Source organism: Peromyscus maniculatus, chromosome 7, assembly GCF_049852395.1.
Source record: "Peromyscus maniculatus bairdii isolate BWxNUB_F1_BW_parent chromosome 7, HU_Pman_BW_mat_3.1, whole genome shotgun sequence".
Lineage (NCBI taxonomy): Eukaryota > Metazoa > Chordata > Mammalia > Rodentia > Cricetidae > Peromyscus > Peromyscus maniculatus.
Genome location: NC_134858.1, coordinates 22,984,645 through 23,128,823, shown reverse-complemented (window position 1 = coordinate 23,128,823; position 144,179 = coordinate 22,984,645). Strand labels below are relative to the sequence as shown.

The 144,179-nt window shown below is 40.0% G+C and overlaps 1 protein-coding gene and 1 long non-coding RNA gene across 5 annotated transcripts; both read right to left on the bottom strand.

Moving 5' to 3' along the window:
- Positions 1–6,245: 6,245 nt before the first annotated feature.
- On the bottom strand, positions 6,246–29,498 carry LOC143274099 (uncharacterized). 3 transcript variants are annotated; one of them, XR_013052539.1, is made up of 4 exons: positions 29,299–29,498; positions 8,260–8,934; positions 7,723–7,895; positions 6,246–6,595 (listed from the first exon to the last, which is right to left on the bottom strand). It is a non-coding gene; the product is annotated as an uncharacterized LOC143274099 (long non-coding RNA). The 3 variants fall into 3 exon arrangements; XR_013052538.1 differs by having other exon boundaries at positions 8,852–8,934; XR_013052537.1 differs by having other exon boundaries at positions 7,723–8,934.
- Positions 29,499–57,127: 27,629 nt separating this feature from the next.
- Septin7 (septin 7) lies at positions 57,128–125,784 on the bottom strand. 2 transcript variants are annotated; one of them, XM_076575901.1, is made up of 13 exons: positions 125,524–125,784; positions 106,272–106,374; positions 94,934–95,040; positions 86,737–86,837; positions 85,085–85,219; positions 79,721–79,838; positions 75,877–75,969; positions 74,490–74,586; positions 72,860–72,911; positions 68,270–68,395; positions 62,455–62,590; positions 59,842–59,981; positions 57,128–58,189 (listed from the first exon to the last, which is right to left on the bottom strand). In XM_076575901.1, exons 2-13 carry the CDS (start codon positions 106,279–106,281, stop codon positions 58,150–58,152), a joined length of 1,155 nt encoding a protein of 384 aa, XP_076432016.1. In that variant the 5' UTR covers positions 106,282–106,374; positions 125,524–125,784; the 3' UTR covers positions 57,128–58,149. The 2 variants fall into 2 exon arrangements, with proteins under 2 accessions (XP_076432016.1, XP_076432017.1); XM_076575902.1 differs by lacking the exon at positions 125,524–125,784 and adding an exon at positions 107,629–107,688.
- Between the last annotated feature and the right edge of the window lie 18,395 nt (positions 125,785–144,179).

Here is a 144,179-nt window from a genome sequence, read left to right as displayed (position 1 = left end):
GGAAGGAAGGAAGGAAGGAAGGAAGGAAGGAAGGAAGGAAGAAAGAAAACGTTTAAATACAGAGTTCTAATTTAAACAGCCACATAAATCTGGCACAATGGTTACAGCACAATATTGACAAAAGCCAAACATGGAAAACTCCCCAGTGCACATCCCTGACAAAGGCATGAACAGTGATCCCAGCACTGATAGACATCCTGACACATTCTATAACATGTAGAGACTTGGAAACACACTAAGGAAAAGAATTGTTGACCACATGACCCCATTTGTCTAAACTGTCCAGAGCAAGCAAGTACCTAGAAACAGAAAGGAGGTCTGTGGCTATCAGAGCTTACGGTCAGGCTCATGAGAATGAGTGCAGGTATGTTCTAGTTTCCATGTAGAATAATAAAAAACGTCCAGTGCTAACTGTGGTAAAGAGTCTATGAATCGTTAAGTAACACTTTGAATGGTGAATTGTTTAGTGTATCTCAGTAAAAATTTAGGGGAGACGCTATTTTCTCATTTCTGAGCACTTGGGTTTCTCTGTACAGTTACCACTGAATTCTAGCATTATATGTTCAGACAATATTGACAAAGTAATTTCTTTGGACTAAATTAAAATGTCTTGTGACTAGTTTATAATCACATGTATTACTTGATTACGGGTTTTGAAACACAGAGCACTTAGCATGTCCAGTGCTGAACTGAGTGCTTTATCGGCTGCAGAGTGGCCTCATCTCAGGGCGAAGGTGCAGGGCCCCAAGAGTCCAGCCCTCCAGCGTGTGAATGGAGGATCTGGGAACTGAGCCCAAGCCATTCTGGCTCCCAGAAGCCTGCTCACCACTCCGTCACATGTTCTTTCAGAATTCAGCTTTTCATTATGCAAATGACCTCTCCTTTGAGAAGAGCAGTGGGTCATTGTGCCCCTCGAGTCCAGCCCGTACAGCTAGAAGACCATTTTCCTGAAACATTTCCTTCTTCACGTTTTGTTTCAGTTCAGCAGCTAAACTCAACAAGTCAACCAAAGGGGTAGAACACAGAGAAAAGCCAAACTGGGGCCTGTTGGGGCCAGTGAGATGGCTCAGCAGGTGGAGGAGCTTGTGAGCAGACCTGACGGTTCAAGTTCAAGCCCCGACCCATCCCCTGGATCCCACAAGGTGACAGGACAGAATCCACTCCAGAGAAATGTCCTTGACCAACACATGTGCACTGTAGTGGGTACATGTGCCAACACACATGCACACGCACACGCACACACACACTCAGAGGGAGAGAGGGAGAGAGAATATCAAATAATTTTTGGAGTAATTACAAAGAAAAAAGGGCAATTGTTCGCTCTAAAGGTGTGGGTAAAAGAAGAGAGACACCACACGGCTGGAAGATGGGTTGAGGTGCTTCTTCTGTTTCAATTTGGTGTGTATGTGTGTGTGTGTGTGTGTGTGTGTGTGTGTGTGTGTGTGTGTGTGTGTGTCTTCATGAGTTTATGTGCACCACATGCATGTAGGTGCCTGTAAAGGTCAGCAAAGGGCATCAGATCCTCTGGAACTGAACTTACAGGAGGTGGTTGTGAACCACTATGTAGGTGCTGGGAACTAAACCTGGGTCCTCAGAATACTCTTAACTGCTGAGCCAACTCTCCCGCCCTGGATAACAGGCTAACCAGGGAAAATCCTGCCAGTTCACTGAAGTTAATCCAAATCATACTTTTACTGCTGTAAAATTGTTTTTAAAAAACTTGCCTAAATAATCCAAAAATTCCTCCAAAAGAAGAAGGCATAATTTGACTAGCTATTTTTTTTAATTAGAGGGAATGAGCAGGTCTTGTTCTGCCTAACATTAAGCAATGTTACAAACAAAGCTGTGCCAGAGTTGCTAGAAACAGGCCTGGGGAGACAGCAGTCAGTAAACTGTAACCATGTAACCATGTAAGACATATGTAGCCATGAGGACCTGGGTTGAGATTCTCAGCACCCATGTAAAACGTCATACACAATGGCCTATGTCTATAACCCCAACACTGAATGAGGGAGAGACGGACAGATCATACACACATACATCACACACAGATACACATACATAGCACAAACATGCACACACAATGCTAAAAGCAGGAGTAGAAAGTTGGAACTTATTCCATAGGACCGTGTGGAAGAGGTTCCACGGGACCGTGTGGAAGAGGTTCCACAGGACCGGGTGGAAGAGGTTCCATGGGACGGTGTGGAGGGGACTCCAAGGGGCAAAGCTTAAGTGACAAGCCAGACAAAAATCAGCGTTTTCACCACAGGAAAGCGACAGCATCACAAATGAGGACCAGTCTGTGATTAGAGAAAAGGGTGAATCGGACCCTCACTAGACAAAACTTAGAAATTTCAGTATACTAAAGGCACTTTTTGTTGTTTTGTTTGTTTGGTTTTTATTGCTTTTTTTTTTTTTTCAAGATAGGGTGTTACTATGTATCCCTGGCTGTCCTGGAACTCACTATGTAGACCAGGCTGGTCTCAAATTCACAGAGATCCGCCTGCCCCTGCATCCCAAGTGCTGGGATTAAAGGTGTGCACCACCACACCCTGCTTAAAGGCACTTTTTTAGAAATTAAAGACAAATGTCTGATGAGGGAAAACTTTTTACCAAATATGCTACATGTCTGACGGTTTTCTTTGTCATAGACTCTTGTGAGACAGTGAAGTATCTGCCATTCCCCAATAGACAAAGGACACATCAATAAGTGGGCTTTAGAAATTAAATATAAACCTATAAAATGAAGGTCAATCTTTATACTAATGTAAAGTAGGAATAAAAATGATAGCCATCGATCCAACTGTCAGAACAGACAGACTTTGCTATGTGTTGTTGTTTTTTTTTAATTTGTAATAAATAGTTTTGCAATGTTTTAGGGTAACAAAGTTTTAGGGTAACACTATTCTGATGTTATCTTGGATATTCTTTATTTAGAAACCAAAAAGGGGAAGAAACGAACACCCAGATAAGAGCTTGCTGAAACACCTAAGGACACATCCATATAACCGCTGTCCAGTCATTAGGAAGTTGTCGAACAGAACTGGCAGTGTGCTAGCCCAGCCTTCCACAGTAAGCTGCTGGGGTGGCTTCTGAGTGTTTATCTAGGTTGGGGCAAAATCATACTTGACAGGTCATTTCCATCTGTGCTGTAGAAAGCTCTATGAGGACATGGAAAGATGTTCTACGTCTGCCTGTAACCCAGCTCCAGGGGATCCAATGCCCTCTTCGGGCCTCCATTGACACCCACACACAGATGTGTACATACCACCCTCATGCATGGAGACACATAGATAAACAGTAAAATAAATCCTTTTTCTTATTTGAAGGTTTTTAAGATTCTTTTATTTTATGTGTATGAGTGTTTTGCCTGCATGTGTGTCTATGCACCACACGTGTGCCTGATTCCGCAGAGGTCAGAAGAAAGCTCTAGATTACCTGAAGCTGGAGTGACCAAAGACTATAAGTCTGTCGGCCACCATGGGGGTGCTGGGAATGGAACTCCAGTCCTCTGGAAGAGCAGCCAGTGCTCTGCACCACTGCCCTGTTGTTCTGGCTGTGACACCTGTGGTTCAGTCAACTGTATTGCAGCCACGCCAGTTTCCTAACGTTGTCAACTATGGCCTGGTTTTTGTAAGATGCTATCATTACAGGAAGTTGGTCTAAGAGCAGATAAGAATTCTCTGTGCTACCTTTGTACCTTTTTGTGAGTCTGAAATTATTACAAAAAAATGTTTAGACAGGGAATACACACAAAGCTTATCCTCAAGCAAACCTTTATTGTGGCACAATGCTATTGGAGATAATTTCTCCAATCATCCACAAAGCAGTCAGGTCTAAACAGATACCAACAGTGAAAAACTATGCTAGTGCAAGACCATGGTGAGCAATATTACTTATATGTTATGTGTTTTCATGTTCCCTCCCATGAATGTGTATGAACAATCACTTCTAAAAGTAAATATTACTTTTAAAAGTATTTGGAGGAAAAGTGGCTGGTTCTGGTTTGGATTTGGGACAGACCCCCAAGGGCAGTGGACTGCCCCATTTTCACCCAGGCTGGCACCAAACAGACAAAGAAATGCCTGCTGGAGAGGAAACAGAGGGCTTTCCAGGAAAGCTGGGCATTGCCATGCAAAGCGTGTCCAGCTCTGACAGCACAGCAGGACAAAAAAGCCTTCAGAACTGTTGGCAGACACGCACTTGGTGCATGAGCAAGACAGGCATGGTGCTGCCGTCTCTCTGTCCTTCCTGCTACATCAAGGAGGCAAGGAAGGTTTGCCAGGCTCGAATGGCCGGCAGCCAGTCCCTGAAATGGGGACAACTGAAACATGATCTGGATGCCAGTGTGAACAGGACAACTGTGGTGAGCATGGGCAAGGCAGGCAGAGCTGCTCCTGAGTGGTTACTCAGGGACAGAAGGGAAGGTCAGGACGTAAGGACAGCGAGGGCCTGCCACCTGTCTTGTAGACCCTCTGCACTCTGACCCGGTGCTAAGATTAGGGAAAGCAGAGAGTTTACCCTGTTGGCACACAGCCTTCTGGGGACGATGAGATGCCTAACCCACAATAAAGATAATTTATTACTGTGGAGGAAATGGAGATCCACCTGACCTCAGCCAACAGTGTGTCAAACCCTAGAGAGCCCCCAGGCAAACTGGATACATTGTATCTGGTATAATATGGACACAGATTTTCCAGATTCAAACAAAAAAAAAAAAAAAAAAAGGAAGAGGGGAGGGAGGGAGGGAAGAAGGAAGGGGGGAGGGGAGGGAGGTCAACCTATGACAAATGTTGGACTTTCTCAAAGCCAAAAGAAAAATTTATAGCCAGTGAGATGATGCTGATGACCTGAATTCAAACTCAGGATCCACGTATTAGAAGGCGTGAACCAAGTCATCCTTTGTTGTCCTTTGACCTCAGTACGTGTGCTATATAGCACATGCATGAGTGAGCATGTGTGTGTGCATGTATGTGTATATCACACACATGCACTCACACATACACAATATATAAGTAATATTTAAATAGTAAATAAATACAAAAAAAATTAAGCAATTGCTTTGGGTTTTAAAAGGAACGACTTAGAGTTTGTAATGAGTTCGTGAATTTTTTTTCTGCTTTCTGCCAAGCTTTTTCCAAAACACAGCAAGCCTGAGCATCCCTAGAACTCAGTTTTTGTTCAGGCTGCAAAAGACCAGATTAGGATTTTGTTAGCGTGAGACATTTTAGACAGTGAAAAAGGCCCTGTTAATAATTTTGCTAAGACAGCAGATCATGAGGCCTGGCTGTGCCAAACTCAGACACGTCTCACCTCTTATGCAAACAGCCAAATTCTAATCCTTCCTCCCAGGATCGGGGCAGTCATGCAAGGGCACACATACGCTGTGTTCATGCATTGTGCAGTGGTTGATGAGTGATTTTTTTTTTTTTGACATTACAATGGTAACAAAGAAATAAGCTTTGAGCAGAAACCACACTTCACATTTGGAGCTTTGATTTTCTTTTCTAGGTCAGTGATAGGAGCCTCTTGTTATGGTAAGCAGCACTGAGCCCAGCTCCCACTTACCAGGGCAGCCAAATGAGCCGCTTCACTGTCTTGCCAAGCTGCTAAGTCTGGTAGTAGATGCTTGAGAGTCGGAATTCCCACTCTACCCAGAACAAGGGATCTTCTGTGACATGTTCATGGAGGCCAAGTGGAAGTCTGGTTCCTTCCCTGGTAGAGATTCGCCAGGGCCGTAGTCACAGCTGTGCTAGGAGAGTGTTAGAGCAAGTCATCTAAAACAGACTGACTGGGGCCGCAGCCTCATCACATAGTATGTAATGCCCAGTTCCCTATTGAAAATGCGTCCATGTATGAAGAACTGAAACTCTCCGAACACAGTGAGAAGAGGCGTGAACTGGCTGTCCATACCTGCAGCTGGCTTAGTGAGACTGCCGAGGAGATGAAGCTCTGGGCATGCCTAAGGGGTGTGTCTTTATTAGATTAATTGAGGTCTCACCCAGAAAGTGTGCAGCACCTTCACACAGGCCTGGACTGAATGAAAGTGAGAGGGGAGCTGAGCAGCAGTCACCTCTCTCTGCTTTGGAGCAGAAGCTCTTGCTCCATTGGGAATTACAAGGCTCTGGGTTTGCTCCCCAGCACTGAAAAGGGAGACGTATAGAGAGGGGAGGATTTTAAAGAAACCACAATAAAACACAAAAAAGAATTTTAATTTTTACTCCACAAAGACTTGTTCTAAAAAAAAAGAAGAAAGAAAAGACAAACTACAGAGTAGAAGATACTTGGAAAAAAATCATATCTCCAAACAATGGTGAACATCGACAGTACATTTTTTATAATTCTCAAAATGGCACAATCCCAAAGAAAACAGACAAGCAGGAAGTGGACAAAGGCAGGAAGAGACATGAAGAAGACATACAGATGTCCTCTGAGACCTGGACAAATGGGCGACACCATTAGTGCAGGACTGCAATGGGAACTTGTGGCTTACAGCGCCCCCGGCAGAGTGTCCAAAGGAAAACACAGTGTCAGCACTCAGCAGCTTCCAGGGAAGACAGGCTGCATCACTCCTGCATGGCTCGGGAAACAACCACTGGAAAAAGGTGAGAAGTGTTTTTAAAAACTAAACATTCATTCAATAATTGGTTTTCCAGGTACTGTCTCAGAGAAATACGTAGGTTCACATGGAGACTTATGCATAACTTTTATGGCAGATTAATTCATAATAAATAGTCCCAAATGGAGACAGCTCAGATGTCTTTCAATGGGCAAATGATTGAATGAACTGTGGTCCTTCATACCATAGACTACTATTCAGTATATCACTTATGTGCACAACAACCGTGGGACGCCCCAGAGAATCATGCTGAGTGAGAAAAGCCAACACAAAGTGACACACTGTATGATTCCATATATGTAACAATCTTAAAAAGACGAAATTATGAAAACAGACACAAGATTAGTGTTTTCCAGGTGTTAAAGGAGGGGGTGTGTCAGGGAAGTGGTGGTGGTTTAAAAGAAAATGTCCCCAAAGGAAGTGGCACTCTTAGGAGGTGTGGCTTTGTTGCAGTAGGTGCAGTCTTGTGGGAGGAAGTGTGTCACTATGGGGGAGGGCTTTGAAGTGTCCTATGCTCAAGCTACTCCCCCCCCCCAGTGTCACTGTTCACTTCCTGTTTCCTGCAGATCAAGATGTAGAACTCTCAGCTCCTTCTCCAGCATCATGTCTGCCTGCATGCTGCCATGTCCTGCCATGATGACAATGGACTAAACCTCTGAACTGTAAAGCCACCCAATTAAATGCTTTCCTTATAAGAGTTGCTGTGGGCATGGTGTCTCTTCACAATGATAGAAACTCTAACTAAGACAGAAGTAGAACAGTTACACACAACAGTGCAAGGAACTGTGTACCAACAGAAGTGTGCTGTCTTGACTATTGGTACCAACATTCTGCTTGCAATACTGTAGTGACAAGCAGGGGACTCTGGGGAACACTGGGTAAAGGGCACAGAGACCTCTGAATTAATCATGTTTTTTTACAGTGGCATGTGAATCTACATTTATTTCACAATCAATAAAAAGCCACATGTTATAATTTCAGTTATATGATATGCCGGTTAGGCTGTTGTGACAGCCTGGAATCATATGAGAAGAAAACTTCCTGTGAGGAATGAGCTAGTTCAGGCTGGTCTCTGGGCATGTCTGCAAGGATTCAGTTATTACCTGATGAAGGAGGGCCCAGCCCACTGTGAGCCTCATCAATCCTCAGGCAGGGGCTTCTGGGCCATATAAGCTAGAAACATGAACCGGCAAGCAGAATTCCTCCATGGTTCCCACCTCTCATTCCCACCTTGAGGTCCTCTGACTTCCATTAATGAAGGTCTGTGAACAGGAAACTGTAAGATGAAATAAACCCTTTTTGGTTTTATTGTGACACCTGGTCAGAGTGTTTTGTCACAGCAGCAGAAATGAACCTAGAACACATCGGGCATGCTTAAGTACAAACAGATCTGGCTCCTATTTGCCAAAAATACATGAAATCCTGCTCTTCCTGATAAGTCCTGAGAAAAACTGTGACAAGGCAGGGTACAAAGTGTTCATTCTACTCTGCAGAAATTAAAAAGAAAAAATGTAATTTTAATTGTGAAGAATTACAAAAGTTTTGTTTGTTTGTTTGTTTTTATGACTGATGCTTGTTGATATAAGTGGTATGCTTACTCACCTACCAATTATGAGCAATTTGGCAACATCCCAGGATACCTGTTCTTTTGTGCTCCTTAGTATTCTTCAGAAGTCACACTTCTGGAAAAGCATGCCACAGAAATTCCCAGACAAGTTCATTAAGATATATGCACAGGATGTTTCTTTCCTGAAATAACTTAAAGAGATAGCTCCAAAGTAATCAAAGACAGTCAACAAATATTGAAAAGATGAGTGGCCTGCAGGCTGACATTGGAAAATGACCAAGATGTATTAAGTTCAAAAAAAAAAAAAAGCAAATAGCAAAAGAATATGTGTAGTGTGCTCTTACTTTCTTTATATCAAATGTTGGCCCTTTAAGATAATAGATACAGAGAAGTAATTTTAAAAGAGCATTTCTACAATAATCTTGGAAGGATTTGTGATGGGCTGTCATGTCCTGTGTAATTCATCTCTGTGTGTTCAAGATATCCTGAAGCTAGAGTTACAGTTGTAATCAGAAATAAGAAATTCTGAACTGATCATGATACAGGGTCCACGGACCTCCCACAAGGGCCTCAATACGATGCTTGGGAGACAAGCCTTTCCTTCTTGAAAATGGGAGATTTCTTCCCTTGTGTTATTGTTCAAAACACCACAAAGGGATACTCACAAACCAAGCCAGTCTTCAGTTCTCAGACAAGCTTTTCTCCCCTCAGGCTAGTCCTGTCATCTCGACTGGACAGTCCAGTTGACCTGCAAAGGGATGAAGATGAATTTGATGTTCAAGTCAGGGCTTAGGGCACAGGGATGATTGTGGGGTTTCATAAAACCACCCCAAAAGATAAGTCACAATGTCTACGAGATTCCCCCGTGGAAGTGCCAGCCAGGAGCAAGTGTGTAGAAGAAATACTAAGGCCCCTTCTGGCCCTTCACTTTCTCAGTGGCCAGGTGAGAAGGGCTAGGTTATGGAAGGGAGTCTGAAGAGCACTGTAAGAAGTCTGGTGTGGTGTGCTATGACCCCACACCACCTGCTGGCCTTCCCCTCTGGAGTCTCAGGAGAGCTGCTTAGGTGAGTCACTGTGTGACTTGGGAATGGCTCCCGGACGACTGCAGGAGGCAAGCAGATGTTTGAGGACAGGAACTTCCCAAACTCTTTAAGGCAAATGACATGACATGACATCTCAGGACTATGGGGCAAGGGCTGCCAGGAGTTACCAGATTCTGTCTGATGGGCAGCCCAGAGAACAGAACTGGCAGAGGCAAGGCTGAGGGATCCTTGGGGATGGGTGAGCAGCAGCAACCAGACAGCTAGAGCCACAATGGAGAACCCTGTGTTTATGGACAGGATCTCAACAAATCCAGAAAAGAGCTCTGTGCTGTAGGTGATAGTGCACTATCTAACACCATATATGGTGGGAAAGACAGAGCCACTGTAAACAGTAACCAGGGACACAAAACAGGAAGCCAATTTACGGCATCCCTGCCCCTCCCCTCTCCCCCAGAGCTCTACCTCTGGAGGGGTCAGAATGAAGGCAGCTGGGTAGAAAGCCAAGCCCCACTATTTCACCAACTGAGATCTTTCTCAGGCCTTAGAGGAGAAGCCAGAAGATGCCTCAATGTTGGAAGAATCCAGGAGTGTGATATAACATGAAAGTGAACCTTTGTGAACACTGAACCAGGACTGTGACCTCACATGGACGTGAACATTTCTGAACACTGAGCTGAGCCAGAATGTAACAAGACAACTGTGTCATGTAGCTTCCTGTTAATGTGACACACACTAGAATCACTTGGGAAGAGGGAACCGCCATGGAGAAAAATGCCTTCATCCAATTGGCCTGCAGGCAAGTTTGGGGGGCATTGTCTCCATTCATGATTGATGTGGGAGGGCCCAGCCCACTGTGGACTGGTCGTGGGTCATGGAAATAAACAAACTAAGCAAGCCATGGAGAGCAAACCAGTAAAAAGCGAACATTCTTCCATCGCCTCTCCTTCAGTTCCCGCCTCCAGGCTCCTACCTTGGATTCTTATCCTGATTTCCCTTTTTGATGGGCTGTAAGCTACATGATCAAATAAGCCCTTCCTCTCTAAGTTACTATTGGTCAATGGTTTATCATTGAGCCACAGAGCAGCAAGCCAGGATACAGCTTAGTACCAGAGAGTGGGCTATTGCTATGACAGACCCAACCGTATTTCTTTGGGGAGGACTGTAGAAGTATCTGGAATTTGGAGCTGGAGAAGCCATTGCATTCTCAGAGATTACTGTGCTGTTATGGGATCCTGGAAGATAAGAATGCTGAGAGAGTACAGACGACGAAGCATTGGCTTATGAAGGTTCAGAGGAAAGCAATGACTCTACCAGGGTCATTTGTGTGATATGTTTAAGAAAAAAAGTCTGTGATTTCTGGACAACTGGATCTGAGAAATCAGCTGTGATTAAGAAGAGACTAGTTCTACTAAAGTAACACTTAGTTTTCCTGGGGCAGTTGATGATTCTTAGCTGGGGTTCAGAGACCAGTATAGTTCAGAAGAGACTAGTATCACTGAGGCATAATCTCGGAGTACTTCTTCAGCATCAGCACACAGAGGCTGTGGTCCAGAGGGCATCAAGCTGTCACCCAAACTTAGCAATGTGTAAAATTCTCCCACATGGTACTGGCTCTGAAGGTAACAAAGGGATCATGGAAAGAAGTTGAGGCTTGGTGAGGCCAGGAGAGGCTATTGGTGCAGGTGTGACTTCAGCTGCCAAGGAGAGCCCAGCAAACTGGGGATGCCAGGACCATGGGACAACACCAAGGACAGCAGCAGGTGTAGAGTGGAGCTGGTCTGACAACAGAGAAGGCAACCAGAACATTAGCCAAATGTTGGCACTGAACATGAAATCACATCTAAGTATCCTGCAGCCAGGGGGACAGCTCCACGGGGAAAAGTGCTTCCCTCCCAAGCCTAGAGACCCGACTTTGATCCCTGGGACCTGCATGAAAAGCCTGATTCGGCGGCACACATATGCAATCCCAGCATCCCCACTGGGAGATGGGAGGCAGAGATGTGACAGCCTTTGGATGCTCACAAATCATCTAGTCTGTAGGAGAAAGTGCAGCAAAATCGGTAAGAGAGAGCCTACATTCAGGGGGAAGGCAAGAACCTACTCCTGAAAGTTGTCCTCTCACCTCCACACGGAGCCATGTAATGCACACTCACGCACTTTAAAAAACAAAGTGGCTCGGCTCTTTTCGGGCCTGAGCAGGGAGAGGACAGAGACGGCTCCCTCCCAGACCTCCTGGTCTGGTGGGGGTGAGGGACACAATCAACCATGAGTCTCTGGTGCCCGCCGCCCAGCAAGTGCCATGCCTTGAGGCTGGGGTGAGCAGGACTCAACCACATGCCACCTGTGACTCAACCAGGAGCCTGGGTGCCTGGTGGTCAGGCACCACTATGGTACAAGGAAGTCGGAGAGAGAGGCAGAACGGTCCATGTCCTGGGGAGACAGGTGGATCTGAAGAGGTGAGAGTCATAAGGAGCAGCATGATGCAAGTGGTCTGCTAGCCATGGGAGTCCAAGGTGATGTCCAGGCTTGGGCTATCTATCGCCAAGGGCCAGGTCTTAGTCCAAGGCCCTGAAGCCACTGAGGGGGCCTGTGTTGGTGTCTGTGGTTCTTTTCTCCACTGAGGGCTGTGCAGAGGCCTGTAGTCTGGGCCACCACTTGGGGCCATATTGATATCTGAGGACTACGCTGCCATGGGGGCCATGCCAATCTGAGTGGCCTGTGCTGCCACCTGGGGCCATAGTGACATCCAGACCCCAGGATGCTGCTGAGGACCATGTCTGGATCAGTAGTCGCACCACAGCCCAGGTATGTATTGATGTCTGTGGCCCATGTTGCTAGCAAAGACTGCATGGATGCCCAGGTTCTAGGCTGCAAACCGTGGCCATGAGGGTGTCTGGGGGCTGTGCCACCACTGGGGCCATGATGATCTGAGTGACCTGCCCTGTCACCTGGGGCCATGGTGTCATCTGGGCCAGGGCTGCTGCCAAGGACCATGTCTAGGTCTGTGACCCTATAGCAGCCAGGGTCTCAGTTGAGGTCCATGGCTCCTGTTACCCCTGAGGGCTGTGCAGATGACTGGGGTCTGGTCTGCCATCTGAGACCATGTTGGTGTCTAAGGGCCATGTTCCCGCCAGAGTCATACTAGATCTGGGGGGCCTGTGCTGCCACTGGGCCCATGGTGGTGTCCAGCTTGAGCTCCTGCTAAGGGCCATGTCTGGGTGGTCCTGCAACAGCTGGGATCAGCGATGATGTCCACAGCCCATGTTAGCACAGAGGGTCATTGGAACCATGCCATGCTGAGCCAACCCTGCCCTTCACTGGCCCTGGGATGGCTGGCCCTGCCTCATGCTGGATTCTGCAGCAGGAGGTGGCACCCCTCACTAAGGAAAGATGGCCCTACCCCTCACCACAGGCATGCACCTCACCTGGGCAGCTCACTAGAGCTGACCCTGTGGTCAGGAATGAAGGTGAGCTGACCCTGAGTGTGTGAGAGCAGAACTGGCTCTGACCCCTCACATGGCATGTGTGAGGGAAAGATGCCTTTCCCCCTCCACCCCTTGCTACCTGCAGCAGGCAAGAGAGCTGACGCAGGCTCATGAGAGTAAGAGAACTGGCCCGGCCTCTCACCAGCTGCAGCACACAGGAGAGCAGGCCCTGCACCCCGCCTGGGCAGCACTCTAGAGCTGACCTGTTGTTGGGGAGCAGGTGAGCCAGCCCCAAGAGCAGGAGAGCAGGAGAGCTGGACACCTGCCACCCACCTCCCTGTATGCCCCCCGTAGCAATCAGGAATGAGGGCCCTGAAACTCTCCTGGGCAAAAGAGTAGAGCTGGCCCTGGTGGTGTCAGCATGGGTGAGCCAGATCTGAGGGCCTGAGAACAGAACAGGCCCTGATCCTTGCTGTTTGGGTGAGCTAGCTGAGGCAGTGCTGGAGAGTTTGCCAGGGTAGTGACCATGGGGGTCACTGGCCAACCCAGCTACCACCCCAGCCCAGAAGCAGGGCTATGAGTTGCCCACCCCAACATCCACCTCGTATATGAAATACTGGAGCATGTGAAGTGGACAGACCTACAGATGCAAAACAGCAGGACCTCCATGACACAGGACAACAACAGGCTATCCAAGAGGAGCCCCAGTGAGAGCCCAGTACCAGTGGTGTAGTAGAAACCAGTGGCCTCCAGCCAGACCAGTGACTTGTGGCAATGAACACTTGTAAGTAAAGATGAATGGACTAAAGGGTAAACTGTGTGACTCAGCAGAGCACACTACAGCTTCCACAAGAAGATTCTTCTTTCTTTCTTTTTTTGTTTTGTTTTGTTTTGTTTTGTTTTGTTTTTTGTTTTGTTTGCTTGGTTGGTTTGGTTTGGGGGTTTTCTTTTAAAGTTTGTTTTGTTTGGGGGGAGGTTGCAAGGGCAGAGGGCAGCTGCAACAGGATGGGGAGATAAGTGGGATGATAATGCATGATGTGAAATCCACAAAGAATCAATAAACTTTTTTTTAAGCCAGATAAGTACTCCTAGTACACACAAGTCATGGTTCACTCAGGCATCAAGAAAGGAAACAGCAGATGCTAACAAACCCATGAGTTACGTTGTTGATTAAGCTGTGGGAGAGCTCACAGATTAAGGGGTTTCAGATAGATCTGCACGCTGACCTGCAGAAAGCAAACCCCAAGTCTGTGTTCACCCACAAGGAGAAAAAGAAAGGCAGTAAAGACAAGTCATGCTGCCTGGGGGATAAATTAGACCTCTGAAGAAAAGCTAGCTTCAGTGGACTCTTCAAGGTGGAATCAAAGTTGGCTAGTGGAGAATGGGGCAAACCATGTGTCAGGAAAAGACAGGATGTGCACAGAGGCATGGAGAGAGTTCATTTAGTTCCAAGTGGTCCAACGTGTCCATAGTCCAGGGTGCCACGGGAGAGAGCAGACTGGGAAGGAGGTAGAGAGTGAGCACACAGGAGCACAGGAATACTGGTGTGTGTGTGTGTGTGTGTGTGTGTGTGTGTGTGTGTGTGTGTGTGTGTTCATCTTTGTGTCTGTATTTGTGTGAGAGTCTATATGCTCTGTGAGGGTATGTCTGTGTGTGCCTGTGTATGTTTGTGTGAATGTGTGTATGTGCTTATGTGAGAGTGTGCGTATGTCCTTGTAAGGTATTTAAAGAGAAGTAGACAAATGAGAATGAGAACCCCCTTGAGCTTCAGGGATTAAATCAGCTAACAGGAGAATCATAGCCTGGAAGAGGAGACTGGGAAAAGCTAGTTAAGGAAGCTGGCAGTTTCCAAGCCCAAGACAGTGGCTTGTGACTGCTGTAGCATGAATCCGGGCTACTCACAAAGTCCAGGGCCGAAGTCTAGGTCCCCAGCCTGTCATATTGGAAGGTAGTGAACACTTTACAAATGTGGACATAGTAGGACATCTTCGCATCACTGGGACTGTGTCCTTAGAGGAGACTGTTAGACCCCAGTTGTGTCCTCTCTCTTTCATCCCCTGGCCTTTAGGGCAGTAGCTCTGATCTACCTCAAATTCCTGCCTTGATGAACTGCCCCACTGCAGACATAAAAGCAACAGAAGTCACATAGTCATGGGATGAAACCACCAAAACCAGAGCCGAAGTAAGGCCTATTGTGTTACATGTTGATTACCTTAAATATCTGTTACAGTGGCCAAGTGCTGACTGGGAGTATCCCCAAAACTACTCAGCTGTGTAGTGGGGCGACTATGTGGGTATGGATTCTACCTCAATTACAGAAACAGTGAAGGCCTACCCTAAGATGATTGAAGACGGTGGAAAGAAGGGAAGAGATGGCAGGACATCTTAAGCAGTGCAATGGTCTGACAAGATCAAGCTCACGAAGCTGAAGATGCTCCAAGAACTGCCATTCAACTGCAGGCTCTTGTCTGTTTTCCATGCCCACGAAGTGGGGTGTTACTTTCTTAGCAGCTATATAATGGGCAGACCTCAGGGAATTCTCCCTAGGGCCATAGGGAGTGTGACTCCCTCACACTACATGTTAATATTTTTTTTTCCTTTCTCTTGAAATCTGATGAAGTTAACAGACCTCTGCTGGCTGCAGGGATGACAGGTTGTAGTAGTATTTTACTTGTTCATTATATGTCAGGAACTACACCAGTCTATTTATTTATTTTGAGGTTTTTGAGACAGGGTCTCACAGCACTGCCCAGGCTGTCCTGGAGCTAACCTGAATGAGAGAGAAAAGTTGGGCGTATACTACTTCCTTCTGCGGCCGCCACCGCCCGGTCATGTATTCACGGCCCCAGGCCCTGAGATGGAATCTGACAGCATCAGTGGGTCAGAGGTGAGACAGTGTGCCCTCACATGGGTGGCAGGGATCTTCTCAGAGCTTACAGTAGCAGCACAGACACACGGGGAAAACCCGGGCCTCCGGGTTGACCCAGTTCCACTGTGTAGTTGGATTCCCTCTGTGCTCCCGGTGAGGTCAGGAGAACTAGTGCTTTGGTCTCCTTTTATGGAAACAGTCACAGTGACTAGTTCAAGTCCACAGCCGCAGTTCAGAAGCAGGCTTTTAAATCCCTGTCTCGTGACTGTGGGTGAGTGCTGCTCCTGTGGCCTCTTCACCAGCCCTGGGCCTCTGCTAGGTTGTCCCTCATTTGTGTCTGAAACCACGGCCCTTTGTCTCTGTAAACCCCCTTCCAAGCCTCTGTCTAATATAAAATACATCCCATCTACCCTCGTAAGTACTTCAAGTGCGCAGCTCTGCGACGTGAATTACCTCATGTGGCTGCACCCCTGCCCACACCACTTTAATCATTTAATGGATTTAAAGTAAAAACCACACAAAGTACAGCCTTCAGAGGTTGTCATTTTTCTTTTTCACAAAACAAATGGAAATAGTTGTCTTGTAATGTTCATAAGGCAAAACTCCCCATGCCCATTTGTCTTCTCTGTCCTCCCTTTGGCCCATTGGCCCAGTGCCTGCTTGGTCCCTTCTGGATAATGCTGTTGTCAGGCTCTTTGTACTGAGAAGAGCCTGAAAGAAGCACTTTAAGAGGCAAAAAATGTTGTTTATTTGTTAAGGTCTCCAGTTCATAGTAGGTTGACTCCTCATCTGTGTGCCTGACTTGGGGCTGAAATACACACCAGAAAATTTTGTGGAAGATGACTACTTACCTCATGGTAAGTAGCCATAAAGTGGAGACAAGAAGGGACCAGGAACTGGCTACACAGTGTAACATGTTTTCCTGCACTTTTCCCAATGGTCAGCTTCCTGCCACAAGGCTCCACCTCCCAACAATGTCATGGTACTACCAGTTCATCATGGAATGACACTTGTGTGGGATATGTTGAACCCAGACCAAAACTTTTGATGTTTTCCCACTTTCCACAGAAGAAAGCCTGTGCCTTATAGGTTAATAAGCTTAAAACTTTATCCAGTGACTCCAGTGTGTGACATGCCTCACTGATTCAACATCTACACCCAAGTCCCTTCTCTTTCATTTCTTTATGAAGACTGCAAGATCTAAAAACTCACTTTCATAGTCTTTCTTGAGACTCTAAATGATTTCAGCGAATGTCTTAACAATCCTTATATAAAGAACAGAAGCAACTAGACATCTCTTTGTATCTTAGCCAAATATGTAATGCCAGGAACTATGTAACAGTTTTGTGTCTGTGAAGCAGAAACCACAAAAACATGGCACCATTTCAGTAACATCATTAAGCCCCATAACCAGTCATGGACTATTGGCTTCCAACCTTATCGAGGAAAATACCCCCGCATTTATTTAAGCTTGTTAATTTCTTTTAATCACTACTACAGAGTTATATAGACTCCTACCCTAAAAGTAGAAAGAAAAGAAAGGAAGAAAGGAAGGAAGGAAGGAAGGAAGGAAGGAAGGAAGGAAGGAAGGAAGGAAGGAAGGAAGGGAGAGAAAAACTATTATGCTGCAAAATTAGTGGGTATCATTGACTATAGAAATCATTTAGCAAAAGTCAAAGTCTTAATTCCTTTTCTATTGCTGAGATATGACACCATGACCAAGGCAACTTATAGTAGAAAGAGTTTATTTGGGGCTTACAGTTCCAGAAGGTCAGAGTTCATGGCTATCACAGAGGGAGCATGGCATCAGGCAGACATGACACTAGAGTAGTAACTGAGAGCTCATGTCTTGAGAACAGCATGGACTTTTGAAACCTCAAAGCCCATTCTCAGTGACATAACTTCTCCAACAAGGCCACACCTCCTAATCCTTACTAAACAGCTCTACCAACTGAGGACCAAGTATTCAAACATGTAGCCTGTGGGCCATTCTCATTCAAACCACCACACTCAATATCAGAATTTTATAGCAGAAGAACAAGCTGATTATACATGCATGCTCTGCTCAAATTTAACATAAAGTATAACAATTACAAAATTATGTGTACCTTATGTGAGGCAATCATAAGTACTTAACACTATGAATCATGTTTGCTAAGCACTTAACTGGAACCCAATCAAACCCCTAGAGCCAGTTGTCAGATCATAAGAAATACTATACAATCAGAAACAAGTTAAACATAACATATGATGCCAACAAGAAAATCCAAAATTGGGAAGTTCTATAGGACAGAGAATGATTTTTCAATGAATAAAATATAAGGGGCAGGGGGAAGGAAACCGACTGATTAAGGAACCAAGAGATAGATCAATAAATGCAACTCTACCTGCACATCACCTGTTTTAAATGAATCTACAATATGATAATCTTATCAGCACTGATGGTGTAGCTCAGTGGTAATACACTTGCTTAGCCCAAATAAGACCTCAAGTCTGGTCCTCTGTACTTCAAATAAAAAATAAAACAACACAACAAATACAAAACCCAAACAAAGTAAATAAAAAACAAATTTTGGGGCCAATGAACTAACTCAATGGGAAAAGGCCGTCGCCACCAAGCATCACAGTCTAAATTTGAACCCTATGATCTGTGTGATGGATGCAGAGAACTGACTCCCCAAGCTGGCTCCTCTGGCCTCCACACTCACTACATGGCCTGGGCACAAGCACATACACACATAATAATAAATAAATATAAATTAAAAATTTCTAAAATCTTACCAGAACAATTCATAGAATTTGAACATCATGTGTTGTTGAAGGCTGCTGTGTGGAAATTTCCTCTGAGGTTAAAATCTTTCATCTTAGAGAGAAACTTCTTAAGATATAAGATGTAAAAAGGAAGTGAAACAACAGGATATTTTAGGATAGGATGTTTAAAAAGAAGTAAAACAAAATATCCTAAAGGGAGGTGAAACAGTCCTTTCTGTTGGGAAACTGGTTAAGACAGGAAACAAACATTTCAAAATAGCTCCAGGAAGTCCCTAAAACTGACCTGGTTCATTAGGCCCCTCCCACCTCAGGAGGATGTAAGCAGTAAGGATGACTGAGAGTCATTCTCAGATAAGCCAAGCTACAAAGAAGACTCTCAGACAAGCCCAACCCCTTGAAAGAAGTAGACACCAGCTGAGCTGCCTGGAGGAGGCTCAGACCAGCTGAGCTATCTGGAAAGGACACTCTCCAACCTGTTGAGCTGCCTACAGGCTGTGCAGTATGCTCCAGGATTCTAGGTTTTGTGAGCTGTTGCCCATGCTTCGGTGGACCTTTGGTGGTAATGTGGCTGTCTTTGAATAATTTCTGTTCCTGTAAGTAACTTCACCCATATTATTGTAAGTAGCCCCAATAAAATGCATCAGTTCATCATGTCGGACTTTTGTGCTATCTATACTTTGATCTGTCATCAGTTTCGTATCTAGGGTGAGGAGACATTTGTTCACAGCTCCTCAGGAATAACATCACACAACAAGGGTTGCTGTTTGTAATGGATTGAATAAGAATGGTCCCCAAGGGCTCATACGTTTGCATGCCTGTTCTCTAGTTGAAAAACTGGACGGATTAAGAGGTGTGGCCTTGCTGGAGTAGGTATGTCTTTGTTGGAGGAGGTGTGTTGCTGAGGGTGGGCTTAGAGGTTTCAAAAGCCCACTCCAGGCCCAGTGTCTCTCAGCCCACCTTCCTGCCTGCCTGCCTGCCTGTGGATCAAGATGGAAATCTCTCGGCAACTGCTCCAGGACCATGCACGTTGCCATGCTTCCTGCCATGATGATACTGGACTAACCCTCTGAAACTGTAAGCCAGTCCCCAATTAAGTGCTTTCTTTTGTAAGAATTGCCATGGTCATGGTCAGTCTCTTTACAGCACTAGTGCAGTGACCAAGATAATATTAGTTTTTCGGAGAGAACAAAGACATCATAATGACCTTTTTAAAACTTGGTCTCCAGGGGTTCACTTCAGTTAACAAAGACAGCAGTAATGGAAACATGATTCACACAGCAGACTTTGGTTACTATCATTAACAGGTGCCCGGTTTGGTGAGTAAAAGCGAGAAAAGAAATCTGAAATGTGTACAGCCTCAAATTATCTCCCCAAACCAGCACAGGGGAAATGGACCTTACAGAGAAACCTGTAGTTATTCCTGATTTAAGAAGCTGTTGCTGCTGCAACTATTACAGGAAGCTCAGTGACGCATAACACATGTCATTTTGCAAATTTGGAGATCCAAAGCAGAGAAGATGAGGAGGAGGAAAATGGGTTTTATTCCCTTTCTAGTTTTTCTATTTTTAAAAACCTGAAGGATGAAATGAATGAAAATACAGGCATTTAGTAAGCTTGCCATATACAAAACAGGACAAAAACACTATCTGTATTCATTTACTGAACAATGTTTAAAACACAAGTTTAAATACAGAATTTATAATGGCATCAGAATATTTTCCAATGCCCAGAAATAAACTTAATGAGTGATATGAGAGATCTGACTGGCGATTGGATAAAGCTTTACTGAAACTACTAACAGCCTAAGTAGGCTAAGGAATGTCACATCCAAGTGATTCTTAAATATCTGGCCTCAGCATCCATCTATATCCTAAAAATTGAAGGACCCCAAAGATATTTTGTGTGTTAAATCATCTGTTCACTAAGCCAAGTTAAAATCGAGATTTATATTTTAAGAAGATACTAACTCATTGAAAATAACAGTAAACTTATTTCATACTAGCCTGGATAATATTTGTGTAAGAAACAGATATCTTTTTAAAAAGTGAGTTGACTTCCTTGCATGTGACATAATAAGATCCCTGAGAAGGATGCGTCCTTCTCCACCCAACCACACTAAACAAGTCTCTTGTCTTGGAACAGGCCTGCTTCCTCCATGTTGGGCCCACTTCAAAAGGGTCAATCCCTGTCTGAATATAGCTGGCTGCTTCTGAATTAGGTCCACTTGGCCAGGAGCAGTAGTCCCATAGGCAGGTCTGGCCCTCTTCCATTTGGTCAGCTTGCTTTCTGATGGGAAAGGGTAAATCTGTGATATGTTGGAGTCTCCCACTTTGGTTAGCAGAAGTGGGTCAAAATGAAGACCTCTAGTCTAGTCCAGATTACCTGAAGGGGTCGCCAGCTTGCTACACACCCTTTGTCTCTGCAGGGCTGACACTGGCAAAGGGGAAGCCACAGGGGTGGGGCTGCTCTTCTCAGTTCTCGCTGCTCTCCAACACCAGTTGTACTAAAGCCTATGGCCTATATGAGCCCTTACACTGGGAATGTCAATAATCATTTCACAGGTCAAGAAATCCAGACACAGAGACATTCGGCCCCTTACCCAAAGCTTCATACTGAGATGCATGGCAGAGCATCTTGCTTGAAGCCCCTGGGGCATACCTCCCCGGTGCTGTCATAAAATGGGTAGTCAGAGACGATCAGAGTCTCACTTTATGGGAGACTCTAGCTCCAACTACAATCTCATCCAAAAAGAAAAAATAATAATAATTCCTTAAAAACAATTTAAGGGCTGGGGAGATGGCTCAGTGAGTAGGTATGGTTGTTCTGCAAGCATTGGAGCCTGCATTCAAATCTCTAGCACCCATATAGAAAAGCCAGGCATGGCTTCATGTGCATGTAACACCAGCTTTGCAGGGACCAAGAAAGGTGGCTCCTGGGACCTCCCTGGTCAGGCAGCCTAGAACAGTAAGCTTCCATTTCAGTGAAAGACCCTTCTCAAGTAACATGGAGAGTAATAGAGGAAGACACCAACATCTACTATATGCATGCTCTCTACATGCATGTGCAAACACACACACTTATGACATACATGTAGATGAAAATATTAGGAACTTGTACTGATTATGACTACAAATACAATGCCCGCAACTCAGCCATTCTACCTCTAGAACTATATCTTGGAGAAATTAGAGACATGTACACATTTGTTCACAAGGTGCACACTGGGACATACTTATCCTAGTGGAAAGCACCTTTGTGTCCAATGACAAAAGGCAGGTGCCTTACAAATGCAGTTGTTATATACATATTCACTGTGGAGGTGTCTGGAGTGCTCACCCATGCTACCCCACATCTGATCTCTGAGAAAGACTGTAGTGTGATCCTTGCAAAAAGGCTGCAACACGCTTGAATGGCTTGAGAGCAGGTGATCTATTGTGGGAAGAAAAGTAAGAGTTACAACACTAGCTGTAACCAAATGGGGTTAAAATTAATGCTTGTGATCTGAAGAATTCTCCAAATTATTTCCATCATAATCATCCATTACTTTTTTACACGCCTGTCTAAAAGTAATACAGAGTCAGGGTGTCGGCCCGTGTCTGCAGACTGTGTGAGCCTGTAGTGTCAGGCCTCCTCAGGAGGAGGGGCCTCTGATAAACAAATAGGAGAGTGAGGAGAGCTGGTGCCACGGCCAGCGAGCCAATGACCCTGGAGCTGACCAGGAGAACCCTGGACAAAGTGAGGCGATCAGAGCCCTGCCCCCTGCTCTGAAGTTCACCCACTGCTGCGGGTCAACAGGGAAGGCTCCAGGCACTCTGGCCAGCACTGAAAACAGTTACAGAGGCACACTTTGAAGACCAAAGGTCTTGGTCCAGCATCCACTGTCTGGCTCTTTCGGACTTCTTGACTGTTTTCCATGTTCCACAGCCCTTCCCTAAAGAAAGGCCATTTTTCCCTAGCTTTCTCTTGCACTGATGAATGTTTCCCTTCTGCTGGGCACATTGCAGTTTTCCTCCCCCATTCTCTACTCCTAAAATATCTGTTCACCGTCCTAAGTGAAAATACGGTGGTGAGCTGACTGCTGAGGGGTTAGTCCACCTGCTCTGAGTTTAGTTAACTGCCAGGAAGAGCAGCCATAATGTGTACCACTTAGCAGTTACGTGCTGTTCACAGACATTGCATCCCACTTAATCCTGATACATTGTCATGGAAAGTTAGCAGTGGCTTTTCCTTGTAAGGAAGATAACAGACCCAAGATTTGATTAAGTTAAGCAACTCTTCCAAAGTCAGCAAATGGTGGGAAGTTAGTTCAAAGCCAGGCTGGTCTGTGTCACTCACAGAACATTGTCACACCCATGACTGCCCACATCAGGGAGGGAAGCTAGGCAGGTGAGATCATCCATGTTTAACAGGCAGGGAAGCTGAGTCTGGTTTCTGGGAAATGGGGGTCGTGGTCTGAGAATGCAGGCCTCCTGGATTCTCCTAGATATATATTGCCATGGCTCCCTGAGTCTGCATTCAGACTAGCCCAATGTTCTGGATGCTCTGTGCTCTCAAGTACCTTTCTGAACTCAAGGAGAGACCCTGATGAAAAAGTCACTCAGTGGATGAAGCTTCAGTTACCCAGTGTACCGCATGTCATAGTCTTCAGGGATTCAGAAAGTTCTTGGGAAAAGCAGCCACCAGAAGTCAGGTCCAAACAGATCAGAAGGCTAATTTTAAGGAGAAATAAGCAATATTGCCCTTTCATAAAAAGCACAAATAAGCAAAACCCACTGAGGTCCTAAGGATGATGAATGGAAGTTTCCTCATTACCCACCCCTGTTGTTTGGAACCAAAGCTACTTGGAGGAGTCCTGCATCCTCCGTGTGTGTGCAGGCAGTGAGCAGCGCCTGTGGAGGTCACTTCCCTCCCACCCACCCACCCGTCCCACACTTCCAACCTGTGCCTGTGTTGTGGATGCCAAGGCAGACAGCCCTGGGCTTCATCTCCTCCCTCCACTCTGTTCAAATGTGTTGGCTTCAGTGTTTACTCTTGGTAAGTGGCAGCTAATGTCTCAGGAGAGGCGTAAAGTGGAATGTTCAGAAGACCATCAAACCGAGTCATTTGCCTGGCTCTTCTTGTTCCCAGGCTGAGGTCTCAGTTGCCATTCAGTTCAGTCCCTGAACTCAGAGAGGTCCTGTGTTCTGCCCAGGCCATGGCGGGAGGAAGAGTCTTTTACCAGAAGCAGAGCTCCTGCTGGAGGAGCTGCATTGAGAAACTCATTATATGTCTACTTTTACATGCACACTGCAGGTCTACTTTTACATGCACACTGCAGGTCTACTTTTACATGCACACTGCAGGTCTACTTTTACATGCACACTGCAGGTCTACTTTTACATGCACACTGTAGGAGGTCTGCTTTTACATGCACACTGTAGGAGGTCTACTTTTACATGCACACTGTAGGAGGTCTACTTTTACATGCACACTGCAGGTCTACTTTTACATGCACACTGCAGGTCTACTTTTACATGCACACTTTAGGTCTACTTTTACACGCACACTGTAGGAGGTCTACTTTTACATGCACACTGCAGGTCTACTTTTACATGCACACTGCAGGTCTACTTTTACATGCACACTGTAGGAGGTCTACTTTTACATGCACACTGTAGGAGGTCTACTTTTACATGCACACTGCAAGTCTACTTTTACATGCACACTGCAGGTCTACTTTTACATGCACACTGTAGGAGGTCTACTTTTACATGCATACTGTAGGTCTACTTTTACATGCATACTGCAGGTCTACTTTTACATGCACACTGCAGGTCTACTTTTACACACACACTGTAGAAGGTCTACTTTTACATGCATACTGTAGGTCTACTTTTACATGCATACTGTAGGTCTACTTTTACATGCACACTGTAGGAGGTCTACTTTTACATGCACACTGTAGGAGGTCTACTTTTACATGCACACTGCAGGTCTACTTTTACATGCACACTGTAGGTCTACTTTTACATGCACACTGCAGGTCTACTTTTACATGCACACTGTAGGAGGTCTGCTTTTACATGCACACTGTAGGAGGTCTACTTTTACACACACACTGTCTACTTTTACAAACACACTGTAGGAGGTCTACTTTTACACACATACTGTAGGAGGTCTACTTTTACATGTACACTGTAGGAGGTCTACTTTTACATGCACACTGTAGATCTACTCTTATATATACACTTGATAGCTGTATCCTTTTACCTGTGATATTCTTCTTGGAAGAAGGGCTTTGGGAAGTCACCTTTGATTCATTTTCATACATAGGGCAGTGGCCGAATTAAAGAATTAACTTTTTCCCCCAACAGGTGGTCTAGAAGAAGACTAAGTAAAATTGGTTCACATTTTTTGGAGCAATCCATGCTTCAAATACCTGGGAGCTCAGCCATATTTTTAATTTATCTATTAAGTTTTTATTGTAAAAGGAATCACACTGTGAGTGAGTTTAAACTAAGTCATCTGTATTTATGTATGAATATATTCACGTATGTGCACACAGGTGTGCATGCTTATGCAGGCCAGAAGTGGACGTCGATGCCCTTCCTCTGACATTCTTCACTATTTTTTGGAGAAAGGGTCTTTCACTGAACCGCAAACTTGTGACTCAGACTGACTGGCCAGCAAGAGCCAGGAACCCTCTTGTCTCCGCATCTCTAGTGCTGGAATTACGGACACACACCCCTGCAGTGACGTTTGCGTGTGGGTTCTGACTGGTCTGATTTAGTTCCCCACCCCTGTGCTGCAAGCACTGTCCTGGCAGCCATCCCCTAGCCTGTGCAAGAACTCTTTAAAAGTTAATTATTACTAATATTTGTAGCAGCGTTACCGACAAGCTCTCTGGTATTTACCCTTTAAAGCATGTTAAGTCAACAATTTGCAGCATATTCAAAGCTGTGTGGCCATTTTAGAACATTTTCTTTCTCCCTTTTCCCCACAGTGAGGAAAATCAATGCCATGGGCTCTTGCACATGTGAAACAAATGCTCTATTATTAGCCACATCCTCAGTCCAATATTAGGCTATTTTTCATTTCCTGTGTATTCTTCAAATGCTTCTTTCATGAAGCTTAATGTCCATCGTGTGGTAGCATGGACCAGCACCTTGTTCCTTTCTATAGCCAGGAGCATCCCACTGGGTGGCTGTACTACATCTCAGCTGACAGATTTTAGGGTCTTTCCACTCTTTGGCTATTGAGAAGAAGGCTGACCTGAACTCTCATAAGCACATTTGTTATTAACATGTCTCCAGTACATCCCAAACAATGTGATTAAAATAACTGAGTAGCTAGAAAGATGGTTCGGCCATTAAGAACACTTCCTGTTCTTGCACAGGACTGGAGTTCACAAGCACCTATAACTTGAGTTCTAGTAGATCCAACATCCTCTTCTGGCCTCCATGGACACCTGCACTCAGGAGCACATACATGCCCACAGAATTTACCAGCCTGCATTTCCAACTAACCTCTAAGTAGTGCATTTCTACTTTGGCAGTCATTTATTTTCTCTGCCTCACATCCATTAACACCTGATAAAGCTTCCCCTCTGCTTATGCGAAGTTTGATGTTAGCGAGTCATGAATCATCCTTGGTGAAAATTGGCTGGTTATAAATGTGAGAGCCAATGTCTGGATTGCCAGTTCTGTTAATGTGTCCATAGACCAGCACCACACCATCTTGATTTGCAGATTTGCAGGTCTCTCTCACTCTGTTCTTCCTTTTCAGTGCTGTTTTAGCTACTCTGGCGACACAGCTGACTCCAGTTATCACTGTGAAACATCTGAGGACAGGGAACTTCCGGTGAGCAATTACCTCCTTTGGATTGGCCTGTGTGGCATTTTCTTGACTGCTAACTGATGCAAGATGTACTACTGTGGGTGGTATACTGGGAGGGATAAGAAAGGGAGTTGGATGTGAGCCTGGCAGCAAGCCAACGTGGTACAGCATTCCTCCATCATCTCTGCTTTTAGCTCCCGACTCAAGTTTCTACCTTGGCTTCCCTTAATGATGTGTTGGAACCTGTAAGCCAAGTAAACTCAACTCTCTCCTTCCTCAAGAGGTTTGGGGTCAGTGTTTCACTGCAGCAACAAAGAGGCGAAGTAGAAAGTTTGGGCTCCTTAAGTTTTGTTAGCGTGAAGAACAACTTGCACAGTTTTGTCAAGAAGCCAGCAAGGCGTTCCCCGAGAACTGTATGAGATCTACGGACAGCTCTGGGAAGTGTTTCCACGTTAACAGTACCTAGTCTTCTGATGCATGGGCAGGGTGTCCCTGTCCGTTCATTTAACTTTTGCAGTGTTTGTCAACACCTTTTTTTTTTTTGGTTTTTCGAGACAGGGTTTCTCTGTGTAGTTTTGGCGCCTTTCCTGGAACTCACTCTGTAGCCCAGGCTGGCCTCGAACTCACAGAGATCCACCTGGCTCTGCCTCCCGAGTGCTGGGATTAAAGGCATGCGCCACCACCACCACCCAGTTTTGTCAACAACTTTCAAAAGTTTAGAGAGTAAATATATTTCTTGTATTAAATTTATTGATATTCTGTTTCTTAATGATGTTAGAAATGGACTTGTTTTCTTTATTAAACACTTTCTGATCATTTCTCAGTTGGCTTACTTTCCTCAGAAAGAGTCTTATTGGAGAAGGCAGCACTAGGGGCTTAATGTATCTTTGTGGATTGGGTGGTATCCCCAGCACTGGTGACCAGAACTGCAGTCACATCCCATTCTTTCTATAATCCAGACGGTGCCTCTGCTCAAGGGTCCACACCCAGGACCGGCCAGGACTGGCCAGATGTGGCTCAGCCCTCAGCTCTGCTCCGCCAACATTCACACTGGCAGACTAGGTTTGGGCTGCAGAGAGAATTTCCCTGTGGGGTGAGCAGGACTCAATGCTCCAAGGAGAACAACTAATTTACCTTTAATGTTAGCCGCCCCCCCCCCTCCCCAAGAAACCAGCAAGCAAATCCTGCCACACAGAGGTTTCCTGTGTTTAGAAGACCATGTGAATCCACCCAGATGCTGAAGTTTATGAAACAAAGGTACAGGCACACAGGTACAGGAAGATCTCTAGAGCCAGCAACTCCCTGCTGTCTGCGGTCCTAGAATCCTTCGGAGGTCACTGCCCATCATTTCTGCCTGGAGATACCAGTGGGGACCTTTGTAGAGGCTTGCCCTAGCTATATGCTGTTGTGGAATATTAATTTAAGATGGGTTACATTCATTTATGCTGTGGATTTAAAAAAAATGATACGAAGACTTGTTACATTTGTTTGATTAAATAAAAATAACCTCAGGTCAGGAGGCTGAGTCAGCAACTAGCTGACAGGAAGTGGTGGGGAGGATCCATGTGTAGCTAAGGTTCTTAAGTGGGAACTGAGCAGAAGGACCCCCTGTTTTGGGGGAGACACGAGCTAGGAGAGAAGCTTGGCTACTTGCTATTCAGCCTCTAAAAGAGCAGAATTTCACCTCAACCTTTGAATCCTGGTTTCTATAGAAGGATAGAGATCTAGATAAAGTTCCCTTTAGGCCATGATAGAGCCGGTGCCTGAGGGAACAGAATTCCCACCTGGCTACAGCCAGTGCAGCCAAACCACTCCTGGTAGCTGCCCCGAGTTGCAGTTGCCAATTAGGACAGCCGTTGCTTAAGGGGCAGCTACTGAAATTAATGAAAAACAACAATAATATGTCTCACCTTAGGAACCATCACTGCCCGGGCCCAGTGGGTGGCACCCCCTTTCTCCATCACTACTGAGACCCAGGGGGTGCCTCCCCCTTTCTTTATTTAGGGATTCACGTTTGTTCTTGGGCCTCGTATCCTACTCAAAATAGTTGAGCTATCTCTTCAGGGGGTAGGGGGAAGGCATGGGGAGCAGAGTACAAGGTGTAATCCTATGTAGCCCAGGCTGGTCTTTAATTCTCCATCCTCCTGCCTCTCAAGTGGTGAGATCTCAGGTGTGCACCATCACTCCTGGCTTTACAAGCATTTCCCAGCATTCCTGGTATCACTGCAAACACAGACAACATTGTGTGTGTGTGTGTGTGTGTGTGTGTGTGTGTGTGTGTCTGCTCATGTGTATTGGAATTTAAGAACAGCATATCCATCCGGCTTGGGTCCAGCTTTCTTAATCTCTGGTCACCAGATGTGGGAGCTTTTTGGCATTTCTTATACCTAAGAGTTTGATGTCAAGAAAACCAAAACCACCAGAAGAAAAACATTTAAGCAGTTTTCCCTGGGCCTAGCCTGCTGGACCTCAAGCCCTCAAAAACACTTTCTGTGTTGTCTTTGCCTTCCACTGAAGGTCCCCCCCCCCCCAGACAAGGACAATGTAGAGCAGTTCCCTCTGATTTATCTCCAACTGCTTCAGGCTGCTGGCCACTAAGAGAAGACACTGAAAATCATTTGAAGATTAAAAAAAAAAAGTATTTGAGGATTCCTCCTTCTTATCACAAAAAAATCCCTGTGTGTGGATGAGGAGAGACGGGCCCTGAAGAGGTCCCCTGGGTAGGGGTGAGGATGGACAGACCCTGAAGAAGTTCCCTGGGTGGGGTTGAGGATAGATGAACTCTGAAGCGGTTCCCTGGGTGGGGTTGAGGATAGATGAACTCTGAAGAGGTTCCCTGGATGGGGTTGAGGGTAGATGAACTCTGAAGAGGTTCCCTGGATGGGGTTGAGGGTAGATGAACTCTGAAGAGGTTCCCTGGATGGGGTTGAGGGTAGATGAACTCTGAAGAGGTTCCCTGGATGGGGTTGAGGGTAGATGGGCCCTGAAGAGGTCCTCTGGGTGTTCAGACCAGGAGTTCTTAGAATGGAGCAGCTCCTCCTGTATGGGGAGGGCTGCAGCACACCACCACCCCAGTCCCAGGGCCTCGCCAAGAAGGGGGCTCCAGCACAACCCCACAGCCTCCATGGGGCCTAGAGAAGGCCCTCTCTGCAGCTCCCCACAACCCTGTACCTCACATCCCTCCATACCTTTGTCCTCCAGCCATCTGCCTCTCAGCAGCCATGCTTGCTCTCCCAGAGCTCCTGACTTACTCTTCCCCACCCCTGAGAGACAGACAGGCTCAAGGCTGCTGCCCCTTTCCTGGTCACCAAATCACAGCCCGTTTACTCTGCTGTTTAGTGTCGTGACAGGACAGCAGCCTTAAAAACACAAAGGTGCCTCCACCCTTTTTCAGGCCACAGGTGGGTGGGATGGTCAAGACCATAGACACAGCCAAGTCTAGTTTTCTGTGTGGGAGGAAGGATAGCTTGCATTCCTTTTCAATGGGTCATAAGCCTACCTGACCCATCCCCACAGGCATGAACAGGACTTACTTGGGACAACCACAAAACCAAGCAGCTGTGGTCTCCGTTGCTTGTGCATTGTACTGAAACTGAGCACATGGTACGTTCTAGACATTCTACAAACCAGAGAGCAAGGCATAAGTGAATGCTTTTTATGCACAGATGCTGTGGGGTAGAGGGCAGTCTTCCTTCTCTAACTGAGGATCATGGACTTATCCATAAAGTCACGAAACTTGCAGCAGTTCAGAGCACTCTCTGCTCTTCCAGAGGACTGGAGTTCCGCTTGCAGCACCCTCATCAGCAGCTGACACTCCAGCTTCAGCAGATCACGTGCTCTCTTCTGACCTCCACAGACAAGGACTAGCACATACGCAGCTACACACACATACACATAAATAAATGGTAACAGACATCTTGAATAAAGAAGCAATGAAACTTGCTGGTCCAGCGACAGAGGCAGGATGGGTTTGCCTCTGACAGTCACGTGGATGTGCTCAGTGGAGTGGACCTTTAATCTCCTGCCATCTAAAATGTTGCATTAAATTTGCAAAGTCTTCTGGTGAGATGGAAGGATGACCCTGTGTGCCTGTGAGCTTGGCATCACCAGATTATTCCAACATCCCCTGTGTCCTGTTTCCTTCTCCCCCTCCCCCTCTGGACCCCATGCCTTCAAAATCCAATTCCACCAAAGCTCTAAAGGTTGGCCCTGGGGTTGTCCTACCCTGCACTGGCTACCCAGCTATCTGGGATTGCACAGGGCTAAGTACTGTCAGAAAGAGTTGACAAGGAGCTAGGGGTACTGCCCGGTAGTAGAATGCTTGCTGGGGACATTTAAGACCCTGAGTCTCTCTCTCTCTTTCTCTCTCTCTCTCTCTCTCTCTCTCTCTCTCTCTCTCTCTCTCTCTCTCTCTCTCCCCACACCTGCCCACACAAAAGTTGCCAAGATCATCTTCCTGGAACCAGTCTTTTCAAGGAATCAATTCTCTTTGGCTATAAGAAGTTCCTAGTAAATGGAAAGCCCTGGAATTGAACACCCAGCAGTGGGTAGCCATGCCCTGCCTTCATACACCTGCAAGAGAGAGTCCTGGGCTGTGAGGTCTACCCCTGGCCAGGCTTGACTTTAACTGAATGAATCCGTGCTTATTCTGAAGCCTAACTAATCTATTGTTCTGTGACTTGTCCACATCCCTTGGCTGGGTTAGTTGGCCAAATCGGAGTACACCACACGTGCGTTGTGCATGTCCATCTATGTCGACAGGTTTCCTTTGGTCCTGAAGGATGGTCCCTGTGAACCTCACCACAGCTAGCACGTTTCTCTGCAGTGAAGCAGCAGCTGGACCAACACAACACACACAGGAACAGTGTTTGCCAGCAGTTGCTGGTTTTTACACTTGGCAGACAGAAAGATAGACAAGAGAGAAGCTTGCCTCTCAGAAAGCTGGAATACAGAATCAGGGCAGGGCTTTCCGTGAACCAAGCTCGTGGTTCTCAGAAGGACTTTTACTTCTTAGCTTCCAGCAGCATTGCTTCAGCTGCCCCATGGGTCCGCAAGGCTGGCGCCGAGGCTGCACTGCCACCTAGTGGTTGCTGGCAGCTTGCTCCAGCTCTCCCTACCATCTCAAGGCAAGACACCCAGCTGCACTGGCCGACTTTTACACTCCCAGTCAATGTCAATAGACATTTGAAACCAGAATTACAACAGTGGGGACCCAGAGTATGCGTTTGCCATGCCAGTCTTCCCATTAGTGCTTGTCAAACTCAAGCTGAGATCTCCTTATTGAAGAAGCTCTCATCCTGTAGGCATAGGATAAAACCACCAGGACTCTTAACTCCGGTGCTCAGCTTCCAAATCCAGATAGGTGATTTTCTGCTGTGGGCATCACCTCCTTCAAAGTCACTAAGGAGCTGGTGCCCATGTCCCTTGTCCTTGACTACAGCTTTAAATGGGGCACACACAGTTACCGATCTGTTGCCATTTTGTCCAGCACTCCAGCATCTCCTTGGCTGAGAGTCCTCTTTCTAGATCATCTCCACTGGGCAATCTAGCCCATTTGCCCCTCTCCACAGCAAATGCCTGGTACAGGCTGCTGGCTCTCTCCCAGCTTTGCCACATGAGAGTGTGAAACTAGAGGGAAACTGATTGCCAGGCATGCCAGTTAGGGACTGGTCAAGATGTGTGAGGTTCACACACATACACACACACACACACACACACACACACACACACACACACACACACACACACACAGAGAGAGAGAGAGAGAGAGAGAGAGAGAGAGAGAGAGACAGACAGACAGACAGAGACAGAGACAGAGATAGAGACAAGACAGAGAGAGTCATACAGTATTTTTGTGTCTACCTTCTTTCACTTTGGGCATCATAGTTTCAAGATTCATCCATGCTGTAGCTTGCATGGGCCTCAATATGAGTATATTAAATTCTAAGTATGTTTCCTGCTCTGTATAGTCCTGAGTGGCTCCTCTACTACCTCATTCCATTGCTGGTTTTGACTAGAGCTGTGTCAACTGTGTGCACAGAACCTATGCCAGCATCCCAGGCTGTCTCTCTGGAGCAGCCACATAGGACAGTAGAAATGTTGGATCATAAGGAATTCTACTCAACCTCTGAGTTAAGTAGATCTGAGGATACCAGATTGTCACTCTTTATATATGCTTGTCCATGATGCTCTGTTTCCAGTCAGTTTCTTTGGTAACATTTAAATTTTTTCCTTTCTCTTTTCTTTTCTCTTGTGTGTGTTTTTGTTTGTTTGTTTTTGTGTGTGTTTGCTTTTGTTTTGAGACAGGGTTTCTCTGTGTAGCCCTGGCTGTCCTGGAACTCATTTTGTAGACCAGCCTGGCCTCGAACTCAGAGATCCGCCTGCTTCTGCCTCCCAAGTGCTGGAATTAAAGGCGTGAGCCACCACCACCTTGCCCTTAAATTTTCTTTCTTAAACAAAATAATTGGTTCTGAAGTATGGAAGCCAAAGGGTAGGACCAGACCCCTTCTTGACCCTCATGTTACCCCTTGTCCTGTCTGTGCCCTGGGAAGCCACCCTAACCCCACCCAAGGTCCCAACATCGCTCCTCCATAGCAAATCCTGTCTGTCTGGGAAAGACTTGTAGAGATGTTCACTGTAGCAGCATCCATACCTGAGAAACTACTAAGCAGCTAATGGACAGGACATTGAGGCCGCAGCCCCCCAGTGCTCAGCTCTCACACAGCCCCTCCCATATGGAAGAGCTGAGGTGAATAAGCAATAGCAGCACACTGGGAAATTCTGTTGTATGACTTCCCAGGCTGTGTCAAGAGACGTGGTGGCCTGTGCCTTGCTCTTTCTTGGATCATTTGCCTGGGCAAAAACACACACCCATGTCCAAAGGACATTCAAAGCAATCTTACAGAGAGGTTCATGTGTCAAGGGACTGACTGAGTCCTCCTGATGTCAACCTGCCAGTGACATGTGGTCCTGCAGCCTTATTCAAGCCCTCGGTTGACCAGAGCCTCAGTGGACATCCTCACCAGAGTCCCTACCTAGAAGCATTTGGCCATTAGGTGCCACCCTGCACATTGGGATGGCAGGTGCTGCTGCAGCCACACAGTTCTGTTGCAAATGCTGCTGCTACAGTTCAGTTCTGTTGCAAATGCTGCAGCCTCCCAGTTCTGTTGCAAATGCTGCTGCTACAGTTCTGTTGCAAATGCTGCAGCCTCCCAGTTCTGTTGCAAATGCTGCTGCTACAGTTCTGTTGCTAGGGCATCTATCACAGTGACACCAAGTATTATATGGCCACACAGCACACTAGTAGGCGTCATTCACAGAAGGGTTAAATGGCCATGCTGCAGTTCTCATGGGTTCTGAGAATGTGTCTGAGTGTGGCATTTGGCACGTAGAAAGCATTCCATTCTTATTGCTGTATTACTGACTCTCCCCACCCTCACATTTTTAAGCTCTCTTTCCCTGGGTAAATAAGTATTTTCCCAGTATTGTCTAAAGTGACACTTCAGAGAGAAGGATGGGCCTGATAGTTCTTTCAGTACAACTGGAGAGAAAGCCCATGCCCTGCCCAGGGTGATCAAGCCCATCTTGCCAGAACACAGATCAGGGAAAATTCTCAGTTGTCTTCATGCCATGTTCCAGGAAACTGACCATGTGGGATGGTCTAATCCAGCACTAACAATGTGAGGGGTTCAGATGGGGAGATGCAGATTCCAATTCCTGCAACTCCAAAGTAAAGAAGTTCATTTTGGTGTCAAGAGTGAAATAACTGTGTTCCTACTGACTCATGTGAGCTGAAGCTCTTTGAAAAAGTCACACTTATATTGAGTCTACAGACTGATTAGAATGGTCTGATTATGCTGGACTGTGGTGGCACACGCCTTTAATCCCAGCATTTGGGAGACAGAGCCAGGTGGATCTCTGAGTTTGAGGCCAGCCTGGTCTACAGAGTGAGCTCCAGGACAGGCACCAAAACTACACAGAGAAAACCTGCCTTGAAGGAAAAAAAAAAAAAAAGGAATGGTCTGATTATAGAGAGTAAATTTTTTTTTTATTTTTTATTTTTATTTATTTTTTTTGGTGCGGGGTGTTTTGTTTTGTTTTTTGAGGACTAGAGTTGAAATGTTACAGACCAAGAACCAAAATTACCTTAGGCTATCTTTAATATTCTTAATGGCCTTTTATCACCCCTCTGTCTGACCTGACATTCTTTTACCTAGCAGGTTAAACCTTTGGAACATATTCTTAGCAGACCAAAAGCTAAAATGTCATCAGATACCAGTGAAGCCTGTAAAGCCTGCCTGTCTGATGTCCTCACCAATGTATTTGGCATATACATTACTTAAAAAAAACAAACAACTATTATTTATGATGGGGGTGCACATACATCACAACATACACGTGGAGGTCAGAGGACAACCTTTAGGGAGTCGGTTCCTGCCTTCTGCCTTGAAGCAAGGCCTCTGTTCTGCTGCCGCACCGCCTCCTCTACCCGAGGCTAGCCAGGCCTTGAGCTTCAGGGGACTCTCTCATCCTTGCCTTCCACCTCACAGTAGATGTGCTGGGGTGACAGATGCATGCCACTACATCCAGCTCTTCGGGGTTCTGGACCTCACACTCCAGTCAGCAAGCTTGCAGGCCCAGTGTACTACTCCCTGAGCCCTCTCCCCAGCTCCTGCACTGATGTGTAGCATTCTGTTCTGTGGCTGTAAGTTCATGCAACTACCTCAAGGGTAGACCCTGTCACTCAGAGCAACTCAGATGCATTTACGTTTGTCCCACGGTACTCTATGAACCAAGAGGGCCAGCTGGCAGTGCCAGTGCCTCACACAGGGCTTGTGGAGCTGGCCCACTGTGACTTCCTCTGTGACACACAGCTTCCGCAGCATATCTGCAGGCCCTGGAAGCTGAAGACCCCCATGCCACCATTCTGGCTTTAGGACAGGAACAAGAACCTTTTCCAGCTTTGGATTTGGCTGCGAAGTACCTTCTCCTGCACAAGGCCTGGAATACATAGCTTTTCAGGCATGTCTGCCAATTCCTTGACAGAGGCAGGGCTTCAGCTGGAGGCTGTACCTTCTTGGCTTCTTAACTGTAGGGTTACCCTTCCAAAGCAGTCTTACAGCACCCGCCTCCTTGGCTCCTTGTTTCTTCTCCTTAGTGTCCAGCTTTTCAGTGTGTTTACCTGCGGTTCTGTAAAATGGGACCATCTGTGAGAAGCTATAGGTACAAAGAAAGGCACTGTTAACAAAAACAAGAAGAGGTTAGCAAGAACATGCTTTTGGGTGAGAAAGGACTTTGGGTGATGGTTTGTCTACAAGCAAAGAGTGTTCCAAAGTGGAAGTATAAATGAGAGTCAGAGGTAAAGGCGTGTGGCAAGAAGGCTTGTGAAGCAGGACCCCTAGCCAAATGCACTTGATTCAAGTTCACCTCAATTACAGCTCATCAAAACTGTTAGAGGCCGGCCAAAATGCAAAACACTAGTGTCAAACTGAAACCTGATTCTCGGTTATAAGAAATCTCTAAAGTTTCAAAATCCAGCTATTAGAACAAGTATTTTATTTTAGTCCTTCACAAAATGAGCTATTTGAATCTGATAATCAGATTTTATCCAAATGCCTCCTGCACCAAGATATAAACATCTTATGCTAATTTGTATGATTCACCATTGAGCTTTGGTCTCCCCTTATCAGAAGCCACCTATCCTCATGGGTGGTCACTGCTGTTGGAGAGCTTTGCAGTGACCACAGACTCATTTGACAGACAAGTATTTAAAACTCTTGGTAAAACTTGACCTTGTGGTGTTAATAGTCTGGGTTGGCAGAAGAAAAAAAAATGAATGCCAATCTAAAACCAGCAGTTGACAGAAGTGACTTAAGTTTCTGGCTTCCTTCATTCAAAACATTCTTCTAAATTTAAGACATACCCATTTTGAAAAAGCATCTAGCTCCGTGTAATTATTGGGCATCCTAGGAGAATGGAGAAATAATGGTCTGCGCACTATTGTAAGGGGAGTTTGAAGATAAACTAACAATTCAGAATTGATTAGTCTTCCCAGTGAGCTTACAGGAGATGATAAACTGGATGAATAAGGGAAAGCTAGAACCATGTGATCTCACTCACTGGGGCATGACACAGCAGCCTCTGTCAGCCTTAGAGAAAAGGACACCTTCAGGTACTTCTTAACCACTTCCCAATGCAGCTTTGGAGAGTGAACTGTGGCCTAGCATTCCCCTCCTGAATGCATGGTAATTCCGAGCAAGGGTATATCCATGTAGACCCCATAAAAAGGGTCACTCCTCTTCACTCCCAATTGAGATCCCTAAGTAATGGGGATTCATTCCTATTCACTGTCACTATTGCGAATATGTCACATATTTACATTTTATACTTGGAGCTTTTAAAAACTGTCTCGAGGTTTTTGGAATTTGCCTGGATATAATCTTGTGTGTGTGTGTGTGTGTGTGTGTGTGTGTGTGTGTGTGTGTGTATGTGTGCATGTGTGTATGCACCACAGTGCAGCATGGAGCTCAGAGGATAACTTGAGAGTCATCTCTTTCTTTCTAACATGCAGGTTCCAGGATCAAGCTATGTTTTCAGACTCAGTAGTGAGTGCCTTCACCCACTCCATGGTCTCTCTGCCTTCACCCACTACACAATCTCTGCCTTCACCAAGCAGGCCCAGGCCACACAAGCCAGAATGGGTGAGTGACCTGCCTACCAGAACTATACCCCTCCCTGGACTCCATTCCCCTTAACCCTTCACCAGGCCAATACCGCTCTAATTTGTCCCTGGCCCTGTGGCTGCTGGGTCCTGCCCCCAATCCCAGGGGACTTCTAACACTGAGGTGGAGTACACACCAGCCACAACCACCCTCACCAGTGGACAAGCAACCCTTCCCCAGAACTCCAGTAGACTCCATAGGCCCAGACATAACCCACACCAGCTGGAAGAGCAGAAGCCATATAGCCCCACATACAGTCTATACCATTCGAAAGAACACCCTCAGCAGCTATACTGGAGGCCAGGCTGTATCTAGAGACCCAAGAAGACTTCAGCTTTACTGGAAGCCAGATTGAATCAAGGGACTCAAGGCCCCAAAAACTTCAGTGGAGACATCCTACTGCACCTGAAGACCCATCAGTTACCAGAACCCTTGGCCACTTAGGCCGGAAGACCAGAGCAGAAACAGAAACCAAGGAACAAAACACCCGTTCAACAAAGACAAAGAGAGGAATCAACATCTAGACCTATAATCATCCCAGACCAAGATGCCTAAATGCCAGTGTAATAACACAATCAATAACAGAAAGGGCAATAAGTCCCCACCTGAACCCAGTTATTCTACAACAGAAAGTCCTGAACTTTCCAACACAGTTGAAGCACAAGAAAATGACCTTAAAAATAACTTTATGAAGATGATAGAGGTTCTTAAAGAGGAAATGGAAAAATCACTTAAAGAAATGGAGGAAAAGACAACCAAAAAACTGGAGGAAATCAACAAATCTCTTATATAATGCCAAGAAAAACAACAGTTGACAGAAACAAATATAACTGTTCAAGACCTAAAAATGGAAGTAGAAGCAATAGAGAAAATACAAACTTAGAGAATTATGGAAATGGAAAACCTGGGTAAGCAAACAGGAACTACAGACACAAGCATCACCAACAGAATACAAAAAAATGGAAGAGAGAATCTTGTAGGGGACCTACCACCCACCTTTTTTCCTGGTTACTCTTGAGGAGTGAGAGATAACAAATTTAGATAGAAATATAGAGAGAAGAGAGACAGATAGAAACACAGGATAGCCTCAGGAGGGCCTGGATACTTATCCACAGGCCCCGTCTGTCTCTTTTCAAGGGCTTTTTAAAGGAAAGCCAAGGGGTTTCCTTTAAAGCCCCCTAGCACAGCCAAATGCAGACCATTCCAAACACCTGGTAACCATACATGTGGTCAATCCATCCCTGTGGGCTCCCACAGGCCCCCTCCTCTTAATTTTTTTAAACAGTCATTTAGGTCCCTCAGATAAGACTGTGCTTGTCTTAGGTCATCTTCTTCAGTTAGACAAACCATACCGTCTTAAGAGATATACTTTCCATCAAGCATACTTGTGTCTTAGGTTGGCAGCTAACAAGAAGAACATTGCCCATCACTGACTACCAGCCTCTGGCAGGAGAGGGTACAGGGCTTAACTCAACTCTGACTCAGGAGCTTGCAAGTAGTTTGAACAATACAGTGATCCCTAGATTGCCATATCCCCTAGTAAAGGAGTAGAGGATGACCAAGATGGAATGTTCTTTTTGAATGGGTCTTAAGATGTCTATAACAGCCTTAGCTGTGCCAAGCCCTTTTTTAAAAATCAATAAACTCTTGATGCAAACTGTATCAAATAGACTGCATCAAACTTAAAGATTCTCTTAGCTTCACCAAACCCTGGTTCATTAATAACAACATAATTCTGGTATGAACATTACTATACATATTTACAACTAGCATAACTATATAGTATATGTATTTACAATTTTTACAAACTTACATTCAAAAGCAACCTCTTTATAGGACTACCTTGTAAAGTTTAGCAAATATCTAAAACAGATCTCTTAACAGAACTATTATCACTATACATATTTAAACTTACATTCTATAGGACTACTTTATAAACCTTAGCAAACATCTAGAAGAGACCTCTTAACTGAACTATTTATCTTCCAACAAGACAGAGTACATGAATCAAGAATCACCACAGTTAAAATTGCAGATGGACTCAAAACTGCTTCATTTCTGAAGTTCACAATCAGTTTTGATAACATCCTTAAAGTTCCCCTGACAGTTGGAAACCAGAGCCTAATTCGCCAATGGTTCTAGAGTCATTGTATCCAAGTCCCTGGACCCTGGGATTTGGTGAGTGCTGTTGCTATGGAGTTGTAAAACTTGATGCCGGTGGGCTGTAACACTCGGGACAATGCCATTCCCCCAAAGTCACCTTCCCTGCTGGCCCTTCCAGCCATTCCAGAACCAGCAGAAATTCGCACAGTATACACATGGTTACCAGTCGGGGTCTGTCCCTTCACCCAACTCATTGCAGCTCCCCTGAGTACCACAATTCAAAAAAACATTGCTGGAACTTCACTCAGTTACATCAAAACTTTTGGTTCACTCTACTGAAAAGCCTGGCCTCAGGAAGAAGTTGAAATTACCATACTGAGCTGCAGTAAAGCTCTTAGGAAAAACTTCCTGCACTGCTATTAGGCACCATCTAGCCACACATCAATTTGCTGCTAGTCAAACAAAATCTATGTGGCTCTGAGCTCTGTTTCCTTTCAGTTTTTATGAAATAGTGACAAAAGCTTTGTCCAAAACTCCTCAGTAGTCTGGGGGCCTCCTTAGTATCCTGCTTTCCCCACACTGCAGGATGGAACCTCAATATTGGGAACATTGATTCAGCTGCTTTCACTCCAGTTTCTCTAGAAGAGCATCGTTGGAGCTGACATTCTTCTGTTCTACATGCCTCACCAAACTCTCAGACAGCCAGAAAGCTCTTAAGGGTACAATTTCTCACCCTTCTTAAATTTTTAAAGCTGATTTTTTAAGATTACTATGAGCTAATAATGCCTTGTTAGCCCAATGTTTCTGACAAGATTATTTGTTCACAGAAGTTGTTACTGTCCAAAGAAGTCAAGAACATAGATGTGCTTTATTTATCATGAAATACATCTGGCAAATCTTTTATTAGCTCAATCTGAGGAAGAACATTTTCATGTTTAGTATTTTTATTCATTCCCTAGCTTCTCACAAACATCAGTGCATTCACTAACCAAGTATTCTAACTTAGCATTGTTTTCTTATAGAGAACTTTGAAGTGAAATGACTCTATTTTGTAGGACAGCTAGATTTTCTGAGGCTTAATCCCCATCTACAAAGCAGTTATTCCTTTCTGAATAAATGCTTCCTTGTTCCTCATTAGATTTGCAAAGGAATTACTCACTAAAGGCTGTTATTCAAGAGGCAAAGAAATTCTTTATTTGCCTGTAAGTTGTTTCATACCTAGAGCAATTTTCTAGTGTACAGACTGCTTTCTTTTGCTTTCTTAAGGTTTTCAAAGTGGCTTATTGATAAACAGTATTAGTATTTTAATCATCTCCTGAGAGGCAAGCTGTTCTCTTGATCCTAGTTCTCAAGAGGTAAGGCTAAGCTTTCTAACATCACTTGGAAAAGAAACTGCATTTTGAGCTGAAAAAGACAAACAAACAAAAAAGTTTTAAGGCAGTATTGCCATTTTGAGCTGAAAAACTACATTTCCCATACTGCCTTTCTCTATATTGTCCCACTGTTTCAAACAGTGTTATGGACTAAATTTCCCATGCTGCCTATTATGTATGCTGCACACCCGTTTCCATTTATATGGTTTGTTTTCGTACTGAAAACCAAGATCAAATGAGTTTTGTTTTGTTTTGGTTTTTTTTTTTTTTTTGTTTTTGTTTTTTGCCACAGGAGGTTTATGTTCTTTCTGAGCTGGCATTAATAGGTGTATTTCCTTCACCTGACACTTTTCCTGGAGCAAGCCGCATCTGTTCACCCACAAGCATTTGGACAGGTACTTTGGTGCCAGAAGCAAAAACCCCTCTGGGCTTGCTCTTCAGTGAAAGAAAAATACTTAAAGCTTTTCAGAGAGATTTTTTGGGAATTCAAGCTCTGTCTCCCTCATTACAGGGAGGATTTCAAAGCCTCCACTGCTTTCTTCACGCCAGCAGCCCCTCCCTGATTCCCATACCGCCTTTGTTGCAGCTCCACCTTGGGGGAAGCGGTCACTGCTTTGGCCTTCTGCCTGCACTTTCTTGATAGGCTCTAGCCACAGGGGACTCTGGCTGCCAGTTTTCCAATACTGGCTTGAAGGAGAGACAGGATTAGCAGAAAGGATTTGCCATATTTCAAGAGGTTTTTTGTTTTTTCTAGGGCAATTACAGGTGACTTTCCCATACTGATGTTATTTTCAGGTGAATCTAATTTCGCCCTTACAGAAAAAGAAGAAAAAAAAAAATCCGAGAAAGTGAAGTTCTGAAAAGCTTTTAGTTTTTTAGAGAAATATTACTATGTTTTTCCCAAGAAAGCTTTCAGATTTTTAGAGAAATATTATTAAGTTTTCCCCAAAACTTCTGTTCTCTAAACTTTTGACTTCATGGCCAAATGGAGACTAATTCTGATGGCACAGTGTTTTCATACAGTGGCAGTGTAGTGAAAAGTTTTATTTCACCTGAATCTACCTCAGGGAAAATTCTTTCCTCTGCTACTCAGGACTTGATTCTAAGCTGTCTCCAGGTAAAAAAGCTTCCATATGAATCTTTTTCTGCCTGTTTTTTTCTCATCTTTGATAGATTTTTCTGATTCTTCCCCAGGATTTTACATTCATAACCCCATAGTTGAAAAATCAAGGACATATTTTCTGTCTTGTTACTTATCTTAGATTTTTTTCTTAAACTATATTCCTACATTCAACTTTTATTCTAAATTTCTTCCTAACACTATACTCCTATATTCTACCTTTAATTTTTCCCTTAATTTTTATAGATAGAAATTAAGAAAGAGAGAAAGAAACCTAGATAGAAAGAAATATATACTGCAGCCTCACTTTCAACTTCGCATTCCACCATCTAACTTTCACTCCCAAGAATAAAATACTGTCACCTTTATTTTTCAATTCCTTATCAGCATGCCTTACACCTGCAATGCCCCGACATTGCTTTTGCCAAGTCCCTGGTCCCTGTTCACGGTACCATTTGTGGGGGACCTGCTCCCAACTTTATTCCCCATCGTACTCTTGAAGAGTGGGAGATAAGAGATTTAAATAGAAATATAGAGGGAAGAGAGATAGAAACACAGGATAGCCTCAGGAGGGCCTGGATACTTATCCACAGGCCCCTTCTGTCTCTTCTCAAAGGCTTTTTTAAAGGAATGCCAAGGGGTGAAGCAAAAGACTTTCCCCTAGCACAGCCAAGTGCAGACCATTCCAAACACCTGGTAACCATACACATGGTCAAGCCATCCACTTATGCAATCCTGCTGGGTAAAGTAAGCTTAGATCTCACTAGGAAACCTCTGTGGGCTCCCACAGAATCTCAAGTGTTGAAGATACAGTAGAGGAAATCGATTCAATGGTCAAAGAAAATGTTAAACTAAAAGATTCCAAAAACAAAACATCCAGGAAATCTGGGACACTATGAAAAGACCAAACCTAAGAATAATAGGCATAAAAAGAAGGAAAAGAATTCCTGCTCAAAGGCCCAAAAAACATATCCAACAAAATCATAGAAGAAAATTTTTCCCAACCTAAAGAAGGACAAGAAGCATACAGAACACCAAGTAGAATGGACCAGAAAAAAAGTCCCCTCACCACATAATAATCAAAACACTAAATGTACAGAATAAAGAAAGAAAATTAAAAGCTGCAAGGGAAAAAGGACAAGTAGCACATAAAGGCAGACTTATAAGAATTACACCTGACTTCTCAATAGAGATTCTAAAAGCCAGAAGAGCCTAGACAGATGTCTGCAGACTCTAAGAGACCATGGATGTCAGCCCAGATTACTATACCCAGCAAAACTTTCAATCATCATTGATGAAGAAAACAAGATATTTCATGACAAAGTCAAATTTAATCAGTATCTACCCACAAACCCAGCTCTACAGAAAGCACTAGAAGGAAAACTCCAACTCAAGGAAGTTAGAATTACCCACAAAAACACAAGCAATAGATAATCCCACACCAAAGGGAAACATACATACACACACACCACCACCACCACCACCACCACCACCACCACCACCACCACCATCACCACCAACAAAATAACAGGAATTAATAATCACCAGTCATTAATATCTCTCAGTATGAATGGACTCAATTTGCCAATAAAAAGAAAGAGGCTACTAGAATGGATATGAAAACAAGATCCATCCTTCTACTCCTCACTACCTCAACTCCAAAGACAGACATTACCTAAGAGTAAAGGGTTGGGAAAAGATTTTCCAATCAAATGGACCTAAGAAGCTAGCTGCCGTAGCTAACCTAGTATCTAACAAAATAGACTTCAAACTATTAATTACAAGAAATGAAGGACATTTAATAATCACCAAAGGAAAAATCCACCAAGATGGTGTCTCAATTATGAACATCTCTGCCACAAATATAAGAGCACTCACATTTGTAAAACAAACATTACTAAAGCTAAAATCACATATTGAACCCCACACATTAATTGCAAGAGACTTCAACAACCCACTGTCACCAATGAACAGGTCCTCAGACAGAAACTAAACAGAGAAATAAGGGAACAAAAAGATGTTATGACTCAAATGGACCTAACAGATATCTATAGAATGTTTCACCTAAACACCAAAGAATATACTTCCTTCTCAGCACCTCATGGAACCTTCTGCAAAATTGACCACCTACTCAGTCACAAAGCAAGTCTTAACAGATACAAAAAAATTGGAATAATCCCCTGTATCTTATCAGACTACCATGGATTAAAGTTGGATTTTAACAGCAACACAAAATATAGAAAATGTACAAACTCATGGAAACTGAACAACTCTCAACTGAATTACCCCTGGCTCAAGGAAGAAATAAAGAAATTAAAGATAACATATGAAAACTGGTCAATGTAATGCACCATATAAACAAACTGAAAGAAAAAAAAACCACATGATGATCTCACATGCTGAAAAAGCCTTTGACAAAATCCAGCATCCCTTCGTGATAAAAGTCTTGGAGTGTCAGGGATACAAGGAACATACTTAAATACAATAAAAGTAATATACAGCAAGCCAACAGCCAGTATGAAATTTAATGGAGAGAAACTCAAAGCGATTCTACTAAAATCAGGAACAAGGCTGTCGACTCTCTCCATATCTATTCAATATGATACTCCAAGTTCTAGCTAGTGCAATAAGACAACAGAAGGAGATCCAAGGGGGTACAGATTAGAAAAGAAGTCAAAGTATCTCTATTTGTAGATGAGATGATAGTATATATAAGCACCCCCAGAAATCCTATTAGGGAACTCCTACAGCTGATAAACACCTTTAGCAAAGTAGCTAGTTACAAGATTAACTAAAAAAAAATCAGTAGCCCTCTTAAACACAAATGATAAAAGGGCTGAGAAAGAAATCAGGGAAATAACACCCTTCACAATAGCAGCAATATAAAATATGCTGTGGGATGTTCTGTATGGTAAATGTGTTGCTCTGATTGGTCAATAAATAAAACACTGATTGGCCAGTGGCTAGGCAGGAAGTATAGGCAGGACTAACAGAGAGGAGAAAAGAAAGAACAGGAAGGCAGAAGGAGTCACTGCCAGCTGCCGCCAGGACAAGCAGAATGTGAAAATGCCGGTAAGCCACGAGCCACGTGGCAAGGTATAGATTTATGGAAATGGATTAATTTAAGCTATAAGAACAGTTAGCAAGAAGCCTGCCACAGCCATACAGTTTGTAAGCAATATAAGTCTCTGTGTTTACTTGGTTGTGTCTGAGTGGCTATGGGACTGGCAGGTGACAAAGATTTGTCCTGACTGTGGGCAAGGCAGGAAAACTCTAGCTACAAAAATATCTTGGTATAACTCTAACCAAGCAAGTGAAAGACCTGTATGACAAAACTTCAAGTCTTTGAAGAAAGAAACTGGAGAAGATATCAGAAGTTGGAAAAAAAATCTACCATGTTCACTAATCGGTAGTATTAACATAATAAAAATGGCAATTTTACCAAAAGCAATCTACAGATTCAACAATCCCTCATCAAGATTCCAACACAATTCTTTATAGAACTCAATAGAAAAATATTAAACTTCATATGTAAAAACAAAAAATCCAGGATAGCTAAAACAATCCTGTACAATAAAAGAACTGCCAGAGGCATCACCATCCCTGATCTTAAACTCTACTGTAAAGCAATAGTAGTAAAAACAGCTTGGTATTGGCATAAGAACAGACTCATTGATCAATGGAATTGAATAGAAGATCCAGACATAAATCCACACACCTGTGAACTGTGGTGGTAATCTAATTGTACTGAAATGTGATTTTGATTGTATGTTAATAAATAAAGTTGCCCGGGGGTCAGAGCTATTAGAGCCATAGCAAGAGTGTGGCGGTGGTGGCACACGCCTTTAATCCCATAGATATCTGTGTGTTCAGGGATATAGCCAGCATTGGAGACATATGCCTTTAAGACCGAGGGGGCTGTACATTCAGACAGTGACGAGGCAGTCACGTGTTTGGGTTTACAACCAATGAGAAGGCAGAACAAAATACTTTAAATTGACGAACAGACAGGAAAGAGAATCCTCATTCGGGAAGCTGGGACACCGCAGGCGGAAGGGTGAGATTTTAGCTCTGAGCTCTGACCTCTCGGCTTTCTCTTTTGCATTGAAAAAAAAAAAATTGAATCAATGTGTATATTTTAAAGGTATTTCAATTTTGAAATTTATGTCTAAGGATGTTTTGCTTTGGAAAGGAGACTCTGCTTTTGTTTCTACAGAAAGCCAGAGGCTATGGATTTGTTCCAGATTAAAATACATCAGGTTTGACCAGCCAAGACCACCTGAAAGGTCTCTGATGACCCCATGGCCCAGATGATTCAACATCCAGAATTGTTTCAAGGCAACTGGCTCAGACGATACAGCCTCACGGACTACTCCATGATCCTTAAATATTCTTTGTGTCCCCATAAGATACAGCGCCCCCCTCCAGCAGGAAGTAGTAAGAGAAGCTACGCCCAAATTCCCAAATATACCAAGCTGGCTTTGGAGATGTGTAAAAGTTAAAACCTTCCTTTTAAAAAAAAAGAAAAGGGGAAGTGCTGTGGGATGTTAATGTATGTCCTGTGGGAGCCCTTCTTGGGTTCCTTGTGGCGTTACCCAGCAGGTTTGCATAGAGGATGATTAGGACCATGGGCCTGAGTGCAGGTGTCTGAGATGGTCTGCACTTGGCTGTACTGGGGGATGGTCTGTATGTCAAGTTGCTCTGATTGGTCAATAAATAAAACCTGATTGGTCGTGGCTAGGCAGGAAGTATAGGCGGGACTAACAGAGAGGAGAAATAAAAGAACAGGAAGGCAGAAGGAGACGCTGCCAGCCACTGCCAGGACAAGCAGCATGTGAAGATGCTGGTAAGCCACGAGCCGCGTGGCAAGGTCTAGATTTGTAGAAATGCGTTACTTTAAGATATAGGAACAGTTAACAGGAGGCCTGCCACGGCCATACAGTTTGTAAGCAATATAAGTCTCTGTGTTTGCTTGGTTGGGTCTGAGCGGCTGTGGGACTGGCGGGTGACAGAGATTTGTCCTGACTGTGGGCAAGGCAGGAAAACTCTAGCTACAGTGAACATTTGACTAAGAAGCCAAAACTGTATCTATCAGGCTTTTTCTACAGAGCCACTAACCAGTTCCCAAATCAATGCACAGAGACTTATTATTAGTTTTGAATGCTCAACCTAGCTTAGGAACATTTCTGGCTAGCTCTTTTAACTTAACATCTTTCTCTTTATCTACTTTTGCCTTGGGACTTTTTACTTTTTCTTACTTTCTTGCTGTCTCTATGTCTGACTGGTTGATGACTGTGTGGTTTCTAGCCCCAAGCTTCTCCCTAGTTCTCTTCTCTCTTCTTCTTCATTCCTCTCTCTTCATTGTGAGCCTAGGCTTTTCCTATTTATTCTCTCTGCCTGCTGGCCCACCCTATCCTTTTTCTCCCTAGCTATTGGCCATTCAGCTCTTTATTAGACCAATCAGGTGTCTTAGACAGGCAAGGTGAAACAGATGTAACATACCTTTACATACTTAAACACACATGCTTACATCATTAAACAAATGCAGCATAAACAAATGCAACACACCACTACACAGTTAAAGTAATATTCTGCAGCACAAATGAATGTAACACATCTTTGCCTAGTTAAAATAATATTCTACATTCCCCCCTTTTTGTTTAAATAAAAAGAAAGCGTTTTAATTTTAACATAGTAAAGTTATATACAACAAGAACAATTGTCAAGTAAGGATTACATTTATAATATCCAGTCTATTTGTATTTGGCAAATTCAGAGAAAATACTCCATTATTTATTCTGTCTTGGTGAGCCCAAAGTTTTGTATCTAATTTACCTTCTATCATAACTAAAAAGTGTAAAACTGTAACTCTCTAGTCTTCAACTCCATCAAAGACCCCCAGAAGGATATATTATCTTAGTAAATAGGAAGTACAGTGCAAGCCACTTCCAAACCTATAGAAACAAAAGACATCTGGCTGCCTGGACAGTCACTAAAGGTTCCTCTGCAATGTTGGGGCATCCAATCTTCAGCCTACAGGCCTACAAGATCTGGCAGACTTTTCTATAAAGCAGAAATTTTGAAGGACTGTCCTGCTTTATCTTGGCAAAGCTCAGCAGTCTTTTTCCTTTGTGTCCTGCTTGTACAGTTTGTACAGCATACTGTCAGCAGTCAAGAAAAGAGCAGTTTCTTGTTCAAATAGCTAGCTTTGCCACATTGAAAGCAAACTCTACATGGAGGTTCTTTGACGCCCATCATCTTTTCTGAAGTTAATTGGTGCTGTGAGGAGCAGACACATCTCACTGTTATGAAAAGCCTTAGGTTATTAGACATCTTAAATGCCATATTCTGTAGGTCTTTGAAGTGTTTGAAGACCATCTACCTAAATATATCTGTTTAACCTTGAAAATACACTTAATACAAGTACAAGTGTGATTATTGTAGATGACGACTAACCTGCATTTCTTAATTACACATTTTTAAATGAGCTGCATGATACCCCAACCAAGAGTAGAAACATACATCGTGTAACAAAAATAACTTCAAATTTGTATCAATATACCAAAATCCATACCAATTCAAAATATTTGAGGTTAATAGTTGTCTTTTTATCTTATATTCTTATATCCCCATTAATGATGACAAACATCCATAATTCACAAAATGACCAAAAACCACCCACCCCACCTCTTGGAAATGTGGGCATTGTATTCTATAGACTGCTTCCTATTGTTGGAAGGACATTGGCATCTTTGGGGGAACCTGAGAAAACTGAGATAGTGGTCAACTCCTGGGAGAGCTGTTGCCCAGTCTCAGTGCAATGGAAAACTGCAAGGCTTATCTGCAGTCCTGGCTAGAATAATATGTGAGGCTGGACCATCTCATTCAGCAGCTGTTCTGGATGTAGAACTCTGAGGAAACTGCAACAGAGGCATTCTGAAAGACTGAATCACGTGGGCCATCTGTTTTCACTGATGTCTGGTCCCCTTGCTCTGAAAACATACAATCTCTCAAAGGTAACATACATACCAGCATTACCACAAGTATGGACTTTGTGTTGTATATAAACCAGCCAAAGATGATTTTTTTATGTCTGAGCAGGTAAAATATGTCACCTGTCTTGTAGTTTTTCTAGGATTATTTATGTTTGCAGCCAGAATTTTCAGGGGGTCTTCCCCAGTCAAACCTGATCACTATTAACCTTGAATGAATCCACAGTCTTTCATTTCTTGTGGAAACAAAAGCTTAACTTCTTCCCCAAAGCAATACATTTTTTTTTTACTTCCAATTTAAACATCCCTAAAATATCTAGGTTGGTTTATTTCAGCAGTCCCTGTTACAATCCTGTTATTCCCCAACAGCTGTCCTTTGCTCATTATCATTAAAAAAAAAAAATTAAGGACAACACAAAACCATACAGGATTGAGATTCCCTGTGTATTTCCCATCTCTACATGGTTTATTCTTTATTATTTTACTTTTTTCTTTAAAGACTATTTTTTTAACTACTTACTTTTTCTATGATTGTCTATACCCTTTTTTCTCTTAAGTCTATGCACATTTTTAAACACACTGTAACCTGTTCAGAGGTTTTTCCCATCTGGATCTGTCTTTACTGCATACCTCTATAGCCTTTCCTCTCTGCGTGAACAAACCAAACTGTTAAGCTACCACTGTGTCCTCTGCTGCAGCTTTGGTGACTGGCTCCATCCCACTTTTTGAGTCTGTGAGAGACGAGCCTTAAGCTTGCGGCCTAGTCCGGAGGTGCATCACCTGGAAATACACTGAACCCCCAGCTCTAGGAAGTGGGTGCCCCACATTGTGGCAGGGATTTCTACTTAGCCTGGTGTTTCTACTTAGGTACTAGCTTCAAGCACTCACTGTACAGCAGAGCCTCTTAAAAAAAGACATCCTCCCCCCTCTTTTTTCTTCCTTTCTCTTTCTTTCTTTCTTTCTTTCTTTCTTTCTTTCTTTCTTTCTTTCTTTCTTTCTTTCTTTCTTTCTTTCTTTCTTTCTTTCTTTTCTTTCTTTCTTCTCTCTCTCTCTCTCTCTCTCTCTCTCTCTCTCTCTCTCTCTCTCTCTCTCTTTCTTTCTTTCTTTCTCTTTCTTCTCCTCCTCCTTTTTTTTTTTTTTAGCTTTCTTGGGTCCTACATGGAAATACAGGTCTCACACTGGAACACCAAAATGTACCAGACTTTTTCTTTTGGGCCACCAAACAGCTCCCAAATCATGATATAGACATTTACTAGTTTTGAATGCTTAGGCACATTTCTGGCCAGCTCTTTTAACTTAAATTAACCCCTTTCTCTTTATCTATCTTTTGCCTTGAGCTTTTTATTTTTATTTTTTTTTAATCTTCTCTCAGTTTCTTGCTGTCTCTATGGCTGGCTGATGGCTACTTGGTTTCTGGCCCTGGGCATCTCCCTCATTCTCTCCTCTCTTCTTCTTCCTCTCACTCCTCTCTCTCTCTTCTATTTGAGCCAAGATTTCTCCTCCTATTTATTGTCTCTTCCTGCTAGCCCCACCTAGCCTTTCTCCACCTAGCTACTGGTCATTTAGCTCTTTATTAGACCAATCAGGTACCTTAGGCAGGCATAGTCAAACAGATGTAACATATCTTTACATAATTAAATGCATTCTTATATCGTTAAGCAAATGTAGCATAAACAAAAATATCACACCTTTACACAGTTAAAGAAATATTCTGCAGCATAAACAAATATAGCATATCTTTGCCTAGTTAAAATAATATTCCACAACTATACAATGGAGAAAAGAATATTGGTGGGAATGAAAACTTGTACAGCCACTTTGGAAATCAATATAGCAGTTTCTCAGAAAATTTGGAACCAATCTACCTCAAGACCCAGCTATACCATTCTTGGGCATATAAGCAAAGGACGCTCAATCATACCACAAGGACACTTACTCAAGTATACTCATAGCAGCCTTATTTGCAATAGCCAGAACCTGGAAACAACCTCCCCAGCAGAAGAATGGATAAAGAAAATGTGGTACATTTACATAATGGAGTATTACTGAGCTGTAAAAAACAATGACATCAGGAAATTTGTAGGCAAATGGATGGAACTATGAAAAAAAAAATTATTCTGAGTGAGGTAACTCAGACCCAGAAAAACAAATATGGTATGTACTTACTTATAAGTGGATAATAGCTGTAAAGAATAACCATGCTACAGTTCATAGACATAGAGAGACTAGGCAACAAGGAAGGCCCAATGGGGGATGCATGGATCTCCCCTGGGAAGGGGAAATAGAGATTTCCTGAGTGGACTGGAGGCAGGTGGGCACTGAGGAAAAGTGCTGAGATTACTGGAAAGGGGGGCTTTATGGGGTTGAGTAGAAGCCTAATGCAAGGGAAACTCCTGGCAGCAGTGAATGCATAGCCTGAACTGGCCATCCCCCGGCAATCAGATTGGTGACTACCCTGGTTGTCATGGAAAAGCCTTCATCCAGTGACTGAGGGAGGCAGATTCATATACCCATGGCCAAACATTGGGCTGCACTTGTGCTCAGGAAGTCCTGCGGAGGAGGAGGGATTGTAGGACCCAGGGTTGTCAGGGACATCACAAGAAAATCCACAGAAACAGCTTAGCCTGGCTCATAACTCAAGAGCCTGAACCAACAAACAGGGAGCCTGCATGGGACCAACCTAGGCACTCTGCATATATGTGACAGTTGTATAGCTTGGTCGATTTGTGGGACTCCTGGCAATGGGAGCAGGGGCTGTCCCTGGTGTTTTGGCTAACTCTTGGGAACCCATTCCTTGTGCTGATTGCCTTGCCCAACCTGAACAGGGGTAGGTGCTTGGTCTCATGGCAGCTTGATATGCTTTGCTTTGCTGATGCCCATGGGAAGCCTGCCCCTTTCTGAGCAAAAACGGAGGAGGGGTGGAGAGAGGGAGTGGGAAGAAAGGAGGGAGAAGAGGCTGTGTTCAGGATGTAAAATAAATAAAAATTTTAAAAAGAATGTTGAACTTTTAAAAAAGGCTTGTGTTTAAAAATAGGACATTGGAGAGAGAAAATACACAGAAAATTAAAAAACCAAAATTATAAAAATAAATATATGGGGAATTTGTGACCTACGTCATTACCTTAAGACTCATGTTCCCTCATTGGGCCCTCAAGGTATTTTGTAGCAATCAGCAGAGGACTAGAAAAAAGACCACCTAACATTGAGATTTCGCCAACGAGAAATAGGAGACATCATGAAATGACTCTTGTTGTGATACAAGAAATACAATTTGATTATGCCCATAAAATCTATGGAGCCCTGATTTCTCACAGGCCTAGGCTTTTGTCTCTACCTCTGCCACTCACGCTTAATACAGAGAAGAATAATTACTCTGGGAAAGTTGTTACTTCCCAATATAGTGAAAGTTCAAAATAAGACAAACTTGATTATCAGTCACAAATAAGAGTTAGAATAGCCGGGCGGTGGTGGCGCATGCCTTTAATCCCAGCACTTGGGAGGCAGAGGCAGGCGGATCTCTGTGAGTTTGAGGCCAGCCTGGGCTACAAAGTGAGTTCCAGGAAAGGCGCAAAGCTACATAGAGAAACCCTGTCTCGAAAAACCAAAAAAAAAAAAAAAAAAAAAAAAAAAAAAAAAAAAAAAAGAGTTAGAATAATCTGAACACTAAAGACCAATCTTTTCTAGAATTAGGAATAGTCACCAAATTATAGTGGTAGAATCAAACTGGCCACAAGCAAAACTGAAATGGAAAGATTAGTGAATCAATGCAAATACTCCAAATAGAAATCAGAATACAATTCACTGTAGACATGGAGGTAAACAGCCACTCTAGCTAGATGGCACACGCTGTAGAGTTTCCGGTGGGCTAGGATGCTGGATTCCCGCCCCTGGTGCATTTTTTTTCCTTTAAGGCCACATTGAGCTCTTGGGATTTCTAACTTCAGATATGTTACTGCTGTGTGTTGCATGTGAATTTTACATGAGTAGTGAGGGTGGAGAGAGTGCAGACCCAGATAACAATGGACAACTCCATGATTGATAACCTCTTAGTTAATATTTCAACAGCTACTTCTCTCATGAATACTCTCCTGCCTACTTGGCCTCAGTCTATCAGTTAGGAATAAGCTTTTCTGGCACCATGTAATGTAAAACATGTGGCTTCTGCTTACACAAAATAGGATACCTGGAACAGGGAGACCCATGAACTGAGGTTTCCCGGAACAGTGACACCTCTACAGAAGTGAACGATGGCTCAAAGGATTAACACACCAAGCTCAGTGATGTGAGCTTCATCTCCAGAAAACACATGATGGAAGGAGAACCAACTCTTACACGTTGTCCTCTGACCTCCACATGGGGGCTGTGGCACATGCATGCCCTACTCCCACAAGTAAATGTTTTCAAAAACATCTCCTAAGACTGTAAACTGATTGACCAATTGAAGTTTGTTTAAGAGTTGGAATGTTATAGGTCAAGAGTCAAAATTACCTTGGGCTATATTTAGGCCCCTTCACTGCCATTTACCTTCTACCTCTGTATCTGACTTGACCAATAAAGCCTTTAGAATGTATTCTTGTCAGACCATTCATTAGCTTCCACCAACACAAAAGCTAAGTGTCCTTGAGATATCTAAAACCTGTAGCAGAGATATTTCCCTTTTGCTGTAGTCCACCTACCTGATGTACCCACAAATGTACTACTGGCTTATGGCTCTAAATGCTTGTGAAACCACTTCCAAAGTGGAGTGTGCCAATTGGGTAATCTGAATGTATGTCCCAGTCCATGGTTGTTTATATATGACTCAGAATAAATCATCTTTGTCTCCCGTTGGAGCAAAAGCTGTAGCTATGCATCATTTGACTACAGAGATTGATCCTGGAGGAAAGAAACCTGGTAGATTCTACTCCCACCTCAAATGCCATAATCTCTGCCTTTGGAAAAGCAAGGTCAAAGACTTACACAGTGCCAGGGCACCCATCACTTCACCCAGCATTTGCTAAGCTGCTTACACTGGCATATTCAAGAACACTGGAACTTTTCTATGCTTGCACTTCATTTCCATATGAAACAGGTCAAGTTCAAGTTAGCCAAGTAGCCCCACAATCAGGAACTCTGTGTTCTGTTTACTTGTAAATATGAAAACTGGCCCTTGTCATACCCGGAAGTCAGGGACCTAAGTGGGATCCACCCTGGAAGGAGATTTGTTAGCAGTGCCTAACTCACCACAAGTCATACCCCCAACTTTACATGTGCCCACACACCCATGCGCACAAGTGCCCACTATCTTATGCTCACTACTGAAAGGATTCAGGAAGGCCAGGTGGTATCAGCTTTCAGGGGGTCTGTGAGCTGCACTGAACCCAGAGGTTCTGCATGGCCAATAGGGTTTCCTGCTACCCCTTGTGAACCAGACAGAGCAAAGTCTCCTTGGACTAACTGTCCTTTGCTCAGGCCAAGAATATTCCTCATTCTTCCCATGAAGCTCTCAACATCTAAAGAATACAGGAAATGCTCAGCCCCCACTTTTGGTGAAAACCATTTACACAAAAGTAAACATGGTTAGCATCATATAAATGGCAATGTTCCTTCCAGAGATGGCTACTAAACCACCAGCCATCTTACACAGGACATTTTCTGACACCCAACCTTAATTTCTTTCCTCTTTGGGACAGTTACCTGATTTCTAGAGTGCCCTACTGTCAAGACAGAGTTCAATAACTCCAAAAACCTCAGTTAAGAGTGCTTGCTACTGTTCACAGAGGACCAACTTCAGCTCCCAGCACCCACATCAGGTGGCTCACAATTACCAATGGCTCCTGACTGCAAACTTCAGAGGCCTGATGCCTTCTTCTGGCCTCCAAGGGCACCCAAATACACAGAACATATATACACACAGACACATATACATAAAGCAAAACAAAATACTTGAAAAACAAACAAAAGACTACCTTCTGTGTGCAAAAAGGCAAGTGTAGATACAGCAGCTCAGACACCGAAAAAGGACCATCTCCTGAAACTCAGAAACTACTTGTCAGTCAGTCAAACCCCAAGGTCTGCAAGTCTCATTAAGTCATACAGTAAAACCCTGAACAAGCAAAGGTATGAGCTCAGGATTGGAGCCAAGGAAACAGTGATTAATGGTGTCCAGTTCAGAGCTGAGATCTGAAGCCACAGAGCACCAGTCTGTGCTAACAACTGAAGAACAGCAAGTCTGACAGATGAAACCAAGTGATATTCTGAAACCGGTGCACATGTTGGGTGAAGGACAGGAACGTCTGCTTATTTATCAAGGCTTTTATTTTAATGTACCAAACAAGTGTTCACTGCAAATCAAACAGGACAACAGTGTCTTCAACAGTGCTTGCTTAGGGACTAAGTAGTAACTGAGTCTCTACATACTACTGTCAACATATGACCTATATTAATTGCTCAAGTAGCATACTGAGTGCTAAGCTTACATTTCACTACTTCAATGTTCACAGTAATTGGGGGGTACATTTTATAGCTTTATATATCTATACCTACAACTGTGGGTGTATCCTCCAAAATACTTTACTACGGAAGCAGGACTGGGTTTAGAGCCGAGGATCTAGTAGGCAACTTTTAAGTCCACAGTGTTCTTGCAGCATTTAGCAACCATGCATTTTCCTTTCTTCAACCTGACTTCCACTCCTAGATCAGAATCAGAGTGCATAGGCAAGAAGGTGACACCCAGACAATGAGCTTGAGAGGCAAAGCCCTGGCCCCTCTTCAGCTTTCAGGATTGCAACCGGAGCAATAGAGAAGTAGTATGTCCAATGGAATCTGATAAACTGGAAAGAAAACAATTAGACTCACCTCCACTAGGTGGCAGTAAAATTCCACTACCAGTGTTTAGGCAAGTCAATGGAATCAGTGCCTGGTCAACCACTCTTGATAGCAAAAAGAAAATCAGAAACCAGACATACACAAACACCCAGCAAACCAGTTACCACAGTGCTCAAAACTCAAGAGTTAATGATCAAAAGCCCCAGTAAATCTCCATAGACTCCTTTATATGACTCGGTGAAAGCCTGGGCCTGGGTAAGGCTCTGGGGTACTTTCATTAAGGGTGGTAAAATGAGGGAAGTCTTATCAATATATTCATTAACACACAGACTACATGACAGTGGCCTGCAGAAGCAACAGTACTTTGTTAGGCAGGAAACCTAAATATTTTTCATTTCTCATTCTTCAAATGTATTAAATCAAACCTTTTTGAAAAGAGGTATTGGTCTCTCAACACAGCACAAGAAAAAACCAACCAACCAAAAAGCATCCAAACAAAGATACTCACCATAGTTATTCCACTTCAGCACACACTGCAAATCTTTTTTTAAATTTACTTACTTACTTTGGACACAAAATCTATTAGCCCAGGCTGTTCTGGAACTCATCATGTAGTCCAGGCTGTCCTCAAACTCACCATGTAGCTAAGGCTGACCTCACACTTAGAGCAGTAATCCTGCCTCTGCTTCCTCAAAGCTGGGAATATGGATATATATCACCATAGCCAGATATCGCTATACTTTATTTTTAAAAAGCTACACACAGCATTTTATGTTTTCCAAAAGGAGATGGTATTTTAGTATTAAATAAAACACATAAGGCAATTTCAAATTAATGAAGGCCATCTCTTAAGGGTAAATGATTATTGGGTTTTCCTAAATGGTGTTTTATGGTGATATTTTATTTGTGCCGAAATGTAATTTTATTTGTATGTTAATAAAGTTGCCTGGGGATCAGAACTAAGAGCAAGCCATTAAGGAGAAGTATGGTAGTGGTAGCACAAGCCCTTAACCCAAATCACATGGCAGGCAGAATCTGTGTGTTGAAGGACGCAGCCAGCATGGTGACACACGCCTTTAATCCAAGAACCAACCAGAGATCTGGAGGTCTGTATAGACAGGCAGTGACGAGAAAGTCATGTGGTTGGGTTTAGAGCCAATGAGAAGGCAGAACATAAAGGCAATAAAAATACAAACACACAGGAAGTAGGTCTCTTTCTGAGAAGGACGGCAGCAGCAGTGGGTGGTAAGAAGGTGGTCTTAGCTCTTGGCTACTGCTCTCTAATCTCCGGGCTTTTAACTCTGCATTTGGCTCTGTGTTTTTTAATAAGACTGTTTAGAATTACACCTACAGTGTCTGAAGGCCTTGTAAGTTCTACTTTTAAAATAGCCACCTTGGAGTGAATTTTTATATAATGATTCTATGATATGAATAGTATTTCTAATCAAATGTTTTAAAATCCAGAAGTAAGTATTTCTAAAAGGCAGTAAACATCTTTCAAGCATTCTGACTTAAGTCTGTCTTTCAGGCTCTGAATTAAACAAAAGACACTAGCTAATTAGAATGATCAATTACCATGGCTTTGGTCATTAATTTAAACCAAAAAAAAAAAAAAAAAGCTATTTTGACTTTAGTAAGAAACTGCACTACACTCTTAAAGAAAAAAGAAAAAAAGACCCAACAGTTGCAGGACTTTCAAGAGTACACATAATCCAAATAAGAGTGGGAAAACATTTTAGAAGTAACTTATTAATGAGCATTAGTAATAGCTGAGGGTGCTGGCTGTCTGAGAACTGGTCCATACATATGCTTACTAAGATGGTCATGCAGCAGAGCCTCAGAAGGAATTCAAGTGTCTTCCCAACCTGTCAGTTTACTACAGAATATGCAAGACACCACACTTGTTACATCACAACATTGTTTATTATGTGAATTTTTTTTACAATACAAACAAAAAAATACAGGTATGCAATATATGGATACAGCTAAATGCAGAATGGTGACTTTTTTTTTTTCTTCAAGAGGCCATGATTCCCATTTCTAGTAAAACAAAAGACTGAGTATAGGTAGAAACAGGTTGGTCGTTAGCTTCACAATTTGCCTAGAAATGATCTACAAATGCATTTCTCCTGCTACTTACCAGAAAGTGTAAAAAGGGAGTTAAAGGAAAGTTTCCTTGTTGGTTCCTACCATATGAAAGATGCTATATTCTATTTAGCAGGGCCAATATATGGAAAATATCTAAATTAAATGTTATTACAAAAATGAAGCAGTAATGAGATTCTGGCTAAAGGGGCACTAAATGAGAATAATATATATATATTTAAAGAATCCAAAACAAACAAACAACAAAAAAAAGGCTGTTATAAAAAGCTCTAGGTGCACTGTAAGCATATAGGTTTTTTCCATGTGTACTTTTAAACAATGGAAGTGTCAAAAATAGGGTCCACTGTGTTAGACTAAATACATTATTGTATAGGCTGCATCGAATGGAACCTCTGTATTATAATTATCATAGAGAAGCATAGCTTGCATCATATTATGGCAATTTATCCTCAATGAAAACCTTCCAGAGTCCTTTTATTTTAGAATATTCTGTAAACAATCAACCCACCAGAACATGATTGTACAACAGTAAAATGTTTTCTTGCATTAAACTGAAGACATCTTTTTAATTTAAAAAAAAAAAAAAAGAAAATGTAGAAAGGTACTTAGAGCTGTTAATTTCTAAGTACACAATATCCTAGACAATTCAAGGCATCTTAATCTCCTTCGAGAACAACAACAAAAAAATAATTTTTGTCATGCTGTTAAATCCATCATTATGGATAAAATTGGTGCAAATTGGTCAAACGGATCCAACAAACACTGATGTCCAAGCTGGCATATTGGCAACTAATACATAACTGGTGGTCAATAGAGTTTAAAAGATCTTGCCTTTCTTCTTGTTCTTTTCCAAGGTTCTAAATGATTAAAAGAAAACAATGAAAATGAGTCACACTATAAAGCCAAAAGCAACAAATGGCAGAAGCAGCTAATCCAAATGGAACTATGCTGGAATTTCAAACAATACATTTTCATTGAAAAGAAAAAAATATAAAATATTTAGAAGTAAACAATGAACCAATGTTTATCCATATTAGTATTTTCTTAGACAATCAAATGTTTGATAAAATTCCAAAATAAGCAGTAAAAGACACAGTGAAGCTCCACTTTATTCATCTTAACTTACAAGAAATTTTTTCCTAAAATTAAATTGTAGAAAATTTAAAATCAACTCAGGTACCTTTTTTACTGATATCTGCATTTTTAAATGTATGTGCTTTGACAAATGTATTTTCCTCTTTGGACATGAAGCTCATAATAAAGTCCAACAAAAATGGTTAAGTGTGAAGAAAGTGTCTCACCAAGAAAGTGTATTGTCCTCAAAGGGACATCACATCTCAATTTTAAATGACACTAATGATCAAAAGAAGAAACCTAATGTAGAAACACTATTGAGTTTTATACATAGTAAGAGGATAATAAGCTGTATTAAAAATTAGATATGTCATATTTACCTTAAAGAATGTATTCTAAAGATATAATTGAAGCATCTCCTAAGGGCTGGGGAGCAGAGCTCCTGTCTAGTATATGCAAGGCCTCAGGTTCAATTCCAATACCCCAAAACCATCTTATCCAACACTTGAATTGAGAAGGTTAATAATCAATTATGATATGCTAACTGTAGAGACTGTTAATGAAAGCTTCTCAATCATAATTATAAAAATTAAGCATGGAAAACATTTGGACTGAAGAAAATACTACTACAGTACACCAAATGAACCTATTCATATAAAAACATTTATCCATGAAAACAGCTGTGCTTGGGGATTATGAGGATTTAAATGAAAATGCCCTCAGAGGTCCACATTTTTATTTGAATACTTGGCACCCAGTTGGTGGAACTACTTGAGAAAGATCAGGAGTTGTGGCCTTGTTGGAGGAAGTGTGTCATTGGGAGTAAGCTTTGAGGTTTCAAAAGCCCAGGCCATTCCCAGTTAGTTCTCTTTATCTCCTAATTGTGGGTCATGATATGAGCTCTCTCCTGCCATGATGGTGTGGGCTCTAATGAGCACTTTATTTAAAACTGTAAGCCCCAAAATAAACTCTTTCTTTGAAAAGTTGGGCAGGATGTGTTTTATTACATTAATAGAAATGTAACTACGACCGAGATGTATACTAGACAATGGATTTTTAATTTTTAAAAATAAATAGATAGGGCTGGAGAGATGGCTCAGAGGTTAAGAGCACTGCTTGTTCTTCCAAAGGTCCTGAGTTCAATTCCCAGCAACCACATGGTGGCTCACAACCATCTGTAATGAGATCTGGTGCCCGCTTCTGGCCTGCAGACAGAACACTGTATACATAATAAATAAACAAATCTTAAAAAAAAAAAAAAAAAAAAAAAAAAAAAAAAAAAAGAGAAGACTGGGCGTATTCCGCTCTTGTGCGGATGATTCTCTGCAGGCCTGCTAGGCATTATTATTAAAAAAAAAAAAAAAAAAAAAAAATAGATAAAAAGTTCTTTTAAATATCAATACATCTATTTCTTGGGCCTCACGATATTAGTTACCTTGAAGAGTTCTGTTGCTCTAAAATGCGTTGTTGAGCTTCCCAGTTTGCTTTCTCTTCTTCAAACTGACGACGTTTTTCCTCTAATTCTTTGTGTTGTGCTTCTAAATTCTTTTTCATTTGCTCATGGCGCCGCTGGAGCTAAATCAGAATCATAGATGAAACAACTGCTTAAGAAATTGAGACCAGACACGCCAGTGTCAATGGACACCTGTGTCACAAGGCCAGAGTGCCACATGGAAAGCACTGCTGAGATTTCTCCCACTGCAGAATCTGCCACCCAAGCCAGTAACTCCAGAGAGTTACCTCAGAAAACAGAAAATAACCACTTTATATAAAAGCAACAAACTTATATTTGTGTATATTTTGTTATAGATAACTGTTATCTCATTATTTTTCTTAATTCACAACAACAATGGTGGTTAAACAGGAAAAATCATTATTCCTTCTGCTTTACAAATGAGGAAACAGCTATGGACTACAGATCAGAGGGCGACAATATAAAGGATTTAATCCCAAATCTCCTAATTCCAGGTTCAGATATCTAAGCCAGCAGCTAAAGTAGTCAATGAAGGACCTGTAAGTCCAAATGGATCCTGGTAATGGATAATGTCCCACAATTCCTGTAAAGGGGCGGGGGGAGGTCCCAAACATTATCCTTCATACAAATTTTACCTGGGGTGCTGGCTAACAATACAGAATCCAAGCTTAATCTCAATCCACCAGATTAGAACCTTCAGATGTTACATGGAGAGATCTGGATCTTCAATCAACAGAAAGGTCCCAATGATTCCAATGCTGGTGGTCCTTCCAAGGCTAAGAACTAATGCTGTACAGCTAACAGGTGTTAACTACAGAAGCAAAAGCTTATATCTAATGGATCATCAAAAAAATACCTTCACTGCAGCACTAGCCAATCTGTTTCTGAAGAAAACAATTAACAATTAAAAAAGAAAAAAACAAAAGAAAACAAAGCTGATTAAGTCACACTATACCAGATGCTCAATGACAGTTGAGATTATTCAGTTGCCCAGGAATTATATGCACTAAAGATTTATTGGTAAATTAGTACCTTGAAGTTTATTATAATTTTGCATACAATTTGTTTTATTTTGTAAACCCACAAAACCCCAACTTTTTATTTATTACTACTGCAAAGATTTCATCTAATTCCTATAAAAGGAAATCACATTTATTCCAAGGTGTGTCAAATCTGAGGTGAAACCTTCTTCATGACAGCAATTTACTAAGAAAAATGGAACACAAGAGGGTGTAAATTTTGTACCAGAGTTGGTATAAACCAGTACAAAGCAATAACATACACACAATTCAGAACAGTACTTTCCTCTGGAAAAGAGAGGTGATATGTAAAGGAGAGGACACACAGGACTGAAATGAATTGAGCTGTATTTTTTAAGCTGAGAAGTAGACTTACAGCTGTCTGCTCTTTACAAGTAAGTAATACTTATAATTATTTTACAAATGAATAATTTTCTAAGTAAACACACAGTTCACAATCAGTTTATTTCCAAGAAATTTTTGGGTCAGATGTATTGAGGAATAGAAAAATTTTCAAGGAGTAAAAAGCAACAATCCTAAAAGCTGGCTGCTCAGATGGTGGCTGCCCACAAGCCCTGAGCACATGAGTTCAATCCCCAGACTCCACATGGTAGGAGGAGAGAACTGGTTCTCACAAATGGTCTTCTAACCTCCATATCTGTGCCATGATATGCATTTACCCAAACACAAATAATAAATAACTACATCTTATAAAAGGATATAAATTATGTTTAAAATATGCTCCCTGAAGTTAGAGGGCAGCAACCATAATCAAAACACATACACATACTCTCTTTACGCTGACTTATGCAGCTGTAGCATTGACTAATATATTTTATCCTTCCCCTCATGTATATAAGTGAGGATAGACAGTAATACCTACCTTATACGTCCATAGCATGGACAAAGTGACAATATATGTCAAAAACTTGGGACTGCACATGACATACTCTGCTGCTAAGTATTAGCAGTTACATCTCAAGTATTTGCAGCAGAATGGATTCAGGAATAAATTATGTTAAGCAAGGCTAAAAAGAGTTCTATAATTTATTTGCATATACTAAATATATTTACATATGTAAATATAAAGCTTTACAAACTTTATCTCAGGGATGTTGGTAAGCATATTGGAGTGGGGTTCTATGAAGTAAGAGGAGTAGACACATCTAATAGACAGGCATTTGGGGAAAAGAAACTTGGCCCAGCTTCATTCACAAGTCTCTCCCTGAGAAGGGCGCTGTTACTGGCATTTACTGACAGGTGACATAAATGCTAGTTTGTTTAGAAAATGACTTATAATTTTGTTTCTTATTGTTCATTATAACTAGTAATTCATTGAAGGTATTTTGACTATTTTGTCCTCCCACTTAGTATACTGTATCTAAGCCCTTACATACTGAAATAATGTAAATTTATAATAAAAATGATACTTTTATTCCTCTACTTTATTAGCATATATTAAGTTATTTTTGAAAATGTATAAAGATATAATTTACATTTCAATAAACGTACTATTTAAAAGAAATGCTGACAGGCTGTTAATTAAGCTGATTACCTCCGCTTCAGAGTCCTTCAATTTTTGAACTTTTTCTTTGACCTTCATCTCAAACACCTGTTCCATCTCCATCTCCATCTTCTTCATCTTGGCTACATGTTCCCTTCTTTCTTCTTCCATCTGTGCCAGAGGGCTCCTGTCACCAACATTTAAAAAAAATCATTAAGATCTATAAGTGAAAACTGCAATACTAAAATCTGAATGGGCTGATAAAAACAATGAGATGTTGCAAAAATGCCATTATCACTCGGATGCATAAAAATATTTACATCATTTTAGACACAAATTCCAAGTCTTATATAACAGATGGGTAAAGCATCCTTCAAAAACTGTAAAATATAAAATGTGCTCATAACCAGAGGTTAACAGAAGTTTATCTAAATCTCAATCTCTACAAATTATTACTATGAAGCAAAGCCTAAAATAAAATGTTAGGAAGGTATAAATCTTGTTGCCCTCAGGTCTAAAGATGATAGTCCTGGCTAGTTTTTATGTAACTTGATACAAGCTTGAGTCATCTGAGAGGAGGAAACCTCAATTGAGAAAATGCCTCTATAACATCGGCTGTAGGCAAGACTTTAAGTCATTTTCTTAGTGATTGATGGGGGGAGGGGAAGCCCAGCCCATTGTGGGCAGTGCCACCCCAGTCTTGGGTTCTCTAAGACAGCAAGTTGAATAATCATTAAGGAGCAAGATAGCAAGCAGCACCCCTCCCTGGCCTCTGCATCAACTCCTGTCTCAAGGTTCCTATCCTGTTTGAGCACCTGCCCTGACTTCCATCAGTGATGAACTGTGATATGGAAGTGTAAGTATAATAAACCTGTTCCTCCCCAAGTTGCTTTTGGCCATGGTATTTTATCACAGCCAATAGTAACCCCCCCCCCGCCCCAACTAAGACAATGATATATTTGAAATAAACTGTAGAAGGAAAACCAAAAAGAAAACATTCCCAAAGTACATTAAAAAAAAAAAAAAAGAACTACAGAAAGTCAAGTGATTTATTTTCCTTAAAAAATTATTCTCAGTGTGAGAAAACAAAAACTTAGCTAACAAAGTCAATATAGAGAGAACATATTTAGTTTTATTAAAACTTCAAGCATTACAATCTCCTCTAAGATTTACTGATGTCACAACTATATTCATTATAATTTATTAAGGTAACTCAATTGAAATGCTTAAGATGACAACCATCCAATACCTAAAACATCATTTAGGTTACGCAGACTATTTCTAGACTCTTTATAACTAATGCTGATGAAAATCTATTCACTTAAATATTTTAGTGTCTTAAGTTTCAAGCAAGTTCAGTGAGTTAAACATGCTAGAGTAGACATTAAAGAGTTAAATAAATAAAAAAAAAACTAGTTCACTCTATGGACATTAAAGTCCATGGTTTCAAATCTCTTTGCTGCAAAATTGTGTTTAAATTTTTCATGTTGATACAGTCTACTGCTCTTGCTCTAGGTTGCCCTCAAGGGGTGGAAGCTAAGTTTCTACGGTTGAAGAGATAATTCACTTAAGACACAGGGGCCAGAGGCCCTGAATTACAACTGTCCTGAATGCCTCCTCCTTGAGAACAAACTTTCATGGTATCAGATGCTACACAAGCTTTCAAAGAAGGGAAATAACCAACAGTCCTACCTAGGTATGATGCCTATGAATCAAAACAATGACCAGCATAACATGAAAGCCCTAAGAGTGTAGCAGCAGCATGCATGCCTTGATGGATCAACAGCTCTCTAACTGAATTGAAAACCTGTTCAACAAGAGGGAACCTATGCCTGGTGCTGGAAACCTACCCAAAAACCCAGGGAAAAACCTATCCAGCAACAACCTAGTTGTAGATGTAACCAACTGTCTTATTAAATAAGAAACACAGAACCAATGTAAAAGAGAAAGCCAAGAGGTCAGAGCTCAGAGCTAAAACATTACTCTTCCTGCGGTGCTCCTGCCTCTCTGAAAGAGACCTACTTTCTGTGTGTATGTCTTTACATAGTCTTTCTGTTCTGCCTTCTCATTGGTTGTAAACCCAAACACATGACTGCCTCGTCATTGCCTGTATGTACAGCCCTCCAGGTCTTAATGGCATATGTCTCCAATGCTAGCTGAATTCCTGAACACACAAAGATCTACCTAGCTCTTCTACCAAGTGCTGGGATTAAAGGCGTGCACCACCACTGCCACGCTCTTGCTATGGCTCTAATAGCTCTGACCCCCGGGCAACTTTATTAATATACAATTAAAATCACATTTCAGTACAACTAAAATACCACCATATTTCCCCTTTTCTATTTTAAGAAAAAAAAAGCAAAAGGTTATGAGAAAAACTATATACAAAAGTACAATACCTATATACAATATATACAAGTAACAAATACCTAAACAATGTCTAGTCCATTTGTATTTGACAAATCAGAGAAAATAATTCCATTATCTATCCTATTTTGGTAAGTCCAAAATGTATCTAATTCACTTTCTATCCTAATTAATCTTCAACTATAACTAACTAATCTTCAACTATAACTAACTAATCTTCACCTAGTGATGGAGAACCTACAAGAACCACTTTACTAAAACAGCATACTTCTTAACTACACTCTAAACATTTGTCCTTATATCCACAGGTAGGTGTAGTTCTCACTCCTCATCAAGAGACAGAGACCATTAGAGAAAAACACAACTAATCAAAATGCAGAGTTGTAGAACCCAATCCCAAATGGACTGACCTATGAGGCACTCCTGTTCCCAGGGAATCAGGAAACATTGTGCAAAGGGGTGAGAGGTGGATTGTAAGAGCCAGAGGATCAGAGAGTTTGCTATCAGATGGTGTCTCCTAGTAATATCAGAAACTATATTCATAGTCTTACTAACATGACTGCTTAAACATGAGCTGAACAAGAACAGGTATGCCAAAGTGATGGGGGAAAGCCCATGAGGCGGCCTCCAGCCTACACAAAGAATTACAGGCCAGTAAGGAATGCTGAGAGTGGGAGAAACAGTCTTCCCCAGGGAAGAGCACATAAACTGGTTATCCGATACCAAATGGTCAGCTCTGAAAACATACATAGGAGTAACATTAATTATACAGACTGAGCAGGATATATTAAGGAATATACATATATACCAATATGCATGTGTTGTGGAATTTTAAGTAAGCAAAGATATATTACATTTGTTTACACTGCAGTAACTGGGTAAAGGTGTGTTACTTTTGTTGACGCTGCATTTGTTTAATGATGTAGGGATGTTTGTTGAGATCTTGGCTGAGAGAAGAGAGAAGACCCAAGAGAACAATGGACATGCCCAGGGCCAGAAGCCAAGCAGCCCTCAGACTGACAGAGTCAACAAGAAACTAAGAAAAGGTAAAAACCCTGAGGCAAAAGGTAGATAAAAGGAAACAGGTTAATTTAAGTTAAAAGAGCTGGCCAGAAATGTGCCCAAGCTAGGCAGAGCATTCAAAACTAGTAAGTCTCTGTGTCATGATATGGAAGCTGGGTGGTGGCCCAAAAGAAAAGCCTGGTACATGCATGTAACAACAATGAAAAATGAGATCATGAATTTGAAAGAGACCGAGGAGGCTAGTAAATGGGAGGGTTGAGAGCAGTGGTTCTCAACCTTCCTAACGCTGTGACCCATTAATATTCTAGTTCCACATGCTGTGTGATACCCTACCGTAAAATTATTTTCATTAACTACTTCATAACTAACTGTCATTTTGCTACTGTTATGAATTCTAATGTAAGTATCTGTGTTTTTCAATGGTCTTAGGCAACTTCTTTGAAAGGCTTGTTCAATACCCTTAATAGGGTTGTGATCCACAGGTTGGGAACTGCTGGTCTAGATGGAGGCAAAGGAAGAAGGACATAGTATAATTAAATTATATAATCCCAAAACGGGAAGGGGGGGGGTTGTGATAAGATTAAAACATCAAGTCAATTTATTTATAGGTATTATTAAACAGTAATTCCTGAGATAAAAAAAATATTCATGTTGAAAACTATTTACACCAAAGTTTTTACACTAAAGTTTGTACAAAGTATAAAGATCTAAGAATCAGGATCTTACCATATATAAAACTGTAGTTTTAAGCTCTCTGACCATCATAGCACTCTATCCCTATCAAGAGGACAAGCGGCTAGACAGAAAGGACAGAGAAGAGATAGGAAACAAACAAGAACAAGGAACAAGGATGTAATGATGTACTGCTGTGATTTAGATGACTTTTTTTTTTGAAATCAGCATAAATAGGAAAAATGTTGAACTCAAGGGTATTTCTTCCCACATAGAAAAACTCCTTATTTCTATGTACAAACCTGCATTATGTTTTATCAATTAAGGAATTAAGCAAAGTTCTGAAGTAAAACTAAACCAGACATACTTTGTTAACAAGCAGAAATCTTACCCCAATCAGAATGGCCAAAATCAAAACAACAAATGACAGCAGATTCTGGTGTGAATGTGGGGGAAGGGGCCACTTAAGTCACTGCTGGTGGGAGTGCAAACTGGTACAGTCATTATGGAAATCAGTGTGGAGGCCCCTCAAAAAACTGAAAATAGATCTTAAAACTAAATACTGCTGTGCAACTAAATCCTCTTGGACATATACCTAAAGGACCTATATCTCACTACAGAGGGAATTGCTTCTCTTCATTCACTGCTGTTCTATGCACAATGGTCAGAATTGAAAACAGTCCAGAAATCCACTATCTGATGAATGGATAATGAAATGTGGTACATTTACACTATTAATGAAATCTGCAGACAAGTGAATGGAACTAGAAAAATCACTCTGAGTGAGGTAACCCAGACCCAGAAAGACAAACAGGGCATGTTTTCTTTCATAGGTGGATGTTAACTTTTAAGCTTTAGAGATGTTTCATGTAAAATATCTCCAGAGGTTAATGGGAGGGAGATTTTCCAAGGAAGCTAAAATACAATGCAGTGTTATAAAGAGAGAAAGAGGAGAAACATAACAGGAAGGATTAAAGAGGGGTATGGGAGGGTAGTGTAGGAGGAAGTACAGAGAAAGACTGCTAACACTGAAGGCCTGAAAAAGTCAAATAGAAATCTACTTTAGACACTTTCCAAATATACATATAAAAGGGTTTTAAATGAAGCTACCCTATAACAGGGGGCAGTATTCCAACTAGAAACTTATGCTACCAAATAACCATCCCCAGTGCCAGGAAGGGATTATCTCCTTTTGACTTATTGGCAAATGGGGCCCCATAAAATTCCCTAAGCCCTCAAATTACAGGGTATTGCTAATGCTGTTATATACCCTCCAGATTAGTTGGTAAGACCCTATTGATGAAGACATCACATATTTGAGTCATAGAACATGGAGAAATCTAGCTGGTATTCAATTTGGAAGTTTAATCCTCACTAGAATAATATGCATGCTACCAGGAGAAAAGTCATCAATCAAACCCTCCAAGTTCAATAATAAATCCACCACAGACCAAAAGGCACTCGAAAGTGCCCTTACCAGCTGAGCCATCTTACCAGCCCAAGAAATTGCTTATAACTTTCTCTTCAAAATACATATTTACCTGTTTTGTTTTGTACTATGTGAATTATAAAGATGACCAGCAAAAGGCAAGAAAATATAGTTCTTTACTTAACAACAGAAAAATAATCATTCCAACAATTAAAAGACATAAAACTACCAAGACAAAATTTAACAGCATAATTTTCTGCTATTATAAATAGAAAATATCACTCAAATTTTCTAATGAGTAACAAGAATTTCAGATAGAAAATGATGATGTATTTACCATGTAAACACTTTTTCTGGACAAAAATATATACGTACTTAGTCAGTTGTCCTTTATTCTTGTTGTTATCCACTCCATTGTAAGTCACTGCTGCTAGTTTTCTGCTTCTGTAGTTCTCATAGTGTACATTATTAGTAACATCTTTCAAATCCTGCATGTGTGTTCTATCATAAACAGCAAGAGGTTATTACTCATGTTAAAGGCTTTGACAATTAAAATTTTCACCAACACAAAATATTAAGCAAAACAACATTCACGTGTTTTCGTTAGCAGACAAAGCAGATCAAGACAAATACATATGTTTAGGTTCCAAATGAGCTTTCAAGAGCCATGAATCACTCAAATTACTGAAGAAGAAACTTTCTACCAAAAAAATAGTCATTTCCAATAGTTTAATTGAGAAAGGAAAGTGGATTACTACTGAAGCTCATAATCTAGCAGAAATTGTTTTCCTTTATACAATTATTAACAAGGTAACATAGAGTTTTCACAGGTTAATTTATATAAGAACCTTTATCAAGTTGTTTACCAACTAGGCAAACTTGTTTTTTTGTTTTTCTGAGATAGGGTTTTTCTGTGTAGCACTGGCTGTTCTGGAACTCCCTATGTAGACCAGGCTGGCCTCAAACTCATAGAGATCCTCCTGGCTCTGCCTCCCGAGTGCTGGGATTAAAGGTGACTACAGCCTGACTCAAACTAATGAATCTTAATTTAGAGTAACTTTCTGTTTATCAAAGCTGTCCAGTGAATGTGCTGTTTTGGGCAACTTTTCTATCATATATAAAATCAAGACATGGGATAAAGGATACAATTTATAGGATGACACAATTCTTTAATGATTAAAGATGATAAAGACTAAGTAATAATTCTCCCTCTTCTCATTCCCCATTACACTCTGAACTTCCTCTATACCACCTTTATTATTTTGCCACAACTTGCTTTGGGAGACAAAAATATAGTTTCTTGTGCTTCCTTATATCCAAATCTCATCCATTATGAAGAACCTTACCCCACATCACGAACACAAAGTAACTTACTGGTTTACCTTCTATTATCTGACATTTCTATGCAGTTCTCTAAAAGTTTACTTCTCTTAGTACTAAGTTTGGGTTTTCCAGACTCCTCTCTTTGTAACCCGTCTACCAATACGCTCATCTTCTCTTCCAGGCTCAACAATTACTCCTAAGCTTCTACTGCCTCTACTTCAGTTAAGTTGGGCAATTCCCAATTCCTAAAACACCTGGCAGGTGAAATGGAACAGCTCATGCTAATTTGTTAAATCTTTCGGGACTGGAATTAAGTCGTAAGTGATAACAAATTATGTATTTAACTACATTGTGAGCTTATCTTTAATAAACATGTATCTCTTTTGTATTCTTGACACAGATAAATACCAGCTAATAGGATCTTTTAAATGTAATAATTACATACAGAAGATAAGATAAATAGCATTTAAGAATGTATCACTGTGTGAGTGTCTCCAGATGGAGACTAAGGATAATTGTATGATGCTAACATGAAACAATCTTTGTAGCAGGGTGTGGTGGTGCACATCTGTAATTCAAACATTTGGGAAATGGAAGCAGCAGGATCAGCTCAGCAAGCAAGCCTCAGCTACACAGAAAGTTCAAGGCCAGGCTGAGCTACATAAGACATTACCTAAAACTACACTAAAATTAAAAACAAAAGAAAAAAACCAGGTTTTTCTATAATTTAATACTCAATCACTCTATCATTAAGAAACATTATAGTAAAGTAAATTTATAAATAAAAATAAGATACTGTTGAACTCCTATATTAGTGTCAGCACAGCGACAATCACTAAACTACTGCTCTGCGACTGTCTTATTCTGACATTTAGAGCCTGGCTATAAAACTGCATTTACTTCTATTCATGTTTTATTTTTTTCAATCCACTCCTCCATCTGGAAAATCAGCAAAAGTTTTCTCTAGTTTCAGGAATTTGTTTTTCTAAGTTTCCACTGCTGATATCACTGCTCTCTCCTCTCCTTATGTTCTTTTTCTATGTGACTTCTGTGCCAACCATCCCTACACCCTCAAAATAGTGTTTCATCTTTCTTCTTCAGCTGCTTTTCTTGGTTTGCCTAGAGCAGCCAGTTCTTACTTAGCAAAATGACACTTTTTTGAATTTACATCTTTCTTAGAAGCAAGTGTAATCCCTAACTTTAGGCTGTAAGGTAATTACTTGAGGCTTAGACTGACATTGAAATTTCCTTTCTTCAAATATTTATTAATAACCAGTATGTGCCTTCATCTTAAAAACAGTAGCTACATGAAACACTTACCCTCTTTATAGCAAATAATACTAGAAATTTTCTTTTTATATTATGTGTATGGGTGTTTTGTCCACATGTATGTCTGTGTATCAGTTATGTGCCCATTACCTGTGGCAGCTAGAACAGTGTACTGGATCCTCTGGAATTGGATTTAGAGATTTGTGAACTACCATGTGCATGCTAGGAATTGATCCTGGGTCCTTAGGTCTTTAGCCAGTGCTCTTAATCACTGAACCATCTCTCAAGTCCAATACTAGAATTTATATTTTCATACATGCATGAATTGTCTTGCTGATGCACTTATTAAATCCTCCTACCAGCTGGTCAATTCCTCTGCAATACTTATACAAGGGACTCCTCCTTACCAGTTCTGAGGCTATGCACATTCAAAGTATCTTCTGGGACCCTTCTACAATGTTTGAGATATGTAGGTAATTACGGATTATATATTTTAAAATACACAAGAAAAAGTGATGTAATACAACAGTGTCAAGTATAGTATATTTAAAACCCAGATGGAACATAATTATGTATTTCAACAGTTCTTACATGCTGTCATGAGACATTGTATTTGTTTGCTTGTTTGTTTGTTTGTTTGTTTGTTTGTTTTGAAACAGGATCTCAGATGTTGCCTTGGGTGCTTTGGAACTCATATAGACTAGGCTGAACTCCAAGTCACAGATGTCCACCTGCCTCTGCCTACATAGCACTGAGATAAAAGGTATTGCACCACCATGTCCTGCTGAATGAGGTACTGTATTCTTTAAAAGTTGCTCTATAAGAATCAAAACAAGAGAGAACAATTGGTACTAGAACCTAAAGCATGTATTCTAACACTACTGTGAAAGCTTCCCTTCATACATACTTGATATGCTCTTACAATGTGAAGCCTAGTAACCCCATTATTTAAATCTCTGTTCTATCATCTACTTCCTGCCAGAGAAACCTGGCCATGTGTTCCCTTGAAAAAGATGCTGAATTCTTTAATGTCGAACTTTCTCTCATTGATTGTATAGCTTCTGAGGGAGCAGTTTGAGTTTTGTAAAACACCCTTTTCATTATGATAATGACCCTGCTATTCCATGATTTCAAATTATCATTCATAAATGTGTTACAGTTTCTACAGTGCAGGTGAGATTCCTGTGTACCGAGAAAGCAAACAGTAGTGTGAAAATAAATACATCAACTTATGATGTACATCTCAAACCAAAGCTTAAGGAGAGTACATAGCAAGGGCTTGGGGAAAACATGATAGAAGAAGAAAGTGAACAGACAGAAAAAAAGGATGTAATATAGATTAACATGAAAACTATCTAGCTCATTTTGATCACCTCTCTGCTTCTATCTTCTCCAATTCCACTATAATTTCTCCTCTGCTGCTACTCCTCTAATTCCAGTCCTTGGGTTTCTCTAATCCAAATATTCCCTGTGTCCTACTCTCCTCACTTCCCTTCTCTTTCAGTATCGGGAAATGTAGTTTAAGGAACTAGTAGGAAGACTGGTTTTGCTTATAAAGTTCCAGTACACTAAAATGCTCCATTTACCAGCTACTAACCTGTGTGCCTTTAACACTCAAAATACTTCTTTTTCTCCATTGGGGTCCTCCCCTCAGGGCTCGGGCAACTCCACAGAGAAGGGAAGAGGAACTGTGGGAACCAGGGGGTTGAGGACACCAGGAGAGCACAGCCCGTGAAATCAAATATGGGAGCTCACAAAAACTGAAGCGGCAATCACAGAGCCTGCGTGGGTCCTCTGCATGTATGTTATGGTTTCTGGCTTGGTGTTTTGGGGGACTCTGACAGTGGGAATGGGGGTGTCTCTGACTGTTTTGCCTGCTTTTGGGACCCTTTTCCTCCTGCTAGGTTGCCTTGTCCAGTCTACTATTATTGTATTTTATTGTGCCATGTTCAGTTGACGTTTCTGGGAAGTCTGTTCTTTTTTTGGGAAGACTGGGTTATCAGGGGTGGACTGGGAGAAAGGGGAGATGGGGGTCAGTGGAAAGGGTGGAGGGAGAAGAAGCTGCACTCAGGATATATTGTACGAGAGAAGAATAAATAAAAAAATTTTTAAAAAGACTGTTGACAAAAAAAAGTATGAGACTAATTTTTCTTTGTATTCCTCACCTTACAACCTGCTTATATTTTTGATAATGACTTTGGAACCTTGGATAAACAATGTAAGTCACTGCCACACATTATTAATACTTCAACAGGAGAACAAAGATGTCAATTTAAAGTAGCTCCACTTACAGAGGCACAATCTTTCAAACTAACTTTATTTAGGGTGCTAAAAAAAAAAACCTTTGCTATTTTCATTGTTGTTCATACTTACCTTATCAACATATTTCTTAGAATTGTAAAATCACAATGTTCACCATTTTCAACTGTAGAAAAAGAAAACAGACCACACATATTAATTTTAATAAAGCTTATCATTTCATAGGAATAAGGACAAAAAAACAAGAAAAAATATTTAAACTGCCTACATGAGAATTTTTAAACTTGAACACCATCACAGACTCCAGAGAACAATAGGCAAATGTACCCTAATACTACTATTGTAGCATTTTAAAAAACATTACTTTTGTGTGTGTGTGTGTGTGTGTGTGTGTGTGTGTGTGTGTGTGTGTGTGTGTGTATGTGTTTCATATGCATGTATCTGTGAAGGAAAGGTTGACATCAGCTCTTTCCTCCACTCTCAGTTTTTATTTACAGAGGCAGGATCTCTCAACGAACATTTTATCTACTAAACTACCTCCCCAGCCCTTCTTCATGTAGTTTAATCCTAAGTGATAGACATGTAATGAATGAGCCCTCTAGAAATAAATACTGACAATCTGAAAGAAGAAAGATGTACTTCCTCCTTATCAGTACAGAATATATTTATTATATGATACATTAAAAAACCTTAGCTGGGAGGTAGTAACACACACTTTTAATCCCAGCACTCAGAAGGCAGAGGCAGGTAGAACTCTGTGAGTTCGAGGTCAGTCTTATCTACAAAGCAAGTTCCATGACAGCCAAGGCTACACAGAAAAACCCTGCCTCAAAAACAAAAACAAACAAACAAACAAAAAAAAAAAAAAAACCCAAAAAATCTTCATATTGTGGTTGAATATATTAAAAACCTCCTTAGGACAATCAAAATGAAAAGGCTAGTCAAGAGCTCTAAGATTCTTTATTTAAAAAAAAAAAAAAGGACAGAAAACAAACAAACAATTATAAAAAAAACACTAAATGGACATAGCAAGAAAGTGTGTCTGTGGGGGGGGGGGCGGGGCGGGGGGGGGGTGGACCCTATAAGCAAAGCAATTGTTTCAGAGCATACTTCTAAGAGACATGAAAGTTCTAAAGCCTTAAGTCAGTAATTGCAAGTCACCTGGCAACAAAATTGAGAGTCCTTGGGCAAAATAAGAGATAAAAGATAGTAACTTGGCATGATTTTATAAGAATTATACAATTATTCAAAATATCAACACATGTATCTAAACAGCAGCTCCAACTAGTACAATATAGATTAAATGTTAAAGTAATATAATGAATACAAGCTTATAGAAATATTTCTATTGCTAATAGGATCTCTGGGGTTTGATGTCATCACTAAGAGTTTCTTGGCATTGAAAAACCAACAAACTAGTCAAGTAACTGAAAAAGTTGACCTTCTCCTTGAGGAAAAAAGAGGCACTGGTCATGATTGTGGCTGGCTCTCTCCAAACTGCTCAATTTCCAAAGATTCACTAGATCCTAGGAAATAACCTTAGAGCAAGGGGAACCCCTGCACTACAAGCATGCTTTCCAACAAGACAGAAACTGGCTTGATGGTGGTGCAGACATAGGCAAGTGGAACAATGAGAACTGAAAGCCCAGAGTGCGTCATACATTGTATAGTTTATATTACATATGCTGCACATTTCAGCACCTTCATGAGACCTTACACCAGTTACCACTGAAAAGAACCTTACCTTCAGCCACACCCCAAGGATACTGCCTTCCTCTGACTCTTTTGCCATTAACTTCGATGATAGTATTACTACCTACCACAGCAAGAGGTAAACGATCCTATAAAACAAAGTGTTACTGTAAAGAGATCTCTATAGTAATCATGATGCAATTATAAATAATTTTCAATAGTCAACACATTAACAAAAAAAATCATTTGGATAGTTCCTATTTTAACTCTTATCAGTCAAGCAATACATATTGAGGAAATTGGTTTTTTGGTTTTTGGTTTTTCGAGACAGGGTTTCTCTGTGTAGCCCTGGCTGTCCTAGAACTCACTCTGTAGATCAGCCTGGCCTCAAACTCACATGGCTCCGCCTGCCTCAGTCTCTCAAATGCTGGGATTAAAGGCAGGCACCACCATGTCCAGCTTGGAAATTGTTATTAAAATAGTATTACCACCAAGGTAAAATGATGGATAAAATTGCACTTTTGTTGAAATCTTAAGGATAACGTGGTATCCATTGATCAAATTAGTCGTTAAATTTTACTTTAAAAATTGTCTCATATGGAGAGACATAGAATAAAAAATATATTGGTATCTGGGAGAAAAGTAAAAAAGGATAAGATCATGCATGAAATCTATCTGATCATTAACCTTAAGAATATGAGGTATAGGAAATATATTTTCTAAACTGTAACTTCAGAACCTCAAACTTTTGGAATTGTATTCACTCATTTTTGATTCAGAGTATAACTTTTCAATATTTTCATTTTCAAATATAGAAGAAGCCAGTTTGTAAAACCTCTAAAATTCTTCATTCGTCAGACATAAATATTCTAGCAATTATATAGTAATTGGATTATGCATGTACATAAGACCAGCATTCAGTAAATCACTTTAGCTCCAGATACTCAAAAACAATTTTAAATTAAAACACACAAACTTAGAAGTCAGGTGTGGTGGCACATGCCTTTAATTCCTGCACTCAGGAGGGAGAGGCAGGTGGATCTCTGTGAATTTGAGGCCAGCCTGGTCTACAGAATCAAGTTCCAGGACAGTCAGGACTACATAGAGAAACTGGGCCTGGGGGGGGGGGGGGGGGGTGGGGACGACAACATGGATGGACACCGACAACAAATTAAATGTTTTTCTTAAGAAGAAAAAAAAGTATATAAACTTGAAACCAGTTAACTGAAAACTGTTTGTGATGGTATTCACCCACCTACTCCATGCAATGCCCTGCTCTATGTGTTGCTAATCAAAGGTAACTGTAAAGTTCATAAACATTAAGAAATATCCATGTTTGTTTATGTAAGCCAACTATTTTAAAAATGACACTTTTGTTCTTTCACATTAGAGTACATTAGAAGGCCCAAACACTTCACTGCAAATAGAAGAGAACCTACCTTTATCTTCTTAACCAGCTTATTCTCTTCTTCATCATCCGTTTCTGGAAATTCATATATTTTAATTTTATGTTCTTGGATTTCTTTCATTATCTAAAACAGAAGTAAAGAAAGGGCACCACATATAATTATGGCATTAGCAGTATTTTTCCTAACTCTTTCCTGGATTTTTATGAGACACCTCAGTTTCTGGTTCTTTGTTGTTCATATTTAAATACCAAAACCCATTACTGGGGAACAGGGAGAGATGGTAAAGGTGCTTCCCATGCAAGTCTGGGAGATTTATAAAGGTAGAAGGAGAAAGGCAGAAAGAAACAAACCAACTCCACAAAATTATCCTCCAACATCCACAAGTATGACATGGCATATGTACCATCTTCCCTACACACACACACACACACACACACACACACACACACACACACACACACACACAGAGAGAGAGAGAGAGAGAGAACACCATCCTACACACGCTGACACAGACAGACAGACAGACAGACACACACACACACACACACACCCCAAAATGAAATTTAAAATGTTTAAATTCAATTATTCAGAAGTATGATCAGATGATCCTATGGTTGTCATCCCAAAAAGAATTCTAAAAAGGAAAGAATATTCTAGAATCTCATTTTTCTAGCTAGTCTCTACTATTATAATAGCTTTTTGTCATTTGTTTAAAATGAATGAGATCCTTTCTCTTAATATAACTTTCTATAAAAGCTAAAGCAACAGAGCTTAAAGTCATCTAAACATAGTAGAAAAGGGTAAGTAAAAAACACAACATTAGCCCCAGGAAAGGGTTTACACTCTAACAGAAAAAGTCATTACATGAACTTTTTCTTGTAATACAAGAAATCAAATCTTGTACATACATAAATCAAAGCCTAGAGAAGCAAGTAAAGAGAAAACACACACTAGAAGTAAAGAACCTTAAGACTTAATAATATCAGAAATTACCTAGTTCAAACCAAAGTATCTTGTCCAAGAAGATTTGAAATTCACAAGTGAATACAGACATCCAAATAACTGTCACGTACCCATACAATTCAACTCCAAAAACAACCTTCCCCCGGTTGTACTTTCACTACAGTGCTACTCTCACAGCAAGAGTCTCTAACCCTTAATAATTTCACCAATACTAAGGGCTATAAACAAAATGAGTTATGTGACTACTATACTAAACAGAACTGGTACACACCTGTAATGCTAGCACTTGGGAAGCTGAGACCAGAGTACTGAGAGTTTCTTGTTAGCCTAGGCTGAAGAGTAAGAGCCTATCTCAAAGAACAAGTTATCAATGGCCATCAATAGGACCATGTCTTTAACAATGGGCATGTACCTACTTTAAAAGCAAATCAATGACCAGGTGAGGTGGCACACACCATTAATCTCCACATTCAGAAGGCAAGTGGATCTCTGTGAGTTCATGAGGCCATCCTGGTCTAACTAGTGAGTTCCAGGCCAACCAGAGCTCCAGTGAGACCCCATCTTGAAGAACAAACAGTGAAAATAAATGATACTTGGCATAGTGACTCATGCTTTTAATACCAGCACTCAGGAGGCAGGGGCAAGAGAATCTCTGTGAGTTCAAGGGCAGCCTGGTCTATAGAGTGAGTTCCAGACAGTGAAGACTACATAGACAGATACCTGTTTTTTTTAAAAAAAAAAAAAGAAAGAAAGAAAGAAAGAGAGAGAGAGAGAGAGAGAGAGAGAGAGAGAGAGAGAGAGAGAGAAAGAAGGAAGGAAGTAAATGATGACTAACCAAGAAATAGATACAACAGCTGTCACAAGATAGTTGATCACACTGTATGAAGAGACTCTGTTTTACCTCACCTGCCTAAGGAACCTTCTGATTGGTTTAATAAAGAGTTGAATGGCCAAAAGGTAAGCAAGAGAGGATAGGAGGGACTTCCGGGAAGTAAGAAGAACTCTTGAGGGGAAAAAAAGAAAAGCAGAGAGGCGGGTGTTCACTAGTGAGACACAGAGGAAGTTGGATGTTGTTTACTGAGGAGAGGTCACGATGAGCCAAGTGGCAGAATGTAGATTAATATAAACTGTTTTTTAAGAGCTAGCTGGGAACAAGATTAAGCTAAAGCCAAGCTTTCATACTTAATAAGAAATCTCCCTGTCATTATTTGGGAGCAAGTGACCCAAAGAAAGTCTGACTACAATCACTAGCTTTAACAGCAGTGGTCCTTGATCAGAAGTTACACACTAAAATTATGTAATTGAGCATTTTCAAAATAAATGCTAAAGCCCCAACTTCCTCTATAGAACTAATTGGTAGGGATTATGTTCAAAAATTATTTTGAAACAATTCAAAATGATTTCCTGAGTAAGAAACATGGCTCTAAGCATACAGAAAAGACACTTGAGGCTAGACGCACAATACAGAGGTAAAGTATATGCACCAAAGGCCTTGGATTCAATGAAGAGTAAAAGAAAAAAAGGAGAGGCATGGGGAGAACCAGTAGGCATGTGATCAATCTGAAAGTAGAAATCATTACTAATCCATCCTTTTACCTCTAACTTCTCAGAATAAATCCATAAAAAGATACAGACTACTCAAGGCAGAAACTTAAGAGGTCAAGACAGGAGAATTGCCTACTCACGGAGTCCAGTCTGGGTTATAAAGACCCCATCTCAAATAACAATGAAGAAAGAAGAAGAAAAAAGGAAAAGGGGAGAAGGGGCAGAAAAATAAATGAGGAAAGAGGAGAGGATGGGTGAAAAGGAAAAGAATGAACAGGAAGAAGAGGGGGGAAAAGAAAAGAAAAAAGAAGCCGGGCGGTGGTGGCGCACGCCTTTAATCCCAGCACTCGGGAGGCAGAGCCAGGCGGATCTCTGTGAGTTCGAGGCCAGCCTGGGCTACCAAGTGAGTTCCAGGAAAGGCGCAAAACTACAGAGAAACCCTGTCTCGAAAAACCAAAAAAAAAAAAAAAAAAAAAAAAAAAAAAAAAAAAAAAAAAAAGAAAAGAAAAAAGAAAACATCTGTGGTGAAAATATTAGGAGCAAAATTTATATGAATTTAACACCACTTCAAGAACATTTTTCATTTTGTAACAAGTTTCAAGGCATTCTAAAATTCATATTTAAAAGGTTTTAAAAGGTATTTTGTTACATAGAAGCTTAAAAAGATAATAAGATAACAAAACTCTAAGGCTCATTTTGAATATAATACAAAATTGTTATTTTTCTAAGTATTGGCCTAAAATGAAAAGTAGACTATTAGAATAGACAGACTTTCAGAAACTTAACTTAGATTTCATAAATGCCGTATATAACAAAGCAAATACAACAAAATGAGAAAAATCTATAATTAAGAATATTATTGCAGCCTGGCAGTGGTGGCGCACACCTTTAACCCCAGCACTCAGAAAGGAAAGGCAGATGGATTTCTGTGAGTTTGAGGTCAGCCTGGTCTAGAGTTCCAGGACAGCCAAGGCTACACAGAGAAATTCTGTCTCAAAAAACAAACCCCCCAAAAAAGGGGGGGAGGGGAATTATTATTGCAATAATAGGGCATGAGTTTGGGGAAGGAAGCTTAAATGCATGTACATATGTGTGTATATAAATATACACATTAATATATTATCTTCTAAATACATTTATTTTATTAAGTAATACAAACAAAATTAAGATTCAAGAGAAAAAAGAAAAAGCATATGCTTGTGAGGACAGCACTTACTAGAATAGTCTCCCCAATACATGAATGGGATTTTGTCCTCCCATTCTAAACTAAAGCTAGAAGATAAATAGACTATACTGCACTAAAAACAATAACAGCATTAATTAAAAGGGTGGTTGGAAACCCAAAAGTTAATTCATTCTTGCTTACCTGTTTTTTAAACTGTTGGCATTCCTCTGGTGTGAGTGTGTCTGCTTTGGCAATTAGTGGGATGATATTCACTTTTTCATGCAAACGTTTCATAAATTCAATATCCAATGGTTTAAGTCTGAAATATATAGCATTTAATATGACTGAATCTATCTGTTTGAAGGAACAGATTCTTCACATTAAATACAATAAGATACTTTACTCATCAGAAACACTCTGAAGATGTACTGGGTCAGCCAACAGGCAGAACAAGACTGTTAAGAAGCAACAGAGTAGTTAAGAAGACTTTTTGACTCTTGCCTTTGAAATACCCTGGTCATTAAGTTTTGCTCCTAAAGAGGAATTGGAAAAAAACAGAAAGGCTCCTAACAGAATTTCCTAGAATCAGCTTTTTATTTATTAATGTTTACAAGATGGGTGGAGTTTTTCCCCACCGAGAAAAATGGTAGTCCTCTTTCAGTATATATAATTCTTGCTGTCAATTATCTTTCTCAGAAAAATGCTAAAAAGTTAATCTTCAACATGCCTCTCTGTCCATCATAATCTGGTTTTGGCTCTACACTTTCAAGACCAAATACTTCCACTATGGCACTTACCATCACTAATTTGCCCAGAACACAGCATCTAAAATATTATTCCCTCACCTGCTCTTCTAGAATTCTTAGGACTCTCTCTCTATAAACTAGATCTTTAACATGTGATTTCTTCAGAATTCTCTGCTAGGTCACCTTCAATGTTTAACCCTACATTCTGTATGACTAGCATCACTACAATCATTTAGGGCCCAAAATTATGAAATCTATACCCACTCAAAACTTCACTCTGATGGTGTAACCCAGTAGTTATGCTCCCACAATATGCCATGTTCCTCAGAATCAAGACCTCAATCTGAATCTCCACTTTTCTCTCCTATGTTTCCTATCTTAGTACATGACACCACGATGTATCGAAAAAGTTAACCGGAACACCTAGGACTGTTTGCTCTTTTATCCCTTATTTCCTAAGATATACCAAGATCTGCATGAAAGACATGTATGTACAAACACAGACTTATTTTCACCACTTCAGTTGAGGCCACCGAGATCTCCACAGTGGACAACCACGTAAGCCTTTCAGGTTTCCCAGCACACCGTGCACACAACTGCCACCTCAATCGGACGGAATCATTCGTTCCTTGTCTAACTACTGAAAGCCATATTCCTTAGCTGCTGTGGCTCACTAAGATTGTGAAGGCAAATATTCTCTCCTTAACCACCTTTCACTCCAATGTGCTAGGATGTTTTTAACTTCTCACAGTTCCTCTGCCTGAACATTCTTCAGTCTCATACTCCATCTACTTTGCTTCCCTCATCTTCATTCATTCTTTTGGATATGGCTGACAGTCGAGTTTCTGCATGGAATCCTTTTCCAGATGAAGAAGAAAGACCTCTTCTAAGTGGTCACAGTACTTTATACATTTGCCCTGTGTTTGTTTTTTCCATTCTAACACTAAAAGATCCTTTTAGGTGAGTGTTTTTATCTCGTTCATCTGTGTTTTTAGCACCTAGCAAAGGTACTAAAGGTCCCTAAATATTTGTTGACAAAAGAAGTAAAATGCTATCATTTTCACATGTCCTTTAGAATCCATAGGAGACTGAATCTACATACCTAGAATATTCCAGGGACTAAAATTAATGCACCACAGTAATAAGTAAAGATAATGGAAATATCCTTCCAAAGGGCATTCCTTAACTGTATAAGGAACAATGAGGAAAAAAAGGGAAGGCTGAATTCTGTCATATTTTTATTGACTGATACTTACTCAATAAGTAGTATTTTTAAAAATGATTAAAAACAGGAAGTGTGCAGTAAGTATTTCTCTTGTATGGTAGTAAGGCCAACTAGTATACAATCAGAACAGAAACATGAGGTAAGGAGAGAGATGAGGAGAATTTAGATTTACTTCCTACTTTCTTTTTATCTTAAACTATGGACTTTTCTGGCAGTCAGAACATGAAGCACAATAGAAAAAAGTATGGCTAGAACAACCTCCATCATCTGTACTATCTGTAAACATATTCGCCTCACCACTGCCAACAGAAACTATCCTTGGAACCAACTGAGATTTGCTTCTTCTCACCTTTATATCCAACACTAAATAAAAAAGCTGTGGTCTATTCAATCTTAGATAAGCAAATATGTATTCATCATTTCCCAGTTTATACTCATGAAAAATGTAAATGCCCACCACTTCATTAAGCAATTATATCACAGGTTTGTAAAGTGTTATTCCTATTTAAACAGGAACAAAGGTAAAATTCAGTGAATGTTAATAGCAAACAATACAAAACACCAACATCAAATTTACAGTTTTCATACTTACACCAAGGATTTTATATTTAAAAGCAAAACATAAGCTCTGCTTTAATTCTATTATTTAAACCTATGTATTTAGCATATGGTATCGCAGCTTTTAGGAAGAAAGATACTTATAATAGGTATGGCAGGGCCTCAGAAGTCAGTGTCTGAAGTGTAAACCAAGCTCCTGCAGCTGCAGCACTGGGGAGATAGGCAAGCGGGGAGGGCGCTCACAGGACATCCCAGGACAGACCGCTTTAGACAGTTGAAATAAGATCAAGTAATACATAAAAACAGGACCAAAGAACACTGAAACCAGTTTAAAGACTAAAGTGTAGGGAAAATGGTAAAAACTTCAATAAACTTTTAAATGAGTATATAAATATCAGATGCTTACAAATCAAGAACAAGAGAGAGAGAGAGAGATTCAACATGCTGATTATATGGTGGTTGTAATTTTTCCTCTATCCATTTAGTTTATTAAGCATAAATTAGTAACAAATTCAAGGTTGGGCAGCTGTTTTGTGTTTTAAGTAAGGTCCTATATAGCCTAGGCTAGTCCTGAACTCACTATATAGCCAACCCTGAAGTCCTGATTCTCATTGCTCTAACTCCCAAATGTTGGGATTACATGCACCAAAATGTTCAATTGAACAAATTAGTTTTTAAACAATAGAAAGACCTTTATATATAACTTTTAGAAGATAAACCCACATTAAGAGAAAGATTATTTTAATTTACTTCAAAACCTGTAACAAAATAAAGGCCAAAGAACAAATATTAATTACACATATTTTCTATATAAAACTCATTGAGTAACACTGATTTTTGTCTTAAAGTGGCAATCAATATTAAAAGAATATAATGGCATTTTAATATCTGAAAGCTAGCTTTTAATAACTGCAGTTACTAAACAGAGAACAAGACAAAGAATAAAAACTGAAATTTAAGTTGCCTAACATCCAATAAGGACACTAGTAGGTGATTGTGGAAGGTACTAAGACTATGTTGTACAGAATCAAGGGACTCAGAGAAAAGCCTGATGCATTTACCAGATTGTATGCAATTTCAGCCTATAGACAACAGGTCATCTGTAATTCCAGATCATATTCACTGTCATATTTTTTCAACTAATCTATAAGTATCATGTATCAACAGGAAAAAACTCTGCTCCATTTCTAAAAGCTGTTAAGCTGAGCTACTGTTCAGAAATAGGTACAGGAAATAAAAAAGTTCCCTGTGACAAACAAGAAATGGCTTAAAGCCATGCACATCATTGAAATCAGAATTTCTTTTCTTAAAAAAAAAAAAAAAGAAAAAAGAAAACTCTTATTTCCTATGTAATTTTAAGAAATAAAAATTAGCCCCAAAGGATGATAAGAATGTGACTTCTTGGGAATCACTAACACTTGGGAAGAATCTGAAAGATTTCTTATAAATTCACTCATTTTTATTAACTGTAGATGGCTTTACTAGGCTGACTTCTAGGAAACTGCTAGTAAAAAGCTAAACTAGGGCCAGGTGGTACTAGCACACACCTGTAATCCCAGCACTTGGGAGGCAGAGGCAGGCGGGTCTCTGTGAGTTTGAGGCCAGCCTGGTCTACAGAGTGAGTTCCAGGACAGCTATGGCTACATAGAGAAACCCTGTCCCTCCCAAAAAAAACAAAAGTATAAACTCAAGAGCTACCTAAGTGCTCATAAAAGGCTGTATGTACAGTGTGTGACAGTTGGGGGTTTGGTCTTGGTTTCTAAGAGGTGGACAGGGTGAAGAATTGGCTGTCCTGAAGATTGAATACAGGACCTTGAGCTGAGCTACATCATAGTTCATGTTTTCTTTCATTTATTTTTATATATTTTTTCTCTTTTGGTAGGGTCTTGCTATCAACAAATACATAGACTTGGCTGATCTTGAATTTGCAATCTTCTAGCTTCAGCTTTCTAAGTGCTAAGATTACAGGAATGTGCCATCAGAGCCTGCTGGCACATCACATTTCTAAATTTTTATCGTTGTTTTATTTTTTTGAGTCTTATAAGTGGATGTGCTGACTTAGTGACATAAATGTATAAACTTATAACAATACTATACCATATTAAGCACAAAAGAAACTTTTCCAACCTTACCACAAAAAATAGTAATTACATATTATGGCTCGCTGTACAACCAGAGTGGAAAATGTGCATCATACGAGGCAAAAGAGATCAAAACAACAGGAGGGAATGAGTTTATACTACTCTGAGCACTGGGTAGCGACAACACTACTTAGTTTATGTTATATAACAGTCTAGTTCTTTCTGGGAAAGAGTGGGTAGAATTACAGTGATTTGGTAGTTAGGTTATGCTGTGACTTATCAACCCTCCCCAAAAGACTGATGAAGAGTAATGGAAATATTAATAGCTAATGATGACACATAACTACCCAAAATAGAAGAGTACAGAGTTTTTGTTCTGTTTTACTATCAAACGGATCAGATCAGATGAATGTCTTAATACTTTAGTCTGAACTACTAAAAGAGGATAATACTGATGTAAACACGGTAATCTTCATATTAAAGTGTAATGAACCACTTAGAAAGAAACAGCACAAGAAAGCAGTTAGCACTTAAGCTTTGTTTTTATTATTATTACCTTTTCTGTTAGGCTTACAGTAAATTTCCTTGTCTGTAAGTTTTTACCTTGGGGTTTTTTAGAATCTCCATAAACTCAGTAAGTATTACTGCCTTTTTGATAACTTAACAAACCAAAAAGCATGGTTTTTAACTTGCTCTTACAAAAACATGGTTAAAACAAAAACTTCAAAAAACTATTAGTTATAAGATCTCAAATTTCTGACTGTAAATTGGAAACCCTTCTTTTTATGAAGCAGATGAAAGCAACTACCTAGGTCTTAAACAGGTTGTTCCAAGCCCCTTTTACATGACATCAGGTTCTTTTATAAATGATCTAGTTATATGTACTCCACAGACACATTCTTCTAAAATATTCACACAATATAAACAATGAATAGCAAAGCATCAAGGTACTGACCCATGTCCTGAAGGAGCGATGAAGTATAAACAACACTGAACCCTGTTATCGGGCATCTGACGTCTGTTCACTCGAGATTCTGCATTTAAGTAATCCTCAAATTTACTATCAATGTAGTCAATGACAGGCTGCCAGCTGGACAATGTAGATAAACAGAACAATTAAGTTACAATCCTACAAGGGAATGAACTGTTTGACAATTAAAGGATAATAGTTGTAATTTGATTTAAAAAAATAATCCACCACTAGAAAACATCTAAAATTGTTCTACATACTGATTGAGAAGTAGGTAAAGTTAGGCTGGGGAGATGGCTCAATCAGTAAAGGGCCTACTGTGAAAGCACAAAGACCTGTGTTCCAACCCAGAACCCATGTAAAAAGCCAGGTATAGTGACCCGTGCCTTTGGCCCCAAGCTTGTGGGAAGGTATGGAGCAGAGACAGATGGATCCCTGAAGCTCACTGAGCAGCTAGTCTAGCTAAACCGTTAAGCTTTACCCTGTCTCCAAAAACTAAAGGTGTAGAGCAATCAAGGAGACACTAATCTAGACCTTGGGCCTCCACATCTGAATGTGTATGTGTGAAAACACACACACATACACACACAAAAACAGATTAAAAAAAACTGCATGAAATATATCTTGATTCATTATTTTTAACTTTCAAATTTAAAATATGAATTGTTCTGTGTCAAAGCAAAGCTCTGGTAATTAATTAGTATATTATTTACATTGATAACTATATCAATGCTAAATATTTTATAATCTGAAAAAAATTACATCCACAGTTTTAAATTTCCAAGAAAGATTAAATAATACAAAAACCTCATGATTAGCTTACTGGTTATTTTAAGAGTTGAGAAAAATGTTAATTAACTGCAACTCAGCATCAACGTGAAACTCAAAGAAGAAACAGTTTATAAATACAAATATAAGATTACTTCGGACTAGAGTTCCATGAGTGTTTGATTCATCTATAATTTACTGAAAAACCAAAAATCTAAAATATTAGACAAGTTAGGGTGTGATATAATTCAGATAACAAACAAAATTATAGTAGAACACTTTAATTTGTTATAATTATATATATATATATCATCATAAGTATTAATACATTATGCAGCATATATAACAATATTGTTGTAGCATATATGCTATATAATATATATAAAATACATATATACATATGTACACGCACCCACATATATTAGTATAAGAGGTAGTAACCCCACTGTATATAGAGAGAAATCAGAGGCTGAAGCAAGAGGATTTAAGTTCTTAACCATCTTGAGACCCAAAGAGATCATGTCTCAAAACACCAAAATAGAAAAAAAAAGACACAGAAACAAAAGAACAAACCAGTCCAGGTAGAAAAGTTTTCAAGTAAGAGTTACAGCAAATTTGGTATATGAACCTAAGTTTTAATCATTTAAAACTTAATGATTCTCACTGTTAAGTTTTTTGTTGTTCTAGGTTTTTGTTTCTGTTTATAAGGCAGGGTCTCACTGTGTAGCTCTAGCCTGAACTAGCTATATAGACCATGCCTGCCTCTGCCTCCCAACTGATAAGATTAAAGATGTGCCATCACGCCTGGGTAATTAACTACACTGGTATTTAAAGTGAGCTGGGAAACAATGGGGACAAACATTTCTTACCAATTACTATTATCCACTGCATCTCCAAATCCTGGGGTATCAACTATTGTCAGCAGCAACTGAACGCCACCTTCTTTGATTAAGACTTTGGATTGCTCCACCTGTAAGAATCATTGGTATACATATTAATTATATATTATGTGAGTTGTTTCTTGTAACAAGAGGCAAGGACACTCAAGTTTCTCAAAACCAACTGGAAAGCTGTTTACAAATTAAATCCAACCACCTACATGCTTTCTGTCTGTCTGTCTGTCAGTCTGTCTGTCTCTCTCTCTCTTTCTGTGTGTGTGTGTGTGTGTGTGTGTGTGTGTGTGTGTGTGTGTGTGTATGCATGCAAATGTGCACGGTGTGTGCATGCATGTTCACATGTGTGAAGGTGCAAGTGTACCTATATGTGCATGGTTGTGGAGGCTCAAGGCTGATGGGGAAGTTCTTCATCAATTGCTCTTCATCTTACACACTGAGGCATGGCCTCTCAATTGAACCCAGAACTCACTGACATCACTAGTCCGGCTAGTCACTTTTCTCTGGGCATCCTTTATCTCTGCCACACCCACTAGGTCTTCACAAGGGTTCTGGATGCAGACTGCAACTCCAGTCCTCACACTAGGATGGAAAACACTTTAACCACTGAGCCGTCTTCCCAGCCCCTACATGACTGAGTAACTAGGATAGCGTCCTAGTTAATGAAAGAAAAACACATGTAAATAGTATGACAAACTCATACTTCAAGTGTCTTCAGAAGTTTTAAAGTATTGTAAGAAAAAGAGCCTTAAACTACAGCTTTAGTTCCTGGCAGAATTTATGGTTTTTCTGCAAGCCCCAGCTGTATGGCCAAAGGTATATATTATCTGTCCAAAGCAATATGCTGTGATAACTATTAAACTATCAACTTTGAGGTGTCTAAAAGAAAGCAATCACTGTTTCAAGGAGCAAAAATACTTTCCCCAGAGGCTCCAGAAGTATTGGTAAGCTAACTTAAAGAAGCCAAGACTTATGCTCAAACTTTGAGTGTCAAATGCCTAAAATGACATTAAGACTACCAGACTTAAGGTGGAAATGTGATCAAAGGCATATGAAAAGCAGCTTCAGCAATGTGTTGAATAATCACTGGGTTAAGAAAGTTTGATATACTTTTAAGGATTATACAAATGAGGATGCCTTTTCACTCCCCTCTGGCATTTCTTTCTTTCTTTCTTTTTTTTTTTTGTTTTTGTTTTTGTTTTTTCAAGACAAGGTTTCTCTGCGTAATTTTAGAGACTATCCTGGATCTCACTCTGTGGAACAGGTTGGCCTCTGCCTCCCAAGTGCTTGGATTAAAGATGTGCACCACCACCACCTGGCTCCCTCTGGCATTTCTAACAGACATTTGCTGATCAATAAAGAGACTGTGAAGCAGAAGCTAGGATGTTTGGGCAAGAGTCATTTGCAACAATATTCAATAGTACTTCTCAGGTGACAAAATTGGCTTCACCTTTACTGTCCAATACAGCAGTTCTTGGTTATAAGGTTACCTATCTCTTGGAATGTTAATGAGTATGATCAAGGAATTGAATATTTAGTTTTATTTCCTGTGAATAAACTTCATATGAAGTTTCATAGCTCACACGCAGCTACCAAACTGAACATTATATGCTTACTGCAATCAGGAGTTTTTTGAAAAAAGTAGTTTATTATCAGAAGTTACTGAAATTGGGGAAAAGAAAGCCAGTAATTCAGACATGCAAGTCTATGGGAAGGCATGTTTCCTGTCTCTTAGATAAGCCTTGGACTTATCCTGCAGATCAATATTCTTCAAACTGCTTTGATCTTGGCTTGTATGATCAGTGAAAATTGAGTATCCCAAATATAAGCATATTTATCTACTGGCAATCTGAATATTTGAAAGTATTAATTAAATACTAGTAAGTATTAAGTCTATATAGATTAAAAACTAAATACCAGTAAATAAGAGTTTTAACTATTCATCAGTGTTATATTATCAAGAAGTTCACACTCTGTAGTTCTTTGGTCAAAAGATAATCTGATCAAATCTACATTTTAAAATATCTTGAATTCATCCCCAGCTCTTTTATAAGAGTTATTCATTGATGATATGTGTCATTAAAAAGAAATAAACAGAGCCAAGAATAACGAATGGCTCAGCAGTTAAGAGGACTTGTTGCCAAGGAACCAAGTTTGGTTACTACCAGTCACATGGAGGCTTACAACTAACTCCAAATCCAGGAGACTTGACACCCTCTTCTAAACCTCTGAAGGCACCACATTACATGATGTACATACACATCACAGACATATGATAAGACAGATCTACTTCAAACAATTTCTGGCTTTCTTATTAACATGACCTATTATTCTTTCAGTAACAGTATATATTAACAATATACCTTAATAGACAGCTTATGTTTTAAGGCTGTTTGTATTAACAAAGATTAGGTACTGGGCTATAAGTAAAGTGGCAAAGTGATTATTTGGCAATTTTAAGGCCCCAGGTTCAACCCTCAGTACATTTTTTAAAAGTTCAACTTGTTTATTGACTTGGTAAGAAAAAATGAAGCTTTTATGTACTTTGATGAGTCTGTTCATAAAGATAGTTTCCATTTCTAGCCTATGAAATTTTGGGTATCCATACGTGATCAAACACAAAGAAGTCAGCAACAAATGGCAAAGATTCAAAAAACATTAACTGTAAACTAATGCCATTCATAGGATCCAATTTTACCCTATTATCTGGTTTTGCAAGTATCCTCATGGGATCCATGGAAAACAAATTAATTCAAGCCCAGGAATTTCCACATTCTCTAACCATCTGCTCCAAATGGTCACTTTCCCATGCACTTTTCTTAAGCAGGTCACTTCAGCATGTTTCAAAGCATCACCCAGAGTTCTCTAACACTACATGCGTAACTGAATGCCAAAGAAACAAAGCTATACAAGAGAATGAAGCAGGGGCATTTCCTACTATGCTTTTCTCTAGAAACTAAGTAAAACTAAATCTCATATCATTTATGTGTGTTGTTGATTTATTGAGGCATCTTTAGACTCCCTACATCCAACAAATCAAAGATACCACTATTTCTAATATTGTAGCTTTTCAATCTAGGAGCAAGTCAAGCCTTCAATGATTATTGTTCATCTTTATAACCAAAAGGACTACCAAGTACATTAAACTTTTTAATCTAATGTTCCCAAGACATTTATTAATATAAACAAAATGTGTTGTTTAATTAACTGCATACCATGCTGAAGAAAAGGTTAAAAATTTCTGTCCAGGGTTTATCCCTTTACCCATACTTCCTTAAGAAGCAGCTGTGAGGCCAAAGCTCTGAAGGGACAGCCTGGTACATCTACTTGGCTCAAAGACAGAAAACATTCCATTTACTACCTCAGATGTTTCCTTGGAAAACATAAAAAGTGAAAGAGACTGGGTGTGATAGCCTAACACTGTAATCTGAGCACCCAGGAGGTAAATTACAGGCTAGCATAGGTCTTTGGGAATAAATGCTTCCTTCATAATCATTTATAAATATCCGCTCTTGTCCTTTTCTGCACAGCTCTCACCCATCTTCACTGCTACTGCCTCCGGCCACCACACCACTAATTCCCAAAAGCATCTTACTAACAGCAGCATTGTTGTTACTTCATATTTCCTATGTTTTCCCACTAGAGATCCTTGAGAACGCTGCATCTGTCATTACTGTAGACCCACCTAGTGTGTAAAGCACTGAAATGTTCGCGCAAATGACTGGTTCAAAAGAGGAGTGCTATCTCTAAGAACATTTAACTGGGCTCTGAAAACTTTTCATGACGTCTATAAATATAAAGCATTTTATTCTAAGAGTATAACCTATTGCTTGCAATTTTTCTAACCTCTATAAATTGCATAGCTACCTAATCTGTATCACTACAAGACTACTAAAGTGATTTACTAAACTTCACACCAAGAAAACATTTTACAGTACATCAAGATAAATTTGCCAATCAAGAAACTAAAATTGAAATAAACTATATCTCAAATAAAAGATAATTTCCCCCCCCCAAGAAAACATAGTTCACAATCTTACAATGACAAAAAAATACCATTTTTAAAAAACAATAAAAAATGTGAAATAAAATGTAATAATTACATACATATACTATTACATAGTTTGTTAAATAAGAACATGGAGAGTACAACTATTTTTCCCCTTCATTTAATTTTTATAATCTACTGTGGAAAAATATATAAACCAGGAGAGAAGTAACATGGCACTATTGCATTCAACCAGAAATAGCCTTGGAAGTACTAAGGAGAAACACTTCCCTCTCTGACCTTCTCCCCGACATAAAATGAAAGCAGTTTACAACAATCCAGAAGTACTACAGAGCAAGGATTCTTAAATACTAAACTTTGTGACTACAACAACTTGAGAATTTAAAAGAAATGCAAATTATTTGGATTTTGCCTCCATCTGGTGTCCACTCACACTGAGAAGCACTAGTATAGGGAAAACAATGCCTGATGGCTGCTCCCATCTGGCCATGCTCAGCAGAGGACCTCCAGCCAACATAGGAGGTTAGGAATTAATCTCAGAGTTCAAGTGAGACCTTCACTTGAATCAGAGCCACTGAGGAGCAGAGACCTCAGAATCAGTTCTTTATTAGTTTAAATACTTAGTAATCTTCCAAGACTATGAATGTCAGATCTCTTCCGGAAAACACAAGTCTACTATAAATGTAACATTCAGGAAGGAGTCTATGATGCTGCATATTATTTAAGGTTTTACTCTTTGGCCACATCATAGGAGAGGATTTTTCCTTTATTTTCTGACAACTGGAAATGTTCTAAAATTCCTTCAGGACACAAAAGTCACAGACATTTGTCATTCAAAACTCTGGACAGTATGCCTATATTGGTCTCTATGTATGAAATGTGATAAAAATGTCAAGGATTCATATGTAAAGAAATCTGGAAATATGGAAGAAAAAGACAGGAAATACTAAAATGACCAAAGCAGTTCAATGAAACCTAAGTAGCCAATTAGTAAAGCAGACATGTTCAACTGAACTACAAATGGAAAGTACATGAAAACAATGAAATGTCTTTGTCTTTCCACATTCATATACAACAGGATATCTGTATGAGTAAAACACAGAAACCCAAATGTTTATCCAAAACAAAAAGGACATGCTATGATATATTACTACACAGCAATACTACCCAGCAATGAGGACTAGTACAACAAGCATGAACAAGTGAGAAAAAGAATTCTCGGGGAAAGAAATCTGTTTCAAGAATAAATCCACATGAAGTTCAAGAACATCCAAATTAATCTAGAGAGGTGAGGTGTTTGTCTTTGGGGAAGGAATGACATAACACTGGAGGAGGAGCACATGGAAACTTTCTGGAATGTTGAAAATGTAGTACACATTAACCCAAAATCAGGTTGCCCAGATGTATGGATATATGTGAAAATCCATAATACTTATGCTTAAGTTTGTGCCCTTTTTTCCTCAAAAGGCTTTTTCATAACAAAGCATTTTCAGAACAAACTTAGTAAAAAGTACAATATAGAAAATCAGTGATGGCAACATCTTATGAATCCTTTTTAACAGATGTTTCCTCGATTTGTAAAATAACAGAATAACGAAGACTATAATCTCTCACTGAATATTTTGTCAAATAACATGTTAAACTAGATTTCTTTGTGTTCTATCTCAAAATTACTAAGTTAATATTTTCATCTATTAAAACCCTAGCAGAAGTTACTGGGTGAATGGATCGAGAGCTAACAATGAGGGGTGGGGAGAAAACAGTCAGTAAAGTATTTGCCACAGGAACAAAGGGACCTGAATTTGATTCCCCAAAATCCATGTAAAAAAGCAATCCCAATGCTGGACAGTGGACACAGGAATACACCTATGGGTCACCGGCCAGGCAACCGAGCCTAATAGTGAGCTCCCAGTCAGTGGAAGACATGTCTCAAAAAAGAAGGTGATGGCTCCCAAGGAACAGCACCTTAGATTGTCATTTAGCAAAACAAACCTTTTTTCATAAAGTACTAGTAAAGAAAAGCTAATCCTTTTCTGAAGAACCAATTAGTCTATTCAACTAACAGTCATTAACCATCTAGAGCATGTGTGTATGTGTGTGCTTGTGTACAAACAGTCTGGATTTGAAACTTGTCTCCTTTATTTATTTATTACATGATCTCAGGGCACAGCCCAGTCTGTCTCAACAATCATATTGGTAAAATGAGATATTACTACCATCTATCACATGAAGTTTTAAGACTTGTAAGAATCAAGTAAATAAGCATCTACAGCAGTATCTGGAAGATGGTAACAGTAACTCAGTAAGTGTTTTTTGTGTCGACTTGGAATTAGCTATCTACAGGTTAGAACAATAATGAGAACTGAGAAAATTACCTAACCAAGAATAGTTTTTATAGGTCCATGACAATATCTAGCAGATTATTTTATACCAAATACATCTGAACTTAGAAGTCTATACTGTAGACTTCATTAAAAATTTCCAAGTTTTCTGATCTTGAATATTAAGGCCTACGTTGAAAAAGTAAGTTTTTCTTCTTTAGGATTAAAATCTTTAATATTAGTCAAAAAATAAATAAGTCATGTAGGCTCACATTCTCAGGAACACTTTTCTGTAGGCAAATTAAAGGTTACATTTTATTCCCTCTCTAAATCAAACAAAGTCTAAATGAGAAATAAAATATTTCTTCATAAAACTACTCCTTAATCAAATGGCCAAACTGCACCAGGCAGTATGATATGTGTGTTTCTGCCTGTCCATCTTGTACATTGGTCTAATCACTACTTCAAATCCAGCTCTAAACCCACAGGCCTCAACAATGTGTTGTATCTTACTTTACAGCCCACCAATAAGCTTTTAATCAATAGTTGGAACAGTGCTACCAAACAAAAGTATACAGTGATCCACATTAAGTACATTTAAATTTTTCAGTAGCCACTTTGAATATGGTTGATACAAAAACAATGAGAGAGCAGGGCAGAGGTGGTGAACGCCTTTAATCTCAGCACTGAGAGTAAAGGCAGAGGCAGGTGGATCTCTGAGTTAGAGGACAGCCCAGGGCTACCGAGAGAAACCCTGTCACAAAACAAAACAAAAGAACAATCCAACAAACATCAACAACAAAACCAATGAGAAGTTACATTCTTTTCTCCATGCTAAGTGTTCAAAATCTGAAGCACGTTTCACACTTGCAGAATATCTCAATTTGGAATACATTTCTTAAAAAAACTCAGGAACAACACATAGCTACAAGCTATTGTGCTGCAGATTTAGAGTGCAGATTTAGAGTCTGAGCAGTAGTTCTCAACCTGTGGTCACAACTCCTTTTGGAGTCACATATCAGACATCCTGCATTTCAGATATTTACATTACGAATCAGAACCGTAGCAAAATTACAGTTATGAAGTAGCAATGAAAATAATTTTATGGTTGGGGGGTCACCACAACATGAAGAACTAACTATATTAAAGGGTCGCAGAATTAGGAAGGTTGAAAGTGACTAAGTCTAGACCAAATATAAAGTGTGTTCCGACAACCAGCAGTAGCCACTCCACTTGGGGTCCTGTTAGAAATGCAGAAGTCCAGTCCTACTTCAAACATACAAGATCAGGAACTATATTTAGTAAGATCTCAGCTTATCAGCATGCATAATAAGACCAAGAGGTGATAAACTAACCATATATGGCTTGGCAGTCTGACATAATTACTACTGCCATTTAACTATCATATGGTATTAACTCACGGCCAATAGTGGAAGTGTTTTATATATGGCTGTCCAAAATAAGAACCATTTAGCACATGTGGTTAGCACAAGAGCACTTGAGATGTGTACGATGAAACCGGGAAACTGCATTCTAAATTTTATTTAATTTTAATGGTTCAACCTTAGTCATATGTGCAAAGAGTATCATAACGGACTACACAACCCTAGGGTTATTACTATATTACAATGAAATTTCTAAGAGGATCATCAGAGCAATTATCGCAGGCTCTAATCAAGATAATACCTCTGATCATATATATGTTTTTGGTTTTAGTTTAATGAAGTCGTGTTTACCACTTTCCTCTTCAAGTCAAGTATGAATCTACTTCTAGACACCAAATAAAATGATTTTGTTGCGTGTTGACATAACTGTTATTAATTAACAGCAATAACATACATACCTGTACAGTCTTTTTTATTCTATGAGAAGGCCCTGGATATTCTGGAGAATATAAATCTGTGAGGAACAATGAGTTGATTAATGTTGACTTTCCCAGTCCAGATTCACCTAAAAGAAACAGAAGAAAAACCTGTCAAATTCAACCAATTTATACAATGAATATAATAATGCTAGTAATTTCCTAGTTAGTGACATTCAAAATATACCAAAGATCCCATATTCGGGCTGGAGAGATGGTTCAGCCGCTAAAGAATAGGCTCACAATCAAAAACATCAAGACTCCACATTAGAAAAGAATGGGGTTTTTTCTTTTTATTTATTCTTCTCTCATACAATACATCCCAACTGCAGCCTCCCCTCCCCCCACTCCTCTCGGTTCTGCGCACCACCTCTCCTCCCCAGATCACTGCTCCTCCGTTTCCCTTCAGAAAAGAGCAGGCCTCGGGAAAAATATGTTTGTCCTCAGTTTCACACTGAGTGATGATGGCTAGGGTAATCACTTCGAGAGGATCTGGAATCACCTAGGAGACAAACTTCCATCTTATTTAGATTAGGTTAGCCTCTGGGCATGCCTGTGGGGGGGGGCTGTTTGATTTGGATAACAGATAAAATGACCCTGGTTAAAAGAATGGGGGCTAAGAGGAGACATCACCCTCTGGGGTTAGGTCCTGGACTTCACAGAAAGAAGCTAGGTGAGACCAAGCAATCAACTCAATCTGCTTCTTGACTGGATGCAGTGTGACCAGCTGCCTCAAGCTTCTGATACCAGGCCTTCCCTGCTACAACCACTGTGACCCAAAATAAACCCTTCTCAGGTTGTTTTTGTCAGGGTACTTATCACAGCCACAGGAAAAGATGCTAACCAAATAAAATCCACACCGTCAAAGGTTTTTAAAATAGATGTTTAATAATTTACCATCCATCTTTTTTAAGAGTAACATTTCTAATACTGTAACTGACACTTCAACAGAAATGTGTTTTAGTGACCAAAGACAGTCACATTAAGAAAAAAAAATTAGCTGTATGTATCACTGCTTCAGTGAAATAAAAAGTAAAAGTACTAAGCTTTATTATAGACAATACTGAATGACTGAAGATATTAAAAATTAGCATTCTGGGACTAGAAAGCTAGCTTAGTAGGGTTAAGAGCACACACTGCTCTTGCAAAGTAACCGAACAGGTGCCCTGCAACCAAGTCAGGTAGCCTACAATAGTATGGAACTCCAGCTCCAGGGTTGCAAAGGCTCTAGCTTCAAGGGCACCTGCACTTCCATTCACATGCCCAACAAAGAAGACAAGAAGCTAGGGCGTGATTTCTACTGTGATCACCTACTCTTTAATTTTTTTATGTTTTGTATATAGTAAAGAGCATAAAGTTCAGTTTTACCAAAACACAAATAGCTTTAAGGTATACATTATACAAGGTTGAATACATTATAAAATGCAGTGATGATTGATGTAACAGTTAATGAATTTATCTTTACTAATTAATATACAGTAACACACATGTTTTGAAAAAAATAACTTTACATATGCAGGCTGGGTTCTGTTTACAATAGCTCACAAAAGAGGTAAGATCCTTACAGCTATAAGACATCCAGAACAAATAGCAGAATGGTGCAAGTTCTTCACTGATATTTACATGTGAATTTTCTAGACTTGGATAAAGCACTGTACAATTGCATGGTACCTATAAAGGAGTCACTTTAGAACTAAGAACACAACCAGGCTAAAAAAGACACTCTATGCAAAAGGTAGAATAGCCACCCTAGCACCACACAAAATAGATACATCAAAACTGTCAGGACAGTCAACAAAGAACTTTGTATGTTGATAAAATTATCAATTCACAAAGATGTAACACTTTTTTTTTTTTTTTTTTTTTTTTTTTTTTTGGTTTTTCGAGACAGGGTTTCTCTGTGTAGCTTTGCGCCTTTCCTGGAACTCACTTGGTAGACCAGGCTGGCCTCGAACTCACAGAGATCCACCTGGCTCTGCCTCCCGAGTGCTGGGATTAAAGGCGTGCGCCACCACCGCCCGGCAATGTAACACTTATAAACATATAGATAGCATCAGCAAAATTTCAAAGTATGTAAAACAAACAGTTAAAAGTGAAGAAATAAATAGTTCTATAATTAGACAATTCAGTCACAAACAGAACTGTAAGAAGGAACCAAACTGAAGCCATTTTGGAAAGAACTTTCATTTTGAATTAAGGGTCAAACAAAGTTTAAGTTCTCAAGGCTCACCCCCCAGACCTCCCCAGACCTCCCTGGGTAACTGACATCTTGGTTGACAAGGTGAGAAATGAATTGTGGGCAAGGCACCCCGCCACATTTGAGTAAACCACCAATGAAAAGATAAGTGAGAAGATAACACAGAGAAATGTTCCTAGGAAAGTCCCTAATCCCTGAATCCTGACTGGTGGAAAATATGTCTGTAACACAGCACAGATGTTTTCTAGTTTTCAGGTTTAAAAACTCTAACATTCTGGCTTAGGTTCACAGTTCAGCTCCCAAGTCTACTCTGCGGGCCTGATCAATCAGCAGTGGCTTGATTACAATTAAGTTTTGTCATCTACATTGACTTGGTGTGTGAATTGTGTTGGCTCCAAGTGGACCCCACAACAGAACAACTAGATGGGCAATAATCTAAGGAAACAATGAGACCTGAGCTACATTATAACCAAAGTAGGCCTAACAATATAGAGGAAACACTGAACCCAGTAGACTAACTAATACACATTTTTCTTAAGTGTAAAGTAAAACATTTTCCAGAAATGACTAAAAGTCTTCCTTTAAAAAAACTGAAATAAGTTCTTTTTTGTGGCATCTCCTAGGTGTTTGGATGTGTCAAGATGAAGCCAACTGCTGTCAGAAACTCATTCAAGTGGACAACGAACAAGCTCTGGAAATTCTATGAGAAGCACATGGCCACAGAAGTGGCTGCTGATGCTCTGAGTGAGTATTGGTCCAAATCAGTGGTGGATATGACAAACAAGATTTTCCCATGAACAAGGTGTCTTGACCCATGGCAGAGTGTGTTGCTGGAGGGCTTCTCTCCAGGTTCCCCAAGCCCCGCAGTCCCACAATCCACATATAAAATAATCACTCAGACGCTTATATCACTTATAAACTGTATGGCCGTGGCAGGCTTCTTGCTAACTGTTCTTTTATCTTAAATTAACCCATTTTTATAAATCTATACCTTGCCACGTGGCTGGTGGCTTCCCAGCGTCTTCACCTGTTGCTTGTCCTGGCGGTGGCTGCAGTGTCTCTCCCCTCAGCCTTCCGCTTCCCAGAATTCTCCTCTCTCCTTGTCCCACCTACTTCCTGCCTCGTCACTGGCCACCAGTGTTTTATTTATATAGAACAATATCCATAGCACTTGCCCCCCCCCTTTTTTTTTTTTTAAAAAGGAAGGTTTTAACTTTAACATGGTAAAATTATATATAACAAAACAATTACCGAGGAAGAATTATAGTTACAATATTAAAGAAGATGTCCTATCTATCTTATATTTGTGAGTTTAAGGTTTTATATCTAACTTATCTTTTATCATAACTGAGGAAATTACAACTATCTAGTTTTCAACCACATCAAAGACCTGAGAAGGAACATAATGGTACCTGAGAAATGGTAGATGGATGCAAGCAACTTTCGGGAATCTTGCTAGAGTAGACCAAGACAACTGGCAGCCTGGACAGTCACCTAATGTTTCTCAGCATTGTTGGTGCATTCAGATTGGCTACAGGCCTAGAATATCTGACAGACCATTTTCAGAAGCAGGAATTTTGAGAGACCATCTTACCCTGTCTTGGCAGAGTACAGTGGTCGCTTTCCTTGTGTCCCGCTTGTCCAGAAAGGACAGCATTGCATTTGTACTGTCAGCCATCAAGGTAAGGGCAGTTTTTTGCCCAGTAGGCCATTTTGTGCCAAAAAGACAAACTTCCAAATGGAAATGTCTTAGAAGCCCAACATTCTCTCGGGATCAATTGGTGCAGCCAGGAGCAATTGTGTCTCACATCAACAGAATTTTAAGTTATTTAAATGCCATATTCTCTAGGTCTATGAAGTGTTTGAAGATTACCTATCTATCTGAAATATATCTATGTATACCTAGAAAACTTAACTAACATGGCTACAGATATGATTATTATAGATGACTAATTATTAATCTATTTTTTAATTATCCATTACAATTTTAAATGAGTTACATAAACATAATACCTCAAACAAGAATAGAAATATATATATACACAGTATAACAATATTAACTTCAAGTTTGTATCAATAAACTAAAATCCATACCAATGTAAAACATTTTAAACATAAACTAAAATCTATACCAATGTAAAACATTTTAAACAAGTTGTTCTTTAAAAGTAGGTTAATTAATCTATCCTTTTATCTTTTCATCTCTATATCCTCCTATATATCTATATTATATCCCCTTTTCTTTTTTAGAAAGAGATCACATTTATAATCAATCTGTTTTAAATAAAAATATTGGTTTTCTCTGTCCCACACCAGAGGGCTCTTCTGATTTGGGACACAAGAATTGCCTAACCATTTTTTTTTTTTAAAGCAATATGTCTGGGGAGGGGGAGTGAGCCAATTCCACCTCTAAAGCCAGCTTGATATATTTGGGAATTTGGGCGTAGCATCTCTTACTACTTCCTGCTGGAGGGGGGCGCTGTATCTTATGGGGATGCAAAGAAAATTTTAGACCTAAGGGGTAGTCCGTGAGGCTGTATTGTTTGAACCAGTTGCCTTGAAACCGCTCTGGATGCTGGATCATCTGGGCCATGGTGTCATCGGAGACCTTTCAGGGGGTCTTGGCTGGTCAAACCTGATGTATCTTAATCTGGAACAAATCCATAGCCTCTGGCTTTCTGTGGAAACAAAACCAGAGCCTCTTTTCCAAAGCAACATATCCTTATATCCAAATTTTGAAGTCAAGGTACCTTTAAAATATACATTTTGGCATAACTCAACAGCTTTTGCAATCAAATGTTTTTCTTCAGTTACAAATATCAAAGAGAACATAATCCAGATTCTCTGTGTGGCAGCCATCTTTACATGGCTTATTTTTTATATTACCTTGAGCCTATTGCTTAAACTGCAGCCTTTTAAGCCTGAAACGGCGCTGTGGCTGCTGGCTCCGCCCACTTCAGCTTCCCAACATGGCGGTGGTACCTTTTCCGCCAGCTCTGGGAGCCATCCTGGGTCTATGCTTTTATCCAAGCAGTGTGTAGCCCAGAAACCTCTTTTTGTTTTGTACTAGCAAAGGCTAAATCCACCATGCAGCTTAATGTGCCACTTGCAGAGGCCTCATTCCCGACATACTGCAGATCAAGCTCTCACGCTAGGAACTCGCCAGTAGCTCAAACCGGCAGGCTGCCGCTCCTTTGAGAGAGACAATTAGGAAGCTGTTTTTAGCTCCATTTTAGAATCTTTTCTCAGGTTTTAGGTAGAAACTCTTGCCAACACGTTGGGCGCCCCAAGAGTGCACCTGCTGTTGAGTAAGAGGCATTCTTGTTACAGACCATGAAGAACTGGAGAGCGGGAGCACAAGTCGGCTTCCAATCTAAGTATTCTCAACTTTGTTATTGAGAGAGAGATTGAGAGAGAGATAGAGATAGAGATAGAGAGATAGAGAGATAGAGAGATAGAGATAGAGATAGAGATAGAGAGAGAGAGAGAGAGAGAGAGAGAGAGAGAGAGAGAGAGAAGGATATGTCTGGCCTGACAGATACTACTGTGCTTCATTGGTTGGGGACTAAAAGACCTCACAGAATCTGAAAGCTTTTCAATCTCTCTAAAGAAAATGATATCCACCAATATATTATCAGAACGCCCTTAAACAAAGAAGTTAAGAAGCCCAGGAACAAAGCTCCCAAGATTTAGTGACTTGTTACTCCATGTGTCCTGCAACAGAAACACAGGCATACTGCTCTGAAGAAACAACGCACTGAGAAACAACGAGGAGGAGCCTGCATACTATGCTAAACTTTTGGCTCAGAGAATGAAGGAAGCCAGAAACACACTGCCAAGAGGCATAAACTGTCCTCGCTGAGAACTTGTACTTCTAAGTCTGAGTCCAGTCAAAAATAAGTCTTCGAGAGTAACAAATAGGCCTTGAAAAGGAAAAACTGAAATAAAAACATGTATTTTTTAAATAAAACTGAGGCTATGGAGACAGCTCAGTGAGTAAAGTGCTTTGCAGTGAAAACATGAAGGGCAGAATTTGATCCCCAGTGGCCATGTAAAAGCAGAGACAGGAGGGTCCTTGGGGCTCACCAGGCAGTCTAGGTTCAAAGAGACCAAGGAAAACACCTGGTGTCAATGTTGGTCCAGCCTCCACATGCATGCTCACATGAGCACATGAACAAACACATAAAATAAAAATAAACAGAGAAGTTTATACATATTTAGAAATTAATCAATACACTCTCATATAACCAAAGAATCAGAAAGGAAATTATAAAGGAAAGTAAAATATATACATTGAAAAATGAAAATGACAACCCAGTGTGCCAACCTTATCGCACTAAGAAAGGCAGGGCTAGGGAATTGTCAGTTGTAAATGCTTACATAAAAATGATGATCGGATTAAAAAACAACCATTTCAGCTTATGGATCTAGAAAAGAGTAAATTAAATACAAAACGAAATAATGGCTATGGCAGACTGTGCCCCCCCACCCCAAAAAAGAAAAACTAGAAAAAAATTAACAAAACTAAGTGAACTGTCCAAAAGGGCCTTCAAAATTAAGAAGCCATCAATTACACTGAGAATAAAAGAAGAAAATTTCAAATTAATGAAATTAGAAATAAAAATTGGGATTATTACTATTATTACTAATTTTACAATAGAATTCCAGGCCATCCTGGGTTATATGGTGGATATAACTTACAAATGGCCATGTATGTTTTCTAACATCCTAAATATACCTAAATACATATAATATACAATGTCTGTAATCAAAGGAATTCAACTAAAATCAAAACTAAAAACTAATCAAGCACTTAACCTATTAACTGCCCTACTCTACCATCCCTATCTTTTTCTTTCCTTTATCCCTAGTTCTGGATCTTAAAACTAAGCAGTGAAAATGTACTAATAAAAATGGGCTTGCATGGTGGTGCATACTTTTAGGAGTTGAGGCCAGCCTGGTCTACAAAGCAAGTTCCAGAACAGCCAGGGCTACTACACAGAAAAACCTGTCTCAAAAAAAAAAAAAAACAAAAAAAGAAAAACAAAAAAAATTAGGCTTAAGACTAACATGTAATTCATAGCTTTATCAGGTACATTCCTTATATAGGATATATTTTCAAGACTTATTTCTTGGACTGGATATACGATTTACTACTAAATACGATTTAGTGAGGTATAGAACTCAGCATAGTGGAAGCCCAGCCACTTTTCTAGGGAAGCACAAATAGAGATATATTTGACCCCACAGCCATCAAGAATGAGACATGTTTCATTGTGACCAACCTGACATTGGTTCTTGGTTATGGTGGTATTTTGCTTATGCTCTGTTTGAGACACTGTCTCACTGTGTAGCCTGGGCTGGCCTTGAACTTAGATATCTTCCTGCCTCTGCCTCCCAAGTGTACCACCACACTCAGCCTGATAATGGTTTTTAATTAATTTTTAAAAAAAGATTTGCAATCAAGAATTCTCTAGATGTACTGGCTCCAGTGTTACTCAACTGAGTATTAATATACACTCATTACTCTTAAATGAGACTCTGCATGGATATTAATAACAGAAACAGACTGGATTTGCAACCATGAGCAAGTAAGCTAATCTAATACCTTAGTGTCACCTCTGAAATGAGTTCCTATGATAGGATTATGACTTATTATACAAAATAAACATCTGCCTGACACATAAATGATGAAAAAAAAAGTAGTATGACTGTTAACCTTGGTTGTCAATTTGATTGGATCTGAATTCAAGTAAGAGATATGGCTCTGGGCAAGTATGTGAGAGACCTTATGATAGAGGGACAAAAAAAACTGCATTCTACCTGGGCACACATGAACTATTTCTAACCCAAGGATTGACCAGAAGGATAGTTATCTGAGGTGGAAGACCTCCCTTCAGGGTGAGCAGAACTTTCCTGGAGTAGCGCAGATAGAAAGAAGTCTGGGGGAAACGCTTTTACCTGCTCTCCTTGGTTATTTGGTAAGTGCTTCTACCACAAGACTGTTCACTGAGACTGGAACACAGCAGCAGGCCTTCAGCACCACACTGGAACTGCTGAGGCAGACAGCTTTTCAGATTTATCAACTACCAGGTTCTCAGCCTCTCTAGGATGCAAGTGACTGTTACTGAACTACCCAGCTGTACTCATGTAAGCCAATCTAGTAAATCCTCTTGAAATAAATAAATATATGCATTGGTCTGTTCCTCTAGAAATCCCTAATACAGCTGGTCACTCTTTTCCTAGTTGGACTACCTCTTTAATCCCTACCTCAATTCTAGTCTCAAAATTCTGAGTTAGCATCTTACAAAAGGGAGTACCCTTATACTTTTAAATTTTTATTTGATTCTATTAACTTCTACTTATAACCAGGAAATGCTGCATCTTTTTATGTTCATTTTACCTTATCATACAAATTATAAGCTACCTGAAAGAGAAAACAAAAGTAAGCTAAGTGTATTATTTACTTTTCTGTTGCTGTGATAAAACACCATAACCAAAGCAACTTAAGGAAGATTTCACTCGAGCTATGGTTCCAGAAGGTTAGAGTCTATGATAAACGGGAAATCATGACAGCAGGCATGGCTGGAACAGCAAGCTGAGAGCACACATTATGAACCACAAACATGACGCAGAGAGGTAACAGGGAGCAGGTGAAACCTTAAGCTCTCAAAGCCTGTCTCCAGTGACATAGTTCCTCCAGGAAAGCCCCGCCTCCTAAACTTCCCCCCAATAGCACATAAAGTGGAGATCAAATGCCTAGGACTATTGGGGACATCTCATTCAAGTGACCACAGATAATATTCTACTAAACACATGTTCAAAAGCTATTCTTTAAACTAAAATTTTAATATAAAAAATTTCAGTTAGTGACATCTCAAAGGTTAAGATGAAGTGTTTCTTCATACATAATTATCAAGTTGCCAACCTATAGAAGACAAAGTAGACTCAACCCATCTGTCTAGACTCACCTCTGCTCCAGAGCTGCAATGTACATTACTTCTACCCAACCAGAATCAATTAGGTTAACTAGCTGTATCAGTTACTCTGACATTGCTGTGATAAAACACCACCAACTAAGACAACTTTCAGAAGAAAGGGTTTACGGGTTTAGTTGGGTTTTCAGTACCAGAGGAGTAAGAATTCATAATGGCAGGGAGGCCTGGCAGCCGAAGCAGGAGACTGAGATCTCACATCCTTAACCACAAGCTTCACAGTATACAGAGCAAACTGTAAGCAATGCAAAGCTTTAAATTCTCAAAGTCTTCCCCCCCAGAGACTTCTCCAGTAAGGTCATACCTCCTAAACCTCCCCAAACAGTACTATACTACCAACTGAGAAACCAAATGTTCAGATATGTAAGCCATTTTCATTTAAACCAATATTATTGAGTATAAAATTGCAGTGCTTTAAAAACCACATGAACTGTTACAATAAACACAACTTCCAGAATGAAAAAAAAAATTTAATCAAAAGGGAAAAAACTGTGGTAATCAACACAGAGAAAATACTGTTCCCCTCAATAAGGAGTATTTCACAGTTAATTCTAGTAACTTAATAGCAAATTAAAAACACTGTGGTAAAGCATGATTAGCAAAACAATATACACCGTGTAAGTCCAGCATGGACTCAACTTTGTCAAGAATAGTTCATCTAGTATCTTGCTTTCACCTTCTTAAAACAAATAATAGGAAAATGTAACACAGTTCCTTTACACTCATGATTTTACTAAAGTGAGCTTGTAGCCAGTGAAAATAGCACTTAAGAATAAGACTGCCATTGAAGATTAGTAATATGGTGATATTTCATTTATACTGAAATTTTATTTGTATGTTAATAAATAAAGTTGCCTGGGGGTCACAGCTAATAGCAAGCCATAGCAGAAGCTAGGCAGTGGTGGCGCACACCTTTAATCCTGATCGCATGACAGGCAGATCTCTGTGTGTTCAAGGATACAGCCAGCATGGAGACACACGCTTTTAATCTCAATACCAACCATAGAAGACCTGGAGGTCTATATAGACAGGCAGTGACAAGGAGGTTATTTGGTTGGGTTTACAACCAATGAGAAGGCAGAACAGAAGTCAATAAAAAGATAGATACACAGGAAGTAGCTCTCTTTCTGAGGGGAAGGACGACAGCAGCAGCTAAGGGTAAGAAAGGATTTTTAGTATCAGCTCTTAGCTACTACTCTGACCTCTTGGGCTTTTAACTCTGCATAGTAATCTTACCCAGGTTGTAGAGATAGATAGATAGATAGATAGATAGATAGATAGATAGATAGATAGATAGATAGATAGATAGATAGATAGATAGATAGATAGACAGATAGAGATGACATTAACCAACTTATACGAAAAATAACCCTTAACAATATCTTCAAATGGATTACAGAGCAGAGCAAAGTGTTCACAGACTGAATTAGAAAACAAGGAGAGGGCTGGAGAGATGGCTCAGAGGTTAAGAGCACTGGCTGCTCTTCCAGAGGTCCTGAGTTCAATTTCCAACAGCCACATGATGGCTCACAACCATCTATAATAAAATCTGGTGCCCTCTTCTGGCCTGCAAACATACAGGCAGGCAGAACACTGTACACATAATAAATAAATAAATCTTAAAGAAAAGGAAAACAAGGAGAATCACATTTTTCTGCAATATCCACACACAGAGTGCAACTCTAAAGGCAATCATTTGAATTACTACCTTTTATCCTACCTTTCCTTTCAAAATTCAAAGCAAATACCTGTTTACCTTAAATGCTCATGTGATTAATGCTGAAGGTGATTAGCCAGAAAGCACACAAATCCTGCAATAATAAGTAGCTATTGGATGCCTTTTCCTCTCTTAGCATTACCATTTGCAGAGAGTAACTGTGTTGTTCTACTCTATCACAACTGTCCATCATTTCTCAACTTTCAGTTTCTACCAAAGAGGTTGAGGATAAAGGAAGGAGAAAGAGGAGATACAAATCCTATTATGCAACTATGCTAAATTGTTAAATGTTTCCACATAAGATAAAATACAACATACATTCACTAAAGTTATTTGAGATATTATTTCTTAAATTCATCCAAAGTTGATTAATAAAGACCAAAACTCCAGATTAGTAAGAAATTATCTCACCTACTACCATAAGTGTGAATTCAAATCCTCTTTTCACCGATTTTCTATAGACTTGATTTGGGAGGTTGGCAAATCCCACATAGCCCTCAAGGTTCTTCGGTTGCTGAGGAAGGGAAAGAAAAACCATGTATCAACAAACATTTCAAATTCCCTCATTCTGTTTAAATTATTTTTTTAATTATACAAACTGTTTTTTAAAAATTATACACATTATTATTCATAGCAAATTAATAGTTTATATTGTCATCAATAAAAACATTAATTGTAGAATGTACAGAATAAATTGAACATAATTAAAATAAAATGATTATTAAAACCCAAGAATGAATAATTATAGAAACTGGTTTCAGAGCAAAGATTTCATTTGACAATAAGTTTCATTTAACAAGGAACTGAATAACCATCTAAAGCAACAAAATAACAAACAAGTTCCAACCATGAAAAAATTCAAATCCCTTAAGTGTACACTAAGAACCATTCTTTACACTGACTAATTTCCACACTTAGGAGTTTCTTGCAATTGATCTTGACTCATGAAATAAAATAAATATTTGTGCTTAAAGCAATTCTTTTCTGTAAATCTTGAAGATTTTCAAAATCAGTGTCAAGAGGCATGTCTCTTTCAAGCTGTAATCCCAGGCCCACTTGTGTTCCTTCAAGGTTCCCCATGATCTTTTGCCTCCCTCTTCGTGGAAGGAAATATATCCAGGACTTAACGTAAACCATAATTATGGAAGCTAAATGGAGTTTTGATTCTCTGATGACCCAAACAATCACTTCATGAGTAATTTTTAAAAATTTAATTCTAAATTGGTAAAGTAAGTCTGATTCTTAATTGAGTCACTGGTTAAAAAAAAAAATACTGTTCACAGTTACAATATCTGAGTGAGTAGATATACTGCTTCATTTTACTTTAGAAATAGTCATCTTTAAATATAGTGGCAAAATACTCTCAAGAAGCACATACATCTAAGTTTTTGACACATTTAAATTCTAATGATAAAACAAGTTGTGATATGAAAGCATTACTACAACACATCTGGGTTTAAAGAGTCCACTGGTTATCACATTTATAGCTAAACAATAATTTTCATCCTTTCCATTAAAATTAACTAATTTTTAAGCCAAATGTTGGTAAGCCAAGCTAGCCCATTCAATTAAAAGCTAATTTTGAACACAACCAGCAGACTGACTGGAATACACCATTTTAAAGCCAAGTATCTGAGAGCCTATTATGAGTATAGCTAAAGCTATGTTAAGTTATACGCTTCTGTAAAGGTCATATTTCATCTAATTACAAGTTAAATTCAACTTAGACTATAAACAAGGTTTTGTATAAATTACGTAGTGTACTCACAGCTACTTTGTAATGGAAACATTTCCATCATTCCAGTGTTCCAGATTCCAAAAGAATGAATTCACAGAAGACAGCAAGTGAGGAATTTCACAAATTGTAGTGGCACATTCAGTTCAACCGGAGTAGCAGATCCATTGGAACACAGCAAAATACAGAAAACATTAAAGTTACTTACATGGAACTCAACGACTTAAAGTAAATTAATTAAACAAATTAAAATAAGACTCTTTTCTATGCATGCCAAAGTAATATTCTCATATTTTTCAGTAGCTTTTAGATTTCCTTTAGAAATATAAAAAGTCCTATCTTTTAATAAAGGCCAGTTATTACACTGTGTCTTAGGAAGAATGCTACAAAAAAAGTAGACATATGAAGTTTTGGAAAGGTGTACTATAAATTTCATACAACTTTTATGTTGTCAGTCAACAGCCCAGCTTAGACAACACAAACATTTCAGTTAAAATCTTTTCATACAATGCTGCATTTCAAATTCTGTGAACTCAGACTTAAAAGAAATGTAGATTATAGCAAAAAAAAAAAAATGATATGCCATAACATACGGGAAAATTAGATAAGCTATAGGCTGTGAAAACTGAAAGAAAACCTAGCACAGAGAAGAAAACACAACAGTAGAGATAAACTCCCTGAGAAAGGTACAATTTTACACTTGTGCAACCTACCTCAATAATTTGAGGCAGTAAAGGTATTCTTGTAGTTTATACTTAAAGTAATTAATTTAATAAGCAAAAACAAAATTTCAAAAACTGCCACACATCTACACACAGCATGCACAGAACTGAAAAATCTTCCGCAACTATCCTTTGCTTTTGCCACTTCAAGGAACCCACCAGTCAAAAAGGCATAAGACACCCAAGAGTATGTACCTGTGTCTTATTCATTGTCTTTTCTCAAGTCTTTGGTTCATAATCAGTACTGTTTTAGGGTTGAATTAAGAAAAGACAGGACGCATTCCAGCCAACAGGAAGGAGCATAAACTAGGATTAAATCTGGTACTTTCAGGAACAAAAAAGGAGGTATGTGATGTATAACAAAGGAAAGAGACAAAAGGATAGGAAATGAGGTCATGGAGGCAGGCAGGCAGGCAGGCAGGCAGGCAGGCAGGGGCCAGATCATGTGGGACTCAGCCAAAGTAAGAAGTTTGAATATTATTTTAGACATGGGGGAAACCACTGGAGGGTTTTGCACAAGCAAGTGACCTGATTAGCATTTTAAAGACAACTTTCACTGTTAAGTGAAGTGGTTTAAGAAATAAGAAGACTACTTCAATAATCCCAGAAAGAGTAGATTAAATTAAGCTACTAGGAAGCAATGAGAGATTGTAAGGATTCAAAATATATTTTCGAAGGTAGAGTTGATGGAGGATTGCTAATGAATTTTACATCAGTGAAAGAAGAAGAAACCAAGGATAACTATTGGCTTTGATTTGAACAACTCGATGGTTGGTGGCAATTATGAAAACAATGTACAATGGAGGAGGAAGATTGAGTAGTGAAAGCCAAAATCAACAATAGATTTAAGCATGTTAAGTTTGGGCTGTCTACTAAATGTATATATAGTATACAAGTAGACACATATATATATACACACACACAAGAAGAGATGTCCAGTTGACAATTTTAAGCATATGACTTAAAGAAATTTCAGGGTTGGCTGGTGCTGAAAATAAGTTATCTGCACATGGATACTGGGAAGGGAATGGATTCCCAAAAAGAAACTATAAATAATAAAAAGAAGCGAATCCAGGGCAAAGCCCTGGAGCACTCTAACAATCTAGGCTGACAATTAGGCTGAGAAAGATCTGCCAGGAAGATTCCAAGAAAACCGAGATGACTGGATGACTGCAAGGAGGGGCAGGCTTTCAGCTGTGTTGTACCCAATGAAAGAAAATACGTCCATAAGATTTGGAAATAACTTTACAGCTATCTTTGAACAAGGCTAGTCTTAGTAACACAGCGAGGAAGTGAGTGAGCTGATTAAAAGTATACTGTTCTATGCATATATTTACTTTAGTTTTAAATTTAAATTATTGGGAACATTTAACTTACTAATCCCCATGTGATTAGTTTCTGAAAGACAGATTTTCTCTACAATCCTAACAAACTATGAATACACAACTGGTAACCTCCAAAAAAGTGAATGATCACACTTTTAAAACAAATGTCTTCAGAAGAAATTTTGTCCAAAGACAAATGACAAAGTAGTTTGGCTACTGCTGCCAAACAAACTTCCTCAGATTTTGCAAGTAAGCATCCCAGAAAATACAAAACCTAACATCTGGAGCACCTGGCTCCAGCACAGAAAACCTGGCACCAAATACAGTTTAAAGAATATACTAACAGTATAACACTATTTGTTAACTAAGGGAAATATTTTTTTATCTCTTAATAATCTTTCCTTACCCTGAACTTTAAAAACAATCTACAGGCTGGGCAGTGGTAGCACTCGCCTTTAATCCCAGCACTCGGGAGGCAGAGCCAGGCAGATCTCTGTGAGCTCAAGGCCAGGTACCAAAACTACACAGAGAAACCCTGTCTCAAAAAACCAAAAACTACAGTCTTTAACTCTGAAAGTCTTAACCAACCACTGATTCTTTTCCTGAAGAAACAAAATAGTCACAGTGCCAGAATGAAATATAATCTCTGGGCAAAAAATAAATAAATAAAATAAATATTACATGTATACATATATATACCCACACATACATATATATGTATGTGTGTGTATGAGTGATGTAATTATGATACTTATAATCATGAAAATATAAATAAATATATGATTTTTCACTTAGGCTCCCACCAAAATACTATGGGGTCATGAAGGTACTCACTGATCTCAAGCCAGTTGTATAAGTAACAACACTGATTTCTTGTAATAGCTTGTATTTTCAAAATATTTTAGCTAATAGATACAATTCCTATATCAAATTCATTTAAGGGAAAGTAAACAATTCTGTTGATTGATAGAAATAAGATACAGCACTGTATACGTCTGTATTTAATTTATTTAACTCTATTTCTAGGAATCAAAAATACAGGGAGGAGGGAGGACAGGTAGATCTCTGTGAGTTCAAGGCCAACCTGGTCTACAAAGTGAGTTCCAGGACAGCCACAGCTGTTACACAGAGAAATTCTGTCTTGAAAAAACAATGAATTTCAGTTAAAAAAAACTAAAATGGTTAATTTAAGAATAACAATGTATAGCCCAAAGTACCATAATATACCCAGAATTCCATTCCTCCTTTTGTAATTGCAATTTAAAAAAAAAATACATTACAAAAACACAAAGGTTACATTAATAACTTTAAAAAACATCTGGTCTTTCCTATATGGTTTTAAATTCAATCTTTGGATTTTAGTATATATGTACATTGCATATTTTTATATTTTTGTTTGTTTGTTTGTGTTTTTCAAGACAAGGTGTCTCTGTGTAACAGCCCCAGGTGTTCTGGAACTCGCTCTGTAGACCAGGCTGGCCTTGAACTCACAGAGATCCACCTGCCTCTGCCTTCCAAGTGCTGGGATTAAAGATAAGTGCCACCACTACCTAGCTACATATTACTTATGCAATGACAAAAATAATTAAATTTACCTCCAAAAGTTACAATTAATTCTAAATATTAAAAAAAAAGAAAAAGGCAAGAATGCCCAGCTGCAGTCCCACAACAGAATCAGTTCAGCACTTGAGCTCAATGCCAGCCCAGGCAACACAATGAAACCTCCATTGCAAAAATAATTAACTCTTAAATTATGAAAACCAATCACAGATTGTAAAAGGAGAAGATATCACCACAGAAATTTATTTGTCTACTACTTAATGCCCCTACTATTACATAATATGCATAACTACAACTCTCAGGCACTTGCTTAGTCAAATTCCTAAGATCATATAGCCAAAGAAAAAATTCTGAAGAACTTCATCCACTATTTAAATGGTGTAAATATTTTTATATAAATGATCTAAAAATACCTATATATGAAACAATATAAAACAAACACTAAAATATTACAAGATTATAAAGTCATAGCTCCTACCCTGAAGTATTTTAAAGGTTCATGTGCTATTCTGCATACCTCCAACTACAGTTTTTACTCCGATGGGCAATCTTTAAAAATGTTGTAAATTTATTATGTGTATGTGAGTACAGACACGTGGATTTCATGGCTCTCATGTCTATCAACATTTAGGAGTCAGTTCTTGATTTCCACAATGCTGTTGTGGGTTCTCTCATTTCTGATGTTCTGCTGCACACTTTAGGCTAGTGATACGATTACAGGTATGACTGATGTATTGATGAACTGACATTCATTTTTACTCTCATTCCTATGTATCTACATGTGTATGTGTACATGTCACATGCACATGCATGCCCACAGAAGCCAAAAGAGGGCTCCAAATCCCCCAGAGTTGAAGTAACAGGTGGCTGTAAACTGCCCAGTGTGGGAAGTAAAGAGAATCATCTGAAAAACCAGTAAAGTGCTCTTAACCACTGAGCACTCTTCCAGCCCCAACTTGCATTAAATTTTTATTGGATGGTTTAATGGACTATATACCAAAGTGCTAAGCCAATGGATTTCTATAATTAACCTGTAGGAGGAATGCTAAGTCTTGGATTTCTAATTTCAGGTTTGAGCAACTAAATGAATAGTTATCACTTACTAATACAAGTAATATTAATACTGATACTATTACTGATATTAATACTAATTAGTAAATGCAGAAATCATTTGAATTGAATGTACCAACTGGACTTTAGAGAAGACAGATATTCTAGCAGGCAATGGACTATATAAAAAGAGACATTATAGCCAGCTGGTGGTGGCACATGCCTTTAATCCCAGACTTGGGAGGCAGAGGCAGGCAGATCTCTGAGTTTGAAGCCAGCCTGGTCTACAGCAAATTCCAGAACAACCAAAGCTACACAGAGAAACCCTGTCTCGAAAAACAAAACAACAACAAAAACCAGAAATTAAAAAGACAGGCAGATATTAACATTTTAAGTCATTGTTTAAATGGTATGAATCTAAATGCAGTATACAGTGGGAAGCTAGCCAAGAACCAATACCAAAATCCCACCATCACCACCTAAACAAAGGTAGAGGGTAAGCACAGAGTCAAGAGAGGGCGATAGGGTCAAAAAGAAAAGCAGGTTATTGGTATTTGTTTAAATGCTATAGAAAAGATAAAGAAAATGAGTAACTGAAAAGAGGTTCGGTGAGGACACCGATGTTTACACAGTGAAGGAAGGGGTTTCCTCAATACCTGGAATAGAATCACCTTCTAATCTTAAGAGGGGAAAGGCCAGAAGACTTTTGGGAGACAAACATGTGAAAACAGCAACAAGAACAGGGAGAAAGAGTAAGGAGTCAGATCTGGTGGCACAACTATTCAGGAGGCTAAGGCAGGAAGAACACAGGTTCAAGGCCTGACTAGGCTAAAGTGACTTCAAGGACAGATTCAGCAACTTAATGAAACCCTTGTCTTGAAACAAAAAGTTAAAAAGGCTGAATAAAATGTAAGTTAACTGTGGAAAGCTTAGTATGCACGAGACTCTAGTGTTCAATCCAGAGTAATGTCAAAGCAAAACAAACAAACAAAAAAATGTTAAGTATCAGAGGGAGGATAAGACAGTAAAGCAATATGGTCATCTAATTAATGCTGAAGACCACAAATCTTTGAATGTGAACTTGAAGTCATGTGATCTTTTTTTCCAATAGCAACCTGTAACTTGAGCACAAGATGGCAAATTTAGGATTTATCTGAAACTATTATTCTTTGGAAAGAACATACAAAAGGACAAGGCTCAAGAGAGCTGGCACATAGAGCTGAATTAAGGCACCACAAATGTAGAAATGAAGAAACTATAGAAGGAACAATCTTTTTAAATTTTAACAAAAAAGAAACACAAGTCCCAAGACCCATAAGGCCACTAAAATGATAGCAGAGGTTGAGGACATGCTCAGTGGTAGTGTGTGTGCTCAGCACTGAGCATGTCCTGAGCTTTCCACCACACATACTTTGTTCTCAGAAGGTAGAGGCAAGTGGATTCACTAGCTAGGAGCCAGCACTGTCTACAAAGCAAGTCCCAGGATTACATAAAGAGAACTTGCCTCAAAAAAGAGGGGGGGGGGGGGCTGTTTCTATAAATCTGCTAAGTGAGTACACAGTAAACTGTAACTCGCATAAATTCCTGGTAGGAATCTAAATGCTGCTTCTAATTGGAAAAGTTTTGTAATAACTTAAAAAGTTAAATGTGTGTGCATGTGCATGTATTTGAGTCAGACCAAAGAAATAAAACCATAAGCCATCATCATTATAGTATTTTTTAAAAGTTAATTAACAGCCAGCTAGACAGCTCTGTGGGTAAAGGTGCTTGCTGGCAAGCGTGAAGACATGAGCTCAATCCCTAAAACCCACACACTGGAAAGAGAACCAATTCCTGCAAGCTGTCCTCTGGCCTCCACAAGTATGCCCACACCCACAATAAATAAACAAACATAAAAAATGAAGTTAAAAAGAATAAAAATAATCTAAAAGACACCAGTGTTGTTTTGCTAGCTGGACTTGGTGACAATTCTTTTTTCTACTATCTCCCAAGTTATTTCCAAAGAATCAGAAGCATCTCTACTTTTAAAAATTCAAAAGGAATGAAAATGAAGCCATGTACATCAAAAGCCACCATGGGTTACCTTTTAACACGTAAATCAGACTTTTTTTTTTTTTATTTTGACAAACTCATTAGACTACAAAGGAAGAAACCTTAAGATTAACCATGATGAGAATACAAAAGAAGTAGATTTAAAAAAAAAAAAATCATCTAGCCGGGCAGTGGTGGCGCATGCCTTTATTCCCAGCACTGAGAGGCAGAGGCAGGAGGATTTCTGTGAGTTTGAGGCCAGCCTGGTCTACAGAGTGAGTTCCAGCACAGCCAGGGCTGTTACACAGTGAAACCATGTCTCAAAAGACATACACACACAAAAAAAAAAGCTATAGTATTAATAAAGTGAGACAGATAAACAGCTGCTTAGTTGTATACCAACTTCAGCAGAATTATACATCCCAAGGATCTGACAGTCTTATGGCCTCAAGTCATAATATTATTTCACAATTTGATGAAAACACAGAAGGTACACATGTCAAACCTGCAAGTGACAAAAGCTAAGAAAGCTAAAAACTACTGTTTAAGCCCCTTAAGACTCCAAAGTGAGATTTAATATGAAAGTGTGTGGAACCAAATCATGTGCCTTTTTCCTCATCCCAAATAAAAAGACAAAGTTTTAATGAAGGTCAGAACTATAGCAGAACTTCAGAAATAAGAAATGAGGGACACACTTGATGCATTCAGTAAGTTCTCCTAACTTAAGAAAAAATAAATAGGCAAAACTACAGCAGCCCAAAAAGAAAAAGTGGAAGGAAGCATCTTAGTTAACAACACTCATCAATAAGAAAAGAGCATTGACCTAAAAGGTTAACTTTAAGATTCATTAGCACACTTATCTAGAATGTAGAACCAGGAAAGGCTATGTGAAAAAATAACGTTCAGAGGGAAGTAGCAACAACAGTTCAAGGGATCTGCTTCTCCGCCTTATAAAGAGTGCTAAAGGAAATGGAAAACAAACTACCAAAAACTCAGAAAAGCCTGAGGATTGCCTCCAGAGGATTATATAATATGAAAGAAGAATTACCCTCTGATCTCAAGAAGCAAATGAGAACTTCTGAATACCACATTCAGCTATGTAATAGCAGCAGCACAACTTTCTCTAGTACATCTGATAGACGAACCACTTCATCCATCAGAAATACATGCAAGCCACACAAGATTTTAAATTTTCTGTAGCCACATTAAAAAAGCAAAAGGAAACATGTAAAATTACTTGTAACAATGTATTTCACCAATGCAAGATGTTCAAAACATTTGTCTCCACATGCAATCAATATAAAATTAACAAGATATTCTACATAGAAATATGTGCTTCCACATCATGATCCATATCTTCATTCAAACTAACTGCATCTATAATGTTCAAAAGTCATATGTTACTACCATATTGAACAGTTCAGGGTTAAAAAACCAACTAGTGAAGACTGCAGGGTGAGCTGCTTCCATGATGAGACTAAATGATTGATCTTCCAATCCTAGGACCTCATGAAAATATCATAAGAATAAGATTAAGTATATATCCCCAAAATTTTAGGGATTAGCTGTTGTCTACTTTAACCAGTCAGTCATTATGTCTTTTCTTCATTCAGTATATGAGCACTCTGTATTATACTGTAGTATTCTCAACAAGAAAATTTTGTAAGTGAATGAATTCTTTCTGTATTTTTTTTAATGCTTCCCTACTGCATTCCCGTGAGAAAACAAACATCCGATTTGGGGGTATGGCAGACCTAGCATACTAATGTAGTTACTGGGGAGTGCTTTAAATGTTTGCATAAAATCATTAGCTAAATTCTTAATAAACTATAAAGGTTTCTATAAAATCATAAGCTAACTCTACAACTAAAGATTTGAAAAGCCTACTATTGAAGCAATCAAAGTAATTTAATACCTCAAAACAGTAAATTCTAGTGCTATGGCCTTTTTTCCCTTTTTTATTTTTTATTTCTAGCTTTGGAGGCTATAGAGTTCCTAGGAAGCTTTTAATGAAAACATACACCTAGACCCCTGCCTAGAATAGAGCCCAAAATATAGTATTTAACTATAACCCTAGAAACCTATACTATAAGTAACAGATATTATTTAAAGTTCCACCATAGGCAAATTATTTATTGAAGTAGAGCCTTAGGTACAACACACTTAACACAGATTTTTTAGTTAGAAAGAAATCAAAAACAGTAAAATCAATGAAGAAGCTAGAGGAATGAAGGTGCTTGGGTTATCTTAGCTAAACTCATTAAACACAATCTCCGGTAACCAACTGGACTTAGAAAACCCAGTCTTCAATCAAACTAGCAATGAAACCCCACAGCTGTACTAAAAAACATTCAGCACAGATTAAAAGTTACTGTTAACTGAGCTAGTGAGGTGGTACATGTCTGAAATCCCAGCACTAAGCTGTGGGGCATGATCAGTAGTACTTTAAGTTAGCCTCTGCTATGTAGCATGTTTAAGGAAAACCTGAGTTACATGACATCCTATCAAAAAATTATCAAATATCAAACAAGAGTTCAAATGGCATTCCCTTTAATCCTGGCCAGTACTAAAGTAGATGGTCATTTCATGCTATATTTGCATGTCTATGTTATTATTTCTACATGTTAACCAAATATTTAACTTTCCTAATTAGAGGATTATATCTCTTTAGCAAATCTAAAGTTATTTTAAATTTTAAGAAAGAGGCTATCACTATACAGTCAGCTTCCGAGCAGTTTACAACAGTACAGTACTCATCTCCCTGAAGTAAGCCATAATTACTCTGTATTTCACCAACTTTTGCTTTCTAACAAAAAAACCCTAGGTGCGGCTGACTAATTTCTACATGCTTCCACCTAATTCCACCACTTGTGCCAAGTTTTCATTTCTCCAAACCTGAACAAGAGAAATCAATTCACCATTCTCAGCATCTTCAGCCAACAGCCTAAATGGATTTGGTAGCTCTTTTATTTGTATACTATTTTATACAACATCCATAGAACAAGAATTATTCCTACTTAAATTTATTTTCCTTTCACCCAGTACCCTAACTTTATAGGACATAACTGAGAACCAAACATGTAAATCTAGCTCAATGCTTAACAGGCATAGAGTTGACCTTAAATTGGACTTGAGGCCTGTGTCTACACAGGCAAAATCAGATCTGGTACTATAAAAATGATCAAAACATGACTAGGGAAGTCCTAAGCCCTAGGGGAGAACCCTTTGATGTGGTTTTTCTAAATAGTCATGTCGTCAAACTACCTTTTAAATATTTAAGTTTATATAATTTGTACTGCTCCAAGTGTGGTCAAAGAAGCTTCTTATTACAGTGGGTATGGTTAATGCAGACACTCACTCGCTTGTTACTGTTCAAAGGGCTGAGAGTAAGTGACTTTATGCTCAGCTTTAGATGGGACACCTGGATCAACACCTAAGGCTAGGAACACGGGGCAGGGGAGTATGTAATGTAAGAGCTGCAGGATGGGGAAGAAAGATGTGAAATAATGACCTTTAGATATGGCATGATGACTGTTCACACGAACTCACAGCAGTGTGGTTACCTGCACAAGACCAAGAAGCTGGAATCAAAAATTCCAGCGTGGAGTAGGGAGGAGCACAGGAGAAGAAATGAAGAACTGCTAACAGCTGATGAGCACTGGAGGAGGGAGAGTCACTTGGAGGAAAGAGTACTAGCAGGTTTTCCCACATGCCAGTGGCTAACCCCACACCTGTGAGCACATGGGCAGCAGTAACTGGAGTCAGTGGATTAAAAGATGACAGCTAGATGACAGACAGAAATAAGAAATTATTCAAGAAATAAGGAATTATTCAAGAAATAAGCCAGAAAATAAGAACAAAAGATAGGTAGATATATCTACAAAGCAGAAAATGTAAAAAGCTACATATAGTTTTAAAATTCTTATTATATTATTTAATAACCCATGCTACATATAATTCATAGCATAAAACCCAATATACCAGACATAAGTTTTTAAAACTCTAGAGTATTCTACTAAAAGTAGAGGAATAATCAGATTATATATAACAAACAGCTCTTCCCAGTAACATAAGAAATGTAAATTGTAAGCTTAAAGCACTAATAAACATCCCCAAGAATAAGTGAGGAAAGGGGAGAGGTTTGTTAAACATTCTCTATTTATAATTTCAAATTCTGAACCTACAAAATATCCAGAAACAGCAACTCTAAGGTACAGTAATGACAAGCATACCTAGGTGACAAGTAACAGCTCTCTAACTGGACTTAAGACCCACTGAACAAGAGGGAAACCATTCCTGACAGTTGAAACCAAGCTAACAACCCAGGGCTAGTGAAGTCATGGATCCTGGAGGAGAACCTAAAATTGCCCTCTTACTAAACCAGCCTAATTCTTAACGACATTTAAAATATTTACCCTTACCTCCAAGTGCAGTTCTCACCTCTCACCAAAGACACTTCTCTTTGCAACAAAAATCATTACAGAAAACCACAACCAATCAAAATATAGAGAACAAGAAATTGTGTGATTCCCAGTCCAATGATTCACTGACAAGACAATTCCTGCATGTAAGACTAGGGATCAGCCGGGCGGTGGTGGCACACTTTAATCCCAGCACTCGGGAGGCAGAGGCAGGCGGATCTCTGTGAGTTCGAGGCCAGCCTGGTCTCCAAAGCGAGTTCTAGGAAAGGCGCAAAGCTACACAGAGAAACCCTGTCTCAAAAAAAAAAAAAAAAAAAGACTAGGGATTATTTTGGAAGAGAGAGTAAAAAGTTTGTTAACAGCCAGAGAAACAGGAAGTTTGCTGTGAGGCTGCATCTCCTCAAGATGTCAGAGAGGCTACACCCATGAAATCTCATCAACATGGCTCCCTTAACAAGACCTGAACAATGACAACACCAATGGACATGCTAACACGGAGTGAGGAAAGCTTTCAGGGCCTCAAGTCTGGTAAGAACTATGGGCAACTAGGGAATGTTGAGAGCAGAAATGGTCTTAGCAAAGAGCACCCCAACTGGTTATCCAATAACAAGCCATCAGCCTGAGATCACACACATACAGATAACATTATAGAGACAGAGCAGGTTGTATTTATATATTTAGGGTGAGGGAGAGGGAGAAATGATGTAATTTCAAAAAAATAAAAATCTTATAAAAAATACTTAAAAAAAACAATAGAAGTATTACTGCAAAGAGGTACAAGAGAGCTATTTACTCTAAGCTTCTTCCACCACAAGGACGAGCACTGTTCTCCTTAGGCTAAGGCACCAACTTAAAAGCAGACTTGGCTATAACCAGCTAACAAACCTGTTAGCATTTGGATATTGACCTTACCAGCCTCCTACACTGTAAGAATTGAGTTTCTGTTCTTTATAATTGTTTCAATCTTAGGTATACTGCTATCACAGCACAAACAGACTAAAATATCATATAATGGATTTAAACAACATTATAAAATAAGAATGATCTTTAAACACTGATAGTCTAAATAGACTAGCTGGGGAAAATGAGGCATGAGAGAATTATGTCATAGGGCAGGAAGTCTATATGATTTTTAATTCTATTTTAAATCCTTCAGAGTACATATAAGAAACTGCTAGAGTAGGTGACCTGAAGAGTAGAAAACTGAACGACTTTAAAGAGAGGAGGAGGAGCTAGGCACGGTGGTGCCCACCTTCAATCCCAGGGGGAGTCAGAAACAGATGGATCTCTGAAGTGCATTAGGCCACCCTGGTCTACATAATGAGTTCCAGGCCTGCCCAGACTACACAGTATGACACTGCCACAAAAAAAAAGGTATGAGGAGGAATAAAAATTAATTCCAGAAGCAAAAATACAAACACAATAATATATGCAAGGTTATGGGCCAAATTATCTTAGATTTCATAGTGCATAAGACTTTTGTAATCAATGTTTGTTAAATCAATGAAAAAGGCTTGCAAAGTGTCAAACTGCCATTACAAGACTATTTTACAAAGATCAAACTATAAGAAAAGTTTTTATATTGCTGAAAAAGTTAATCAGATTTCCAGGGGCCCATTCCAAGCCTGTTTATATAATTCTAGAAAGCTACTAGAATTATGTGACCTTTTAACTTTTTTATTTTTTTCTGTGCATTTGAAATCTTACAAAGAGAGATGGCTTAGTCAGTAAAGTACTTGCCATGCAAGTATGAGGGCCTCAATTTGGATCCCCAATACCCAAGCATAAGCCAGAAAACCCATGTGACAACATGGATCTTCAACCCTGGTGAGAGGGGTAGGATGTAGAGACAGCAGGATGTCTGGGGCTTGGTAGCCAGTTAGTCTGACCAATCAGTGAACTCTGGGTTCAGTGAGAGATCTGTCTCAAGAAAAATGTGAATGGGCTGGGGAGGTGACTCAGTAGGTAAGAGCATTTACTATGTAAGTTTGAGGGCCTAAATTCAAATCTCCAGCATACACACACACACACAAAGCTAGACATGGATGCTCATGCTTCTAACCCTGGCACTGAGGGGATGAGACAAGTGAATCCCAAAACAGAGCTTCAATTCAGTGACAAACCTTGCTTCAAAGTAATAAAGACAGTGCTAGACAAAGATACCCAATGTCTTCCTTTGGCCTCTGCATGCATACAAATAGGCACATGCTCCAGCAGCCACATGCGTGACCACAAGCACAACAAACATGTACCAAAAAGAAATTAAGGTGGAGACCAGAGGAAGGCATCCACCACTGATTGATCTCTGGCTGCTATACTTGGATGAATGAATGGATGGATGGATGGACAGATGGACAGACACACACAGAAAGATACAAAACACAAACATGAACGCATGCACACAAGTACACATATAAACACCATATACAAAAAAAAAGGAGGAAAGAAAAACTTTAAAAACTACCAAGAAAAAACTATTTCAAATGAGTCAACTATATATATACATATATATGTGTGTATATATATGTGTATACATATATATATATATATATATGTAGCTATGTAGCATACAAAATAAATATGCATCTCAACAAAACTGCTTTTAAAAATCTAATCAATGACTATCAGAAATCAGATCAGCAGTTACCTGGAACAAGGTTAAGGCACAGTGTTGAGAATAGGCACAAGGAAATGCCAAGATGTTAGAAACATTCAATATCTTGATTGATATATAAGGCTACAAGATGTATGTGTTTATATATCAAGGTTCCTTGAAGTAATGCTTAAAACCTGTAAATTTTATGGTATAAAAGTTATCTTACTAAAATTATTAATTTGGGAAAACACTTGAAAATGGAGGTTCCTAGGCTCCTCTCCCAGATACTGTGAATCAAGGAACATTACTGGGACCCAGATAATCTGTACTTTTTAACACAAGTCCATGGCTGACTCTTCATTTGAGGATCAGAAATTATACTCTGGGACTAATCTAGCACAATGTAGGGTATGTCAATTAATTACCAAAAAAGAAAACAAAAATTAATGAATCAAAGATAAACTTACAAAAAAAATAATGGATGGATGGATGGATGGATGGATGGAAGAAAGGAAAGAAGGAAGGAAGGAAGGAAGGAAGGAAGGAAGGAAGGAAGGAAGGAAGGAAGGAAGGAAGGAAAATAGCTACCTAGATAATCCTAATTCTCAAGTAAAGCTACCAAAATTATTCAGTTATGGCTCCAGAGTAAAATGAAATAGAATTAGCATGCTGAAGGCACAAAGGCCTCTAAGCCTGACCTCCTGAGTTTGATTCTGTGACATACATAGTGAAAGGAGAATTGACCCCAACAAACTGTCCTCTGAACTCTGCATGCCCCCTACACACGCATACATACTTATACACAAATTTTAAAAATTTAAAAATAAACAAGTAGAGTCCTTGTGACTTTTGGATTAGTGAGGAAGAAGGATATCGTCTTTATACTGTTTGTAAAGCAAACATAGACTAAAACACTAATGCATGAATATCCAAGACTTAGAACCCTCAAAATAATGTAAAGAGCAGCAGCCCCATGCTATTCTTTCAAACACAAGCACTTTTAAAGTTGCTGGTTGCAAGTACACAATCTTTAATACAACTGATAAGACCCCATGTTTAGCTACCCAGAAATTATTGTAAAACACTCTAACCCAGTTAAGTATTCTGAAAGCAAGGTGGACCAGTGTATGAAAGAAAGTAGGTTTATGTTCAAGTATAGAAATTTTAAGCACAAAAACAGATGTCTTTGTGGGGACTGAAGCTGCTGGAGACCAAATGCTCTGCCACTACACTGCATCCCCTCTCTCGGAAATTGTTTTAATAGCAGGACCATTTTCTGTATATTGGACCTAATAATAAAGTTGGGATTTTCATGGACTTTCTAATTCTGCTTTTATTTAAAATAAATTCACAGTACTTTGGATTTGGGGTGGTGGGGAACTAAAAAGGACTTAGGTAGGGAGGAGAAAAGAGAAAAGAAAAAGAAGTAAAACCATTCACCTGCTTGTGAAGCATTAACTTAAAATGACTGACACATCAGTAGAAGGGGCAAGTGAAGATCTGACTCCATGTCTGACATCACCAAAGCTCAAGTTCTTAGTCATGGTAAGGTTGTACTTCCATTACGACTCTGAACCAGAAGCCCTCCCTTTCTCTCTAGAGTACTCTCTGATGACAGAAATGGTCAAGAGAAAACAAAAAACTTTTTCTTCTCAAAACCTAAAGCAGTCACTGGCTACTACTATTTCTTTTGGGGCCCACCCTGGTGTCTCTCTGGTCTGGAGGTGACCTCTTCTGGAGACAGGGCCTTTCTAGCCTTCCGGTGTGCGGAATAACTAGATCCAAATAAGAAAATGCAACATGAACTTAAAGCCTTTGTTAGCCTTTTTTTTTTAACCAAGACCACTAACCCCTATAACAACATTTAAAATCCTTACTCTTGAGCCACTGCACTTTTTACCAAATACAGAAAATGGAATCTACACATTTCTGTCTCAAATCTTGGTAAAATGCATTAACAAATTTCAACTTCTAATAAAAATTTGAAGCTAGCTATTCAAGTCAAAATATGAAATTAGGCTTTCTCCTGACAATTCTGTCAAGCAACACTACTCTACTGGCCGGCCCCAGCCATACACAGTCCATGATGAATTTATATACCACCAAATTATATGTCTGAAACCAACCTGTTCTACAACTATCTTCAGTCCAACTGGTCCTAAAGCCACCTTCTTCCCATTTCTTCCTCAATATTCTTGCTGTTAAAGCACAATCCTTTAAACTGCCCTAACGTCTCAAAGTAGTTCAAATATTCCAATAGATTGTGTCTTTGGGATCAATGCACAAACCCACATAATCGATTTTCTATCTAACTTCTGAAATAATACTGTGACTTTTCATGTAGTTATGTACAAATTATCTTATCTCTAAACCAAAACCAATACCTACAAATTGCCAAATTAGGAAAACATACCTCAACTTCCCATAAACACACAGAAACTTCGTTTTTAAATCTGTAAGCCTGAGTGCCTCTATGTGATTTTTTTTTTTTTGGTTTTTCGAGACAGGGTTTCTCTGCGTAGCTTTGCGCCTTTCCTGGAGCTCACTTGGTAGCCCATGCTGGCCTCGAACTCACAGAGATCCGCCTGGCTCTGCCTCCCGAGTGCTGGGATTAAAGGCGTGCGCCACCACCGCCCGGCTAAGTGATATTTTTAATAACAGTATAAAGAGGACCAGGCTCCATCACATTGCCCTATCACTGAATAACACATCGCTAGCATGTAAGCTACCAGTGTAGCTTCCTTTACTTTTACAGCTCCACTCAAGCCCTATCTACTCTCGTCCCATTCGGCTGGATGTAATGAAAGATTGTTTCCTGCCTCCACTCTGCCATCATCCCCTACTCTTTCCCTTGCTGTCTGGAAACATAAAGACTCCCGGAAGAACCTGTGTCCATCCTTCAGTCTACTGGGATTCCACAAATTGTCCTCCTGCGGTAAGCGGGACATCTTCTCACTACCTGAATGCACATAAACTTGTGAATAAAAAAAAGAAATGCTTGTCACTCTAGATTACCTGTTCCCCTGGATCCTCAGAGGCAATGAGAAAGACATTTTTTTTTTTTTAGCTTTTCATCAAAATTAGAGGACCCAAATAAGTAACTCTTGAAGCTGAACTATTTAGCAATACACTTGCCGAGATTTAAGTCGTAAGTAATGTTTTCGGTAACTTAGCAAACATCTGGGCATCACAGATTCTATCCCTTCAAATGAAAGAACGCAGACTTGCAACAGTGTACTCTAAAAAGTAACTTAGCAAAAAGAAAATGTGTAAGAAAAAAACTCAACCGCTTATTTCATACTACAAAAAAAGTACGAAATGGAACTCTGGAGTGGAAAATATGAATGAAATGGCCTGTTCTTTTTCCAGCATGTGGGGGAGGAAAGGAAATGAAAAGGCTTAAGAGAAAAACATAATACTGAAATTATTTTCCAAAATTAATTTCCTTAAACTTCTCCAGTCCAGTCCCCCCTCCCCTTTCCAGGCACCCTTCCCATCCTTCACACCTCCTCCGGGGGGGGCGCCCTTTCCAGACCTTCTCTTTCCCTTTTTCCTAAAAATCAATCCCAAAACCAAGCTCGGAATGCGTCTCGGGACTCGCTCGCCAACCACCAGCCTTCCCGGTGGCGCCCGGGGAAGGGGCAAGGGAGCAGCAGCAGCAACACGTTTGCTGGAGCTGCTGCAGCCTCCGCCGCCACCGCCGCCCCAGCCCAGTGCATCCTTCTTCCTCCCTCCCCGGCTGGCCCGCAGAGACCCGGCACCGAGCTCGCTCCCAGATCCCCACCCTGCTCGCCCGGCTCACACACCCACGAGGAGACCCGGGCAGGCCAGGCCGCGGGGGCCGGAGGCCGGGGAGGCGACGCAGGAAAGGCTGGCCTCGGAGGCGGGCGAGGGCTAGGACGGGGCGGCTCCGGCCGCTCGGGCCTCAAGAGGCCGCGGCTCGCCCTCCCGATCGCCCGCCCGCTCCCCAGGCCCGCCCGCCAAGGCGCAGGAAACGCCGCCGCCGCCGCCGCCTCGGCTCGGCTCAATTCAAACTGTCACCGCGGCCGCCTCCCCTCCCCCCGGCCGCCGCGCCCCAGGCCCTCCGCCTCCCCGCCGCCCTGCCGCGCCGCTCGCCCCTCGGGTCCCCCAGGGCGTTCCCCGGCTCGGCCGGAGGTCCCCGAGGGTCGGCGCGTCCCGAGCCGGGGTCCGGCAGGGCCGGGCGGCCGGGGGCTGAGGCTCACCCATGGTGCTGCAGTTGACGCTCCTCTCCTCAGCAGCAGCGGATCTCGCACTGACCGACATCCCCTCCCCCTCCGCGACCAGCCCCGGCGCCGCGCAGCCGCCGGATTCTCCAAAGCCACCTACGCCGACTCCGCGGCGTAGCCGCCCCACTTACGCACACGGCAGCAGGCCGACGGCCCCACTGGCGCTCGCCCGCCCTGAGGCTTCCGGGCCGAGCCGAGGCGGCTGAGTTCTCGCGAGATTACCCACCTCCGCCCGCCGCCCTGCTTCGCGAAGGCCAGCATGACTTCACCGGCGCCGCCGCCGATTCGCTGTCCCTCCTTCACCGCCATGTTTACATTGGCCGCGCCTGGGCACTTCCGTTGTCGTGGACAGTAGGGGCTTTTGTATGTTTCTCCGACGCGGCTTCGGAGATGAACAGCGCTACTTTGGGCCGCTGAAAAATCCTGGGGGCTCGGGAGGGCGAGCGGGGGGATGGGGCGCGAGGGCGGGGTCTTGCCCGGACTAAAGATGGCCGCCGCCGCCAGGGCCGCCCCGCGCAGTCGCACGTCAGGCCTGGGAGCCGCGGGAGCCGCAGGGTTGGCCTCCGCCGCTCCTTACGGAATTGGCGTAAGGCTGGGAGGCGCTGCTTAAAGAGCCAGCTCGTGGAAAAATCGCCCTCGGGGTGGGGGCCCGCCTGGGTCCTTCCACGGACCTGGCGTCCTTGTGACAGACAGAGAAGCAGCAGGCAGGTGTCTGTGCTCCCCTGCACCCCGTTCCCTCGCTCCCGTGACTTGCGGGGTGGAGGGGGAGCTCAGGCCCCGCTGGCCCCGACCCTTCCTTCTTGTCATTGCTGGTGGTCGGGCGCAGTGGAGAGGCCGACTTGTGCCATTTCCGCTGCGGGCTGGACCCCAACTCCTGTTGACTCACCTTGGTCCCCGCTCCGCTCAGGTTGAGGAAATGAAGGGACACATGGGGAACTCAGTGAACCGTGGAGGGTGTCACTGGAAGGCGAGAGGTATCGTTCTGGAGCATCCTAGGGAGAGTATTCTCAGTTCTCTATCAGTCACCCCTGTCTTTAGTTCCTTTCTTGACCGATGGCTCTCTTCGCTGTGAAGTCCAGGAACTTGTTAAGGAACTTTGTATACAAAGTTACTGTGCGCACTATATAAATCTTTATAGCAACAGTTGTATCAGTGAAACAATACTAATGGAATGGAAAAGTTACATTGTTATTAAAAAGTTCATACACAGACAGTGGGATGAAATTCAAGGAACTAAAGCTACTAGCATTAATTGAATAAGCACATTAACACAATATTGAGGGGGAAGCAAGTTCCCAAAATACTCTATTATAAATAAAAGTTTCTAAATGAGAAGCCATGAAATCAAAGTGCAAGTCTCATAAATGACACATAAAAATTTAAATAATGGCTACTTTTACTGAGGAAGAGAAGGGAATGTAACAGGAAGCATTCCACTGTACCTGTTGTTATTTTCTAGACAAGTAACCTGCAGAAAATGTGGCAGCCCAAACTTAGGGTATACTAAAATTAGGTATAGGGTACGTGGGTGTTCAATTGAAACTATTTTCTGTGTACTGGAAATATTTCCAAGTACCTTTTTTTAACTACAAAGTCAGACTGCTTGGGTTCAAATCCAAGCTTACAATATTAGATAAATTTGGCCTAGGATAAATTTCTTAACTTTTTGTGATCAAGTTTCCTCCCTTATAAGTGAAGATAATACTTACGAAGTTTTTGTCAGAATTCAATAGACTAATGCATGTCCTGTGCATAGTGGAAACTTACTGATACTTCTTATATATAGTTAATTTATAATGATTATATGTAAAATTAAACCAAATACTATAATTGATATGATTTAATAGTCTATAAAGAAGAAAATATTTGTCTCTGTCTCTTAGTAAATGTCTTTGGGGAAGAGCTTTTAGTAAGGTCAGATTCTCATTAAGAGATTAGTGAATGTTGAGTTGTGTCATTTCCTGAAAATGAACAAATTCTCAATATAAATAATGTCAAAGATATATTTATGCTGTTATACAAAGTCTACCCCAAATAATAACTTCAGTGCTTTCCATTGAAAATTCGTGGAAGATTACAGGAAATGAGATTATACCATGTGGAGCTTTCTCGAAAAGAAATTAAGTAGCTGATGTTATATATTGTATGTATGTTGAAAATTATATGTAAGCAAATACAGAAGGTGAAAATTGTGCTCATGTTATGATCTTTCTGGTGTGCTGTCTATGGTATTACATTTGTTCACAAAATAAAGCCTAGATCTTAACCTAATTCAGAAAAAAGTTTGAAAAAGAAAGTTGATATAAAATCCTGGGCTGACCATGTAGGTTGTTTCCGATATGTATTTGCAATGTACAAATCAAGTAAACTGCCTAATTCATCAAGCAATGCTTACTCCCCTAGTGAGCTCTTCTTCCCACTTTCCACAACAGCCTCATCAGATTTTCTGCATTGTTGTCAACCCTTCTCTCTCTCTCTCTCTCTCTCTCTCTCTCTCTCTCTCTCTCTCTCTCTCTCTCTCTCTCACTTACTTTCAGAAAACAACAACAACAAAACTGTTATAAAGCAACTGATTGTTTCCTCACTCCCAAGCCTGCCTACTACACATCTGACTTGGCACCACGGACAAGGTGTTCCCTTCACCCTCTGCCATCTCTGAAGCACATATTTCTGTCTTCTCAGGAACTTCTCTCAATGGATTTTTTTATTCTAGTCAATAAGCTTCAGGATTTTACCCTTATCACTCTACCTAAATTCTTCATAAGGTCATCAGTACTCAGTTTTTCAATAGAGTAGACCTTTTTTTCTTGTTTTAATCAACTTCTCTACAGCATTAGATACCAGTAACCATAGTTTCCAAATTTACATCTTTGGAATCTAAAACCACAGTTTCCTGGTTTTCCTCCTAGATCTCTAGCTCTTCTTTTTAAATCTTGTCTTCTAGGATTATCCTCTGCTGGCACGTAAATACCACGCGCCTACAAGTTGTTCAGACTGATTTGTTCCTCTCTCACATATATACATATAGATATACTATTTATTTATTGTATGTGTATCAGTGTTTTGTCTGCATGTATGTATGTCTACCATGTCTACATTGGTGCCCAAAGAGGCCAGAAGAGGACATCAGATGCCCTGGGACTAGAGTTACAGATTAATATGAACTGCCATATAGGTGCTGGGAATGGAAACCAGGTCTTCTGGAAGATCAGCCAGTGATCTTAACCACTGAGGCATCTCATTCGATCTGTGTCTCTCTTTTTAAAAAGTAATTTATCACTAATAGTATATGTACATGTGCATGTATACCACATGTGCAGAAGTCAGAGGACTTTAGAGAATCTATTCTCTCCTTTCACCGTTGATTCCAGTGATGAAACTCATCAGGCTTACCTGGCAAGTGCTTTTATCCGCTGCACCATCCTGCACCCCATCTCACCTTTAACAGTCCTCTGTGGTCTCCCTGGCTTCTATAATCATGTGTGCTAACGAAGTGTAAGTATCAAGTCCAGTTCTCTCTTAACCATAAAGTCTACATACCTTTAAAATGTCTATCCTGGATGGTCCAGGGTATCTCAATCCAAACTAAAATTCTCATTTCACTGTACCTGTATTTGCTTCAGATCTCTAAATGGTATCATCACTGATCAGTTGTACAAGCCAGAAATCTGGGTGTCACACTCCACCCTGCCCTCCTACAATCATCAGGAAATCCAGTCAAGTTTCCTTTCCCAACTCTACTTCCATTTCTTTTCATCTCCATTACTTTTAGAGGAATCCACTCTCTTGACTTAGCTCCTCGTAGCAGCCTTTCAGCCTATTGCACTGTATTACGAGTCATTCTTCACCTATCCCCATAGTGATCATTCTAAGCCTTAACTCTATCAGTCTCCTGTTTAGTCTTCAGATTTTTTCTTGGAAAACTTACATGATAGATTTCCCCCCTTCTGGCCTGCTCACTTCATGGCTTGACTCTAGCAAGTTCTGCTGACCCTCCATCTGTAACACTCCACTCACACTTCTCATTTGATGTTTAATTTGTCTCGTTTTAACCAGTTTTCCCCTAAAAGCCTTTTTTGATCTTCCAGGATTGGGTGGCATACCCTCTAAACTTCCATAGCATCTTGTATTTGCTCTCATATTGTGCTAATAGTACAATTTCATAAATATTTGTCTTCCAGTAGAGTACAAACTTCTTGAGAGAAGGGATTCTTGGTAACCTATATAGTCCCAACATGGGGTATAGTATTCATTACTTAATCCAGCAACTTTTTCTTGATGGATAATTGTGTAGTAGGCACTAGTACAGTAGTTAGGTGTTGAGTGAGGAATCCTGGCAGTGAGAAGGGGATTTTGTCTCTAAGAATGTGGAGAGCTAAAAGGTCAATATTTTAACATACTAATACTGAATTTTAAGGCCAATTTTAAACTGAATATGAGGATTTATTCTCTGTTAAATCTTTTTCTCATGAAAAGTACCCTGACATTTTCCAGTATGATAATTGTAACAAGTTGAATGCAAAAAAAAAAAATCCATAAAAGAATCAGCTGTTACTTATTAAACTAGACATTAAAGGAATTTGCCAAAATGTAAAACAATGACATTTCTCAACCTAACTTTTATTGCTTTAGAAGATACAGATATTTTTCATAAGATGTGTTTTGTGTTAACATATATTAGTTTATTATATTTTAATGAATTTTAGATATTTGTGGGTTGAATCAGTAAATAATATTCTAAATTTTTCTCAGTTTTAATTTCAAATGTAATAGCTCAGTAGATGTATCCGACATAGACAGGCACTGTCAGGGATCCTCAGTAACTTTAGTAATGGAAAGATGTCCTGGAGGACAGATTTGAGCACCTCTGTAGAGGCACAGATTATGCGTGCTCGGTGTCGGGGTGTTCAGCAGTGACCTCCACTTCCCCAGGAGGCCAACACGTAGTAGCTGCTTGGCAGACCTTGGAACTCTGGGAGTCTCTATGTAGTCTTGTCTGGTCTTGAACTCATAACAATCCTTCTGCCTCATCCTTGCTAGTGCTGAGATTACAGTGTGCATCCCCCCAGCTGGTACATAGGAATTCTCTCCCTTCCTCCTTCCCCTCCCCCTTCTTCTCCCTGCCATGGTCCACTCTATCCCTCTAGAACCAGAACACAAAAATCGCTTCCTTCAGTTGCTTTTTGTCAGGTGTTTTATCACAGCAACAGAAAAATAACTAATATATCTACCATCCACAAAGTCTCTTTTTTTATGAAATCTGAGTGTGGTTCAAATATTCATGATTAAATACCATAGTTATCAGAGGAAATCACAAGCTTATTAAAGTAATTGAAAATTGAGATGTTTGACAAACAAAAGGGAATAGATACTAATATATCCCTATATAGATTAGGAATCTACAAAGTACAAAAATGTGATATTTGCAAGGTGAATGAACAAAAATTAGAGAAAAATAAAATTTCATACTTGATTTATTTAAAGATCAACTATCACAGAAGAAAAGTCAAAACACACAGCAAGAGAAGAGAAAGGAAAGGAAGATGAATTGCAGCACCAGCCCAGAGATTTAAACAAACAGGAAAAAATATCAGAATAAATGCCTCCCATTCTTAAATTCTTTACCTCTTTTTCCCACCAGCCAAGAAGGGAGTGGGCGAAGACATAGCACAGAAATAGGATGTCCCAGAAGTCCAAATTTATCTCCAGTTATCATTGGAGTCTCAAGGAATGTTCACATTCCAGAGCTTTCTTACAAACTTGTTTCTCATACATATGAGAGCCCCTCTTCTCCTTGGGGATTCCACATCCCTGGCAATAGACTGGCAGGACACTTGCTTCTGGGACAGGAAGAAGAAACCACTTACCTTGTGGTTTTGCTTTGTTTTGTTTGACATTAGTTTTAGAGCTATCCAGGAGAAAAATCCAAAGTTCATAAAATCTATTACAAGTGGAAAAGGGCATTGCTGCAAACTCCCTTAGGCATTTCCTACCACTGAATCAGAAATCGACTGAAATCGGAAATAGGGACACATAGTACTATCTGTGGGAAAACAGCAGCCTTCAGCAACTAGGCTTAATATATTGACTTTGGCAATGACTGAATACTTCCTGCTGTACAAAAGTGAATTGAATTGAACTTAACTAAGTTTAAATGGATGTAATAGGTTAGAACATGAACATCATTTTATAAGCAGTATGCACTAGCCTGGTCCTATTTGCCCTTTTCTAGCAGACTTTGATTAGTGACTCGTGAGTTTTCTGAAGGTCTACCTTAGAGAACTTACATTCAGGATAAGAGGAAATTTAAAGAGGAAGCAAATGCCTGGGCATTTGTGCTAGACAGATCTGCTTGCTTTAAGTGAAGCAATTGCTTTGCAGTACTGTGCAGACTGACTGGGACAGGTAAGAAGATTAGTAATAGTTACAATACTGTGTCATTACTGCCCTCTTTTGTGAGGGTCCTAACAGTGCAGAGACTGTATGTGTGTATGTCTCAAGTACTTGCACAAACACTATATATTTGTTGTTCATGTGAGCTCACATGCATGTGTGTATAGAGGCCAGAGGTCAGCATCAAGTATCTTCCTCAATTCTTCTCCATCTTACATTTTTGAGGCACACTCTCTCAGTGAATCAACTGGCTACAATAGCAATTATTACAAACCCCAGAGACCCTCCTGTCTCAGCATCCACAGCACGGGTTACAGGCACAAGTCCCCACACCTAGTCTTTAACATGAGATTTGGGTCCTCATGTTTGCATGACAAGCACTTTACCAGCTGAGCTAACTGCCCATCCCACACCCAGAGATTCTTCTACTGCATCATTAACATTTCATATTGATTGGACACTATTTTATGGAGGTACTTGAGTACCTGACAGAAAATAAGAGTGCAAATGGTAGTATTTGTGATTGTTACTCAGGATGTGATTTCATTCCCTAGAACCAAATGACTTGTCTTGTTTTAGTTAATGCTTTTTCTTATTTTATTTCCTTCCAGAAATTCTATAGTAAATAATAGCATCATGCCAGTCAAACACTATCCACAGGTGAAGAGACTTCATGAAGTGAAAATAATGGACATCTTTTTCATCCGAAATGATATTAATCTCTCAGTTGACACTAGGGTTTGCTCATCTGTAGGCATTTCTACTCAAGTTCTTGTCTCCAAAGGCCATATTTGTGTGCTCCTTAATTTAATTTCTTAGGTTAGAGGAGACCTAATACTCTAAATCAGCCACCTACCAAATTCCAACCTGGCTGAAATATAGTTTTTCATAGCCCATATGCTGCATACTATTGAAGTTCTGAATGTGAGAATTCAAGTGAAGCAGCTGTGTTGCAGATGATGATATAACTGTAGCTCTGGTGTGCACATATGGCATGGGCGGAACTCTCTCCCTTTCATAAATTATGACACACAAATGAACCCTTCTGAAATCGGTTTCTGATAAAAGTATTCATTTACTTGCTATTGTCTCAAAATACTCTTGGGCTTTTAGCTAAATATAAGTGATATTGAGATTCTTTCACTGACCACTAGACAATTAGAATGATTTCCTGTGTAAAATCTAGCTGTCTCTGCAAACTGTTGAGCAGATCTCCAGATCCTGAGATAGACGGCATCTTCGCTGTCTGATACAGAACTTAGCACTATGCCTTGAGTGTCTCCTGCAAAGTCAGGTAGAATTCCTTACACATGGTAGCCACTCAAGTTTATTGGGAATAATTGCATGTATTTTGAGGTTCTTACATGGCTTAGTAAACTAAATAGAATGGAAAAAGCAATACCTAAAAATGCAATAAAAGGACAAAAAGGTAGAATGTGAATATTACAAATAGGGAGATTGTTATCTTTGGGTTTGTTTCTTAATTTGTCCCCAACTTCCTTTGCATATACATGGAAATACATTAGGGCAAAAATAAACAAGCACAAGAGAAAAGTCCTTTCATAATAGTCTTCCTGCAAATTCTGTGTGACAGATCTCTCTCTCTCTCTCTCTCTCTCCCCCCCTCCCTCCTCTCTCAGTCGATTGTATTAGCAATGTGCTCACTCACCTCTTACTTCAGTCAGGTTGCTTCTAGGCCATCCTGACCTGTTAGTTGAGACAGGTCTGACTCAGCGCCCTCCATGGTTTCCTGATCTGTTAGGGAAAAGTAAATACAGGCTTCCCAGGCCTTTGGTGCTTGAACAGCCAAAATGAATTCTGGGAAGAAAGAGATCAGAAAAGAAAAATCCTCTTTTAGACCACTGACAGATATATTCCTTTGCTTTTATAACCAAGATGCACATATCCAGCAAAGCAGTCTTTTATTTTACAGGTAAAATAAATTGTTAAAGGAAAAAAATTAATAGAAGACGTTGAGATTAATTATTCCAACTACTGTGGCTATGAGTTCTGGGTGAGTCACTTCTTTAGGAAATGAAAAGAATGCCAAGTATGTGAAGGTTGCTGACAGGCTGTAGACCATAGGATAGATCCTTGGTAATTTCAGGTTTCCTTCCTGTTTCTCAAAGAAGCACACACATCAGATTTCATGAGGGTTAGGGAGGTGGGGTTGTCAGGAAGAGGGACTGTGTGAAAGGGCGGTGCCTTTAGCTCCTAGGTCAGTGCAGCTCCATTTAATTAGGTGAATCAGAAGGTGGCTGTATCTGGGCTTGGTGGCTCAGGCCTGTAATACCAGTTACTTTGAAGGCTGACAGAGGAGAGTGTCTGAGACAAGGCAGAACCTTGTCTCAAAAAAATAACAAAATTAAAAATTTTAGAAGAAACAGAGATGTGACTCAGTGGCAAAACAGCTTGCCTAACCTATGTGGCCTCTAAATCCAAGCCTCTGTACTACAAAACAATGAATTTAATGAATTTAAAGTGATCCACCAAAGTGAATGTGTATTTCCATCAACCCAAGGAAGAAATATTTGAGAGATTTTTGTGGGGGAAAAAATTATTGCTTTTGTTCTTACTATTGTATAATTCAGTGGGAAAATATTGTAATAGCTTTGTCCTGTAATCTTTTGCCAGAATGAGGTACAACAAAGCAAAAGGAAAAATAAAACAACAACAAAAAAATGTGGCCATAGAATTGTCTCCTCAGGTAAAAGCACAAGCCTATGACGTGAGTTCGATTTCTGGGATCCATATAAATGGTGGAAGGAGAGAACCAACTTCACAACTTGCCTTCTGATTTCTGGTTATGTGCTGTGATATGGTCTCAACACACTAGTTACACCCTAATAATAATAGTGAAAAAACTAAAAATAGAAATAATTTTTGTTCACTAACCTCCAAAGAGCCTTGAGGTTTCCCCAAGATTCATTTTAAACAACCTGATAAGTAACTGCAGCAAGTGGGGAGGGAGAGGGCAGTGAGAAGGACAGGCAGGGATGCAGGAGGAGCGAAGAACAGCTTCTTAACTCCAGGGCCTCAGACAGCAGACTACACCAAGACGTTCACATTCGTCTGTGAGGGCTGCCACAATGAAATACTGCAAGCTGGATGTCATCAGTGAATCTATTTTTCACAGTTGTAGAGGCTGAAAGGCCAAGATCCATGTGTTAGTAAGTTGGTCTCTCCTGAAGCTTCTCTCCTGGCTTACAGACGCCTGTCTTCTCCCTGTCTCCTTGCATGGTCTTTGCTCTGTGTGCACACTGTGGATGTCTTCAGACATCCAAATTTCTTTGTCTTATTAGGATATGAGTCAGAGTCAGAGTAGATTTAGGGTCCCTGTAACCACCTCATCTTCTTAATAAATTCATCTCCCTTTTAAAGGCCCCATCTTTAAATAGTCTCATCCTGAAGCACTGGGTAAATCAAAGGCTTCACATGTAAATTCTTGGGGGACACAACCCATGCTGTAACATTCTCTATGCAGGTTAACAAAGGCTGGTCAGTATAGTACTCTTTGACTTACTAATTTTTCTTCTAGGAATTTGTCCTAGAAAAAAATACCGAATACACATGCCAAAAGATGATTACTTAAGAATGTTCACTACACCAGTGAGTGAAATAGCAAAAAATAATAAATAGCCCAATTATTCATTAATAATAGATTTATATCATCAATTAAAATCCAACTGAGAAAATAGAATACTAGGTCTAAATACACTGTTGAATCAAAATTTCAAGTTGCAGAACACTGTATATAATCTAAACTTGTGTTTTAAAATTAAATATTTGTAGATACTTAGCAAAATGTCTAAAGAATATATGTCAACCTGTCAACAGTGACTGCCTCCAAAGTATGAACTTTGGAATGGGGCCTTACAATTTTTATTTGTTCACTTACATATTTGAACTCCTGCAATAAATGTGCTTGTTTTGGATTAAAAGTGAAACTGATACTTCTTTAATTATCCTATGCATACTTAGGTAGATAGTTTTAAAGTCTCTAAAGTTTGACAATACATTTTCAAGGCCTCACTTATTGAGCATCAAGTACCTATCCATCAACACATGTTTTTGAGCACTTCACAGATAGTACATTCTCTTATAATTCAATTCTTGGAAGAACTTCTCAAGGCAAGTATTAATATTTTTGCTGTATTGTGGTAGAAAGCACAGCTTGGAAAAGTCAGATGGTTTTCAACATTTGTAGAAAATAAATGACAAAGTCAACTCTCACTGCTGATTTATAAAGTTACTTTTTTTATATACAGGATACAGAAAATGATCATATAATTTGACATTATCTTAGAGTATCATCCACTGGTTACTGCTATATTCCCTCAGCAAGCAAATCGCCATCTCTAAATCTAGAAATATATAACGTGTGAGAGCCACTAGTTATAGTCATATGTATCTGTTAGAGCAATGAAGAGCTCAAAAGTGATTGTTAAGTAGAAAAAATTTTCATTGTCTTTGTTAGGTTTCAAACCTGGGACAAATGACAAGGTGCCTATTTAAGGTATCAGAGCAGACACTGTCTGCCAGGTTCTCCCTGCATCCCTCAGTCCCTACCTGTTACAGGGCCCTCCTGGCTGGCATACCCCACCCCCTACCCTGTACTTCTCCACTCCAGGGACTGGGCTGTCCTTCCCTGTGCAACCCAACCATTTTGGTGACTTGATCATTTTGGGCCTCCTGGCTGCTGCACCTGGTTCTCCTCTCCCCCTCTTTCTCTACTCCCTCTCCTCACATGGCTCAGGGGCATGTCCACTCTGAAATCTCCCAGATGTTCCTGCCTCTGACTATGCTCTCCCACATACCTAAATTTTCTCCTCTAACATACCCAGGAGCAGTCATGTTCTTTTCCTTTTTTATTTCTTTTTTTCATTATTTGGTACCAATACCTAGGACCAATCATATACTTTTCTTTTTACTTCTTTTCATTCATCTGGGACCGAAACCCGGGACTAGTCATGTTCCTTTCCTTTTTATTTTTTTTTCTTTTCTATTTTTGTCTTGAGTTCCTGTAGAACTAAAATAAGGGGTGGATACTGTTGTTTACCATTTATTACAGGCAGGACAGCACTGTTTGAATACTAATATAGCAGTGTTTGGGTCTCTAACCTCAGTTATGAAAAAGAAAGAGGCTTTGATAATGACCACTAACGACTATCTTTGTGAAAGTATACACATACTTATTGTTCCCATTAAAAAATGAGGACTTTGTGCAAACAAGCTTGTACCGTGGTAGGAAAAGTACTTCAAGGGAATTTCTGAAGCAGCAGAACCCTTAATCCCTCTGTCTCCTGAGATCTTATCATGTCTCTCCAGACAGCACTCAGCTTCCAGTTTATCCAAAAGTGTGACTTCAGGAATTCAGCCTATCTTTCAAGCCCTTCTTATCCCCTCACCTAATAGTGCCTTCACTCACTCAAGCTCCCGATCTTTATTCAAAATCAGTAGTTCCCAAAGCACAGCCCTCTTGAATCTGTCAGCAGACACTATAGCTTGATGTGAATGGAGTTGAAGATCATCAGGCAGCCCCCTCCCCGACTTGGGTACTGGGGAAGAAACAAAAGCAGATAACTGTGGCAGGCATAAAGACAAACTGCCCTGCATTGACTGAGCCCTGATCTGGAAATCATGGGAACCTTGGCAGTTAGAAGTTAATGGGAGCTTATTTTGCCCGCTGGTGAGTGTGAATATTCCCAGATGCCTTGTGTCTCCTGTAAGAGGAGCCCTAGGTGATATGAAGGGTAATGACTGAACAATGGGAAGAGAGGTTTAAGTAGGGGAAAGGGAGGAGAGGGTAGCATAGAGGAGCAGGAGGGACAACTAACACTTAGGATGTGTGAAGAAGCTGGATGGAAACCTACTTTTTCATAAGCTTCCTAAGCACTAGAACTTAATGTGAAGACTATTGATGAAAATAGCACACACTTTTGCCACAAGACATCAGTACCATTGTCAAGTTGGTACCGATCTAGAAGTTCCCCCTTTCTGGCTAGCGTTCATCTTCCTGGAAGGTGCCATGCAGGCTGCTGAGGGAAAAGCCATCAATGTCTTATCCAACTGTGAACCCTGTCAGCTACAATAACAAACAAAATGGCAAGATACACCATGGGTGAAGTGGTGGTGTTTGTTAAGGCATGCTCCACAGGAGGAAGTGCATACCTAATGCTGTAAATCTGGCAAGAGCCCATGTCAATAGAGCTGGTTGACCCCAGGACTGAATTGACTGCCATCCCTTGCTAAATGGACATAGTATCAAGCTGCCTCTAAATTCATGTCTCTATACTCACAGATTAGTGCTGCTCTCAGACCTTAGAGATGTTTATTCAGTGGACAGTGGTTAATGCAGAAACTCAAGAACTGGTCAAAGTATAGAAAATAAATGTCTATGAAGTGGTCAGTGGCAAGTAGGGCATCTATATCCTAATCCATCCCAAGGGACTCAAGGTCCATTAAGGAATAGGAGGGTGGAAAGAGTGTAAGAGTCACAGGTTGAGGAGGACTGGAGCTGAACAGTGTCTTGTGGACATGACAGGACTGTTGTGCTCAAAAACTCAGAGCAGCTGTAGTTGGCTGTGCAAGATCGCACAAGATCAAGCCAGTCTGCATTCCAGCATGAAGAGGGAAGGCACTCATAAGCCCTGTCTCTAGCTGGAGAGCTGTTGACAGCTGATGACTTTTGGGAGAGTCAGTTTTCTTTAAAGGTATGAGTGTGGGTAGATCAAGCATGCTCCAATGGATGCCCCACATGCACAAGTGTATAGCAGCAGAAATTGGTCTTGGTGGATAAAAGGAGAGAGGAAGGGGATGCGAAGTTGAGACTGGTAGAGGAGCTGGGTGAAATATGGTCAAAATACACTGTATGCTTGTATGACAGTCTCAAAGATTTAATTAAAAATATACTTTGAAAGAGAAGAGCCCCTCATACTTGAATGTTCTCCCACTATCTATGTGGGAGTGTAGCCCACTTTTTAAGGCAACATGAAGAGGGAAAGAGAACAAGGCCTCTGTAGTTAGGAGTTAAGTCACTTCTTAGCCATCTGCAAATATCAGCTTCAATCTCACAAAACTGTCATGAGGATGGAATAAGATTACATGAGTGAAGAGCTTTATACAGTATCTGACACACAAAAAATGACAAAATGTGTAACTCATCTTTATACAGTCCCTAATTAGCACTCCACCAGGTACAGAGTCCCAGCTTGATCCTCAGGCCGTTGGGCTTCAAGTTCTGAACCTCGCCCAGATCCTGCTGATTTTCCTCTAGGGCTTGGCTCTCTTTGCATATATATGCCTTCTAGCACCAGGATGGATTTCAGACACGTATCCTGCAAACTATACTCCAACTGGAAAACAGCTTTGAACAGCCCAGCTTTGAACGGACTAGGGATCACTGGGCCCCTGAGGCTTGATGACTTAGAGCAGTGGTTTTCAAGGCTTCCTGGGACCTCTCTGTTTGGTCTGGGAATTTGAATTTTTATAAATTTCCCTACTCCTCACTTAGAAGGTCCACTATGATTCACTCATTCCTGATTCCTTGCAGAAATTCCAAGCATGCTATATGACCAAGGCCATGGTAGCTACTTTGAAGACAGTAGGTTTTTAATAAATTTTTGCTGAGTGATTCAAGGCAGTCTGTTGGATGCTGTTCACCACCTTACATTTTGTGTGCCATTGAACATAACTAATGTTAAATAATTTTACACACACACACACACACACACACACACACACACACACACATAGATATAGATTTGGTTCTTAAGATTGGTTGGCTAGTAATTGAAACCTGTGTCATTTGACCTGAATCCTGGTAGGGCACCTATTTGGGAAAATACCTGTGAATGCATAAGGTCCATAGAAATAATGAAAGAATAGACTATGCAAGAGTTACGGGGTATGAGGGGACAATAATAATGATATTATGCCATCCAAATTTTAGTGTTCATGTCTTCTAATTTATCTTAGAAAAGAAGAAAGTAAAGTAAACAACTCTTCAGACATTTCAGAATATGTCAACAGGAAGGAGAAAAGCAAAGAAGGAACCTCACATCTTCTAGCTACATTAGCAAATTAAATAAATAGATTTTCAGCTAGGTACAGCATGGACCTCCAAACCCAGCACTGAAGCTGGATATAGGAGGGTTGATGTGAGTTTGGTGGCAGTATGAGCTACAGAGTAAGGGGAAAAAAAGATTTCTCTTTCTCGTTTCTTTTTATTAAAGGAAATTTCAAGTATATTCAATTATATAAGGAAAGTACAATAAACTTTCTTATCTGCCATGCAACTTTCATAATTAATGTTTTTGTCTATATTCAACTTAATCCAAAAATAGGGCTTCCCCATCTTCTTTAAAGAGTGTTTGAAAACTATGTAAATAGATGCTGTAGTGTTTGGTCAAAGATTCAGAGATAGTGTGTACTCCCAGAGCCTGTTTACATATATTCTCAACACTGGGCTAACAATTCCTCTTTCAGTGGGATGATTACAACATCCTCAACTCTGCACAGTGTCCTAATGAGTGTATATAATAGAGTCACTGTACTCAAAAAAAAAAAAAAGAACAACTTATTTATTTTTCAAACTTTAGAAAATTGTGGCTCTGTCCCATCCTGGGTACAAAGGGCCAGTGAGCCCAGCTTGTTGTGGTTTGTGTGTTCAGTGGCTCCAGATGTGCCACCTCTAAGTCAGTCCTATGACAATCCAGAGATGTGTTGGTGAGAAGAGTTGTCTTTCTGGATTCATTGACATGGAAAGAGAGTGAAAGCTTATACTCCAAGGCAAAACAGTAAGGAAATGACTGGCAGTTTCACGATGAGCATAAGCAATTTCTCAAGAATCACTATTATTTACTTGGTTCAACTATTTGTTTCATTGTAGGGTGATATTTCATAATTACTAGGTTTGACCTTCCTATCTTATTGTTTTCCATTCTTCAAAGTAACTGCTTTGTACTTTTTACTTTGGGTTCAAGGTCACTCATCACTACAGACAGCAGGAATTGATGTCTGAATGTTAATTAAGCCACCATATACAAAAGACTCTTCCATATAGCATGCTTTTTAAATATAGCTTCACATTGAACACATTATAATACTCAATATATATTATTTATTGAATGAAAAAGTGTCTGAATATTTTTCTATTATCCTTTTTTAAATACCATATAAATATAGCTTTTGTCATATTGGAAAAAATCTATAATGAAAGTGTTCTTTGAGATTCAGAATCCATCTTGATCATCTTTTAAACTCTGACCTCGTTCACTTCCACATGGTTCTGCCTCAAATCCTCCCTAGCAAGCCAGTAATAGCTAAGATTTACTGTTACCTATAGCTTTTCCATACTGGAGCTTCTTAGACCACTTATCTTCCTTTTTTTACTTATTGTCTCACTCCTGGCTTATCCCTTTGTACTTTCTCCATCCTGCAAGCTTCTATAAGTCCCTTCCCCATAAAATAAAAAACATCACAGGCACAGTTTATGCCACTATGCTTTTAACTGCATCCGGATGGTGACTTAACTGGTTTTTTTAATAAAGATTTTAGTTTTAGATTTTAATTATATGTATGTGTATAGTATATGTGTATATCTTGGTGCATGCGAGTACAGTGGCTCTGGAAGCCAGAAGAGGGTGTTGGATCACCTAGAGTTATAAGCAGTTGTATGCCATTTGACTGCCATGATGGGAAGCAAACCTGGACCCTCTCTCTGCAAGAGCAGTAGGCACGCTTCACCGCTGAGTCATCTCTCCAGCCCCATTGACCCACTATTCTTATTTCAGCCAATTTCTAGCTCTGGTTAACACATCCGTCTGCATTTTCTTTTTCCTTTTCCAAGCACCTGGACATTTCTGGAATGTATAACATCATTAGATTGTTTGGATGATCCAAAATGCCTCCCATGCAGTTAACTTGGGGACTCAACAACACTGGGCACTTCGGTTCTCACCTCTCACTAATTTACTCTTAAAATAATAATACCCGTTATTTCAATCCTCTGTAGTCTCATTAAATTTCTACACTCACCGTGTTTACTGCCTGTTTTAGAAGATGCTAGAAGTCATACGATTTGATTACTTATTTATTTAATTGTGCCCAGATTATCACCTAGCCTATTTAACTTCTCTGTAGTTTTACCACAGATTGCAACAGAGCCACATTTTTCTAAAATTTGAAAAATAAATAAGTTTTTATTTTAGAGACAAGTACAGCAACTGTATTACATATACAGATCTTTTTTTTTATTTTTCCCTTTCATAGTCATCTTGACCTGACCTCATCAGTTATCTAGTTTCTGTATATTTTTTAGCCTTTTTTCCTTGACATCCCTTTTTTGATATCTCCTACCCTTTGCTCTCCTACCCAAAAGAGAAGGGCTCTTGAATGATAATTCCCTTCATGGTATGTTTGTCTCCTTCACCTACAAATTTCACCTACTTCAATTTCTTCTCTCACTTGATTCTCAGCATCACTAGCCTATTGAAATTCTCAGAGCCAAAACCTATTAAGATCTTCTGCTCAACTTAAAACAGTGACCACTCTTTCCTTACGAGAGCTCTCATCTTCCACTGGTGTCCTTGGTACAGTCTTCTGGTTCTCTCCTGTGCTATTGACCTGTTTTCCATTTAGCTTCCTTTCAAGATTCTTTTTCTGCCTAAAAGCCAAACCAAATAAAAAAATAAACAAGAAACAACCCCTCTAAATAACAATGCCCATACTCTCTAAATTCATTGTTCAGTCTTTGTCTTCTAACTCCCAGCAGCCTCTTCATTATCTCAACCTACCTTCTGGCTGATCAGTCTGCCTATCTCCATAATAACGATGACGCCGAGCTTGGTAGCCCTCATCTGTCTTCCCATAATCATGCCCTCATTTCTTACTAAATGCTGATCATCTTATGCTGATGGATTGCAGACACTTTAAACTCTAATCTAAACTGAATGCACCATATCTTTAGTTCTGTGTTGTTTTTCATCTTGGCTAATGGATCTAGCACTCTATTCTTTCACCATTAACTCTCAAACTATTTTTCACTCTTCTCTACCCTTCCTCAGAAGCCTATTAATTCTTTTTTCAACATTTGGTTTCATTTTTGACAATTTCAGGTATATACACAATGTATCGAGAATATATTCACCCTCCATTATCCTTTTTTATCCCCTTCCCACTTATGTGGGTCTCCTTTGTCTTCTCCACTTGTCCCTCTTTTACTTTAATGTCTTTTGTTTTGCTGAGGTAGCCACAGATGCCATGTATTCGTGCTCACATTGTCTATTTCATATCTAGAAGATAGCGAGAAACCTGTTCATCTTTGCATGGGACTTTACAGCAGACTTCCCCTACTCCTTTCAGTCTCGCCTCCCATTGGTGGAATCACACACCAGTGATTCTTGAGCGTGCTTTCCCATTCTTCAGCTCATTTGTCTTTCTTGACCAGTATCTTAAATATTGCATTCTAAAGCACCATTGCTAGAGTTTTCTAAAAAGGCTTTACCTGAGCATGTCACACTTTCAGGTCAAAAGATTCTCTTTTTTACCCATTGTCGTTCTATTCAAAGCCTTGTTTAGTTTAGTCCAACTTAATCTCTTTTGGTCTGCCTTGGTCTCTGACAAGTCCCTAAACATGACTTGTACTCAATCATGTTTTCTTAAGCTATTGCTTTTGTCTTGTGGCTTCCTCTCAAATTCGTTTTTGCAAAGCTCAAGGAAGACCAGAGTTGGGTCCTCAAACATTCATAGAGCTAGGGACTTTTGAAGCCAGCTTCAAATTATTCTTCTCCAAAAGGCTTTCTCCCCATCACCAGAATCAGAAAAAGAGACTCTTCATGTTTTTACATTAAATTAATATCTAGAATACACAAAATTCTTAAATCTGTCTTTGCACAAAAGTGACTGTTTATCTTCTCCACTAGAGGTCCACTTGAAAGACAGAAGCAGGGTCAAATTCATTTTGATGTATAACTTGATGACCATGAGGTATGTCTACAGTAGGCACTTAATTGCTCACTGAACTGTTGAATGTCATATTAAGGGTGGCCTCTTTTTAATTCATAGAACTAAGGATCAAATTTCACTTTTGGGGGGGATAGTCATTTTTTAAAATTTGTTTTTAGCAGTAATTTGATATTTATTATAAATTAATTTTCTATTCACTACAGGCTCTCTATAGTAAGAATTATTCAGTAGACAAAAGTTCACAGTACTCATCATATCAAAAACAAGTCATT

What these genes read in the sequence shown, in the direction of transcription:
- Septin7 (XM_076575901.1), bottom strand. An exon ending in ATCGCTCCTTCAGGACATGG is followed by an intron (nt 79,839 to 85,084) that starts GTCAGTACCTTG and finishes TATATATTTCAG; the next exon opens with ACTTAAACCATTGGATATTG. An exon ending in GAGCAACAGAACTCTTCAAG is followed by an intron (nt 58,190 to 59,841) that starts GTAACTAATATC and finishes TTAATCATTTAG; the next exon opens with AACCTTGGAAAAGAACAAGA.